The sequence below is a fragment of the Elephas maximus genome, chromosome 16 (assembly GCF_024166365.1).
Source record: "Elephas maximus indicus isolate mEleMax1 chromosome 16, mEleMax1 primary haplotype, whole genome shotgun sequence".
In the NCBI taxonomy this organism is placed as follows: domain Eukaryota; kingdom Metazoa; phylum Chordata; class Mammalia; order Proboscidea; family Elephantidae; genus Elephas; species Elephas maximus.
Window position 1 is genome coordinate 38494060 of NC_064834.1, and position 144179 is coordinate 38638238.

Consider the following 144179-nt stretch of genomic DNA (forward strand, 5'->3'; position numbering starts at 1 on the left):
AGGCCCGCGGTGATGTGGCGGAACTCTTTGTGCACTGCGGCAGGATACGCGTTTGGGCTCCGCGACACGGCTGCGCTTAGTTCTCTCCTCTCGGAAGCTGCAGCCATGATGGAAGTTTGAGAGTTGAGCCGCTGTAAGGCGAGGCCGGGCTCAGGCGAGGGAGATGAGAGACGGCGGCGGCCGCGGCCCAGAGCCCCTCTCAGCGCCTGTGAGCAGCCGCGGGGGCAGCGCCCTCGGGGAGCCGGCCGGCCGGCGGCGGCGGCAGCGGCGGCGTTTCTCGCCTCCTCTTCGTCGCCTTTTCTAACCGTGCAGCCTCTTCCTCGGCTTCTCCTGAAAGGGAAGGTGGAAGCCGTGGGCTCGGGAGGGAGCCGGCTGAGGCGCGGCGGCGGCACCTCCCGCTCCTGGAGCGGGGGGGAGAAGCGGCGGCAGCCGCGGCGGCTGCAGCTCCGGGGAGGGGGTCGGAGTCGCCTGTCACCATTTCCAGGGCTGGGAACGCCGGAGAGTTGGTCTCTCCCCTTCTACTGCCTCCAACACGGCGGCGGCGGCGGCGGCACATCCAGGGACCCGGGCCGGTTTTAAACCTCCCCTCCGCCGCCGCCGCACCCCCCCTGGCCCGGGCTCTGGAGGCCGCCGGGGGAGGCTGCCGTTCCGAGGATTATTCGTCTTCTCCCCATTCCGCTGCCGCCGCTGCCAGGTCTCTGGCTGCTGAGGAGAAGCAGGCCCAGTCGCTGCAACCATCCAGCAGCCGCCGCAGCAGCCATTACCCGGCTGCGGTCCAGAGCCAAGCGGCAGCAGAGCGAGGGGCATCAGCTACCGCCAAGTCCAGAGCCATTTCCATCCTGCAGAAGAAGCCCCGCCACCAGCAGCTTCTGCCATCTCTCTCCTCCTTTTTCTTCAGCCACAGGCTCCCAGACATGACAGCCATCATCAAAGAGATCGTTAGCAGAAACAAAAGGAGATATCAAGAGGATGGATTCGACTTAGACTTGACCTGTATCCATTTCTGCGGCTGCTCCTTCTCTGCCTTTCTGTCATTCTCTTAGAACGTGGGAGTAGACGGATGCGAATAATTTTCATAGATTGGGTGACTATAACGTTTAACCCTGGTCTCATTTCTAGATGAGGTCGTGTATTTTGTGTCTCTTTTGATTGTGTTCAGCCTCGGGTGTGTTTGGCTAGACGGAACTCCTGCCTGGTTGCAAGTGTCAAGACACCGATTGGTTTCTTAGTCTATCTCTGGTGCCTTCCTAGGGGCTATTGTCCCTTAATGCAGAATGCAGGGCACTGTTAGTCGATTAGAGAACTCAGGAATCCGGTCTACTAAGTGAACAAAAAAGTAGACGCTTTGAGGTTGAGCATATTTCGATTAAATCTCGGCCTAGGCCCTAGATCAAGGGTATAGATCAGATTAAAATGAAAATTAGTGTTGCACGTACGCATATTGCATCAGAATCTTGCAGTGATTGTTTTTAGCTTCCTGGGTTGCATTAATAGATGCGTTTAAAATATAAATTGTAGACTGATTTGCATAACTTTAAAAGCAGAATCATTTTCTGCTTGTATGGTGTGCGTTTGAGGGCAAAAGTAGGTTTGTATGTTTAAACTAAGTTAATTACAACTTTGAACTGCATTTAGAAGTTTGATAGTTTGAAATCAGTAGAGCCATGATAGACTTTGTAAGGCGCTCTTATTAAATCTTTGTTAAATTTGTCATCTTCTCTCTAGATGGGGCGATGACGATAGGGCATGAGATTCGCAGTTCAGTAGCATTTTATGTTCAGTGCTCTTGTCATATGTAATAGAGTGAAGATTGAGTAGTTTTTGATCCCACATGATAACGTCCTGTAGGTTCCAAGGGTATCGTGTGTAGCAAATGGTGATTGTAGAGATTAAACTTCAGTTCTCACTTGAAATTTAAGTATCATTGTGATGCCAAAATTACTACTTACCTTATTTAGGTTTCAGGTCGTCTGACACCTATGGGTATCCGTTAATTTTACTGACTTGTGTAGAATGTCAAGTGTGATTTATCAGCTAATATCCAGAAATGCTGTTGAGAGGGCATTACTCCAACTTCAGATTGTAGGAAAAATGTTAACTTTTTTTCATACAGTGTACTAAATTTACTGAGTCAGCTTGTTGAATAAGATAGAAACCAAGAATTTTAACGTGAATAGTTTTGGTTGTCTAAAAGTTAGGCCTTTGTACTTCAAAAGATAGTGGTTATCAAAAGCCATTAATCTTTGCAGTTTCAGGTAAAAGAAACTAGTTTTGATTGAGGGTGGGGATAGAGTTCTTTTTTTTGCAGAATAGAAAGTATTAAATTTTCATAGAAGTTGAGAGTTAACAGTAGGCCAATGTATAAAGTGTGTGAAAACAGGATTAAGTTATTGGCCTGAAATGATTGAAGCATTTTAGTTCTGGCAAGGCCTTTATTTAGACCAAAAATTTGATGATGTAAATTGTAGCAGTAGGCAATAGTTAAAATTATGTAATTGTATAAACACTAATAAGATATTCTTAATAAAAATTATTTTTCATTAAATGTCAGTACGTATTTCGCTTCACGGTAGTGTTGACACTAAGGTGCTAAAAATTGTGGCAAATAATTTTTTTTTGAAGAATATGTTTTGTATTGAAGAGGCTTTATTCCTTATAATTAGGTGTGCATAAATGTGCACAGCTTTAGTTAGCTGTGCATAAATGTGCAATCTTATTGAAGAAGTAGCTTTACAACATACAAAACACTAGTATAATTTTCTGGTAAGTTAAAAGTAAGTTTTTAAAGGAATATTTGGAAATTTTGGAATCTACATTAATTGAAAAACTTTACCAAGGCTGAATTTGACTTGCTTGCCCAAAAAGTAGTTACTATGGAAAAGCTCTTTTGATTTATGACTTGTTTCAAAAGCAGTCTTCTATTGGTATGAATTAATGACAGTCATCTAGATATATAGAAACACATTTATTCAATGTCTATTTTACTTTTGTAAAAAAAAGGTCCCAGTTCAAAAAAGTAATTAAAATGTTGTCTGGTAGTAACTTAGATTTCCGTCAGCAGTCAAGGTTTGTTTATAATTATACTTTTTCCACTTGGTTTTAAATTGTTATCAGGGATGTAAGACTTTAAAATTACTCTACCAGGTTCTTACATGTGAGCAGTGAGGTGACTGGCAATTTCCCCTTTGATTTCAGAGTATGTGGGCCTCTGTGCATGAAACTTATGTCACTTAAAACTTTCTCTAACACTGTACCTAGTTATGGTATGCGTAGAAAGCAGTATCAAATATTGCATCGAATGACTAATTCTAGAGTTGTGGTTTTATTGAGCCAAATGTTGAGATGAAAAAAGGTCACTAAGGAAAAAGTCAATGATTGGCTTGCATTTTTGATGGTTGGACTCCCAATAATTTTGATATAACAAAGCACTTTGATTTACTTGGTTTCACTTTATTGTTTTCTGTTTATTGGTGGGGGGAGTGTTAAAATGGCCATTGAGGACTTTGGTAATTTACAGTATCAGTTTCTGCAGTCAGCCTGTTAAAAGTTAAATTCCTTTATGAAGCTAGTGATTGGAATATTTTTATCTAATAAAGAATGATTAATAATGAAGTGATTTCTCATAATCAGAGGAAAATGTTCAGTTTTAAAATATTTTTGCAAAATTGGATTCTAAAAATAATGTGTCGGTAGGGTTTTATTCTTAATGTCAGTCTGGAAAGCAGTGCTAAATATGAGATTGTAACATATTTAGTGTCTTTAGGTTACATGAAAACTTGAGGCTTCTGTTGATTGCTTGATAGGTTTTTGTCTTTTAAAATGTTAACCATCGTAGGGAATGTTTGTAACTTGTAGAGTATACTGATGATTGAAGTTAGCTGTTGCATGAGCTTTTTTCTTGTAAGATAAGTGGTTATTAAAATCGCCATATTGTGAAGTTTTTTTTTTTTTTTTGGTTGTTTTGCATTTGTTGTATTTCTTTTGTGGACAACATGATTGGGCCACCTAATCGTTATTTGATAGTTTACAAACAATTTTCATAAAACTTACTCAAGAGTAAAGTACATCTGAAAGGAGTAATTTGTAGTTTATGTGACTCTTAATATAAGGAAAAGGAATTTTATTGCTGTCCTTTGTAAAAGTTTGCACAATACTGTCATCAGTGTAGATCTGAAGTGCTTATAAAATACTAAGTAAATGCTGAATGATTAAAGATCATAAAATATGGTAAGAAGTAACCACCTTAATTTTAAACTTAGTTTTAGAAAGACAACAGAGAAAGATGCGTTTATGTGTATTAGCTGTTAGATTTTATTTTTAACAACATGGGAAAGCTAGCTGGTTTTCAAATTTTTGTATGGAACAACACATTCACTTTCTCATAATAACTGTAAAACACACAAAACTTTTAGTGTTATGAAATTTTTTACTTTTTGGAAGTGGAGGGGTTTTCAGTTCTTATTTTCATATGATCTCATTTTGAAATTTGCCCCATTTGCTGTTTGCTCATTTGATGATTGTTTAATACTTTATTAATAATTTTTAAGCAGCTTAGGAAGTAATCACTTCAGTGACTTTTAATGGAGGAATATTCATTATGAGAAGATTAATTCACAAAGTTTCAACATTAATTCATTTTCAATAAACATAGTCTATATTTTTTAATTTTATTTCAAAGTTTTTTTAGTAAGATAAAGGTGTAGGAAATCTTAATATTGATACTGTACGTAAAATCAGTTTGTACAGAGAAATCTAGAAGTGTACATGCTTATGATAGTTTTTCGCTTACTTGAAATGTTAGGCTTTTTTCATACTGTAAGGGTTTAGCTTCAAGAAGATACGTTATTAATGATAGTATAAGAAATTAATTTCATACTATATCTATATATATATTTTTTTCCCATAGAGACCATTGGGTTAAAAAGCCATCCTGAAGTACTATTCCATAGAACCTATTACTCCTTGGTTTCTGTTTGCTTTTTCTTCTCACTCCCTTTTTTTTTTGGTTAGACAGACTTGATTTTCACTAAGGTCAGTCAGCATTGGAGAGTTCATTTTGTGGCCTGCATTCATTAAGAAAAGATGATAGGATTGGTTATAAGGATTGTGACTTTTGACATTTCTATCAATTTGTGAGATTGAGGTCAGTAATGATTTCAGTAAATAGTTCTGTTTTACAATTGCTTTCTATTTAGTAGCTTTGAAATTAATGTAGTTGCTATCAGAGATATCGATAATGTTGAAGGTTAGATGAATAACGAATTGATAGGATTAGCTGACAAAACTGGTATTGTTAATTCTTTTATGTAGGCCGTATTACTGCTGAAGAGTGTTTTGGTTTTGAATAATGGTTCTCTCTGTGTGTGTTGAATATATGCATTCACTAATGTAAAATATTTTCATTTGTTAGGAAGGGGTGAAATTAGTATATTGGATTTGACTATTCACCTTTCCCCTAATTTTTCAATTTTTTTTCCATTGGTTACAGAACAGGTATTAGCAATTCGACTCTTTTAAAATAATTTGCACTAGATTAAAAAAGGCTGTTGGCAAATATTAATGTAAGAGGAATAAATATAATTTAGGGGTAAATTCATTATGGATGGAAAGTTTTAATTTAGTTCAATATATTTAAGGTAAATTATCTTCGGTTACAACAGTTTGCATTGAGATAGGTGGTCATCTTCAGAGTATATGCTTTATTGGCAATGCTGAGAATATTGACAGATGGATACTGGTACCTGCACTTGCCAGCAAAAGACTATTCTTGACCTGCATGTAGTATGGAAAAGAAGGCTGTTTATATATTACATTTTAAATGATTACACACATAATTCTCATGAGTAGTCACCACTTCAAACATGGAGAGTGGTTTCAGATGTACAAGTGTTGGAGTCATCTGTGTGTGTATGTATGTAAATAAATACAAAGTTAGCAAACCCTCTGTCTTAATGTTTCTTAGAAATGAACTTTATTTAAAGAAGAGATTACCTTTGATGCTACTGTTTTATCATTTTCAAATATGGTTAAATCTATGTAAATTACTTTAAAATGTTGAATATTGGTTTTACTACGTTTAAATGTATATGAAGTTTCATTTTAAATTTTAGGGAGACAGTGTGGCCTCTGAAACCAGACTGCCTGAATTGGAATCCTCACTCTGGCACTTAGTGGCTGGATGACTTTAAGTAGGTTATTTACCCTTTCTCAGCCTATTTTATCTGTAAAATGGGGATAATAATGGTACCTACCACATGAAGTTTATCTTGAAGAATAAATGAATAATATAAATAAAGCACTTAGCATAGTATCTGGTACATTGTAAATACTTAGTAAGTGGTAGCTGCTGCTTCTGTTGAAATTATAATTTCAGATTACTGATGTGCAAGGAATTATTTGTAATTTCATTTATGGAGGATATAGTGATTATAACTGAATTTCCTCAGTTTTAGACATGTTAGAATTTTAATTGGTTCAAGTTATGAGTGTTTTTTAAAATAGAGGTATTCTTTTGAGGACTTCAAAGTGTAACATGTCCGATTTTGCTGTTTCATCACAAATAGACTGTAAAGCTCTGCTCATTCATAGTGTTGGCCAAAGACAAGTTAGTCATGCTAATCACAAAGTATTTGCTTTAAAATAAGGTAAGATGAGAAGGTCCTATTATTAGGGCATGATAAAGTAGAATTTTTAAAATAAAAATCTGTTATAATGTAAAATTTTATTTAGTTCCCAAAGACAGGTCAGCTTAAATATCGTATATTTTTATTCACAAAGAATAATCTCAGCCTCAAATGAAATAAAACTTTTAATGTAGGATCTGAGGGTTATGTAAACTTTTTACCAATCCGAAGGTATATTTCTGAGGATTGAAAAATGCAGTTACCTTTAAGTTCTCCTTTTTAGAGGAGTTGTGCAGCTTTCAATGACAAATTACATTTATTAAATAAAATTTATACTTAATATACATTAATATACAGGAGTTTAAATTTATTGTTAAACATCTCTATTACAGGGTCCCATTTTCACATTTGATCAAGATTCTTAATGTAATTTTAGGCCCTAGAAATAAGAAGAGAGAGCTAGAGAATTTTTTCTTCATGTACTCTTATCAAGTATGGGGAAGGGTAGAATAACCTTTATGCCTGCCCAGTAAAAGCCATTAAGTGTGCATAGGGATCATTTTCCCCGCTTTAGCTGTACTGATTTCCGAGCCATTTCCCAATACCCTCAGTAATGAAGCACTTGATTTGCAGTGAGTTTTTTGGCTTGTTTATTTGTTTTGCATTGCAGAATGAATGTCACCCTGTCTAATTGTATATATTACTATCTGATTTTTATGTGTATCTTGTTAGGTGTTAAACTGGTTGTAATTTTCGTCCAGGTCTCAGTTGTGGAATTGAACTGTGCATTTTTACATCTTCTGGCAAAGTCGAGTTGTCTAAAGCTCTTTTTTTGTCTTTTTTAATGCTACATGCACTTTTTAACTTATTTTTGCTTCATATCACTACCCAAAGTTTATAGTTGATGGAGCATTATTAGAGGCCTTTTATTTCCTTTGATTTTTGTGGATTTTTAGGATAAAGCACGATAAAAGTCTGTCTCCTTCAGTAGTACCGTAATTGCAAGGATTGCATTCTGCTATTTTTGTGTGTTTAGTATTTTTGATCTTTTGAAGAGGATGTAGTTATTCAAATTATTATGAAATGCATTGTGATTTGAATCAGGTCAGATGTGTTCTCAAAGTGAGTTATAAATACAGTATAGCATACGTGTTCAAAGTTGCAAATGGCTTTTTGCTTCGAAATGTATTAAAAAAAATTTTTTTTTTCTATTTAAAATTCCCTTGTTCTCTTGAATTGCTGAGGCTCTTCTTTTTGAGTATTCAGCTACTCTGGACTGATTGGATATTAAGTTAGAATTGAAAACTTTTTTCTGTTTTTAAAATGAAGTCTGGGGGATATGATTAAGCCTGATTTTGGGTGTTCATTATTTGTAGTGTTTTTATGAATTATTCTGAGTCCGTTAGAGATAAAATAGAATTTTTTTTTTCTCATAACGTGGAAATGGTGTTTTGCCAGGGTTAATTTGGCCATGTTATAAAACTTATATCAACATTTTGACTTAATCATTTTTAAAAGATATGAGGGGTTTGAGTCAAAAGATTTTTTCTTTTTAACTAATGTAATAAAATTGGCTAGTAGTCTGACAGTGACTTGTATTTGTTTAGTATTTTTGATTAACAAAACCCTTTCTCATTTGATTTTGAGAAGATAAAAAGAGGCAACCTTATTTGGTAGACAGGGAAAGTGCTACTTTCCTTTTTTTTTTTTTAATCAGTTTAGCAATCATAGCTCTGATGGAATCGGTATCTTGTCAAAGACTAGTACAATATTAAGTCCAGAGTAGGATGCAGGTTTTTTGGTACCTGGTGCAGTATTTTTCTCATTATGTTACATCATTGATTCTCAAACTTTAGAGAACATCAGAATAACCTGGGGGTCTTGTTAAACCACAGATTAACTGACCCACCCCCAAAGTTTCCAATTCAGTTTAGGTCTAGGTTGAGGGCTGAGAATTTGTATTTTTAACAAGTTCTTGAGTGGTGCTGATGCAGCTGGTCTGAGGAGCACACTTTGAGGACCACTGTATTATCTCCCCTGTAAGCAAATTCTGAGTAGTATTCTCCTTTAGGTTAATAGGATTTATATATACATTATCCTATTTGATCCACAAACACGAAATAACTCAGAATGGCAAATATTATCCTAACTTTATAGATAACAGGCAGTGAGTTTAGAAAGGCAGCATGGTGGAATGGAAGGAGCATAGATTTGGGGGTAAGCTAGATCTAAAGCCTAGCTTGCCTCCTTGCACAGCCGCTTATCAACTGTGTAAAAAAAGGACACACTGTATCACCTTAGTGAATCTCAGTTTCCCATCTCTGACATGGGGGTAAAAATCCTTAACTTGTAGGGTGGTTTTTTAGGTCTGTTACAGGTGATAGGTTTTTATTTTTAAAGAGTGTCAGTTAACAACTGGGGTGATTCTGCGGCACTCCCCCTACCCCTGGAACAATTTACAGTGTCTGGAGAGATTGTTTGTTTGTATTGGGGTAGTTGCTGTTGGCATCTAGCAGGTAGAGACCAGGAATGCTGCTAACCATCCTGCAGTGCGCAGGACAAGCTCCTTACTACAAAGAATTATTTGGCCCAAAATGCCGATACTGCCAAGGTTGAGAAACCCTGGCTTAGAGGTATATAGTGTATAGTACATAATAAGATAAGTATAGAATTCGATAAAAGTCAGTACCTTTGCCCTTAGGTTGTGGTATTTAAGAGGGTGAAATTGCTCTAAATGACAGGGCTAGGCCTAGGATTTTTTTTTTTTTTTTAGGCCTAGAATCTAGGTTTACTGATTGCTGCTGGGCCAGTATTTGTAATAAGAACTTTGTCCATAAAAGGTATCCCTAGTAGGAAAAAAGGTTTATTTGAAGAGGACTCATGTGTTATTTGGCTGATGGTGAAAGTGTTGCTTTGAACTTCTGTTAGAAAAGACTGAAGATGTTTTCAGTAAACATTTGTAAATGTAATGCACCGTATGTGGTATTCAGAAGGATGTTACATAGAACTGCTCTAACAGGATGGATACGGTTTGTTAAAAGAAAGCATCTTTTTTCATTTTTATATTGCCAGTAGCTTTTAAAGTAATCCTTAGCCATTTCCTTTAATTATGTAGTTGTTGAGCTTTTTTTTTTTTTTGAGCTATTGAGAGTTACTTTGGTCCTAGTATATATACATTTTCTTGTTATTTAATGCATTCTTTATACTTTTTTATTCTAAATCTGCTTTTGCTATAGTCACATATGGTGAGGTTGAAAATGCTGACATAAAATGGCAAATTTCTGACAAGTTATAGAAACTTTTCAAATCTTCCACATAAAGAAGGCTGGCTGTAAGAGTTCCCTGATGCATGTATTACATTCTTTTCTAGGCTCTAGATTTTCTGTCAGCCGTTTGAATTAAAGTACTTTATTTATCTAAACTACAATGTGAAGTTCTTAGGAAAAAATTGAGGTGAAAGTTTAGATTAGTCCAGGGATAGGAAGGTAGGTGCCAAGGGAGTAACTTTAGTGGATTCCGGATTTTTTTTTTTTAGGGCAGACAAACATAATTACGAAAGTGTTCTAGGAATAGATTGTTTGCTATGATTTTTTTTTCTATTTGCTTGATTTGACAGTTTACTTTGTCTTACTTCGCTAACACAGAGTAAAATGCCAAGGCCTTATTTTTTAAATTCTTATGAAATTTAAATTTTGACTGAGTTTTGTGATTCCTTTTGAAATTACAGGAGATATTCAGAGATACTGATAAATATTTTAAAATCAGGACTGCTGATCAGGTGATAACTTCAAATTTATATAAGAAAAACATTCATTGCCGTAATTTAATTGAATGAGGCTTACAGTGATAATTTCAGTATGTGAATAAAAAATTCCATTTGCTAACTACTTGAGGAAATTTCTTTAATAAAAAGATGACTCATTAAAGAGAGTTTTTGAAAAGATCACCCATTTTCCTACTTCTCTACACCTTTGTGTTTCCATAATACCTTCCAGTTTTTGTTCGTATGTATGTATTTTAAAGCCTAGCTGATTATGGTGAATTTAAAGGTGTGTTATTTCTTTCTTAGCACATTGTCCATAGCATTTAATAGTTGCCTTAATTATTTTAAATGGTGAAGTCATCAGTAATATTTAATTATTTCTCTGTAGTTATACATTAAGCCTGTTTTTCAATTTCTGGCTAATTTTTCTGGTTTTTTTTTTTTTTTTAGTGGATTTAAGATGACCTAAATACTGGGAAAGATTTTCGTGATTTCGAGTCACAAAATCGTGATCTGAAATAGGTGAAATGTTGGAGTCTTGAAGCTTTTCCCCCCTAATTCACTTATAGGAAAGCTATTGCATATTTAGAAGTATAAGCATATTTTACTTATTTTAGTAAAGCAAAATAGTATTTATCTAAACACTTTTGATCAGTTTTTCTGTTGTAGGAATGTTTTAATTAAGTGCGTATAGAAGTAATTTGAATAAACTGTTGCATCATTTTTATAACAGAGCGGTTGTAACCTGTTGCTCTCCTTTCTTTAGTCAGAAACGGTATTGCTTGTTACGATGTGACTGTTCCCTGGAGCATATTTTGAATGATATGGTTCATATTTGCATAGGTGTCTAGGTAATTGATGATAGTGATGGTTTGCTGTGCATTTGCTTTATAATCAATACTAGTTTCTGTTGGCAGAAAATTGCATTTGTTAGTTTCAGACTTTATTTTTAAATGTCAGATACTAAAAGAGGAAAATAACCTTATTTAGCTAAATGATAATTCATTATCAATGAAATGTATTCTTTTTTTTTCATTCTTATTGTTAGAACAAAAAATACTGAGATAGAAACAAACGCTTCCTTTTTTTTTTTTTTAAACAAAATTACTTTTTAGAGTAACATTTTCCCAAATGAAATAAAATTGTTTCAACTCTTAAACTGAAGGAGCTGTTAATTTAGGTGTGGTATTATATATTTTCTTGGAAGCTGATGAGACAGTAGTGATGCAAAAATATTTTGCTTATGAGTGTCTGTATATGTTTTTTTGAAACCGAGTACACAATCTAGTATTTGACTAGTTTTCATGGACTAGTTTTAGGAAATCTATATAAGATAAATAACTTAGTGTTTGAAGGTATGAAGAGGTTTTGCATATTGGGCCGATGTTAAGATTATATGTAATACTTTAAAATATGCCAAGGTGCTGGTTATTAAGGTATTTGGATTCTTTTTAATACTGAAAAGGTCACACAGATTGTGATTATTGTGTAGTGTCCAAGAACAAAGGCCTGCCATCTGTTACTCAAATATAGGAAAAAGTTAAGATAATCTAGTGATACAAGTGGTTTTGACCCCTCTGTTCTTGGAATTATCTATAAAATATGTTTTTTTAAAGACTAAGATCAAATTCAAAGCTTTGCGAAAGTAACGCTTCTTAATAGTTATGCTGGAGTTTATATTTTTCTCTGCTAAAATACAAAAGTACTAGTTGAGAACTAAAGATTGTGTAATGAAACCCTGGCTTTTAGGCATTTCGCTTTTAGTAGATTGTTTGAATATTTCTGTTTTGAGTATTAATCTATATAAAAAACCAAACCCACTGCCCTCAAGTCGATTCCGACTCATGGCGACGCTACATGGCGACGCTACAGGACAGAGTAGAACTGCCCCATAGAGTTTCCAAGGATCGCCTGGCGGATTTGAGCTGCTGACCTCATGGTTAGCAGCTGTAGCACTTAATCACTACACCACCAGGGTTTCCTTAATCTATATAAGATAGTGATTTTTTGAACTCTAATTCCTAAAAAGTTGATAAAGGAATTCATTACTACAGAACTTAGGGAACTGTTTTAATATTAATTATGTTAAGATTTGCTTTTTCTCAGATTGTCAGCTTCTCCTATTGACTTGTATTTCTTGCCAGTATTCTAGTAAAAATTCTCCTGTGGCATTTTGAGCTAGTACGCAAGTTGTTTCTATAACTTACTTTCTTTTCACCCCAAGTTGCACGTTTGGTTTTATCAGGTTAGACGTTATTGTTGTTAGGTGCCGTCTAGTCCATTTCCACTCGGTAGAAGTCCTTAAAAACTGCACATTGGGCCTAGTAGGATCTGGTTAATTCAGTCTAGTTTGTTTTGTTTATTATGTTGACATTGTTTTGTTTTTCTTGAGAACTTTGTTATGCCAAATGATATTTTACAATGTTAGGACAAGGCAATTATCAGTAATATGATTCTTATCAATATAGTAATGAATGCTAATATGTGTGCCTTGATATTTTAAAAGCCACATGTATTTCCAGTTCATGTTGTTTTTCTCTACTAAAATACTGAATTTAAGAAAAAACTATTTTTGCCAGTGGGAAAAAAAGCAAGTCATTTTTCAAATGATTTTCTAGACTTAAAGTATGAAGTAAAGAGACTTATGTTATATTAAATCTAAATATAAAATGAAGTCATCTAGCATACTCTCATTTGGAGCTTTTCCCTTTTAAGATGGTTTCAAATTAACAGGGGCTTTGAAAGGTAAATTTTTATTGTTATCAGTAAATTTGAATGTTTTGTAGTTTTGATTTAATTGCTAGGAAAAAACCCCTACTTGTTAGAGACGTATTTGTATTAGAACTTTGGTTTCTTCACACATTTTTTTGTGGTAGCTTTTGAATATTGTTAAATTAGCTCATGGTTGCATCTGGAAGATTTAGCATAGATGGAAACCTTGGAATCTACTATTTTTCCAGAATGCAGTTTGCTAATACTGGGTGAATTTTCACCAAATATTACTAGACCTTTATTCTCAAACTACTATGTCCCATGGCATCTCTGCACCTTACCTGTTTGTCTTTTTGCTGTAAACGTTAGAGACCTTAGGTCTTTTTGCATAATTATAGAGTAGCGAAAATACCGTGTTTTAGGTAATCATTTCTGGTAAAATAAATGATAAAGGTATGGCTTTTATAGTGAAATGATATTTCATAAGTATCTTATAAATCTAACAATGAATACAAAGATTAAAACCTTAAAGGTACTCTTATGTACTTTATGGTAGTGCTGAATTCGCTTAAATATCAACATTAAAATTTTAACTTATATATTCTTTCATGTACTTCATTACAGTTTTGTTGTAGAACATTAATTATTAAGAGTTAGCATTTAGCTTAATTCAAGTATGTCTGATGCAGGTGGCTGCACTGCTAATCTTTTTGAAAGCTGTTATGTAGATCCGTATTTTGTTTGATCTGTGATCAATCCTAGATTTTCTTAAATGAGAGCAAAACCTTAGGGGTGTCTGTGTGAGTGTGTGTGCGTGTGTGTGTGTGTGAGTGAGAGTGAGTGTGTGTTTTAATAGCAGCAGAGCTCTGAAACAGGAAACCAGTCTTATCGTATTCATCCAGAGACCTAGGAAGAAGGTAATTGTTTGGTACACTCGTTAAAACCACTTAGTTGGGCAACTTAAATTTTTAAAAGTTCACAGATGTAGGTTTGAACAGTGGTAGATACACTATTTCATTAATAAACAACTATTTGAAAAAAAATACTTTGAAGAAAAGTTGATTAAATTAGTTCAGAGACTAATAATCCCCTCAGCTAATATACTAAGTAAATTATAGTTTGGGTTTTAGATTGTTGCTAGCATTATCAGTGACTTAAGATTTTTTCTGTGGTTTTAATTTGCTTAAATTTAAATAATAAAAATTTAGAATTGAAACATTTAAAATTAAAAATTAAATTTATTTTATCCAAGTGTAATGGTACTTTTTATCTTTAAGTTGCATTATTGGAAAAAAAATTCAAATGTTTGTCACGAGAAATTGTCTTCTTCTGTTTGTTAATGTACACATGTACATATGTGCATATTAATGTAATATGCACAGGTTAATGTACATAGGCACATGTACACACAGGTTGATGTACATACGCACAGGTTAATGTACATATGCACATAGATGTAATCAGTGTTTTCATACTGTGGTCTGGTTTTTCGCAATTTTTATGTTTCAGGTGGCACTTGTCCTTTTTAAAACCGTATAGGTAATATGCGGTCAGGCTGAATACCATGGTTTGCTTACTGCATTGTTATTAGGGCTTCTTTTTTTTTTTTTTCTTTTAAATGGCATTATTATTACTATCTTTGTATAGTTTATTTTTTTATTGTTGATTTTCTTGGAGTATATTGCTCCAGTGGGGTTGCTGGATTGAAAGGTACATTTTCATAGATCCTTGTTCCAGATTTCTTGCCAAATGACTCATAGAATTGCTACTAAGAAGATGAATTGCTAACGGTTCTTCATGTTACCTTTGAAGAGTGTGATGTTTCAATTTAGAAAGTGAGAGCTATATTCCTATTTCAGATCAAAATTGTGTGTAGACGTTTTAGTCATGAAAAGTTCATATAACATGAAAAAGGCAAAAGAAAGACATGAAGTTAGAAATATTTGGAGAAGTAAAAAACTTCAGTAGTGTTCATAGATCACTTGGCAGTCAGTTTTCCTTTTGGATTTGGCACTGCTAGCAGATAACTAAGAAGTGTTAAAAGAAAGCTATAATTTATACTGAAGTGAATTTAAGTTAATTAATATACTAGAATTCCTTTTTTCATAATTAGCTTATAAAAACACCGTATTGAATTGCCTTGTAATGAGACATTTAAACTACATTTCTAACTTATACAACCTCTAAAATATGGTACCTTATTTACAGTTGTAGAGCCTTTTGCAGTTGTATAGATTAAAAGTTATTTTCAGATACCTTACTTGATTCTCCAAACAACCAATGAAAAAGTTACAGCAAGTGGTATTAGGATTGTTTTACAGAAAAACAAAACAAAAATATCTGAGACTCAGCGATCAGGTGACTAAACTGAAGTCATAGGCTTTATATTGCAAAACTGGGAGTAGAACCTTGGTTTCTGTATTAAATGACAATATTCATTAAGTGCTTACTGGACCTGACACCTTGTAAATATTTAAAATTTCCTTTTAATCCCTGTATCCTGTGTTCCTGGCTTTTCTTACTTCATTCTTACAACCCTCATTTTTTGGAGCACTCTTCTTCTTAACAGTTCTATAGTTCAAGCTTTCCTACCTATGCACCCTTTTTCCCTTTATACAGTAAGATTTGAGTCTGTGTAGGAATGATTATATGTTTTATATCTCAGGACAAATTGTTTCAGATAATGAAAATTAGCACTTTATCAGCTGGTAAATTGAAGGAACTCCTATTTCTGCTTTCATTCCAACCTAAATCTTCGGTTGAGAAACCAGAGCCCATCAATGTTCAACACACTTAATAGGGAAAAATAAAATCTAATAAGAAGTAGAAAATCTTTCATTAAATGAGAAAGCTGTAGAAGTCCATGAGAGTGTCTGGTACTTAAAGGACAATTTTATTAGAAAGGTTGATAATATGAATGTAACCGTGACATATTTGGAAAGTATTTCTTAAATGTAGACTTCTTAAAATCTGATGAAAGAAATGTAAACCTGATGTTTATGAATCAGTGGAAGAATTTACCTGTCTTCGAATGAGCCTTAACTTTCTGTTGGTTGCAATCACTGCCAGAAAGGGGGAAAAGCTCTGGAAATTCCTGGGAAATAAAATTAAATGAAGTCCTGGTATTTGCTAACTTGCTTTTAGATTGCTGTTGTCTTGTTAATCTGACCTTTTTCATTCCTTTGCCCCTGCTGAGGGATTAGTTTAGTGTTCCTCTTGTAAGCCAGGTAACTTCAGATTTGCCTTTTGATTGCTACCTCTCTAAATCTGTATATCACTTTTTTTTGGGGCAGTCATTTTTTACGTGTGTTATAGCTTCATATTGTTACCATATCTTTTAATTAACTAGAATTAAAAAAAAAAAGCTAATCTGTGAACTGTGGAAATAATTTTCCTTAAAATAATTATGACAGAAAAAATGTAGTTACTGGTTTGTATACTAGCACTATATTTTAGTTTATAATTAGTTTAGGGATAAGCATACCTGTATGTTATCTTGAGCACTACAAAAAAGCTTTTTACAACTGCTATACTTTTTCTGGAAACCCTGGTGGTATAGTGGTTAAGAGCTACAGCTGCTAACCAAAAAGGTCAGCAGTTCAAATCCACCAGGTGCTCCTTGGAAACTCTATGGGGCAGTTCTGCTCTGTCCTATAGGGTTGCTATGGTTCAGAATCAACTCAATGGCAGTGGGTTTGGTTGTTTTTTTGTACTTTAGCCATCATACATAAAATAAGATTCAGTATACATGCCAGGAGCACATTATAAAGTTTGGGGAGCTCTTTTTGCTTATTTCACTCTATTTGAAAATTGTAGTCAAATTTATAGTATAAACCCCATTAATTTAGGGTCAAATAAAAATTTGAGGTAAGGCAGACATTATTTAGATCTCAACTCAGAAGATGCTTTCTAAAAGGTGTTTTGTTAATTAGTTGAAACTTGGGACATATTTTTAGTGTTTTAGGTCATGATGGGATGCTTAGGCCAACCAATAAAAATTAATTTAGCTTATAGAGTAGCCACATTCTTCCATAATACATAGGTCAGCTATATTATGCATTAAATTGACTTCTATAGATAGACTTCAGAACTAAATTACCATTTCCTTTGGACAGTATATGTGAGAAAGGATTGTCGTAGCACCTGGTTCAAGATTGTCCATACACAATATATACAATTTTAAAACTCATCTTTGTATTTTATTGTATGTAAGTTATACGTCAGTTAGGAAGAATGAAAATGTTTGCTCAAATGTGATTAGGAGAAAAGACTGTCAGTGTATCTCACTTCTTGTAGTTATGGTGCCATCCAGCCTGGGCAGGAGTGAAAGTACCATGTATGCATTTCTTCCATCTCTTTATTCATATACAGTAGTCTCTGATACTGTAAGGAAAGAAGGTTTTTTTGGGGGGGAGGGGGATATTTTATGTATGTTCTCAAGTTAAAATAAATCCCTGTAAGTAAAATTAATAGAAAAGAATTAAGAGTTAAAGTTTCTGTTAGGCTTTGATGTTCTTTAGAAGGATTAGGTTATTCAACAAGTCAGCGTCATTGGGAAAAAATAGTTACGGTGCACTCTTATGGTATAGTGCTGTACCATTTGTTCAGTTGGTGACAAATAAATGTGTTCTAGGCATTGATCATATATTGTTTAATCTTCTAATAACGCCACATGTTAGGTATTTTTACTAGCCCCATTTACATAGGCGGAAACCGAGGCACAGATACAGTATGTAACATGTCCAAGGTTACAGAGTAAATGAAACTGGAGTTTAGGCCTAGGCAGCTTGGCTCTAGATATGTTCCTAACCATGAGGCCAGCAAGATCAGTACTGGTTGCTGTCGGGTCAATTTTTGATTCTTATAAGTCATTAAATGCGGTTTTATATTAAATGCTGTACTTACTCAGAATAATAATCAGTAAATACAAGTTCAGTTTTTTTGTGTGTTAGAAATCCTTAGTATTTTTCTTTTTTTAGTTCAGTTATATGCTTTAAATTGTCTAAAAAAGTATAAGAACTGTAATATATGGAGAAGCAAAAAAGTATATTAGAGAGATTTTATTGTTATGATTTTTTTTTTGAAGGGGGCCTGATCATTTGCCTGCTGACATCTCTGACTTCAAGAAGTATAACATGGTATGATTTTTGGCATAAGAAGTGTTTACCTTAAAATTCAGCACTCAGGTAGTTGCTGACATCACTAGTTTAGGTTTTTGTGTTCTCTTTTTGAAGTTTTAACATTTGGTTTGTGAATCACTTTTACTTGAACCTGTTTCCTTTGAAAATTTTGTGTTTTTATTATTGATTTGGAAATGGAAGAAGTCTCAGTTTCCCCTTGTGAGACAGCACAGTACAAAAGCTTGGGCTTCGGTGTCGGATACTAGCGAGCTTGGGTCATAGCTTACTGCTGATCGGCTTGGAGACTTTGGGCAGATTACTCTTTTTGACCCTTAGTTTCTTTATCTATAAAATGGTAATATTTACCTCTTGGGATTGTTAGGATTAAATGTGAAAGTATTTGGCACATGATACTCAACAGATAGTAGTTTTCTATATTTTTCTAACTTATGGATGCCAAAGTGCTGGGTAAAATCTCAAGCTGTATGATTAGGGAAGGGAAGAATCTGAGGAACGTGAAATCTTACAATAACTGACTTCCTAGGCAGGAACAGGGCCATAGATTGTTGCTTTGCAAGGGGCTCCTATGTTGCCCCTAGCATTTGACTGTTAGTTAAGTTGAACTCTGTCATGGCACCCTTAGAAGTAGACCTAATCCTCTGTCAGTCCTGCCATGTCTGCATAGATTTGTGTGTGAGTCGCACTTGACTGCTTGTTTTTTTTTCTGAATAGTTCATGCATTTCCATTATCTCTGGTCTGTCCTCTGTTCAGAATGTTCTGACTGCTCTTGTTTCTTTCTCTGTTGATGTCTGACTTACCTCATAAGATGTAGCGTGCCACCTACTCTGTGAAGCTTTATCTGTGCCCACACAGAATTAGTCTGTCTCTCAATCTTATATATAATAGAGCATTTGGGCACAGTTATAGGTCTGTGTATCTGTCTTCCCTCATAGAATAGGAACTCCTTGAGGGCAGTGATCTTTACTTACTTAGACTTATATCCTCAGTGTCCCTTTCACAGAATGACCATATGTTTGAATAAGTGAATGAAGGAGGGGGCCAACTGAGTTTATTGTGTGTGTATATGTATGTACAAAACAACCAGTTATATGGAGGCAATTCCAAGTCATGGTGACTCGTGTGTCAGAGTAGATCTGTGCTCCATAAAGTTTTCAGTGGCTAATTTTTTGGAAGTAGATGGCCAGGCCTGTCTTCCAAGGCACTTCTGGCTCGACTTGAACCTCTAACCTTTCGGTTAGCAGTGAGCATGTCAAATTGTTTGTACCATTCGTCTGTGTACAGTTACCGACAATTTGTTTTGAGTAAGTTAACTAAGTCCTTTATAACCTTATTTACTTTATTAATTAGTACTCATAATACAAGAGTAAATTTGAATCTAGTCCTGGTTAAAATGACCATATTTCAAGGGGCTTTGTACTTATATTTCTATAAGGAGAAAAATCTTGCTAGCATTCTCACTGAAATTAATGGTTTAGGTTAGGTGAGTTTGTTAGTAGTAATAATTACAAGTACTTTCTTTGAATAAAATATAACTTTTTGTTGCACTGCTCGGAAAAACTTAAGTGATTTCATTTTATATTTTTGACTAAAATGTATTTTTAATTTTTTGGGTAAGAATTCCAGATTGGTGGTTGTTGCTATTTTGAGTTCTCTGCTGCTAACTTTTTTTAATTGTGCTTTAGGTGAAAGTTTACAAATCAAGTAAGTCTCTCACACAAAAAGCCATACACACCCCACTGTGCACTCCCAGCTGCTCTCCCCTTAATGGGACAGCACATTCCTCCTCTCCACCCTGTATTTCCCGTGTCCATTCCACCAGCTCCTGTACCCATCTTCCTTCTCATCTTGCCACCAAACAGGAATCGCCCGCATAGTCTCATGTGTCTGCTTGAGCCATGAAGTTCACTCCTCACCAGCATCATTGTCTATCTTATAGTCCAGGCCAATCCCTGTCTGTAGAATTGGTTTCAGGAATGGCTCCGATCTTGGGCTATCAAAGGGTCCAGGGACCATGACCGTCAGGGTCCCTCTGGTCTCAGTCAGACCATTAACCCTGGTCTTTCTATGAGAATTTAAGATCTGCATCCCACTGTTCTCCTCTGTCAGGGATTCTCTGTTGTGTTCCCTGTCGGGGCAGTGATCGGTAGTAGCCAGGCACCATCTAGTTTTTCAGGGCTCAGGCTGATGGAATCTCTGGTTTATGTGGCCGTTTCTGTCTCTTGCGCCCATATTTACCTTGTGTCTTTGGTGTTCTTCATTCTCCTTTGCTCCAGGTGGGTTGAGACCTATTTATTCTGGCTGCTACTTCTGGTGCTTCATTTTTTTCTGTTATTTCCCATTTTCTTCCATTTGTGCTTGAGGGTAGAGTTAAGAAATCAAAAATATTCCATTTCAGGAATCGCTCCTGCCTTAGGCTTGATTTTGAATCTCCAGTCTTCTGCTTTTTTTCTCTTGAATGTCTATAAAACCCCAAAACATTTTGATAATCGAACGAAAGCTACATTTTTATCTTTCTTTGGGAGCCCTTATAGTATAAGAACCCTTTGAGGTTGGGGATGAATTTATGTGTTCTTAAAGTGACAAAAGTTGTTCTGGGCCCGTAGTAATGCTATTTAAGTCTTAGATGCTGTTATTCTTATAACTTTTTTTGTGTAGAAAATCAGCACTTTTTAAAAATGACTTACAGAGCTGATTCTAAGTCACATAGGACAAGATGGTATTTTGTTGTGACAGTTACTAAATAGACTTGGAAATAGTTATAAAGCGAACAAGTTAAAAAATTGATTATAGAAACAGTGCCAGGTACGCTATAGCAAAAATAAAAAATATAAAACAGGCAAAAAATGTGAAAGAAAAAAAATACATTCCCACCATCTAGAGATTGCTTGTGTTAATGTCTTATTGTATATCCTTTTTATCTACATATGTCTAGTTGGCTTAAAAATGTCCTTTTTGTCTGGTTTGTTGCAAAACAATATTCATACCAGTATCGTACCTTGTGCCACCTGGGTGCAGGGACCTTTAAGTCTTTTTAGACATTGGACTCTCCCAACCCATCTTTTGAAATACTGACTTATTGAAGAGACAGAGCCTTATCCTATAGACCATATGGTGCCTTTCGAATCTGCCCAGTTTACTTCTTAATAATATCATTTAGATTGTTCTTCCACATATATTTCCTGTAAGTTAGATTTCATATATAAAGGTTTGGTGGATCTAGGTTCAAGATACTTGGCTATCGTAGATGATGTGTCTTTTATTTTGGATCACATTGGAAGTTACATAATCTGTACTTGACTCACTTGGTGATGCTGAGATTGACTACTGAAATTGGGTGATGATAGTCTTTTCTGCCTACTGTTCAGTTGTGTTTGTCTCCTTATGTTCGAAAGTGTTTTGTGTGATGCTATTTGGCTTAATAAGAAAGGTCAGTTCCTCATCAACTACTCACCTACTGGCTTAGTGTTATTTGTTAATCCTTGCCTACATCAGTAATTACATTAGTGATTGCAAAATGTGATTTTTCTAGTTCTGTCCTTCCTTTTACATTTATTAACTGGTGCTCTTCTGTATAGTAGAGCTTTACCTTATGAAGTAGAGCTGTTTGGTTACTCTGAAATATAGTTCCTCCATGAAAAGCAGGATAAATAATCTTCCCCTTGACCAGTTTTCAGAGTAAAGAGTTATTCCAGTAGCTACTCAAAATGTAATAAATGAAAAGGGTTTCTTCTCGTTTTGATTTGTATTTTTAACTGTTTTGAGTATCATTATAGATTCTGGGATTTTCATTTTATTATGGGTTTTTAAATTTACTATCATTTCATCTTTTTCTTTGTTGCTTAAATTGTCGTAATTTTAGGCATTGGGAGCTCTTTCTAGCCTTGGTGACACAGTGGTTAAGTGCTTGGCTGCTAACCGAAAGGTTGGTGATTCAAACCCACTGGCCCCTCTGTAGGGGAAAGATGTGGCAGTCTGCTTCCGTAAAAATTAAAGCCTTGGAGACCGTATGTGACAGTTCTGTCCTACAGGGTCTCTGTAACTCAACAGCAAAGGGTTTGGTTTTTAATGGAAGCTCCTTCATGCCAGCTCCTGTGTCCTTTTGGCAAAGATCATTAATCTCTGTGAGCCTTCCTTGCTCTTTGGCACAGAAAGTTATCCCAGGCTCACTTTGTACCTTGCCTGAGTCAGACCTGGGATCAGCTATTTCTCCAAGCAGATGAAACTTTGAATTCTAGGAGTGCTTATTGCTGCTAGGCTGACCTTGCTCATAGGCCATTTCTCTGAAAAGACCTAGAACATATAGAATTTTACAAACATGAGTTCATATTGATATTTTTAATTCATGTTATCTATTTAACACTAAAAATCCTGAATCTTAAAATCATTCACCAGTTAAAAGAACCATTTGCCGTCAAGTCAATTCCAGCTCATGGTGACCCCATGTGGAACTGTGTTCCATAGGGTTTTGGTTCTTCCATTTTTTAAAAATTGTGGTGAAAATATACGTAACAATACATACACCAACTCAACAATTTCTACGTGTACAATTCAGTGACACTGATTACATTCTTCAAGTTGTGCAACCATTCTCGCTATTCTTTTCCAAATCGTTCCACCACTAGTAACATAAACTCAGTGTCCCCTAAGCAGAAACTCCCCCCTTCCCTTTCACTTCTGGTAACCACTAGTAAACGTTGGCTTCTATGTATATGCTTATTTCATGTAAGTGAGATGGCACAGTATTTGTCCTTTTGCAACTGATTTATTTCGTTGAGCATGTTTTTGAGGTTCAGCCATGTTTGATATGCATCAGGACTTTATTTCTCTTTACTCCTGAGCTGAGTAATACTCCTTTGTATATATGTACCACATTTTGTTTTCTGTTTGTCTGTTGATGGACAGTTTGGTTGTTTCCATCTTTTGGCTCCTGTGGAAAGTGCTGTAGTGAACATGGTATACAAGTTTCCATATTGTTTTCAGTGCTGATTTTTTTGGAAGTAGAGTGCTAGGCCTTTCTTCTGAGATAGCTCCGGGTGGACTTGAACCCCTAGCCTTTTGGTTAGCACCGATCTTGTTAACTGTTTGTACCACTTGGGGACTCCAGTAAGCACACAGTAATCTTACAGAGAGTCCCTGGGTGGTTCAAAAGGTGAACACGTTTGACTGCTAACAAAAAGATTGGAAGTGACTCATCTCAGAAGAAAGGCCTGGCAGTCTAAAAAAATCAGCTTTTGAAAACCCTATGGGGCATAGTTTTACTCTGACACACTGTGGGGTTGCCGTGAGTCAGAATTGACTCAACGGTAACTGGTTAATCTTACAAATAGAACTCATAAAGCACATACAGCCTTTTCTTAAATTGTAATATAAAAATCATTGTCATTTGGTAATTATTTTTTGGATTGAGATTAATGTTGAAATCAAGTCAATGTGAAGAAAGCGGCAAGTAAAAGAAAAAAGCTTAAGGAAGGCCACTAGATTAGGTGATTTTGAATTATATACAATGAATAGGTCCAGGAGTAGGAATGGTCTTTAAGGGAAGTTTTACGCAAATTAGGTTGAATGGAGTGAAAGGTCTGTGTTGGAAAATTGAGATTACAGAGGATTGATGGAGCTCAAGAAAAAAAGTGGTGTGAAGGACAAAATGTGTAGAACTTGTTTTTTTTTTTTTTTTACAGCTGGATATTTGAGTGTCTTTTTTTTTTTTAATTTTTATTGTGGTGAAATATGTATGCCAAAACATTTGCCATTTCAGTCATTTTTACATGTGCAATTCAGTGACATTAATTGCATTCACCATGTTGTAGAACAATCACCACTATCCATTTCCAATTTTTTAAAATCACCCTTGACAAAAATCTGTACCCCTTAAGCAATCCACCCCCAGCCCCCCAGCACCACCCCATTATTCCCTCTTAGCTGTCTCTGGTAATCACGAATTAACTTTGTTCTCTGTGCATTTGCATCTTCTGGATATTTCATACAAGTGGGATCATACGATATTTGTCCTTTTATGTCTGACTTAGCATTATGTTTTCAAGGTCCATCTATGTCATAGCATGTATCAGAACTTCATTTCTCTTTATGACTGAATAAGATTCTGTTGTATGTGTATACCACATGTATTGATGGACACTTGGGTTGTTGCCAGCTTTTGGCTACTGTGAATAATACTGCAATTAACATTGATGTATAAGTACTGTTTGCATTTTTGCTTTCAATTCTTTTGGGCATATACCTAAGAGTGGAATTGGTGGGTCATAAAGTAGTTCTGTATGTAATTTATTGAGGTACTGCCAAACTGTTTTCCACAGTAGCTACACCATTTTACAACCCCGTCGGCAATGAATGAGGCTTCCAACTTCTCCACATCCTCACCAACACAGCATTTCACAACCGCATCGACAATGAATGAGGCTTCCAATTTCTCCACATCCTCACCAGCACTTGTTATTTTCTGTTTTTTGATAATAGTCATGCTAGCCATCCTAGTGGCAGTGAAGTGGTATCTCATTGTGGTTTTGATTTGTGTTTTCCTGATGACTAATGCGTTGAGCATTTATTCATGTGCTTACTGGCCATTTGTATATTTTCTTTGGTGATCTAAAGGTTTGTTTTATGTCATCTATAGTGTGTAAGCTATGAGTTGGAATCGACTCGACAGCACTGGGTGGGTATAGTGTGTAAAATAAGTGAATATAACGGGCATGCTAAGTGTTGATTAGGGAGCCCTTGTGGTGCAGTAGTTAAGAACTTGACTGCTAACCAAGCAGTTGGCAGTTCGAATCCACCAGTAGCTCCTTGGAAATCCTATGGTGCAGTTCTACTCTGTTCTATAGGGTTGCTATGATTCGAATTGACTCGACGGCAATGATTTTGTTTTTAAAGTATTGGTTACATTGACTACCTCAGTTTAGTGTCATCAAGTCATAGACACTAAGGGCTTGAAGAGACTTTAGTGGATGTCTTTTTCAGTCTTCCCATTATGTGTTGTTAGATGCTCTTGGGTTGATTTTTGACTCATAGTGACTCTGTGTCACAGAGTAGAACTGCCTCATAGAGTTTTCTAGGCTGTAATTTTTATGGGATCGGATCACCAGGTCTTTCTCCTGCAGAGTTCCTGGGTGGGTTTGAATTGCCAACCTTCTGGTTAGCAACCATTGTGCCTCAGGGCTGCTTACATAGGTGAAGTTGAGTCCCAGAAAGGTTAAATGACTTGTCCAAATGACACAACTAGTTACAGACATAGTCAACTCTTATATCTCACCCCCTGACTCTCATTTTATCTACTTTTCTCTACATTGTGATGCCTTTTTTAACCATGAAAAATTAAAAAAAAGAAGTTGTAAAATTAAGTGTTTTTAGGCATATGCAGATTTTTTTTGTTTTTGACTCAATATATTAGTTCTGTGATTTACAAAGTCTAAGGTTTTTGGTATGTATGCCTAAATACTGTAAATATGAAGTTACATTTTACCTTAGATGCACTTTTAATGTACTAAGTACAGGACTTTGAAATTATTTTGCCAAGTAATTTATTTTCAACTTTTTTTTTTCATTTATGTATTTATCAATATTTCTTAATTACACATGCTGGTTTGTAAATAAATACATTTGATGACTTTATATTAATGTAGCTATGGTATGGAAAGCTTGCTTTTTTATAACTACTGTTTTAAAATATGCATTTTGCGTTTGTGCATATTTCAGATATTTCCTTAACTCAGATACTCAGATATTTATCCAAACATTATTGCTATGGGGTTTCCTGCAGAAAGACTTGAAGGTGTATACAGGAACAACATTGATGATGTAGTAAGGTAAGAACTCTTGATTTTCTTTTTCAAATATTGATGTATTTATTACATTTATGTTGTATTTTCATTTAGAAAAGATTTCTAATGCACATAAGAAGATACGCTTTGTGGTGTGAACTTTATTGTGGTGCTGTGTAGCTCTTTTTTTTTTTTTTTTTTGCTTAATGTGTCAGTGGACCTCGATGGGATAACCATTTAATAAGAATTGACCTTACACCAGTCAGGCATTATACACAACGTGGTATTTCATAGACTGTAAAATGCCTCTTCCCAGGTTAACTAATGCCTGGATTTCATTACAATATGATTTTCGCCTTTCACATTTGGAGATTAGGCTTAAAATCTTTGCGTGGGTTTATGCATGTAAATTAAGGTGTAAATCATTGATAGCATGTGTTTTTAGGTGGAGCAGATTTTAAAGGGGTCTGAGTGCTCTAAGGAAACCCTGGTGGTGTGGTGGTTAAGAGCTGTGGCTGCTAACCAAAAGGTCAACAGTTTGAATTCCCCTGGCGCTCCTTGGAAACCCTATGGGGCCATTCTGCTATGTCCTATAGGGTTGCTGTGAGTTGGGATTCACTCGAGGGCAATATTTTTTTTTTTTCCCCCAAAGTGCTCTAAAAGGAATTCTGGTGGCACAGTGGTTAAATGCTCGGCTACTAAATGAAAGGTTGGCCGTTGAAACCCATTAGCTGCTCTGTAGGAGGAAGATGTCCAGTGTACTTCCATAAAGATTTACAGCCTTGGAAACCCTATATGGGGCAATTCTACTCTGTCCTATTGGGTCGCTATGAGTCAGAATTCAACTTGAAGGCAGTGGATTTGGTTTTGTTTTTTTAAAGTGGTCCAAGCATCTGAAGAAGTATATGGTACAAGGGCTATAGAAAGGAATTGCTGGATGCACCAAAACCTAACTTCGCCAGTTTTATATAACTTTACATAATTTTTTGAGTAATTATCATTCAGTTCAGAACAATGTGTTTCACAAGGCCCATTTAAATACTTTCCTTAATACATTTGTGACCCAGGAATACATGTTGTCTTTTATGAGAGAAGGAATATATGTCTGCTTTGTAAAGTCTTAATTTTCTAATTTTAGAGAAAAGATTTTTGAATAAATTATCTGTAAATTGTGAGTGGAAACTTTGATGACTTGAAAAGTTAACATTTTGGATTATTTCCTTTATCCTTTTTCATAAGTATCTTTCCTGGAAACTTTGAATTTAAGTATTGTTCTGGTTATGAGAATTAAATGTTATGGGTGAGAATGCACTTTGTGATTTATAAAGCACTATGTGGATATAGAATCTTTTTATAATAGTTGTGTGAGTTTATGAGTCTACCTAGGCCCTTATCCAAGCCCCCATAAAGTTGTTTTTTCTAAGTGGTTAGTTTTAAACAATAGTATGTTTACATTTTTGCCGTATTGGTATTGACTTGTGTTTAATTGGATTTTGTAGTTTTTATATTGTGTACAAAGATCTTATTTGTAATTTCTGTTAAAATTATAGGTGACACATAGGGGTGTCAGAGGTAGTACTCAAGATCTTGAAGATACAGAAATAAATCTGCCTTCTCATTAGGCAGGACCCAGTGGAAGAATGCTAAACATCCCAGCACATGGGAGCAGGAACTTGATACAATTTAGTCAGTGATAGTAACAACAGCTAAAGAAAATGTAACAAAACAAAAAAGAATCAGAGAGGTAAATGTTGAATGGAGAAAGATGGAGAATCTAGAAGAGGAGCAGTACAATCACCAGCCAAGTATCCTCTGCTGCAGGCGTGTTTATCAGGCCCAGATATGTCCTGGATAAAATATCTCACAAAATGAGCTACTTCAGATTACTCTGATTCTGTATGAAACCAGCTACTCATTCAGCCAACACAGGCTAGTACTCATACTGAAAAAGGGTGTGAGCGCTCTGAATAAAGGACAGGTGTTCTGATCACTGTAAAGATATATCCTTGTGGTAAATTAATTTGGTGTGCTAGTTTTTACATTAGCCTCTTTTGAATATGAATTAGTCTCTTCTGACTGTGAATTAGTCACTTAGGCTAATTGATCATCTTTTGGGTTACTGATAAAGTCCAGTTTCTGAGCCTGTACAAACTGGTTATCAGACCTTAGATTGTAATAACTTCACCAAGAAAATGCTATGCTGGGAATCATTTTGGTCTCAAATCTTCTCATTTTATAACCTGCCATATGCTTCTGAATTAAAAGATTCATACATTCAGTTTGTAATCAGTAACCAAGGATGAAATTTATCATAAGTAGTTTATTCTATCAAGCTGTATTACTTTTTCAAAACTGCTATTCCTAAAAAAATTATATGTGTCTGGACTGTTATTTAACTAATGGCTACTTTAGCCAACTGGTCTTCGCACCCTTTATGGTAAGGTTAATAGTGTATCAAAATGAAGAATTGTCAGCTGAATATAATGGCTATTGTCTGTCCTTGTTTTTTTCCCCCCATCCCGATTGAGAGGTAAGTGGCAAATAAGGCTTTGGGGGCTTTTATTGCCTTCTTCCCCCTGTTTTATGAGAGGGTGGATGAATATGACTGAAAAGGAAGATAAATTTTTTTCCTATAAACTAAAATGAAAATAAATAATTCCCAAGTAATTTGCGTGTTAGGATTAACCTCTCCAAGGGAGCTGCTGTCTCCAGAACCTTGATTTATTCACTTGATACTGGGCATAGTAGTAATATTCAGTAGTGACTCCGTTTTTGGTTCAAAGGGTAGTGTTATGTAACATCTCAATGAAAAAATGTTTCTTTTCTTACACCTTTTCTTTTCTGTTAACAAGGCTATTTTCTGTTGGATTTTATCTTACCCTCTCTACTGGCTTATCCAAAGAATGTTAAAATTATTTTTACCTTTCTTCTCTAATTCCATATTTTTCCTGTGTTTTCCCCGAACGGGCAATACCATATAGAGTTCAGATTTTGTTGTTGTACTATATCATTGATTTGAGTAGAATAAACTCAAATTGCAAATACCTTTATGATTAAATTGTCCAGGATTTTTTTTTAAATGTTTTTGGAATGTGGTTTGTTATGGCATTGTGAAATTTTATACTTGGGGTTCTTGAAGTACTTCTGTGACAGATATTTAATTTATTTTGACGTCATCTCCCGGTATCAGGAATTAATGTAAAAAATAAAAAGGAGAGGGGCAAAAGTAAACTAAACAATTTTTTTTAAATAGTGTCTTACTGTATTTTCCGTGGATGTGTACATAGCAAAACAGGTTCCCATTCAATAATTTCTACACATACTGTTCAGTGACATTGGTTACATTCTTCACATTGTATCGATATTCTCATTTCCATTCTTGCTAATCTAGTCTCACATCCTTCTAACCTTCTCGTCTATGCTTCAGAGTATTTGTGGACCATTTGGTCTCTTAATGATGATTTTTTAAAAGAGCACAATATTCAAGGGTGATATTCATTATTTTATGAACTAATGTGCTGTATAGCTAAAAGGTGACTTGACGGGATATTTCAAGGCTTAAAGAATATCTCAGGGAAGTAGTCTTGGGAATTCTTCCTGTCCCAATGAATCCAGTAAGTCTGGGGTTTTTTTTTTTTTTTTTTAAATATTTTATTGTGTTTTCAGTGAGAGTTTACGCAGCGGGTTCAAACCCAAACCTGTTGCTGGCAAGTCGATTCCAACTCGCAGCGATCCTGTAAGAACTGCCGCATAGAGTTTTCAAGGCTGTAATCTTTACGGAAGCACACTGCCACATCTTTTTCCCGCAGAACAGCTGGTGGGTTCCAACTTGAGGTAGCTGCAGAGAGCTTAACCACTGCGCCACCAGGCCTCCTGACCACAGCAGATGAGGTGCCCGTTTTAACAGTTTCTGTACAGCTTGTGCAGTGACATTGGTCACATTTTTCACGATGTGTCAAAATTTTCATTAATTTCGTTCTGGTTGTTCCATTTCCAGTGATCAGTCCTACCCCTTTACTATCTCATCTCTGCTTTAGGGTAATTGTTGACCATTTGTTCTTAGATACAAAAAAAAAAACCAAACCCAGTGCCGTTGAGTCGATTCCGACTCATAGCGACCCTATAGGACAGAGTAGAACTGCCCCATAGAATTTCCAAGGAGCGCCTGGTGGATTTGAACTGCCGACCCTTTGGTTAGCAGCCGTAGCACTTAGCGGCTACGCCACCAGGGTTTCCTTGGTCCTACAGAGATGATTTTTTAAAGGAATGCAGTACTCATGGGTTACATTCTTTATGGGTTACAATCTTTATTTTACGAGTCACTCTGAGCCACTCTGTTACTTAGTTGAAAGGTAGCCTCAAGGGCTAGTTTCAGTTGCAGGTTTAAAAAGTGTCTCCGGGTTATAGTCTTAAGGAGCCTTCTAGTCTCAACTGGTCCAGTAAGTAAGAATTTGAGTTCTGTTCCACATTTTTTCTCTCGTTCTATCAGGATCCATATATTGTGGCCCTCCTCATAATGGTGGATAGTAATGACCTGGCACCATCTAGTTCTTCAGGTCTTAGGGTAGATGAGGTGGTAGTTAGCCCTGTAGACTAGTGTCTTCTCTAAATCTTCGGTTTCCGTCTTTCTCAGTTGCTCTCAACAAGTAGAGATAAATTGTTGTATCTTAGATGGCCATCTGCAAGCTTTTAAGACCTCTGACACTACTCACCAAACTAGGATGTAAAACATAAACTTTATGAACTATATTATACCAATTGGCTGAGTTGTCCCATGAGACTATGGTCCTAAGCTTTCGAACCCAGAAAACCAAACCTATGAGGTGTTCATCTGGTTATGTCTAAGAGGTATCTGTAACTGAGCCCCCTATGTGGCTTATTATGTATATAAGCATAGGCACATTCCTATATATACATAGTGTACATATGTGCACACACGTATACACATACACATATATGCGTACATATGTAACCACACACTTTTTTTGGTTGTTGTTGCAAAATTATGTATGTCTTATTCTTTACCAAAAGTGTCCTTTTCTCTTGTACTCTTTTTAATGACCTCATTTACTTTGGCCAAGCTGTGAGCACTTCACCCGTATTCGATGCTACCTTTCCCATCACCAAAAATAACAAATGTCTACTGTTTGGAGAGTGATTCTCCCTCCCCTGTCATTCATCCCTGGTAACCACCAGTGAATGTTAATCTCTGTATATATAGCTATTCTTGTCTTTTTATAAAAGTGTAATCATACAAATATTTGTACTTTTGTGTTTGACTTATTTCAGTCAACATAATGTCCTCCAGAGTCGTCATGATTTTTTATGGCTGCATAGTATTCCATTGTATGTACGTACCACATTTTCTTTATCCATTCATCCATTGATGAGCATTTAGGTTGTTTCCATCTTTTTGCTATTGTGAATAGTGCTGCAGTGAACATACATGTACATGTGTCTGTTTATGTCTCTTTTGTTAGATCTCTAAGGTATATATACCTAGGAGTAGGATGGGCATAAGGTATTTCTATTTCTAGTTTTTTGAGGGTGCACCATATCATTTTCTACAGTGGTACCATTTTATAATCCCACCAGCAATGGATATGTGTTCCGATCCCCCCACATCTGCACCAGCATTTGTTGTTTTCTGGTTTTTTTTTTTTTTTTTTTTAATCAATGCCATTTTAGCAAGGGTGAAATGGTATCTCATTTTAGTTTTAATTTGCATCTCTCTAATGCCTAATGTCTGTTAGTTTGTTTTACTGTGGGGGCTCGCATGTTGCTGTGATGCTGGAAGCTATGCCACTGGTATTCAGATACTAGTAGGGTCATCCATGGTGGATAGGTTTCAGTTGAGCTTCCAGCAAGACAGACTAGGAAGAAGGACCCAGCAGTCTGCTTCTGAAAAGAATTAGCCAGTGAAAACCGTATGAATAGCAACAGAGCGTTGTCTGATATAGTGCTGGAAGATGAGCCCCCCAGGTTGGAAGGCACTCAAAAGACGACTGGGAAAAGAGCTGCTTCTTCAAAGTAGAGTCACCCTTAATGATGTGGATGGAGTCAAGCTTTCAGGACCTTCATTTGCTGATATGGCATGACTCGAAATGAGAAAAAACAGCTGCAAACATCCATTAGTAATTGGAACTTCGAATGTACTAAGTATGAATCTAGGAAAATCGGAAATCATCAAAAATGGAATGGAACACATAAACATTGATATCCTAGGCGTTAGTCAGCTGAAATGAACTGGTATTGACCATTTTGAATTGAACAATCATATTGTCTACTATGCCAGGAATGACAACTTGATGAGGAATGGTACTGCATTGCTTGTCAAAAAGAACATTGCAAGATCTATCCTGAAGTACAGTGCTGTCAGCGATAGGATAATATCCATATACCTACAAGGAAGACCAGTTAGTATGACTGTTATTCAAATTCATGCACCAACCACTAAGGCCAAAGATGAAGAAATTGAATGTTTTTACCAGCTTCTGCAGTCTGAAATTGATCGAATATGCAATCAGAATGCATTGATAATTACTGGTGATTGGAATGCCAAAGGTGGAAACAAAGAAGAAGAATTGGTAGTTAAAAAATATGGCCTTGGTATTAGAAACAATGCTGGAGATTGCATGATTGAATTTTGCAAGACCAATGACTTCTTCATTGCAGATACCTTTTTTCACCAACATAAATGGCGACTGTACTCATGAACCTTGCCAGATGGAATACACAGGTATCAAATCGATTACATCTGTGGGAAGAGATGATGGAAATGCTCAATATCATCAGTCAGAACAAGGCCAGGGGCCAACTGTAGAACAGACCATCAATTGCTCATATGCAAATTCAAGTTGAAACTGAAGAAAATTAGCCAAAGTATGAGCTTGAGTATATCCCACCTGAATTTAGAGACCACCTCAAGAATAGATTTGACATGTTGAATACTATAATGACCAAAGACCGGATGAGTTGTAGAAGGATATCATACATGAAGAAAGCAAGAGTTCATTGAAAAGACAGGAAAGAAAGAAAAGACCAAAATGGATGTCAGAAGAGACTCTGAAACTTGCTTTTAAACATCGAGGAGCTAAAGCAAAAGAAAGAAATGATAAAGTAAAAGGACTGAACAGAAGATTTCAAAGGGTGGCTTGAGAAGACAAAGTAAGGTATTATAATGACGTGTGCAAAGAGCTGGAGATAGAAAACCAAAAAGGAAGAACATGCTTAGCATTTCTCAAGTTGAAAGAACTGAAGAAAAAAATTCAAGTCTCGAGTTGCAATAGTGAAAGATTCTATGGGGAAAATATTAAATGACACAGGAAGCCTGAAAAGAAGATGGAAGGAATACACAGAGTCATTATACCAAAAAGAATTGGTTGACGTTCAACCATTTCAAGAGGTAGCATCTGATCAGGAACCGATGGTACTGAGGGAAGAAGTCCAAGCTGCTCTAAAGGCATTGGCAAAAAACAAGGCTTTAGGAACTGACGGGATATCAGTTGAGATGTTTCAACAAAAGGATGCCGTGCTGGAAGTACTCACTCATCCACACCAAGAAATTTGGAAGACAGCTGCCTGGCCAACTGACTGGAAGAGATCCATATTTATGCCTGTTCCCAAGAAAGGTGATCCAACCAGATGAGGAAATTATAAAACAATATCCTTAGTATCACATGTAAGCAAAATTTTGATGAAGATCATTCGAAAGCGGCAGCAGTAGTATTATTGACAGGGAACTGCCAGAAATTGAGGCTGGATTCAGAAGAGGATGTGGAATCAGGGATATCATTGCTGATGTCAGATGTATCCTGGCTGAAAGCAGAGAATATCAGAAGGATGTTTACCTGTGTTTTATGCACTATGCAAAGGGATTTGACTGTGTGGATTATGACAAATTATGGATAACATTGCGAAGAATGGGAATTCCAGAACACTTAATCGTACTCATGAGGAACCTGTGTGTAGATCAAGAGGCAGTCATTCAGACAGAACAAGGGGATACTGACTGGTTTAAAGTCAGGAAAGATGTGCATCAGGGTTGTATCCTTTCACCATACCTATTCAATCTGTATGCTGAGCAAATAATTTGAGAAGCTGGATTATGTCAGGAAGAACGGGGCATCAAGATTGGACGAAGACTCGTTAACAACCTGTGTTATGTAGATTAGACAGCCTTGCTTGCTGAAAGTGCAGAGGACTTGAAGCACTTACTGATGAAGGTGAAAGACCACAGCCTTCAGTATGGATTACACCTCAACATAAAGAAAACCAAAACCTTCACACTGGAGCAATAAGCAGCATCATGATAAACAGAGAAAAGATTGAAGTTGTCAAGGATTTCGTTTTACTTGGATCCACAATCAACACCCATGGAAGCAGCAATCAAGAAATCAAAAGACGCATTGCACTGGAGAGATCTGCTGCAAAGGACCTCTTTAAAGTGTTGAAAAGCAAAGGTTTCACCTTGAAGACTAAGGTGCACCTGACGGAAGCCATGGTACTTTCAATCACCTAATACGCATGCAAAAGCTGGACAATGAGTAAGGAAGACTGAAGAATTGACACCTTTGAATTGTGATGTTGGCGAAGAATATTGAATATATCATGGACTGCCAAAAGAAGTAACATGCTTTGGACATGTTGTCAGGAGGGATCAGTGCCTGGAGAAGAACATTATGCTTGGTAAAGTACAGGATCAGCGGAAAAGAGGAAGACCCTCAATGAGATGTATTGACACAGTGGCTGCAGCAGTGGGCTCAGTCATACCAATGAGTGTGAGTATGGTGCAGGACTCAGCAGCGTTTCGTTCTGTGGTATATAGGGTTGCTATGGGTCGGAACTGACTGGATGACACCTAACAAGAGCAACAACGATGGCTAATGATTACGAGCATTTTTCCATGTGTTTGCTGACCACTTGAATTTGCTCTTTGGTGAAGTGAATGTCCTTTGTCATTTAAGTCTGGATTTTTTTTAGAATCTGAGGTTCTTTTCCAAATTTTTCTTCATTTCTATGAGGATCCATTCATTTATTGTGGTCTTGATGAAAACAGGAAACCCTGGTGGGGTAGTGGTTAAGTGCTATGGCTGCTAACCACAGGGTCGGCAGTTCGAATCCACCAGGAGCTCCTTGGAAACTCTATGGGACGGTTCTACTCTGTCCTACAGGATCGCTATGAGTCGGAATCGACTCAATGGCACTGGGTTTGGTTTGGTTTTTGATGAAAACTTATGGCACCATCTAATTCTTCTGGTTTCAAGGTGGAGGAGGGTGTAGTTCATATGGAGAGTCCTGTAGACTGGTTTCTTCTTTGAATCTTGAGTTTCCTTCTTTCTCTTTTGTTCCAGACGAGTAGGGACCAATAGTTGTATCTCAGATGGCCTTTTCCAGCTTTTAAGACCCCAGGTGCTACTCACCAAAGTGTAGAACTTAAATTTTATGAACTATGTTGTGCCAATTGACAGAGTGAATGAAGCAGATTTTTTTTTTTTTTTACAATCTTAACTGCAAATGATTTGCTTAATAAGCTATAAGAATCGGCAGGGAATGATAGGGACATCACATAGAAGGAAAGTTGAAGAGCGAACTCTTCCTGGGGATTTTTTTTCCCCCTCTTATTACCACTTTCTTGTATTAGATCTCTGGGGTATATACCTTCCTTTCTTCTTTCTCCCTTTTTTCTTTGCTCTGAGCTCTTACCCTGCCTGCCCTGTTGTTAATATGAAGCAATGTTTTATCAGGTAATTGATGATTTTTTGATATGTTCTTGTTCCTCAGACTAATATTAAAGTTACCTAATTTATGTATTATCCGGTATAAATATAAGCAGCCTTTACCAAAGTTGGTGCTTTACATAGCTTGAGAACTGTTCTATTCCTAATAAGTCAGGAAACTAGGTTTAATAGAGGTGAACAGGCATTCTTACTGCCAAAAAAAACCCCAAACCTGTTGCTGTTGAGTCAATCCTGACTCCTAGCGACCGTATAGGACACAATAGAACTGTCCCATAGGGTTTCCAAGGAAGCAGCTGGTAGATTCAAACTGCTAATCTTTGGGTTAGCAGCCAAACTGTTAACCACTACACCACCATGCTACTGGGCATTGTAAATCTCCCAAGTGTGAGATTCTAGTATGCTTTCTTTCCTTTCTCTTCTTCCTTCCCTTGCTTACCTCACTTCCACTCTTCTTTCTTGCCTTCCTAAGTCAAATACCACCTCTCTGGACAATGTTTCATGGACCAGAATTTAAGAAATATTGAGTAATTTTGAATATACACATACATATATACTGTAAATATTTTCCTCTAGTCTGATTTGTAGGAAATAATTCAATTCTTCTTTTATTGGAAATATTTTAGATGGGAACAGTCTCATATTTATTATAAGGAATGCTTAGAGCTCAGTCTTCTGATATATAGTGATTTTTTCAAAAAAAGGCTTTTTCGCTGTCTTGTATACGATCAGCTTTTTTACTCATGTGTAAGGCAGCTGTGTTACAGATTCAAGAGCCCATCTCCTTTATGTGCTACTATATGCATTTTCTTTCTGAAGAAAGTTTTCAAATATTTTCTCTTAATTATATGTTGATTTTTTTTTTTTTTCAATTGACCTTAATTGTTCGTTCATTTTCAGTCAAGAAAGGAAGTGTTTGTCATTCCAACATTATCATTACTGGGTAGTTAGTCAAGAAGAGGAATTCAGAATAGATTATTTCGAGACAAGCTTAAAAATAATTTAGAGGAAAGAATATTAATTCAAATCTTCTCCCTTTCCAAGGACTTCTGACTTAACTCCCTCATATTGCCTGCCTGTTTCCTACTTTTTAAAAAATTCATGTGAAATTCACATAATATAAAATTAACTTTTTTAAAGTAGAAAACTTAGTGGCATTTAGTTTTGCACTACTGACACCTTTATAAGTTTCAAAACATTTTTTATCACCCCGGAAGACAACCTTGTACCGGTTAAGCTGTTGCTCCCTTCCACTTTGTCTTTTTTTTAGCAAATAGGAGACTCTTGATGGATTAGACAATGTTTTGTTATCTGGACCAAATTATTAGTTTTTTTAACTTTAATAATGTTGTGTGCCATCGAGTTGACTCCGACTCATAGTGACCCTGTATAACAGAGTAGGTAGAACTGCCCATAGGGTTTCCTAGGCTGTAATTGTTATGGGAGCAGATCACCCCATCTTTTTTCCCAAGAAGCTGCTGGTGGGTTCTAATTGCTTACCTTTTGGTTAGCAGGCGGGTGCTTAACCATTACTCAATCAAGGCTCTTTTTAGTAACTACCCAAAACCAAACCCATTGCCATCGAGTCAATTCAGACTCATAGCGACCCTCCAGGACAGAGTAGAACTGCCCCATAGGGTTTTCAAGGAGTGGCCGGTGTATTTGAACTGCCTATCTTTTTTTTGATTAGCAGCTAAGCTCTTATCATCCTATAAATCAGAGTGCAAAAACTAGAAACTCTTGGGTTAACCTAGACTGTTGAAGTCCTTTGTATGGCTTAATGCAGTGTTGGTCTTTAAACAGTGTTTAAAATTGGAATGTATGGCCTGTATTTAAAAATTAGCTACATATAAAAAGCCATCCTTATTTAGGCTGCTTTTAAGAAGTTGTGGCATCTGCCAGCACTAGACTCACGAATCTGTGTGACAACAATTAGCTGGAGTTATGCAATGCCTAACCTTTCTATATAATGTTTCCTGGGCTTTCTGACATTGAACAACAGAGTATTACTTGCCATTTCTCATCTTCTACTCTGACTGACCACTAAGCGTTTGAATTGGTACTTTTTGCTCTGTATCTCACAGTCAGCAGTGAAGTCTTATGTATGTAAGTTACTGCTTTTCTACCACGTGTACAGTTTGCCTTAGATACTCAGAGTATTGTAGAATGTTGTATGTGAATATATCATTTAAAATGTACTTTAGGGTGCAGCGCTGAAGTGCTTGTTGGTCTATGCCAAGAAATTTGGAAGACAGCCACCTGGCAAACTGACTTGAAAAGGTACATATTTATGCTTATTCCCAAGAAAGGTGATTCAGCCGAATGTGGAAGTTATTGAACAGTGTCATTAATATCCACACACCAGTAAAATTTTGCTGAAGATCATTCAAAAGCAACTGCAGCGGTACCTGGACAGGGAATGGCCAGAAATTCAAGGCAGATTCAGAAGAGGACGTGGAACCAGGGATATTATTTCTGATGTCAGATGGACCCTGGCTGAAAGCAGAGAATACCAGAAGGATGTTTACCTGTGTTTTATGGACTATGCAAAGATTCTGTGGCTCATAACAAATTATGGATAATATTGTGAAGAATGGGAATTCCAGAACACTTAATTGTACTCATGAGGAACCTGCATGTAGATCAAGAGGCAGTCGCCCAAATGGAACATGGGAATATTGCATGGTTTAAAGTCAGGAAAGGTGTGTGTTGGGGTTGTATCCTTTCACCATACTTACTCAATCTGTATGCTGAGCGAATCTGAGAAGCTGGACTGTATGAAGAAACACGCACCGTCAGGATTAGAAGAAGACTCATTAACAACCTGCGTTTTTCGGATGACACAACCTCGCTTGCTGAAAGTGAAGAGGACTTGAAGTGCTTACTGATGGAAGATCAAAGACCACAGCCTACAGTATGCATTACACTTCAACATAAAGAAAACAAAAATCCTCACAACCGGACCAATAAGCAACATCATGATAAACGGAGAGAAGATTGAGATTGTCAAGGATTTCATTTTATTTGGATCCACAGTCAACACCCATGGAAGCAGCAGTCAAGAAATCAAAAGACACATTGCTTTGGACAAATCGGCTGCAAAAGACCTCTTTATAGTATTGAAAAGCAAAGATGTCACCTTGAAGACTAAGGTGCACCTGAACCAAGCCATGGTATTTTCAATTGCATAATATGCGTGTGAAAGCTGGACAGTGAGTAAGAAGACCGGAAAAGAATTAACATCTTTGAATTGTGGTGTTGGCGAAGAATATTGAATATACCATGGACTGCCAAAAGAAGGAACTATCCTTGGAAGAAGTACAACCAGCATGCTCCTTAGTAGCAAGGATGGCGAGACTGTGTCTTATGTACTTTGGACATGTTGTCAGGAGGGATCAGTCCCTGGAGAAGGATATCATGCTTGGTAAAGTAGAGGGTCAGCAGAAAAGAGGAAGACCCTCAATGAAATGTATTGACACAGTGGCTGCAACAATGGGCTCAGTCATAACAATGATTGTGAGCATGGTGCAGGATCCGGCAGTGTTTCATTCTGTGGTACATAGGGTCGCCTCGACGGCACCTAACAACAACATTCTAGTCTCTAGCCAGTAGGATCCATAAAGGGAAAACAAAGGAGAGTAAGTCATCAAGAAAACGATACCAGAAAATTTCTTTGCGATCTGAGTCTCCAGATTGAAAGGACCTGTATAATGCCAGGAAACCCTGGTGGCCTAATGGTTAAGAGCTACGGCTGCTAACCAAAAGGTTGGCAGTTCGAATCCACCAGGTGCTCTGTCCGTTCCATTCTGTCGGTTAGGGTCACTATAAGTCGGAATTGACTCGATGGCAATGGGGTTGGTTTTTATTTTGGTTATGAAGTGCAAAGGGCAATGACATATAAAGACCCATGTAAGCACATTATAACATTTTCCTCAGAATATCAGATACAGAGAGAATATATCTCAAAAACTTTCATTTTCAAAAGATCATTTATGAAAGATTAGGAATATGAATGGCATCTAACTTTTTAGTAGTAAGATTAAAGGTAGGAGATGATGTAACACCACCTGAAAAGTTCTACATTCAACCTAAAATTTTGTATCCAGCAAATCATCAATCAAGTGTAAGGGTAGGAAAAAAAATTTTTTGAAGGAACACTCAAGGACTAAAAAAATGTATCCCCTGCAGCATTGCTTAGTAGAGTACTAGAAATGTGCTGGTGGAAAACAAGGGAATAAACCAAGAAAGAAAAGAAAAAGCCTTCAGTAAATAGAGGATCCAGCTCTGAAGCACCAAAGGAAAGTACTAGGATGAAAATTGTGCCACAGGGTAAAGACAAACCAGTTCTGCTCAGAGAAGGATTGAGGGCTTCAGGGGAAAATAAAAAAGAAAATGAACTGATAGATGGATATGGAAGTATTTTTGGAAAAAATACAGTAGATTTTTATAGAAGTAGCCAAATTAAAAGAATGAAGCAATTATTAATAATTTGTTGATTGGTTGAACCCAGATTACGCAGTAGTTAAGAGCTTGGCTGCTAACCAAAAGGTCTGCAGCTCCTTGGAGACCCGATGGGCAGTTCTCCTCTGTCTTTTAGGGTTGCTATGAGTCAGAATCAACTCAATGGCTATGGGTTTGGTTTTTATGTCGGGGGAGCCCTGGTGCTGCAGTGGTTAAAGTGCTTGACTGCTAACTGACAGGCTAGCAGTTCAAACCCACCAGTTGCTCCATTGGAGAAAGATGTGGCAGTCTGCTCTGTAAAGATTTACAGACTTGGAAGCCTTATGGGGCAGCTCTTCTTTGTCCTGTAGGGTGGCTGAGTCAGAATCAACTCAAGGGCAGTGAGTTTGGTTTTTTTGGGTTTATGTTAGGGGAATAAGAGAAGTGAAACATATGTCTGGGGGTAGTAGTAATTTTGTAAGCCTCACCTATCATGGCAGGAAATATGTAGGTAACTGATAAAGCTACCAGGAACAGTGTTAAGTATATTCCTTAGAAATAGTGTAAATACCAGGAAAAAGAATCAGAGTAATTAAGAGTGGTTGCCTCTGGGGAGAAGAAGGTATAAGGGTTTGAGGATGAATTGGGCCAGAGATGACTAATTTTTTATTATAAACTTTTTATATCATTTGAAATATATGTATATATATTGTATATTATTTTGACAAAAACACTTTTAAAATGCACTATGGTTTTGTTTTTATGGTTGCTTATTTGGAACTATTTCATAGAAATTCCTTAAGAAAAGTATTTGTTAAATACAGATATAAATACAGTGTTTATGCTTAAATCTGTGAGTCTTTAATGAATTCAGATTTCTTTAAAAGGACATTATTTGAAGTAAGGTGTAGTTGTAGTAGAAGGATGTGTAGTTTAGATTGTCCCAGTTGGGGATATTACCTCTCTGGTTTTGTCTATCTAATTTTTTAGTCTCTACTTTCCAAGTATTTCTGTAGCAAGTTTTCCCATTTCCCCTTGTAAATGCTGTTCTCTTGCCTTTTTTCCTACCTCTCCATTGTATCAGACTTAAAAGGCAAGGAGCCAAGTGTGGGCATGAAATCTTTGGGAGGCTAGAGGAGGAAGTGGGAGGGGCAGCCATGGTGAATATTTCCTTAAGTAGTATTCACGTTCTTTGAGAGAATTTACCCCCCCCAACTTAAAAGAATACTGCAGTAGTTTAAATAGGTTGTTTATTCTACTAGCCTCACTGTTGCCCACAGTGCTAGATAAGAAATGTAAAGTTCAAATATTAAAGAAAGCACAAAAAATGTCTGATTTCACAAACTCCCTCCCCAGAGAGGACTATAGGAAATTACTGTAAATGAAAGGAATAAAAGTTTTTCAAAGGCTATAGAAATCAGGGTTCTTGGTTGTGACAATAACAACGAAAAGAACTCTAATGAATTTAGTCAGAAAGGAACTTACTGAAAAGTTGCTAGGCTCGTAACCAGAGGACTAGGCTTGGAAGATGTGCAGGAGGTAAGGGAGGCAAGGCATGTCCAAGAAACTATAAGAGCAGTCTGCTTTGGACTTTGCTGCTTGGACACTTGCTGTCCCAGGCACTGCTGCTGGATCTCACCACTGTGCTCAGGAGCTTTCAGCTCCTTTGGCCATCTCTGTACTTAGCCCTTATCTTTCTAGCATTTAGCATCTGGAGAACCTGGACCTAGTTGGTCTCAGGCCTGCGTGAGTGATGAGACAAAGATGAAAAAAGGATTATCTGCATCTCACCTCTCAAAAGCCATCGCAAATTGGAAGATGACAAATAAACCTATTAAGTCGAGTCAGTGCTGACTTGTGGCCTCAGATGTTACAGGGTAGAACTTCTCTGTGGAGCTTACTTGGCTGTAATCTTTATGGAGGCAGGTCACCAGACCTGTCTTCTCCAGCACTGCTGCGTAGGATTGAACAACCAACCTTCAGGCTAATAGTTGAGTGCAAACCGTTTGTGCTACCTAGGAACTTTGAAGGTGACAGATGTCCTTTACAAATTCATTCTATTGTGTAATCCCTCATCTTCAGGCCCTCTTTCCAAAGATGTCTGCAATAGAAAGTTTCATAATTTACCAAAAAAAAATGCTTTTTGCTTTTATGTACTGGAAAAAAAAGGGAACATACATGCTTTTCTGTACCTTGGTTTTTATCCTTTAATATGTCTTAGGGATCTTCCATATTGTCATATGGAGATATACCTGATTTTTGTATTGGCTGTCCTTTTCATTTTTATGATCATATCGTAATAAGCAGTCCCCTATTTTTTTTTATAAGGGGCATTTAGGTTGTGTCCAGTTTTTTTTTGGTATTGAAAACAGTGATCTAATTAATAAACATCTTCATACATGTAGAAAATGAAAACAAATCAAATCCGTTGCTGTTGAGTTGATTCCAACTCATAGGGACCCTATAGGACAGAGTAGAACTGCCCCATAGGGTTTCCAAGGACTGGCTGGTGGATTCAAACTGCTGACCTTTTGGTTAGCAGCCGAACTCTTAACCATTGTGCCACCAGGGCTCCTTATACACATATGTTGGTGTTCTGGCGTAGTGGTTAAGTGCTAAGGCTACTAACCAAAAGGCTGGCATTTCAAATCCACCTGCCGCTCCTTGGAAACCCTCTGGGGCAGTTCTTCTCTGTCCTGTAGGGTCGCTATGAGTCCAAATCAACTTGATGGAAACGGGTTTTGTTTTTGTTTTTTGATATTGCAAGTATATCCTAAAGGTAAATTCTTCACTCAGAGCACTAGAGATGCTGGTTCAAATGGTACATGGTTTACACTTTTACCCTCAAAAAAGGTACCATTTTATTTATATTCTCACCAGTGTATGTGAGAGTGATTTTTTTCCTCCCTCATAACCTTGGCAAATTGATTATCATCAAACTTCAACTTTTTGCAAAAAAAAAAAAAAAAAAAAAAAGTGGTATTATGTGATTTGATGGCATTTCTTTAATTTCATTAAGCAACTTTTTGATGTTGATTTGCCTTATGTATTTTTTCTGCGTGGTGTATGTGTACTGACCTTCTGCTTGCTTTTAGGTTGTTTTTTCTTATAACGATTTTTATGAACTCCTTGAAAAATAAGACAACTAATTAGACTCTTTATTCAGACAGTTTTTAAATATCTGCCTCTCTTGCTATTTGAGTTTTATTACTACTAAATTAAAATGAAGCTGTGTCAGAGGGAGTAAAGTACTTAGTGGGCTATCCTCTGTTCTGAATTATTGATTGCTCACTGTATATTTTACTAATATATATGATCACAGAATATCAAAGATTGTTCTGTTGATAAACAATTTGTTAAAAGGTATTCTTTTTAAGATAAATTAGCAAATAGAAAGTGCTGTTCATCCAGAGAGATGTCATGCACTCACCGCTCTTGACTTACTGGGTCAGATGGAACATTCTCTTGGACAGAGAAGATGGAAGTGAAAAGGAAATTAAAGGGGTTCCTGTGTTTTTTTTCCTCTTTGCCTCTAGCATGATACAGCTGCCTGACTTGTGGAATTCTGCTTATCTATTGGTCTTTCTGGTCTAAGTATTCCCCCTCTCCCAGTCTCCCCTCCTTTTTCTTCCTTTACCATTATTATGTTCCTTTATATTTGCTGCTCTTTTAGTCACCTGTAATTATTTCCCTCTTTTCTGGCTGTTATGTATGTATCTTTTAAGTCTGAATTATGTGGGTTAATTCTCTGCATCTGAGTTGGTTGGTCTTGTAAGATAAATTCTATTTTTCCTCCTTTGTGTTTTTTTAACTAGAATCATTTGTAATTTGTTTATATAGCATTTTAGCTTTTAAAAGCCTCTCTGTAGTCTTTCTTTTTAGATTTTGTGTTATGAATTCATAGCCTGTTATTTAAATGAAGCTTTTGAAATTCGTTTTACTGATCTTTATCATATCTAACTATGCCAGTATTTCCTTCCTTGTCTGACGTGAACTCTAAAATTATATGAGCACTTTCTCCCCGTTTCCTGGCATTTCTACTCAAATATGTTCCTCATTTTTTGGTTAGAAATATGTCCAGAGGTATAGATCCATACTTTATTTTATTAATCTACTAATAAAATTAATCAAGTATATCAGGAATTTTTAGAAAACTGCATGTAGTTGAAAATACATTTTTTGTAGCTATTTTGAGACTTGTAAAGTCCCCAAGTATTGCTGTATCTTTCCTCTGTTCCATTTCTATACTCTAGTTCAAGAATATTTATTTCTACTATCTGACTGGGAGGCATGCGTATTGTGTTCCAGTGAATTTTTCATAGAAACCTATCTTTTAGACTTGTGCTATCCAGTATGGTAGCCACTAGCTACATGTGCCTATTTGAATTTAAATTAGTACCATTAGATTTAAATGAATTTATTCTGTTGCACTGGCTACATTTCAAGTGCTCAGTAGCAGCACAGATACGTTTTTATCATTGTGGAAAGTTTTATTAGACAGTCAGTGCTTTTCTGCTGTTTGTTCAAAAAGTTATAATTCCTGAAGATGCTATAATCCTTTTATTACTATCTTGTGGTATTACTCAAAATAAATTTGAGATTTTTTTTGAGGGGGGGTTATATTTTACAAATTGATACTCATAATCAGAGGCTATTCATATTTTTAAAATCAAGTTTATTGACGTATAATTTATACACAATAAAACATCCCATTTTAAGTGTATAGTTTGATGATTTTGACATATGTACACCCATATAAACAGTACCACAATCAAGGTTTAAACTGTTTCCATTACCGTAAAAAGTTTCCTCATGTCCCTTTGTAATTCATCCCCAACCCTGATCCCAGGCAATCTTTGATTTGCTTTCTATCATTGTAGATAAGTTTTGTCTGTACTAGAATTTAATGTATAAAATCATACAGTATGTACTCTTTTGCATCTGACTTCTTTCTCTTAGCATAATATTTTTGAAATTCATCCCTATTGTTGCTTGTATCAGTAATTCAAATTCACCAGCCACTTCTTGGAAACCCTATGGGGCAGTTCTACTCTACTCTGTAGGGGTGCTATGAGTCGGAATTGACTGTATGGCAACGGATTTGGTTTTTTTTTGTTGTTGTTGGTTTTAGTATCCCATTGTGTGGATATGATAGTTTATCCATTCACCTGTTGATGGGTGTTTGGGTTGTTTTCAGTTTGGGACTATTATGCATAAAGCTGTTGTGGGCATTCATATATAAGACTTTTCTGGACATATATTTCTCTTGGTTAAATAGCTATGAGTAGAATTGCTGAGCTATGTAATGTAGATGAATAGTACAGAATAGAGTTTCCAAAAAAGATTTACACGTACTTTTTTTTTTTTTTTTGGACAAATATGCCAAGGTAATTGACTAGAGACATGGTGGACCTTTTAACAAATGATAATGGAACAACTGGATGTCAGTATGGAAAGAAATGAACCTTGACCCATACCTCACACCACACACAAAAATTAACTTGAAATGGATTATGGGAAAATTAAATGTAAAATTATAAGACTTCTAGATAAAAACATAATCTTTGTGACCTTTTGGGATAGGCAAATATTTTTTAGGTAATGTCCTAAAAAAATTATATGAGAAAAAACTGACAAAATTGGACTTAATCCACGTTAAAAGCTTCATCCTTTTGAAAGTCACCATTAAGAAAATGAATAGGCAACCACTGTTGGGGAGAAAATATTTTCAATACATTTATCTGACAAAGGACTTGATTCCACAATATATAAAAGTTCTTACAGCTCCATAATGAGAGACTAATCCAGTAAAGAAAAGGGCCCAAGATTAGCAGCAAAGAAGATATAAAAGTGATCATTTAACACATGAAAAGATATTCAAAACCAGTCATAGGGAAATATAGATTAAAACATAGTGAGATGCTATTTTGTATCTCCTGGAATGGCTAAAACTTAAAGGACTGATAAAGGTTTGTAGGATGTGGATCAACTGAAACTCTTGTATGTTGGTGAGAGCACAAAATAGTATAACTTCCATGGAAAAATACTTGGCAGTTTCTTATTCATATTGTTTTTGATAAGTCTTCTGAAAATTTCAGAGAATTATATAAGTCACTTCTTCAGCTGTTTCTTTCTTTTCCCTCCAGTTTTATACCCCTTTAGAGAGAGAGTAAGTTTTCTTGAGTATTGTTGCTCACCATCTTTGAACAGGATTATTATATAAAGCTGTTATTTTTGCTTAAGTAGAAATAATGTAGGGAAAAGCAGTACTCTACAGGCAAAAGGTAAAAAAAATACGTTTTCAACGAGATATTTGCTTTCCTTGTATTCGATATATGACAACTTGAAGATGACTAGGAGATAACAGTCAAGCATTATAGTGCTTGCTGCTTGCCTGTGTTAATGGGATTAAGGTAGAAATGGTTTATATATTAAAAAAAAAAAAAGAAAGAAAGACCCAATTCCTTGTATTAGTAGCAGCAGCAGGAGCATGTATAGCTATCATAGTGTTCTGAGAGGAAATGTTGAATTAACTTGACCACAACAGGGAAGATAAATCTGGTTACCAAGCTGTGAATTAGTTACAGAAAATTGTTGCAAACAAGTAATTATTTTGCTTTTCTCAGATGTTGATTTTTGTTTTTCACCTATTTTAGGAATAGTAGGAGCTGTCCAATGTCCTTAGGTTGTTTTCTGAATGTGATACTAAAAAAGAGTTTGTCACTGGGTTTCTCTGAAGCTGCCAGGAGTATTCATTATAATTGTCAGTACTCAGAGTTTTGTTACCACTGTATCTACAACATTGCTTGTCACATACCAAAAACCAAACCCAGTGCCATCAAGTCAATTCCAACTCATAGCGACCCTATAGGACAGAGTAGAACTGCCCCATAGAGTTTCCAAGGAGCGCCTGGTGGATTCGAACTGCTGACCCTCTGGTTAGCAACCGTAGCACTTAACCACTATGCCACCAGGGTTTCCAGCTTGTCACATAAAAAAAAAAAACTTGCTTAATGAGTATTTGTTAAATGAATTTTATCAATTTCTCCAGGACTTAAAAATGCGATAACCCTGTAATAAACTTTAGAATCAGTGCATACTGGTGGCAAGCAGAGATATATCAGTTCACCTCAGAGAAACAGTGTGACTACCAAGCCTTACAGTAAGACTTGAATTTAATCTAGTGGAGTATTTAGTTTGTCTACATAAAGGCTTTCAGTGGAAAGGAGGGTTGGTTAGGTGTTGAAACATGGAAAAACATAGTCCAAGGGAAAAGAAGCCTTAGACAATGAACTTCAATTATTTTTGGCAAGAGCATTCCTCTTGTGGAGATGGAAATATCAGAATGTCTTAGTCAGTAGAAAAATTGCTTCATTTAATTAACTCCTCTTGTTTAAATTCATATTTATCCATCAGCATTGTGATTTCGCTTCTTAGAAGGTATGTATGTGGTGAGATAGTGAACTGGTGATGTAAATGTGAATATTTCAGTTTTTGTGATAGTTCAGTTTCTCAAATAATTTAATATATTGTCATGATGGTGGATTGTATTTATACATCAACTTGAATTTGTACCTGAGACATTTCACGACTCTGTGTGACAGCAAGATCAGGTCAGACCTGGAAAGGTAGAGAATCAAACCCTGGACCACCACAGTAACTTTACCAAAGTAATAATTAAATTTCTGAGGCCTTCAAGAGTTAGTATAAAGTTCATCTTGCAACCAACCTTCCTCCCTTTTGTTACCTCTCTTTTTCACCCTTCCACACCCCGCCCCCCACAAAAGCATCGCTTCAAGATAAGTGTACTTGTTTAGAGAGTGAGTTGGAATGAGTCCAGTAGATGGTTTTAGTGTATAGAGCAGCTAGATTGAATTTTGCTATTGACGCTACTTCAGAGTTGAACATTGTATACCATGTTGATTTGCCTTTAGAGTGATTCTAACTTATATAGCTTTACATAAGTTTATATAACATATATAACTTTATTTCATCACAAAATATTAGGAAGAAGGCCTATTTTGAAGCTGTTTTATAGTCATTGACTTTCTTAATTGGAGTGTTTAGTCCATTTACACTTAGTATAATAATATAGTTTTGTTTCAGTTTACCATCTTTCTATCGTGTTTAGTTGTCTACTCATTTGTTCTGATTCTTGTTCTCTATCTCTCTTTCTCCATCTGTCACTCATTCCTTTTTCCTGTTTTCATTGGGGTTAATTAGCTATTTTAAGTATTCTAATTCCTCTATTGGTTTTTAACTGTCTCTGTTTTATTTATTTTTAGAGTTTGCTCTGTGGATTACAAAAATGCATTCCTAGCTTATCATAGTCTTCATAGAGTTTTTTATCATGAGAGTTAAAATGTGAGAACTTTAAAACAGTAAAATTCCATTTCCCTTAATTTCTTTTGTGTGCTTTTTGTAATCTATTTTATATCTACGTATGTAATAAACCCCAGAATACAATATTATTTTTTTTTCCTTTAAGCAGTCAATTTTCTTTCCGAGAAGTGAAAACAAGAAAAAAAGATGTTTATCCCTGTATGCAACATTTTTGATGGTCTTCATTTCTTTCTGTAGATCCAGGGTTTTTCATTTCATATTAGCTCCCTTCGGCCTCAGGGCAAGTCTGCTGGTGACACATTCTCTCAGCTTTCGTTGATCCTTTTTGAAAGGTCTTTTTGTTGAAGATAGAATTTTAGGTTGACCCCCGCCCCAGTGCTTTAAAGTGTTATTCCGTTTAATCTGATGAGAAGGCAACCGTTTGTGATATTCGTGTTTTCCTATATACAATCTCTCTTTTTTTTTTTCCTTTGACTGCTTTTTTTCCCCTTGGTTATGATATGCCTAGTGGGCTTTTTATGTTTATTTTGCTTGGTGTTCACTGAGCTTCTAGTAACTAAGTTGATATTTGACACCATATTTCGGAAATTTCGGCTGTGATTTCTTAAAAAGATGTTTTCTTTCCTGTCCTCTTTTGCCTTTTCTTCTGGAACTCCAGTACATATATGATAAACTGCTTTGTACTGTTCCACTGGTCACTGAAGAGCTGTTCATTTTTTTCCAATTTTATTTCTTCTCTATTCTGCAGATTAAGTAACTTCTACTTGTCTGTTACCAAGTTCATAACGTTTATGTTCCAGTTACTGTTTCTGCCTAACAAAAAACAACCTTAAACATAAATATGGCATAGAACAGTCATTTCATTGTACTCATAGATTCAGTGGGTCAGGAATTTAGACAGGGCATAGGGGAGATGACTTGTTTCTGCTTCATGAACTGGGGCCTCAGCTGGGAAGACTTAGTGGCTAGGATAAGTTGACAGTTGGCGGCTGAATCATCTGAAGGTTTTTTTCACTCATATGTCTGGTAGATACTGGCATTCGTCAGGGACCAATAGCTATTGAGTTGAGCTATTGGCTGGAGCCCCCTTTCCAAGAGGTCTCTCAACATAGGCTACTTTGGCTTCTTCAGAGCATGCATGGCAACTGGGTTTCAAAAGTGAGCATCCCAAGAGTTTGAGATGAAAGTACATGGCATTTTTATGATGTTGGCTTAGAAATCACAATATTGCTTCTGCTGTACTTCTTTGGTTGAGGCAGTCACAAAAATTGCCCAGGTTCAAAGTGGAAGGGCCATAGATTTCACATTTGGTGGGAGAAGTGTCAAAGTTATGTTGGAAGAAGAGCACATGGGATAGGAGATTCCGTACCCATTCCGTACCTGTTGCCGTCGAGTCGATTCTGACTCATGGTGGCGCTATAGGACAGAGTAGAACTGCCCCATAGAGTTTCCAAAGAGTGCCTGGTGGATTTGAACTGCCGACCTTTTGGTTAGCAGCTGTAGCACTTAACCACTACGCCACCAGGGTTTCCGTAGGAGATACAGCCATTTTTAAAAATATAATCTGCCACAGCTTTCTTCTGTAATCTCCAATCTGCTGTTAAGAGCTTCCAGTAGATTTTCCTTCAGATATCATTGTTTTGGCACCTAGAATTCCCATTTTTGATAGTTCCTATATTTTTGCTGAGATTCTCCATCATTTTAGTCATTATAATCCTTTTTACATCCTTGAGCATATTTATAATTCTGCTTTAAAGTCCTTTTCTGCTAATTTGTCTGAATTATTTTGTAGTCTGTTGACTGCTTTTTTTCCTTGGTTATAGGTCATGTTTTTCTGCTTTGCATTTTACTGAGTTTAATTGTATGTTGACTGTTATGATTGATATGTTGTAAGGAACCTGGGTTCTCTTTACGGATATTGAGTTTCATTTTGGCAGGCAGTTAAATTAATGATGGATCTTCTGGTCTTTCCAGGCCTGGTTTTCTTTGTTAAGGCAGGCTTATTTCAGTTTGTCTTTTATTCTAGGGCATGGTCCCTACTCTTAATGCCTGGCCTTTCTGGAGTCTCAGCTGAACGCCTGAGTTGCTCCATGAGGTCCCACTCCTGTGCCTGGGTCAGAACTCCAACTTCTCCCAGTACTGCCTGACCTCTGGTGTCATATCCATTATACTTTCAGATCCTGTGCAGTTCAGGCCTTGGGCAATGCTGTGAGGTGAATCCCCATGCAGACTTCTGAGGTCCGTCCTCCTTCCTTGCATCTCGCCCTTTCTGGTACTTTGCTCCACAAACCCCAGCTGCCTCAGCAGTCCAGAACATTAGTCTCTGCTTGTTTACCTCAGCAAAGTCCTTGCTCCACTTGAGTTCCTTCCATTTTCCTCTGCTTTGTCAGAAAAAAATCCTCTAGGCTGAGGGCAATCATGGAGATCGCTTCATGTTTCTCTTTTCTTAAAAATCATAAGCTTGTGCTGTCTTTTGTTTAGACCCTAAAAACAGTTGGCATGTTTTGCCTAGTTTCATAATTGTTTATAGCAAGAACGTAAGTCTATCATGCTCAAAAGTGGACTAATGCTAACTCTCAGAAAATTAAGAGATTGCCCTTTATAATGAACACAAATGTAAAAAGGATTTTTGGAAAAAAGTTAAAGGTCTGTTCGAAACAGAACCTTAATCTAATTCCAACATTGCTATTATAATAATTTACAGTGTTCAAAATTTTACTTTTTATTGAATTTTATGAACAAATGCATATTAGTTTTCTCTAGAAATGGCAGAATGGTACATTTTATATTATTCTCCTCCCTCAGTAGTAGCAGGTATTGTTAATCAGTCATGATACTCTTTCCCTGGCTCCAACCTAGGTGTTACTTAAATAAACTTAGTATTGCCCCCCAGTAAGCCACTGCCAGTTTGACACCTATTTGGCATCCCTAGTTTGTTCTGTTTTACTGGTTCATTCAATATTATTTTGTGGGGCATTTAATTTTATGAAAGGTTACGCCAATAGATAATTTTCTTTCCTAGAACTGAAATGATTTTTTAAAAAATGCACTTAAGAAGCATGTTATAGGTAGTGAGATGAGGCTATTTAATAAGCCCTTAGTACTTCCTTATTGGAATGCACAAAAATAAGAGATTGGCAGTTGTGCCCATAATAAACAATACTTGAAATTTAAAAGAGAATAAAAAGCTGAGGCTTTGAACGTACACTTTAGAGACACCTAGCTGGTTGAAAGTTCAAGTCCACCCAGTGGTACCTTGGAAGAAAGGCCTAGTTATCTTCTTCCAAAAAATCATCCTTTGAAAACCCTACGGAGCATGATTCTACTCTGACACAATGGGGTCACCACGAATTGGAATCAGCTTGTTGGCAAGTGGTTGATTTTAGCTAATATTTTGCTTATGTTACTTTAACATAAGAAGTGTCTTGATGAAATTAAAGAATGGACTGTTTATGGCTGGATCCTCTTAGGAGGGATTTAAATAGATAACACATTACCAGCATTTACCTATCATTTCTCACTGAGGTCAGATTTGTGACTTTGTGATGTTGTTAGTTGCCATTGAATTCATCGGTTAAAACAAAGAATCAATTATTTAAAAAAAAAAAAAGTACACGTACAGATATTAGAGTCAAATAGTTGCACAGAGTTTATTAACAACAACAAAAGAAGTAGTTACTTTCCTATGCCTCTTGGCAAAGGTTCTTAGTATTTTTTGTGCCATGTACTTTTTTGGCAGCCTGGTGAAGCTTATGAACACCTTTTTAGAGTTTTTAAATGCATAAAATAAAATTTATAAGATTATAAATACACCAATTAATTTAATATAAGAACAATTATGAAAACATCAAAACTCCAAATTTCTGATATATTATTAACATTAAACAACAAAATCTAGTGACAAGTCTATTGACTACCTTAATTTTTAAGTGTTGATGAGTGTAAACAGTATTCCAATATCTGCAACAACTATATTATTGTTAGCTGCTGTTGAGTCAACCCCTAACTTACAGTGACCCCATGTATAACAAGATTGGATCGTTGTGATCCCGGGGCTTTGGCTGGTTTTTGAAGGTAGATCACCAGTCCTTTCTTTCTAGTTTGTCTTAATCTGGAAGCTGTGTTGAAACCTGTTCAGCATCATAGCAACATGCGAGCCTCCACTGACAGGTGGTGGCAGTGTATGAGGTGCATTGGCTGGAATTGAACTCAGGTCTCTCGCATGGAAGGCAAGAATTCTACTACTGAACCACCACTACCCCAGGCAACAACTGTAATGTGACCTGAAAGTATGTAATTTGTATTAGTGACAGAAGTCACAGGTACTGCTTATATTACTATGTAACATAATTTTTCACATCCAAGTTTGTGTACTCCCTTGTTCTTTACCTGTTATCACACACTTATTTGCAGACTTCTTCCCCATCCTTCCTTTTCTTAGTAGTTACAATTTTGGTTGTATCAGTATTGAGTGTTTATATGATTATGATTAGGTAAATGCCATTCACAGTTAAGTGATACACTGACTCTTTTTCCTGTATGTTTTGTTTTCCCTGAAATTAAAATTATCTTTTTTTTTTCCACTTGGTTAGTTTTCTGTGTTTTGCTGCCGTGTGTAGGGTTTTCGCTGGCTATTTTTTTTAGAAGTAGATTGCCAAGTCCTTCTTCCTAGTCTGTTTTAGTCTTGAAGCTCTGCTGAAACTTCTCCACCATGGGTGACCCTGCTGGTGTTTGAAATACAGGTGACATAGCTTCCAGCGTCACAACAACAGGCAAGCCACTGCAGTATGACAAACTGAGACTGGTGGCACAGGACTGGGCAGTGTTCCGTTTTGTTGCACATAGGGTCACTGTTAGTTGGAACTGACTTGACAGCACCTAAAAACAGCAGCAACAGTTTTCTATATTCTTAAGACTTATTCATCCTCAAAATTCCCCATAGTTGTGTAAATCATATTTGAGCACACTAGGTTTTATGTCAATTTTATCTTCTGTAGGATCCTTCTGATCTGCCCTAATCTGGGTTAGTTGCTCCCTAGGCTTGATGTATGGCTATCGGTTTGAGATCCCCCTTCACCACCATCCTGGGAATTCTCTTTCTCTCTCTCTTGAGTTGGATTCTTCAGTTCCTAAAACCTGTCACCTTCTTCCATGGTTTTCTACCCTTATTATTGGTGGACCACATGTTATACTAGTTTCCTGAGAGAGAGTATATGGGAAGCAAATTTATTTGAAACTTTGCTTGTTTGACTGCCTTTATTATAGACTCACAAGTAATTTACAGTCTATTTTGGTACGGAATTCTAGGATGGGAATAGTTTTCCCTCAAAATCAGAGTGTTTTGCTCTATTGTTTTCTAGCTGCTAGTGATGCCAGTTAAAAGCCTAGAAAACCCTATGGAGCAGTTTCACTCTGTCACATGGGGTCACTGTGAGTTGAAATCACTGCCATGTGACATCTAACAACAACACAACATACTCATAGGGTGGAGGATTAAATATTATGTACTTAGAATCATGCCTGGCATGTAGTAAATAGTAAAGTGTTGTTGTGTAGTTTCTTAGCTAATTGTTTTGAAGGATAGATCTTTGATTTCACTTCTTTGTTATATTAGCTATATGACCTTGGGCAAGTCCCTTAATCTCTTTGTAACCCACTTTCTTTCATCTGTAAAATGTAAATAAGTTTTACCTCTCAGATGTGAATGTATATATGAAAATGCTTTGTAAGCTTTGTACATAGTTAATAGTTATTACTTGTATCTTTCAAATATCAAAGTTTTCAGTTTGAAAGAAAATGATGGCTGAATTTTCAGGGTGGGTTTTAAGAGCATGTGATCACACAAGACTGTTTCTGGTCAACACATATGAGCTAGGTGAACTTGAGCTAAATTCTAATGCTGCCTTTTGAAGACATTATTTCTGAATACTCAGTCTCATTATGTTAGGCTAAAGACAGAAGATTATGAAAATATTCATTCTATGAAAAGCTCTTTATTGCAGATTGTATAAGTTGTGTAATATAATTATTATTGAAGAATAATGTGATCATTAGTTTAAACCCATGGAGAATATTTATTTGGATTTATTTAAGTGATACCTGAGATTAGGAAAAAAAGAATCTGTCTTTTGTTTCTCTCAATAGTATTAATGTAAATTTCAAATGTTAGCTTATTTTTATTAATGGTGGCTTTTTGTTTGTTTTGTTTTAAGGTTTTTGGATTCAAAGCATAAAAACCATTACAAGATATACAATCTGTAAGTATGTTTTTTATTTGTATGCTTGCAAATATCTTCTAAAATAGCTATTAAGTGAAAGTTATTTCCTTTTTAGAGTGAGGTAGATATAAAGATGCATTTTAATAGAATAAAACAATTAGTTCAAGAAGTTTGATTGAGAACGTTATTAGATAACTTAGAAAGCGTGGGGATGAAGTAAAACAATGTTGGCACAGATTCATGATACTTGATCTGCTTTAAATGACTTGGCATCTAGCCCATCATTGAGCCTATAACCATGTGGTAATTTGAAGTACAGTTCACAGTAGGACTTCTCTAAAGGCATTAAAAACATCTTCCATGGAGGTAGGCTGCAGAATGGATATAATTTTGTTTATTCTGTGTCTCTAGGTCGAATGATTGAGCTCTTAGAATATTCTCTAACTGTATATAACATAAGTTACCTAAAATTTTTGAATCTGGTGGTTTATCTGTGGCAGATTTGTAAGGATTGACCCCTTGATACAGCTAATTGATCTTCAACTTTTTTTTGACTTTGAAAGTAGAGAGGTGAAAGGAAAAAAAGAAAGAAAAATACTTTACCATTTTTTTCCCTTGAAGACTACTTTCCCTATGTCAAATATTGACCATTTTCTAACCTTTTTTTTTTTTTTTTTTTTAAAGAATGACACATATAATGTATTATTTTTCTACCTGGCCTTTGTTTTTCCATATGACATCTATAAATTATTCAATAGGAAATAAATTTTACTGTAGCTGTATATACTAATTCACTGCCGTAATATCTGAGAGTTCATTTATCCAATGTAAGAACAAGATTCTTTTTTGCCTTTAGTAGGCATTTAAATCTTAACAAAAAAGGATGAAAGATTCTGTGCCCTTGTTGGCTTATGGTATGTTGTTTTTTTATCTTTAATTTAGTGACCTTTCTGTTCTTGTAACAATTCGGAAGTACTGAAAGTGGAATAGATACCGATATTGTTACTCCTAGTGAGTTTTCAGGAGTCCTGGTGGAGCAATGGTTAAGCACTCAGCTGCTAACCAAAAGGTCTGTGGTTAGGACCCACAAGTCACTCCTCAGAAGAAAAGACCAGAGATCTGCTTCCATAAAGATTTTAGCCTAGGAAACTCTATGGAGCAGTTCTGCTCTGTCCTGTAGGGTCGCTATGAGTCAGAACTGACTCAATGGCGCAGAACAAAAACAGTGAGTTTTCAGGAGTCCCTGGGTGGTGCAAATGGTTAAGTACTCGACTGCTAACCAAAAGACTGACAGATTGGTGGTTTGAACCCACCGAGAGGATCCTCAGAGAAAAGACCTAGTGATGTGCTTCTGAAAAGTCATAGCCTTGAAAACTCTGTGGAGTACAGTTCTGCTCTGCACACATGGGGTTGCTATGAGTCAGAACTGATATGACAGCAATGGGTTTTGGTTTTTTAGTGATTTTTCACCGATTTCCTGTAATTCACAAAGGAGCAAACGTCTGTTGACTGCTTATCACATGCTAGACATTATAAAGTGTGCTGGGGTACAGAGGTGACTTAAGACATAGTTGTTGACCTCCAGTAGCTTATAGTCTAATGAAAAGTAAACAAAGTGTTATAAAGAGATATAACCTTTGTATAGAAGAGAACGTTAGAAATAGCAGTTATACCCAAGGGAATAGAGAAGGCTTCATAAAGGAAAGAATATTTGACTGAGCCAAAAAGTTGTGGTTGACCAAAGATCTAGGATCAGGGGGAAATGGCATTTTAGGTGAGGGAATGGCGTGTAAGAAGCTTGTCAGTTTAATAGTGTTTCGGATGTAGCAGATAGTCCATTATGGTCAAATTGAAGGGTGTATGTGTGAGACGGTGGTGGTAATAGGAAACAAGATGAAAGAAAGGAAAAGGTGGTATAGAAACTTGAGGTTAGGTGGACCCCTCTTTACAAACGATCTGTGAATATAGAGGGGCTTTCGCTTTTCCTGATAAACCTGTCTTACAGTGAGCCTTGCTGCAGTTGTCTCAGTGTTTTTTGTGGAAGAAAGTATAAACCACAAAGCTTTGTACTTTTTGAACAAATAATTCAGAAGTAAAGTATAAAAGTATAAAAAAAAAGGACAAGAACTGTCCAAAGCTGGAGACAATTTAAGGAGTCACTTTAGGTTTGGCATCTCAGGATTGGCAATTTAGAGAGTCTCAGAGGGGAAATAAAATGATACTAAACACAAATTCAGCCTTTTTCAAAAAATTATTCAAGTTTAACATTGTATCTAAAGAAAGGGAAGGAAATTCTTTTCATCCCTGTATGCAGTGGTTTCTTGCTTCTAGAATTTAGGACTTAGGTTCAGACTGCCAGTATTGTAGATTACTTAGATTATGGTGTTGACTTCAGGTTGGCATTGCAGGCTAGCCTGGTAACTTAACTGTCCATTTTTGTATTTCCAAACATTGGACTCCCAAGTTAATGAATTATTTCCTTATTAGTTGAGAGTAGTTTTTAGTGCATGTATCATAATTTCCCTTCCCCTCTCCATTTAATGGAATCACAGACTTTCAGAACTAGAAAGAAAGTACCTGAAAGAGATCATTTAGTTCAACCTTCTCATTTTACAGATGGGGAATCTGAGGCCTAGAGAAGTTAAGTGAGTTGAACAAGGTCACACAGGTACTTACGGTAGCAGACCATCCACTGTTTATTCCCTTCTGTTTTTTTGTTTTGTTTTTAACCTCTCAAATTTACTCACTTCAGAAGTTTTGAGAACTACCAAATTGTAGCATGTTTTGATTTCTGGTATTATTTTCCAATCTTCACCTTCTTTCTACCTTTGTTTATGTTTCTGACTCTGAGTAAACAAGTCTGGCAAGTAGCAGATATTTCTATTTTATTTCTTTTATTTTTAGGAGATTAATTCCATGTGATATGTATGTCTTGGCAAACACATAAATTGAAAGATCTTAAAATATTTTCACTAACTATACTTAATAGTGTATTAAAATTTTTATGACAGTTGTGATAAACAGGGATGAAGAGTTCTTAATGTGGAGCTTTTAATAATTAGCAATATCTGTTTATATCTCTAGTCATATTTTCTTCAGACATTCAAGAAGTTATTTTAAGAAAGAGCAAAATTAGCCTCATATCATAACCAAATTCAAGTATATTGAAACTTAATCAGTTTGTTTTATATGAGTGCCTGTATTTCATCTTTGTATGTTCCTCTGAGTAATATACACTCTGGAGAGGGTGGGAGAGAGGAGAAAGAGGGAATAGGGATAGAAGCATGTATATAGTTCTTGCCTATGAGGAACTTACATGTTCACTGGGTACTAATTTTTAAAATGTTTAATTGTATTTTATTATATATTTGATTTGACATATAGCTCTCCATCATTCTGTGGTAAACCTTTAGCTGTTATTAATTTTATGAATTAATTCTTTTTAATAAGATAGGGATTACTTCATGAAGAGCGAAAAGAAGAGACCTACCTGCCTAGTTGAGTCTTTGGCAAGTCTCCCTTCTCTGGAAGCTTTTTTCCAGTTAATCTTAGCCCTTTCTTCACTTCTGTCTACAGCTTCATAAAAACTATCTTTCAATGCCTCTTCATGTCCGTTGTCTCATATAAGCTGATTTGAGGTAATGATAAAAAGTAAAGATATCTTTTAAGTTGAGTTTAATTTATAATGAAATGGTTACATTTACCTAACACTTGTCTTAGTCAAATCTCATTTGCCAATTGTGTGTCTTCAATTTTGGTTTGTTGAGAGGCTTGTCTTATCACTAACATACTCCAAAACATTTAAAAGAAACTTGTGTGTATGAGAGAGGGCAATTATCAGAGAAGGTTTTAATTAACAAGAAAATCTTTATCCTTCCTCTGTCAACCCCCTCCCTTGGGCACTTTCGGCACTACCATTCCCGGTATATACTCTTAAAGGTTCTCTATACTTTCCCATGGATGTCTTTATAAAAGTTTTCATTATCACTATTTGTTGGTTCTTTTATGCCAAATATTGATCTTGTAAGAAGGCTGGCTTTGACTAAATTTTGCTATTGCATTTGTTTTTAAAACTATTACGTATTTTTTAATTATAAGTGGAAGTATAGAGCAGCAGTGGAAGAAATTTAACTTTGTAGTCAGAGATTCTGTGCTTGAGTCCTGACTCTGCCACTTAAAAATTGTTGTTTGGAGCAAGTTATTCGATGCCCTTCTAAACCTGAGCTTTCTCAACTATAAAATGAAGATGATATTAACTGTTATCATATGCCTGTGAGGATGAAACAAAACATGTAGGAACTCCTAGTAAAGTGTGTATATCTATTAGACACTTAGTACCTTATTATTTTCCATTTCCTTTCATAGTCTTTCTTTTAATGGTAACATTTGAGAATTAGTTTATGAAGGAGCTTTTAAGGAGTACTTGTCAAACCAAACATTTTGACCTCTGAGAAAGCTTGGGAACTTTAGAGAACTGAAGCTCATAGAACTCAAAACATTTATTTTCTGTTATGGTAGCCCTATTCCTCCCTTATTCCTTGTTCCCTATCTTTATTTGATCCCTTATAAAATACTTTATTATGGATTCTTTGCTACTGGCCACGTCTCCTCCATGGTTTATACCAAAGAAATTATAAAATGTGACTATTTTCTTGGTCAGTTCTCTTCTTCCTACCTACCATGCTTTTTCTTATCAGTGAATATCACATATTTAGCAAGGATTCATAAATATGCATGTCATTGCCAAGTACATATTCTTTCTAGCAAAACCTGATAAACTAAAAAAGGAAAAGCTTCGTTTCAAGTGGTAATATGAAAGTTTATTTGAGGTCTGACTGGTTAGAGAGCAGTGGACTGCAACTTGTTTGTAATTATTTCAACTTTCATGTGAATTTGATTTTGAAGCTTTTTAAAGTAGAGGAAATATATAGGTGTTTCAGGATTTCTGCATTATAGTACAGGTCCATAATCTCTTATATGAAAAATCTTGGGGTCAGTTGTGTTTCAGCATTTAGAATATTTTAGTTTTTAGAAAAGTAGTATGGAAGCATATACCACGTATGACAACACCATAAGGGGCTTTGGGACAGTTCCTAGAATGCAGTATGACTTTTCACCCTAGTGTATAGTGAGGACTGCATATAGTCTAATAAGCTGCTGCAATTGAGTTTGCTGTAATTTAAGGGAAAATTTTAGATGTTTGGAACTGTTTGGATTTTAGAATCGTGAATTAAGGGACTGTGTACCTGTATTTGGAACCCTGGTGGTGTAGTGGTTAAGAGCTGTAGCTGCTAACCAAAAAAGTTGAAGGTTCGTATCCACCAGCTGCTCCTTGGAAACCCTAGGGGGCAGTTCTACTCTGTCCTACAGGGTAGCTATGAGTCGGAATCTACTCAATGGCAACAGGTTTGTTTTTTTGGTACTTATATTTGTTTTAAAAAGCTAATTTTTTATTTTAAATAATTTTGTACAAATCTGGTTTGGTTTGTAGTTGGAGTGACCATGATACTGTTGAGCCTATGTTTGTAAACATGGCCTACTAATCATGAGTAGGCTAGTACATAATTGCATACCAACCACAGCTATTATTAGTGTCCTCTAGTAATGCCAAGTAAGCATTTTACTAGTTTTATATTGAGTTTACGTAGTACTCTTTCATTACCTTCAGAGTTTAATTAAAATTTATTCTCTGAGAGATTATTGTAAAAGATGACCTTTGGCTTAGCAAAAGGTTTAAAAGTCTGGTTTAAAGAAATTTAGTAAGCATTGTATTCTAGCGGATTAGCATTGTTCAGTTTCTTTCTTCCTTTTTCTTTTGCCTTTGCTCTTTTACTATTTCAACATATCTCTTTTTAAAAAATAGTTTGAGAACTGTGTATGCATGAATCCTGAGGTAAAGATATGACTGAAACTAGTCAGTTGTTCACGGTTGCTTGTGAAGTAAAAAATAAATTCCAGTAGCATGCAAAATTTTTATAAGTGAATTTTGATGGCATGGATGCAGACAAATTTGCAATGCTGTGTATTATTGGCCTCAAAGGTTTTGCAAGCAAGTATGTAAGTTGTAATTGGATACATGTAACCTTTTAAGCCTCATTTTCCTTAATTGTAAATGAGGATAATAACAGTACCTATTTCATAGGATTAAAAGAAATAATGAATGTAAAGCACTTAACACAATGCCTGACACATCGTAAAGATTCAGAAACTGCTACCATTAAAACTTTTTTTTCAAGTGGAAAAGCTAACTTTGTGTCAATGTTTAAACTTTTCTTGTAGATGTGCTGAAAGACATTATGACACCGCCAAATTTAACTGCAGAGGTAGGTATAAATGTATTATAGTATGTTGTATAACTTAAAACCAAAAGTCTAAATATTACTGCCATAGCAATAGTGAATAATCTAGATTATTAAGTAAGATAAATATTTATCTTAAGGATGGTCTTAAAAATTTGAGGGAAATAAATTTAATTTTAATATTATGTTTTAGAACAAGTATCCCATAACCCTATGAGTAATGTCGTGAAGACCAAAATAAAGAATAGGCTAAGAATTAGGAGAAATTCCTAGGATAAGAATAAAATAAGGAAGGGGGGCATGCCTAGTGTTTGAGGCAGTTGGTGTAATACTAAGAGATTATATGGAGAAAGCAGGACTACTCAATTCTTCTCTATCAAAGAGAATAACCTAAAGGGTGGAAAAGAGTATAACAAATGTGGATAAGAGGAGCTTGAGAAACGAGAGTGGGGAGATGCTTTAAATGAGCTCATCTCCAGGTGCAGATAAATTATATCTCACAGCTCACAAAAATTTCATTTTATTTGTGGAGCCGTGTGAGCCATGAGACAACTGGAGAGTTAAGCTTGGCAGGTGGTGTCCTGATAGTCAAAGAGAGAGAGGAGGTGGACTTTATGAGCTACAAATTGATGTATCTGCCATTGATCCCTGTTGAAAATCTAGAATGGACTTTGAAACAGATGGTTTGAGAATTTATAAGTACCCTGGTGGCATAGTGGTTAAGAGCTATGGCTACTAACCGAAAGGTCGGCAGTTCATATTCACCAGGCACTCCTTGGAAACCATATGGGGCAGTTCTGCTGTGTCCTGTAGGGTCGCTATGAGCCAGAATTGACTCGATGGTAACGGGTTTGGTTTTGTTTTTTTAATGACTGAGAGTCAGTATGGGTTCATAAGGATGTTTCTCCTTTTGGTGGATTTAGGTGACTGTTTACTAGGCAAAAATAGAGATTTATTTAGCTTTAAATGGGCATTTAACTGATTTTACTGGATGTTTTTGTGTGTCACTGGGGAGATAAAGATAGACTGATAGTACAGTCAGGCAGATGACTAAGTGAAAACTTCTCAGTGACTATAATGGTAGTAATTGTCTTCCAGAAGATCTCTCCTGTTATACCAAAGGACTTACTTAATTGTATCCTGTACCACATTATGAGTGACTTGGTTGAAGATAGAAGACATGCTTTTCACATATTTAGATGATGGTGAATAATTAGTGTTGAATATCAATCCAATTTTTAAAGCTCTTAATAGAATGGAACTGAGGTAGAGACCAGTAAGATGAAATTTAATGATATATTTAAAGTCCTATTTCTAGACAAAAATAAAACAGAACAACTCAACTCTGACGATAGGGGTCAAAGAAGTCTTGGGTTCTTAATAATTCATGTGAAAAGACCTGAAACTTCATTTGATAAACTTTAATACAATTGTATATTTTTGTAAGTAATTATTTTTCAGTTTCTTTTGAAAATTTCTTATAAATCATTGTATACAACACTAACATTTGTAAGGCCACCTTTAAATAATAGACCGAACATTTTTTATATGAAGTATAAAATGCAATCCTTTCCATTACTGATTCTGTTAATAATCCATTCTACCTTTGAGAATATGTTCTGTTACCAAGGTGATGCAATATTATTAGTGTCACTACTCCTTTTGTTAGAAAATGCATTGACAGCCCTTGACAAGAGGCCTATGTAACATTTCTTTTTGGGTTCAGCTCCACCTCTGAGATGTAACCTGTGCTACTTCAGCATAACACAGTTTCCTCTAGCATAATGTGGGGAAAATAATACTTGGTCTCCTTTTTTAATGGATGCATTTAAGAGTTAGTGAGAGACTATATTCAAAAACTAGCAAGTTATCAGGCAATAAATTTTTTTTTAATGGAGTTTAGCTTATCTTTTATTTAAACACCTGTTTATAGTTTATGTGCAATGTTTCTGAAGCTAACCTACTTTTAATTAAAAATTCAGGAGAGATTTTTTTCTTATTCTGAGTTTATCTTTTTACCACAGTTGCACAGTATCCTTTTGAAGACCACAACCCACCACAACTAGAGCTTATCAAACCCTTTTGTGAAGATCTTGACCAATGGCTAAGTGAAGATGACAATCATGTTGCAGCAATTCACTGTAAAGCTGGAAAGGGACGAACTGGTGTAATGATTTGTGCATATTTGTTACATCGGGGCAAATTTTTAAAGGCACAAGAAGCCCTAGATTTTTATGGGGAAGTAAGGACCAGAGACAAAAAGGTAAGATATATTTGGTGTTTTTTTCTTTTCTCTGCATAGATCCTAGAATTTATTGGGCCAAAAAAAAGTTGGTAACCCTTATTTTTTTCTTATAAGTTTTTAAATTAGTTACCGTCTCAACTTCTATATGTACACGACTGATTCATTCAATTTTCCTGTTAATTCTAGCATTTTCAGATCATGTTAGCATATCTTACCTATTAACTATATTGTGGATTTGGTCTCATAAATTCTTACAAAGCATTAAAAAAAGCCACACATTAATCAAAATAAGCTTGATATTTCTGAAGCTTGCTTGAAGATGCCTTTGGATAATAACTTTTGCCTAGTGTATGATATTTTATAATAGGTAGAGATTACTCTCTATGAATATTCATATAGTTAAGATTAAAGGTTCAACTTCTTATTCAGAAAACTAAAGACTGTGTTGAAACTCAATGACTAATTTGTGTAGTACGTTTGAAAGCAAAAGACGAACTCTTGGGAGAACTTTTACAGTGTCTTTTTTAAAAATTTTTTATTGTGTTTTAAGTTTAAAAGTTTACAAATCAAGTCAGTCTCTCACACAAAAACTTACATACACCTTGCTACATACTCCCAATTGCTCTCCCCCTAATGAGGCAGCCTGCTCTCTCCCTCCACTCTCTCTTTTCGTGTCCATTTCACCAACTTCTAACCCCCTCTACCCTCTCATCTCCCTTTCAGGGAGGAGATGCCAACATAGTCTCAAGTATCCACCTGATCCAAGAAGCTCACTTCTCACCAGCATCCCTCTCCAACCCATCGTCCAGTCCAATCCATGTCTGAAGAGTTGGCTTCGGGAATGGTCCCTGTCCTGGGCCAACAGAAGGTGTGGGGGCCATGACCACCAGGGTCCTTCTAGTCTCAGTCAGACCATTAAGTCTGGTCTTATGAGAATTTCGGGTCTGCATCCCACTGATCTCCTGCTCCCTCAGGGTTTCTCTATTGTGTTCCCTGTCAGGGCAGCCATCGGTTGTAGCAGGGCGCACCATCTAGTTCTTCTGGTCTCAGGATGATGTAGTTTCTGGTTCATGTGGCCCTTTCTGTCTTTTGGGCTCATAATCGCCTTGTGTCCTTGGTGTTCTTCATTCTCCTTTGATCCGGGCAGGTTGAGACCAATTGATGCATCTTAGATGGCTGCTTGCTAGCGTTTAAGACCCCAGACGCCTCTCTCCAAGGTGGGATGCCGAATGTTTTCTTAATAGATTTTATTATGTCAGTTGACTCAGATGTCTCCCCTGAAACCATGGTCCTCAAACCCCTACCCCTGCTATGCTTGCCTTCCAAGCATTCAGTTTGTTCTGGAAACTTCTTTGCTTTTGGTTTATTCCAGTTGTGCTGACCTCGCCTGTATTGTGTGTTGTCTTTCTCTGTCACCTAAAGTAGTTCTTATCTACTATCTAGTCAGTACCCCTGTCTCACCCTCCCACCCTCCCCCCTCTTGTAACCATCAAAAAATATTTTCTTCTCTGTTTAAACTGTTTCTTGAGTTCTTATAATAGTGATCTTATATGATATTTGTCCTTTTGCAACTGACTAATTTCACTCAGCGTAATGTCTTCCAGATTCCTCCAAGTTATGAAATGTTTCACACATTCATCACTGTTCTTTATCGATGCGTAGTATTCAGTTGTGTGAATATGGCATCATTTATTTATCCATTCATCTGTTGATGAGCACCTTGGTTGCTTCCATCTATTTGCCATTGTAAACAGTGCTGCAATGAACATGGGTGTGCATATTTCTGTTGGTGTAAAGGCTCTTATTTTTCTATGATATATTCCAAGGAGTGGGATTGCTAGATCACATGGTAGTTCTATTTCTAGCTTTTTAAGGAAGCCCCAAATCAATTTCCAGAGTGGTTGTACCATTTTACATTCCCACCAGCAGTGTATATGTGTTCCAATCTTACCACAGCCTCTCCAACATTTATTGTTTTGTGTTTTGGGATTAATGCCAGCCTTGTTGGAGTGAGTTGAAATCTCATTGTAGTTTTGGTTTGCATTTCTCTAATAGCTAATGATCATGAGCATTTCCTCATGTATCTGTTAGCTACCTGAATGTCTTCTTTAGTGAAGTGTGTGTTCAAATCTTTTGCCCATTTTTTAATTGGGTTATTTGTCTTTTTGCAGTTGAGTTTTTGCAGTATCATGTAGATTTTAGAGATAAGGCTCTGATCGGAAATGTCATAGCTAAAAACTTTTTCCCAGTCTGTAGGTAATCTTTTTACTCTTTTGGTGAAGTCTTTGGATGAGCATAGGTGTTTGATTTTTTTTTTTTTTTAAATAATTTCTGTTGTACTTTAAGTGAAAGTTTATAAATCAAGTCAGTCTGTCACATATAAGCTTATATACACCTTACTCCATAGTCCCACTTACTCTCTCCCTAATGAGTCAGCCCGCTCCCTCCTTCTAGTCTCTCCCTTTGTGACGATTTTGCCAGTTCCTAACCCTCTCTACCCTCCTATCTCCCCTCCAGACAGGAGATACCAACACAGTCTCAAGTGTCCACCTGATACAAGTAGCTCACTCTTCATCAGCATCTCTCTCCAACCCATTGTCCAGTCCCTTCCATGTCTGATGAGTTGTCTTCGGGAATGGTTCCTGTCCTGGGCCAACAGAAGGTTTAGGGACCATGACCACTGGGATTCTTCTAGTCTCAGTCAGACCATTAAGTCTGGTCTTTTTATGAGAATTTGGGGTCTGCGTCCCACTGTTCTCTTGCTCCTTCAGGGGTTCTCTGTTGTGCTCCCTGTCAGGGCAGTCATCGGTTGTGGCCGGGCACCATCTAGTTCTTCTGGTCTCAGGATGGTGTAAGTCTCTGGTTCTTGGGGCCCTTTCTGTCTCTTGGGCTCATAGTTATCGTGTAACCTTGGTGTTCTTCATTCTCCTTTGATCCAGGTGGGTTGAGACCAATTGATGCATCTTAGATGGCCGCTTGTTAGCATTTAAGACCCCAGACGCCACATTTCAAAGTGGTATGCAGAATGTTTTCATAATAGAATTATTTTGCCAATTGACTTAGTAGTCCCCTTAAGCCATAGTCCCCAAACCCCCGCCCTTGCTCCGCTGACCTTTGAAGCATTCAGTTTATCCAGGAAACTTCTTTGCTTTTGGTCCAGTCCAGCTGAGCTGACCTTCCGTGTATTGAGTATTATTCTTCCCTTCACCTAAAGTAGTTCTTATCTACTAACTAATCAGTAAAAGGTGTTTGATTTTTAAGAGCTCCTAGTTATCTAGTTTTTCTTCTGCATTGTTAGTAATGTTTTATAAACTGTTTATGCCATGTATTAGGGCTCCTAATGTTGTCCGTATTTTTTCTTCCATGATCTTTATTGTTTTAGATTTTATATTTAGGTCTTTGATCCATTTTGAGTTAGTTTTTGTGCATGGAGTGAGGTATGGGTCTTGTTCCATTTTTTTGCAGATGGATATCCATTTATGCCGGCACCTTTTGGTAAAAAGACTGCCTTTTCCCCATTTAACTGTTTTGGGGCCTTTGTCAAATATCAACTACTCATATGTGGATGGATTTATGTGTGGATTCTCAATTCTGTTCCACTGGTCTATGTATCTGTTGTTGCACCAGTACCAGGCTGTTTTGACTATTGTGGGGGTATAATAGGTTCTAAAATCAGGTAGGGTAAGGCCTCCCACTTTGTTCTTTTTCAGTAATGCTTTACTTATCCGGGCCCTCTTTCCCTTCCATGTGAAGTTGGTGATTGTCCATCTTGTTAAAGAATGTCTTTGGAATTTGGATCGGAATTGCATTAAATGTATAGATCACTTTTGGTAGAATAGCCATTTTTATAATGTTAAGTCTTCCTGTCCATGAGCAAGGTATGTTTTTCCACTTATGTAGGTCTCTTGGTTTCTTGCAGAAGTATATGGTAGTTTTCTTTGTATAAGTCTTTTACATCTTTGGTAAGATTTATTCCTAAGTATTTTATCTTCTCAGCAGCTACTGTAAATGGTATTGATTTGGTGATTTCCTCTTCTATGTTCTTTTTGTTGGTATAGAGGAATCCAACTGATTTTTGTATGTTTATCTTCTATCCCGATACTCTGCTGAACTCTTCTGTTAGTTTCAGTAGTTTTCTTGAGGATTCCGTAGGGTTTTCTGTGAATAAGATCATGTCGTCTTTTACAGCGCTTTTTAAGGAATTTAGTTCATTGGATAATTAACATTTAATGCAAAGAGATTTTTCGCATTTCTCCATCTCCAAGTGGTACAAAACTGAAGCCACTCCAGATGGATGGAAAAACTAATTTAGAGAGCTCTCGGAAAAAAAAATTTTTTTTTTTTTTTTAGGAAGGGAGACATCACAACTTTATGAGAATAATTTATTCTTGCTTTAATAATTACAATAATCAGGAAATTTCTCCTCTAGTTTAAACTAATTTCTCCAAATTCAACTTCAGAACAGAAATAGCGGTGATCGTATTCCTTATTTTGAGCTGTGTAGTTGCATTGACTCCTGGTTCATTTACTCCTTCCCCATCTTGTGTTTTCTAACTGTCTTATTTTTTGTGACTTTTTTGAATTATTTCTAAGGATGCTAATATGCTATTTGTTGATGATTCTTTACAAAATTGAGTGTTATATCTTAGTGCATAGTTTTTGTGAGTGTTGGAAAGTGTGAGATTACCTTACATTTCTCTATACAGTGTGCTGCACCCTTGGATGATAAAATACAATAGCAGAAGCAGCGGTAGAAGTTTAAAACTGGGTTGATGAGAAGCAGACGTTTTCGTAGTGGAAAAGAAATCATATAATAATATACTTACATATGTATATAATGTTTAAAACAAAAATAGAAAAGTTATGTAATGTGGAGTCAGAATGCTAGATTTAAGCTAGGGATTTATGCTGTGTACCTTTTAAAAATCTGACGAAAACCATAAAAGTTCTCCCACAAAAAATGTGCATGATACACATGAACATAAAATTTTGCTTATAGTTTTTAATTGTGCTGAAAATTAGTATTTTACTTAGGCTGTAAAAGCAAACGTACGTAAGAATTATGCTTCACTTTTTTTTTTCCCCCTAAGGAACAATCAGTGGCTGCTGCTTAAAAAAGAATGACTGAATCTTAAGTGGGACAAATTAACCAAAATTCAGCCTGAATTCTGCTCAATAGTAAATTTTAGTGTAAAAAGGATTCTATTATTTAACTTTAAAAATAAGTGGAAACTATGTCATTGTCTTTGACTTGGCAGCTTTTATGTCTTCTCTGATATTCAATCAATTTCAACTTTGTTTTTGGTAAAAACAAGTGCAAAAAATGCTCTCTCGTGAAAGAGCAAATGGGGTCCATAGATTCTTTTTTAAAATACTTTGTTGAGTTTTTGATGAAAGTTTATACAGCAAGTTAGGTTCCCATTTGACAGTTTCCACATTGATTGTTCAGTGACATTAATTACATCAATTACAATGGGTCAACATTTTCTTTTTGTTCAGTTTGTTCCCTTTCCAGTTCTGTAGTTTCCCTGCCCCCTTTTCTTCTCATCTTTGCTTTTGAGTAATTGTTCTGTTGGTCTCATACTGATGGTTTTTAAGTAGGGTACCAATCTTACAGTTAATAGCCTTTATTTTGTGTGCCACTCTGCTGTTTTGCTAAAAGGTGATCTCAGGGGATAGGCTTGTTTTTCGGTTTAAAGAGTATCTCAGGGCAATAGTGTCAGGGAATCCTCTGTTCTCTGCTGTTCCAGTTTGTTAGGCTTTTTTTTTTTTTTGTTGTTTAATAAGTATTTGAGTTCTGGTCCATATTTTTCTCCCATTCTATCTGGGAACAGCTATTATGACCCCAAGCAGAATGGTCAGTGCTGGTAGCCAGGCACCATCTAGTTCTTCTGGATTCAGGATCGATGAGATTGTAGCTCATGTAGACTTGTTTCTTCTCTGAGCTTTTGGTTGACTTCTTACTGTTTTGCTCCTGGCAAGTAGAGACCCATAGTTGTGTCTTAGATGCCACCTGGAAACTTTTAAGACCCCAGATACTACTCATTTCATTAGAATGCAGATGATTTTTGTGAACTAGGTTTTGCCAGTTGACTGAGTTGTCCCATGAGAGTATGGTCCTAAGCCTTCAAACCCAGAAAACCAGTGTTGTAAGATGTTTTGTTGTGTCTAAGGAGCATCCGTATTTGTGTCTTCAATAAATATATGTGCCTGCACCCACATAATTGTATTTGCATGTACCTATAGATGTTTCAGTGCCCTGGTGGCACAGTTGGCAGTTCGAATCCACCAGCTGCTCCTTGGAAGCCCCGTGGGGCAGTTCCACTCCGTCCTGTAGGGTTGCTATGAGTCGGAATTGACTCGATGGCAATGGGTTTGGTTTTGTTTTTAAAATAGGTATTTCTGGAGCCCTGGTGGTACAGTGGTTAAGAGCTTAGCTGCTAACCAAGAGGTCAGCAGTTCGAATCCACCATCTGCTCCTTGGAAACCTTATGGGCAGTACCACTCTGTCCTACAGGGTTGCTGTGCGTCGGAATCAACTCAGTGGTAATGTTTTTTTTTGAGATTTGCAGATATTTCTGTCTGTTCTCACCTATGTACACACTTGTACCTATCGATATACCAGTTTGTCTGTACCCATTCATATATGCTCAAGCACTCATTTTTTACTTTGGTTGTGCTGTGCTCACTAAATCCACATTCAGTGCCACTTTTCCCATCGCCAAAAATAACTGGTTTCTGTGATATAAAGCGTACTTTGTCCATCCCCCTACTTCTTCCTGGTAACTGCTGATGACACAGGTCTATATTTATCTATTCTTGTCTTCTTGTAAAAAAGGGATCATACACTATTTGTCCTTATATGTTTGACTTATTTCACTTAGCATTGTGCCATCCAGGTCTCTCTCTATTAAATCCATAGATTCTTAAGACCCTTGAGATGAAATTTTATTACATCATTTTCTTTGCCTTCAAATTAATGAGATCATTTTTTGGCAAGATCTATATCATTAATTATAATGACATGTGCAAAGACCTAGAGTTAGGGAGAAAAAAGGAAAAGCTTGCTTGGCATTTCTCAAGCTGAAAGAACTAAAGAAAAAATTCAAGCCTCAGGTGGCAATACTAAAGGATTCTATGGGCAAAATACTGATTCTGTGGGCAAAAAATTGAATGACGTAGGAAGCATCTAAAGGAGATGGAAGGAGTACACAGAGTCACTGTACCAAAAAGAATCAATCAGTGTTCAGTCATTTCAGGAGGTAGTATATGATCAACAACCGATGGTACTGAAAGGAAGAAGTGCAACCTGCACTGAAGACATTGGCGAAAAACAAGGCTCCAGGAATTGACCAAATACCAATTGAGATATTTCAACAAACAGATGTGGCGCTGGAGGTGGTCATTCATCTATGCCAAGAAATTTGGAACACAGCTACCTGGCCAACTGACTGGAAGAGATCCATATTTATGCCTGTTCCAAAGAAAGGTGATCAGCAGAATGTGGAAATTATTGAACAATATCGTTAATATCACACTTAAGTGAGATTTTGTTGAAGATCATTCAAAAGCGATTGCAACAGTACATTGACAGGGAACCAATAAGCAACATCATGATGAACGGAGAAAAGACTGAGGTTGCCAAAGATTTCATTTTACTTGGATCCATAATCAACACCCATGGAAGCAGCAGTCTCTAAGAAATCAAATGATGTATTGCATTTGGCAGATCTGCTGCAGAAGACCTCTAAAGTGCTAGAAAGCAAAGATGTCACTTTTAAGACTAAGGTGCACCTGATTCAAGCCATGGTATTTTCATCTGCTTCATATGCATGAGAAAGGTAGGCACTGAATAAGGAAGACTGGAGAAGAGTTGAGATCTTTGATTGTGGTGTCGATGAGGAATATTGAATATACCACGGACTGCCAAAAGAACGAACAGGTCTGTCTTGGAAGCGGTACAGCCAAATTGTTCCTTAGAAGCAAGGATAGCGAGACTTCATCTTACATATTTTGGTCGTGTTGTCAGGAGGGACCATTCCATGGAGAAGGACAACTTGCTTGGAAAAGGAGAGGGTAAGAGAAGAAAAGGAAAGACCCCCAACAAGATGGATTGACACAGGGGCTGCAGCAGTGGGCTCAAGCATAACAATGATCATGAGGATGGCGCAGAACGGGGTTTTGTTTCATTCTGTTGTACATAGGGTGGCTATGAGTCAAAACTCACTTGATGGGATCTAACAACAACAATGTATCATTAATGCTGTGTTAGAAAGGAAAGAATTATGAATCCACATTTTCGTTTAAAGGTTGAAGAGTTAAACTCTTTAAAAGAGTTTGTAGTTTATCCAATTAATGGTAATATCTGGCTGTGGAATTTGTCTTCTGAAAGCCAATGAACTTATGTGTAGCAATGAACTTCATATGTGCTCCCATTTCTTGACCAAACTTTTCGAGAAGGCCTTGATTGAAGTCTTGGCTGGCATGAATTTGACAGCTTTCACAAGAGTAGATTTTCATGACATATTCTCTTACACAGGCTATGATTCAAGGCTTGGCACTCATGAAGCAGTAGAATACTTTCACAATAATAGATAAGATTTCTTTCAGAATTGATAGTAGCGTCTTACCACCCCAGTGCATACTGATGAACAAAGCAGTGAGTCACAGTGCCATGTAGAGCTTCAGTCTTTATCAAAGCAGCAAAACCAGATGTGTTGCCAGGTGTTAAGGTGTTCCATCTGTCTATAGAGTACTGATATTTCTGCAAGAGGATTTTTTTTGGCAAGGGAACACCATTTTCAAAATGCTAATGGCCCCTGAAATTCCCCAAAAGGACTCCAAAGTAGGAATTATTCTTTGTGTCACCGTGCATGTAATTGATGAAAACAGTAGCTGGCTACACTGAGAAGTAGTAAGCTGAAGCAAAGTGTTCCTTTCAAGACATGGTTTTAAAAAAAATAGTCATTTTTGGGGACGGGGGGGTGGTGAATGAATTATTTGATAGAGATACTGCAACATTCTTATTTTCCTGCGTCAAGCTACAAATCTGTTTGACCATATCTATGATACTTGCCTTCACCATATTCAACTATATGACTTTTTGTTTGCTTGTATTACAATAAAGAGCCTTATAGAGTGCTTTAAGAGATAGAACAAATAAAAATTTAACAGTTGAGCCTTTTTTTTTTAGGCTGCATTGTCACATGTGCTCCCCTCCCTTTTCCCTCCACCTTACACATGCACGTGCACACATATACACATGCATACATCTGGTGTAGGTGCTTTTTCAGAATAGTTGTCTGTGTGCTTCTGATGGTGGGAACTTATCACATAAGTACTTGGGAGACTATGTCCCATCCTGTTCAGGGATGAAAGTAAAATCCAAGGATGATAACCCTGTGTATAACAGAACAAAACACTGCCAAGTCCTGTACTTTCTTCACAGTCATTGCTATGTTTGAGCCCATTGTTGCAGCCACCATGTCAGTCCATCTTGTTGAGGGTCTTCCTCTTTTTCGCTGACCCTCTGCTTTACCAAGCATGATGTCCTTTTCCAGGGACTGGTACCTCCTGATAACATGTCGTAAGTATGTAAAATGAAGTCTTGCCATCTTTGCTTCCAAGAATCATTCTGGCCGTACTTCTTCCAAGACAAATTTGTTCATTCTTCTGGCAGTCCGTGGTATATTCAGTATTCTTCCCCAACACTAACACAGATGAGTGGTAGTAAACCCAATGATACTTAAACCTTATTATACTTTATTTTCTGATTCCAGTTTAAGGTAGATCCAAGAGAAGCCTCCATAATCAAAAAGCGAGGACATAAATTAATATCTGTCAGTGGGAACATACTCTAATCATCACAATATATTACTGTTAATTGTATATTGATTTGCCTGTATATTACTGGTATAGTAGCATTATTTGTCACTGCACAGGTGTTTAAAGTATAATGATGTCTCAGTCATAAGAGGCTTGTTTTTAATTAAAATAGTTTTTAGGATAAAAAAACTATGAAATTAAAAAAAAAAAATTGGGGTTCTGTATCTGTTTAGTTTATGTTCCATGCATTTCTCTCCCTGACCCTCTCCCTGGCTCATCCATTAATGGACCTCAGGTTCTAGCAAGCCTGATAGCTATAAAATACTTCAGTTTCTCTCTAGAAATGAGGAGGGGATATGTGAATGGCAAACCCCTTGGGATGTTGTTGTGATATAGGGCTAGAGTGAAAAGATAGCGGGGGAAGTATTTATGGAAATAAAATACAAAGCCTATGCTGTCATGTGGTAGATTTTAATAGTACTTATTTCCTCAGCAGAACTGCTCTCGGTATAGCATATTCTCCATCTTTTGTATAGGTTGAGTCTCCCTCAAGTGAAAGATGATAGGCTAATAGTAAGCAGAAAATGGAGATCTGTATATACTGTTGGAGCCCTGGTGTGCAGTGGTTAAGAGCTTGGCTGCTATCCAAAAGATCAGCAGTTCAAATCCACCAGCCACTCCTTGGAAACCCTTTGGGGCAGTTCTACTCTTCTGTAGGGTCACTATGTATGGGTCAGAATCGACTCGACTGCATTGGGTTTGGTTTTTTTTTGATACATGCTGTTAAAGATTTACTCAGTAAAAATTTTATTTTCAGCTGTTACATGTATCAAGACTCCGAGTTAGGTGAGTAAGTTAGCCAAAGTCACTCACTTATTATCTTGCAGTCAGAATAAACTATTGAGATATGCTGTACGTAGCTCATGATTAATATATCTGAACCATGCTTTGGATGAATTATTCTCAGGGTCTGAAGGGCTATTCTAATGTGCGCCTACCTTTATCCTCATATTCACTTTAAAAGGCAGAAGAAATCTGTGAGCAGATGCTGTTGACTAAGCTGTGTGATTTTTTTTTATTTTGAAGGGGGGCCGATGAGACCTTTTATTTCGATTCTGGAACAGGCTCACTTCCTCTTGGAGGCCTAGGGGCATGGAGGAGGCCTTTGTTGCCTATCCCAAGGTTTGTGTCATATGGGCTCTTTATGTTGCAAGATACAGAAAGCCCAGCTTAAGCCGCCTTATATAATACCACCACTACGAATTGCCATCAAGTTGATTCCAACTCATGGCGACTCCATGTATGTCAGAGTAGAACTGTGCTCCAAAGGGTTTTCAGTGGCTGAGTTTTTGCCAGTAGATAGCCAGGCCTTTCTTCTGAGGTGCCTTTGGGTCAATTCGAACCGCCAGTCTTTTGGTTAGCAGTCAAACATGTTAGTTGTTTGTACCACCCAGGGACTCAGGCATGTATGATAACGAACTTTTAATTGGCTAAGTTCATCAAAAATGTCCAACAACAGACAAGGCTACAGGTGAGGCTTAGTCCTGGGGCTCAGTGACATTACAAGGATTTGATTTTTTCCATCTCTGTGTTTTGCCTTCTCTGATGATGGCTTCATCCTCAGGCTCTACCCTGTGGTCCTCCCACAGCCCCCAGCAGTTCTTCCACCCATGGTCACAAATAGCCACAGTGGTCCTGTACCTCACATCCACATATTAAAGGAAGCTTCTTTTTGCCAGACCAGACTAGTTGCCATTGAGTCAATTCTGAGTCATGGTAGCCCCGTGTGTCGGGGCTCTATGAGGTCACCATGAGTTAGAGTTGACTTGACAATTTTTTTTTTTTAAGTATATAATTTTATTTTTTGGTTATTGAGAATATACACAACAGAACATACAGCAATTTAAGAATTCCTACACTTACAATTCAGTGACATTGATTACATTCTTCAAGTTTTGCAACCATTCTCACCCTTGTTTTCTGAATTGTACCTCCCCCATTGACATCAACTCACTGCGCCCTAAGCTTCCTATCTGATCTTTTGAGTTGCTGTTGTCAATTTGATCCCATATAGATGGTTCTTAAAAGAGCATAATGCTCAAGACAGACGTTCTTTACTAACTAATTAAGCTAAACTATTGTTTAGTTTAAAAGAAGACTTCAGGGGTATTTTCGGTGTAAGATTTAAGGTTTAAAGATTGTCTCAGGGCAATAGTTTGAAGGATTCATCCAGCCTCACTAGCTTTAGAAAGTCTGGATTCCATGAGAATTTGAAATTCTGTTCTGCACTTTCCCCATTTTGACCAGGGTTTTTCTATAGAACCTTCGATCAAACTATTCAGTAATGGTAAGATGGCAAATATTTTTGTTTTGTTTTTAATTTTTTTATTGTGCATTAGGTGAAATTAGAGCAAATTAGTTTCCCATTCAATAGTTTGTTCATGAAGTGTTCCATAACATTGGTTTCATTCCCCACAATATGTCGGCACTCTCCCCATTTCTGTCCTAGGTGCCCTGTTTGCTTTCGTCCTGATTTTCTACCTCTTCCTGCATTCTCATCTTTGCTTTTGGGCAAATGTTAACCTTTTGAACTTGTATAATTGATTGTTCTAAGGAGCATGCTTTTCTCAGGTGTTACTGTTTATTTTATGGGCCTGATTATGGTTTGGCTGAAAGGTGGTTTCTGGGAATGGCTTCAGTTCCAGTTCAGAAGGTATCTTAGGGCCATAGTCTCCAGGGTTCCACCATGCTCTGTCAAACCAGTAAGTCTTGTCTTTTTTGTGAACTTGAGTTTTCGTTCTACAGTTTTTCTTCTTCTCTGTCTGGGACCTTCTGTTGTGATCCAGTCAGAGCAGTTGGTAGTGGTAGCCGGGCACCATCTAGTTCTGGCCTCGGAGTCGTGTAGACTGTGGTTCATGTGTCCATTAGTCATCTGGACTAATTGCTCCTTTGAGCCTTTGGTATTCTTTACTCTCCTTTGCTCCATATGATAAGAGATCAATAGTTGTATCTTAGATGGCCTCTCACAAGCTTTTAAAACTCCAAATGCTAGTCACCAAAGTAGGCTGCAGAACTTTGTCTTTATGAACTGTGTTGTGTCAATTGACATAGATGTCCACGTGTCTGCGGTCCTTTGCCTTTGAGCCTAAGAGCTTTGTCCATGAGGTATGTTTTTATGTCTAAGACGTTGTCTGATTGTGGCCCTTGTGTGCTCTATGTCTGTATTAATATATAAGCAGCACCTACAGTTATGTATGTAGAAATATCTACCACCAAACCTGTATCTGCAGGTGAGTGTGTTCCCTTACACTCTCCCACACCTCTTGGGATATCTGTCTACCTAAGTATCTGTTCATAGGCTAGTGTTCGTTAGTACTATTATTGCAGGATTGCCTGTGCTGTGGTAATTACCATTTTAGCCCTTTGTTCCCGAGTTCCTCTCAGTGTCCTACCATGTCTTGGCCATGTTTTCCTGACTTCCCCCATACTGTGTATTGCCTTTTTCTTCACCAATGTTAACACTTGGCTTCTATCCGCATGTTTACTTTAAAAGGCAAAGGAAATCTATGAGCAGATGCTGTTGACTAAGCTGTGCAGATTTTACTGGCGTTTCATTTTAGATTGAGACAGCATTAGAAAGCTAGATATAGTAGATAAAAGTCATAAGATCATGGACTTTCTTTTGCAGAAATGTTTCTTATTTTACAGGTGATAACACTGAGTCCCAGAAAAATGAAATACCTTCTTATCCAGCCAGTTAATGACAGCGCTCAGAGTAAAATTTGAGTCCCCAGCACTTAAACTTCTTTGTATGTTTTGAAGTCCACAAAATTTGGAACGACAATAAAAATCGTGAGACTCTTCAGGATAATTAATATCTGAACAGGGTCTAACCCCCTGAAAATGTATGTATGCTGATGAAATTGGCCTGTTTGAACAAGGCCCCTCAGTTTCTATCCTTCTTACAGATGTTAGGGCATTTAATGACCCCTGACTTAAATACAATAATAACAGTTTGACACAGTTGGCCTTATAAATATAATGATGCAACCCAAACCAAACCCATTGCCATTGAGTTGATTCCGACTCATAGCGACCCTATAGGACAGAGTAGAACTGCCCCATAGAATTTCCAAGGAACGCCTGGTGGATTTGAACTGCTGACCTTGTGGTTAGCAGCCATAGCACTTAACTACTATGTCACCAGGGTTACCATTTTGCAGGCTCCCTTAAAATCTTTGAAAATTTAATTGTCTTAAAACTTTCAAAGGTATCACATGGTTAGAGTGCTAGCAAAATAATTATTTTTAATCACCAATGAATAGCTACTTTCATAATAAGAAAACTGAACATGGTAAAGCTTATGTTATATAGCTGTGGAATTCATCCTGAGAAGTAAGTGACTTATAATAAATATCATTGATTGTCTCGACACGTATGCTCATAAGTTTACCTTTTACTTGCCAATATTTCCTTTTACATTGAACCTGTAGATTTTCATTTTTGTAATTGTGAGCCACTGTTAAAGGAAGTGGAGCCCTGGTAACGCAGTGGTTAAGAGCTTGGCCGGTAACTAAAATGTCGGTAGTTTGAATCCACCAGCTGCTCCTTGGAACCCCCGTGGGGCAGTTTTGCTCTGTCCTGTAGGGTTGCTATGAGTCAGAATTAACTCAATGGCAATGGGTTTTTTTTTTTTTTTTTTTTTTTGCAGGAAGTATATACATTTTATCCATTTTGCAGAGTTTGTATAGGATTAATTTTATTAGAATCATCTTTAACATTTTTTTGCTTGTATCCTTAGTCTTAATAATTATAGAGAAACGTTAAGAAATTGAAGAAAATTGGCGATGTTTATGTAGAATCAGAATTATTTTCTTTTTTCCATCTTAAGAGAGCAGAAGTTACGTTGTGGTGAAGAATTTGTAGACTTTGCAGAGACTTTTCCTCAAAATAATATGGCACATCCTCAGTAGACTTGGTGCAAATTAGATGGCAGAGTGCTGGGTGCAAGCTGACCATGAAGTGTGCCGTTGTGTTAGTAATGTCCAGATATTAGGTTTTGAATGTTGCAGAGGAATCAAAGTACAACTTATACCTCCTATAAGGAAAAATATTGTCTGAGAGTGAGATACTGCTTAAGGGATGGCATCTATCTTTTATTCAGTAATTTATAAGAAGGCAACTAAGCTACACTTCCCCAGGAGTCATTCGTTTGCATGTTTGATACTTTTACTTTATGAACATGTGGCAAATTATTCAAAAGCAAGCTGTCAATGGGGATTTTTTTCCAAGAAAGCATGCTCCAGGGTGATTCCAAGAGTTGGTTCCCGTGTCATTCTGTGCTTCATACTGTATCACAACTTAGGTTTCAGTATTACAATTGATTATTGACAACGTTTATTCTAAACTATGGAGAAAGAGTTAAAACATCCTCAGAATGCTGGTAAGTATGTATTTTGGAAAGGTTGCCAAAGTTTCTGAGTTTAGAGCACAAGCTTGTATTATTTGGCAGACTTACCCCGCATCTCTGCTACTCTCTATTTCCTTTGCTCCTCTCCCTCTTCCGTAGTGGTGGTGCAGTAAAGTAAGCACTGATATTTATTTTCTGTGATGAAACTTTCAGGAAAAAAATTACAATTGAGCAGCTTTCATTTTTCTGTTTCTTTGTTTTCAAATCATTTGTTAGATATAAATTTCTTATATATTATGAACTCTACAAGTGAGTTCATCTAGTGTATCTATTTAATGAAGATTTACATCTTCTAGAAATAATAATAAGCATTAACTTTATTCTCAGTGATCCCAAGAAAAGAGAATTTTCTAGTTTCTCTGAGGAATAAATTTTTTTGTCTAAGCTTATAACAAGGAGCGCCTGGTTAGCACAGGTGGTTAAGTGCTGGACTGTTAACCAGAAGGTTGGCAGTTCAAACTTACTCAAAGGCACCTCGAAAATAAGGCCTGCTGATCTGCTTCCAAAAGGCCGCAGCCTTGAAAACCCTGTGGAGCGGTTCTACCCTGCACACAGAGGGTCGCCATGAGTCAGAACTGACTCGATAGCAGCTAACAACAAGAAGCTTATAATTAGGATATTTCTTTCTAGTCTGTTTGCTAAATTTTCCCATGTAATGAAAATGTATTTTCTCTTCATTTAAAACAAAACAAGCCATAATTACTTTTTCAGTTTTTTTTTTTTTTTACCTCATTATATAATGTTCTTATTTTTCTGACACAATAGTCCTCCTAGGCTAAACTGCATTGCTCTCATACATGATGTTTCAGCCTGTTATCCAATCTGTAGATGGCATAAGGTTATAAAATTTTTCTACCCTCAGGGTCCTTAGCAATTATTTAATTCAGGCCTGTCCTCACTTTAATAAATGATAAAACTGGATCAGAAAAGATCAACCTGCCCTAGGTCATTTAGTCTTTCTGTATAAGAACTCAAAATCATTTTTCCTAATCTCAAATTCAGTTTTCTTTCTTCTATCCTTTGTTCTCCTGTTCAAATCATTTTTCCTTATTGATTTAATCCCCAAAGTAGAAATAGAAAGTTAAAAAAAAAAAAGGCAGCTGCGTTATAATGTATTAGGACTCTTTCAGTTTCAAGTCACAGAAACCTAATCTAAAATAGCTTAAGCAAAAGGGGACATTTATTGGCTTATATAACCCAAAAGCTCTGGCCTGGATCTAGATGCTCAACAGATGTCGGGAATCTCTCAGTTCTCCTTTCCTCTGCATATATATTTTTTTAGGCAGACTCCCCGCAAGTAATGGCAAGATAACGGCTTTACTAGTGGCTTGAGGTTTATATTCTATCTACTTTAGCCGCTGCAATGGGAGGAGAGGTACTCTTTCAGCAAAAATCTCTAGGTTGGGATTTTCCTGGATTGGGTCATGTGCCCATTCCTGAACCAAACATTCTGGTCAGAGAGAGGAATGCTTTGATTACTCAGGCTTGCGTCATATATCTGAAGCTGACACATAGGGCGTGTTCCACCCAAACCACAGGGAGAATGATGGCTTACCAAAGATAAATCGAGGAGGAAGGATATTGGGCAGAGAGATAAATGTTAATTTACGCTCACATTTATTTTTAAGGATTCTGTGGATCATGCCCTGGTAATTTAATAGATTACTTATAATTGGTTTCATAGAGCTAAACCACTGTAATACTCTAAACTTTGGAGATTCTTCTGTAGATGGGCGAAATAAGAGCTAAAGAGGTTGTGACATCCTTCAAGTCATATAATATGCATGCTATTAGTAAAACTCAAGACTCCTGAATGAAAGTTTTAGCATCGGAATCACATTTAGATTCAGATCCTGGTTTTGAACAAGATAATTATGTGTGCTGGGACTGTTTTCTTACCCTTAAAATGGAGGTAATAATATTTCTCTTATAAAGTTGTAGTAGCATTATGTAAAACGCCTGGCATGGAGCAAAATACAGTAACCAGAAAAAAACAAACCTGTTGCCATGGAGTTGATTCCAACTCATAGCGACCCTATAGGACAGAGTAGAACTGCCCCATAGGGTTTCCAAGGAGTGCCTAGGGGACTTGAATTGCCGACCTTTTGGTTAGCAGCCTAGCTCTTAATCACTATGGCACCAGGGTTTCCTAATATATATAATAGCTGGTGTTACATGTTGTCATTTTAGTAATGGCCATTCCTAAGAGCCATATTTCTTCCTTTGTTGTGTTACTTTCTTGTAATAATGTTATTGTGGTCATTCTGAAGTGCAGATTTCCAAGCTTTAAGCATACAGTATTATGTTAAAATACCTAAATTAGTTTAGAACTGTCATTGAAAAGTTTTCTGAAATAGAAATTTATTTTTAACTGAAGAATCGCGATTGTGAATTCATCCCAGAGAAGATAATCTGAGAGTATTAATCCACAGAATATGAACAAAACACTACATATTTGTGATCATCTCAAAGTTTGAGATTATTTATTCTGTGGTATTCTGGTATGGTGTATTCTGGCAGTATTCTAGGCCTGAATGATATGTACCTAAACTTTAATGTCTCTTTTAAAAAAAAGATTGATCACATACAAGAGGTAAACATAAAACAACTGAGGTTAAAAAAAATAAATGGTTGATTAAAAGTTCATCAGGCAAATGTAAATTTCAAAAGGAGATGACAGGATATTAGTATCAGAGTAGCATTTAAGCCAAAAGCATAAGACTGTACCAAGAATGCATTTTATATTAACACAGTGTATGCTCCACAATGAAGATGTAGCAGTTATGAACTTGTACATGTTAATCATAACATCAAAATATTAAGCAAAATCTGGAGGATGTAAGGAAAAAATCCATAGAAAAGCGGTGGTAGTAGGAATCTTTAATATACTTCATGTGTTGCCAGGTCAAGAGGGCACAAAATTAAAGAGACTATATAAATGATTTGAATAATGTGATAAAAATAGCCCATAAAATGTATTCCTTCTTTTTTTGTCACCCAGAAAAAGTTACCAAGATTAATAATTCATTAGACCACAAAGAAATTCCCACTTCCAAGTAGAAATGTATAAGCTACATTCCTTGATTACAATTCAGAAAAACTAGGAATTTAAAAAAACCCGTTGCTGCCGAGTCAAATTGACTTATAGTGACGCTATAGCAGTTTTAAAACTTTAATTAGACTAGATCAACCGTTGGGAAATTTAAAACCACTTTCCTAAATTTTGGGGTAAATAGGGAAATACAAATTCATATTAGAGGTTATTAAGAAATTAATGAGGGAGGAATTATTAAAGATAAAAATATAAGTTAATGAATTAGGAAACAGTAAACCATTGAACCAATAAATCTGAATATGATTGTTTGAAAATTCCAGTGAAATCAATACATCTCTCAAGTCCAGTCAAGTGGGAGAAAAAAAAGGAAAAACAAAAATGAGACATCAAGTATGAGAAAGGAGATAAAATTACAGTATGGAGGAGGCATTAAAAATTATATTTAGTCATGTGCCAATGAATTTGAAAGTTTCAATAGGAAATAGATAATTTTCAGTGAAAATTTATCATAAATGCTTCAAGATGAGATACAAAATCTGAATAGATTATCAAAAAATGAAAATGTCTAGGAACTTTCAAGAAATAACTAGTCCGAATTGCATTTTAGGCGACTTCTATCAAACCTTGAAGTCTCAAATAATTATCTAAACTGATCTAGGTACTAGAAAATATGTAAAACTTCCCAGGTGGTTGGCTGCTTGCATAACCCTTATACCTTAATCTGACAAAGATGCATATTAAAAAGAGAGAGAAAGCAGAGTATAATTTGGGGGAAATCAGATACTCCAGTTTGGCCAAAACCAAGAGCTTTGGGAGGTTTGACTGGAAAAAGAGGCTGGGGCTACATTTTTATGTTGTAATTGAATAATAGCGTGTGAATTTGTTCCTATTTGGGCAGATACCAGGAAACCATTTAACATTTTGAATTAATTGGTAATGTGATTAATCTTCTACTTTTCTAAAATTAATATAAGAGTGGTATGAAAGATAGATGGAAGAATAAACAAAAGGCTGATAGTTGGTAACTAAACTAGAATGACCATAGACAACCAGAAGAGATCATTTTTTTTTTTAAGTTTTTTTTTATTGTACTCTAGGTGAAGGTTTACAGAACAAACTAGTTTCTCATTAAACAATCAATACATGTTGTTTTGTAACATGGGTTGCCAGCCCTACAACGTGTCAGTACTCCCCGCTTCTTGACCTTGGGTCCCCCATTACCAGCTTTCCTGTGCCTTCCTTGTCTTCTCATCCTGGCCACTGGGCTGGTGTGCCCATTTAGTCTCATTTTGTTTTATCGGCCTGCCTAATCTTTGGCTGAAGGGCGAACCTCAGGAGTGACTTCATTACTGAGCTATAAGAGTGTCTGGGGGGCAGTACTCCGAGGGTTTCTCCAGTCTCTGTCTGAGAAGTAAGTTTGGTCTGTTTTTTTTTTTATTTCCTGTGTGTGAGTTAGAATTTTCTTCTACATTTATCTCCAGCCCTGTCTGGGACCCTCTATTGTGATCGCTGTCAGAGCAGTTGGTGGTGGTAGCTGGGCACCATGTAGTTGTACTTGACTCAATCTGGTGGAGGCTATGTAGTTGTGGTCCGTTAGTCCTTTGGACTAATATTTCCATTGTCTTTGGTTTTCTTTATTCTCCCTTGCTCCAGATGAGGTAAGACCAGTGGAATATCTTACATGGTGGCTCACAAGCTTTTAAAGCCCTAGGCGCTACTCACCTAAGCAGAATGTAGAACGTTTTCTTTATTAACTGTGTTATGCCAGTTGAGCTAGATGTTCCCCGAGACCATGGTCCCCACAGCCCTCAGGCCAGCAATTCCGTCGCTCAGGGAGTTTGGATATATCTGTGGAGCTTCCATGACCTTGTCTTGGACAAGTTGTGCTGGCCTCCCCAGTATTGTGTACTGTCTTACCCTTCACCACAGTTACCACTTCTCTATTGTCTATTTAGTGTTTTCCCCTCCCTCATAACCATCAAAGATTGTTTCTTTGGGTGATGAGTTTTTATAGTAGTGGTCTCATACAATCTTTGTCCTTTCGTGATTGACTTATTTCACTCAATATAATGCCCTCCAGACAGAAGTGATGATTTTGAAGAGATTTTTCAAAGACAGTGTCTGGATTTTGGCAGCTGAATAGATGTGTAGGAATCAAAGACGAGTATTTTTAAATGTGCTTCATCTCTGGTTTGTCTTCCATTTTGTGTGTGTGTGTGTGTGTGTGTGTGTGTGTGTGTGTGTATGCTAGGTAGTTGATCTACTCCTGGTATACCAGTCTCTGATCTGTACTGCGTGGGCCTATGCCACAGTGCTAGGGTTCCTTCATGTCTCTTTTCTATAACCCTGTCCATCTCACTGCTATTGCTCAGATATGTTTCCTTTATTCTAGCAGGAAAAAGAAGGCAGAATAGTATAGTGGTTGAGTGGAAGCTCTGGAGTTTGAGCACCAGCATGAAATCCAGTTGCATCACTTATGAGATATGTAACCATATATCATCTGTAAAATGGTGACACCAGTAATACCTTACATGTATATTTCTGAGGGCATTTTGAACAATGCAAAGAACTTGGTAGGGGCTCAGTAAGTGGTGGTAGTTATTAGGAAAGATTTTGAGCCCAGGTGCCGGAGGGGATGATAACATTGACAGGAATAAGCTGTCCATGCAAGAACACAACAGCTTTAGTTTTTGGGTATGTTGTGTTTTAAGTATCCCTACGATTTCTTGGTAGAAATGTCCAGCTAAGTGTTGGAAATTATAGTTTTGGAACTGGGAATAAAGGCAGATTTAGAGAAACGGGTTGAGGAGTTATTGATAAGATTGATAAAGTACTGGAGTAGTGGGATTGACATAGAAAGGGATAGCTAAGATCAAATTTTTGAAATATGCCTACATTGAGGGGCAAGAAGAAGAAACAGTCAATAAGGGTAGCAGAAAACCTTTAGAGAACATGTTCCTATGACAGAAGCAGGGAAGTTTCATAGTGGCTGCAAAAAGATCAGACAGGGTGGGATCAGGAAAACAGTAGTAAATTTGATTGTTGAGAAAGTAAGAAATCAGCCTCGTAGTAACAGCTGAAGCCAGGTTTCTACAGTTTAAGGAGTAGAGACTGCTCCTGGAAGTTTTGCTGTTACATATAGAAAGAGAATAATCATTTGAGAGATGTGCATGATCTGGAGAGAGTATGAGTTCTTGATCTTTGACTTGTTTGCTTGTTTTGGATAAAGGATAAGGGCTACCAGAGCTGTATTCTTAGAAGGAAACAGGTGGTAGAGAATAAAGGTGAATGCCACATTTCCCAAAAATGGAACTTTTGTTGAACAGGAAGAGAAACTTTTATAAGATATCGGAAGCAGAGAGATTTTAAGTCGGGAGAAGGGAATTTTGAAGGTGTTAGTATTGGATGACCTCAGGGTCTCAGTAAAGTAGGGGTTGAATTCATTAAGGATCATGTCTGGCGCAGGATAGAAATAGAGAGGGAATAAACCAAGTATAAGTGCATGCCAGGAGAAAAAGCTATTGAATAATGTGAATTTCAAATAGGTGAAGTGGAAAAGTGGGCAGGAAGGAGTAGTGGGAGGAACAGTGAAATATTCTTCTGCGTCCCACCTCCTATTTTGTGAACATAAGGGACGTGAAGGAGCGATGGCTGCTTTTTGAGTTGATGGCCAGGACATAGTGCTATGTTAACTTGAAGAATGCAAAACTTAGCTAAAATTATAACGTGTTGAAAGTTATGTTTGAGAAAAAATAAGGTTTTTCTTAGAGTGAAAAAGGAGAGTTGATAGAGGAGATCCGAACCTTCTGGGATATAGTTATAGACCAATTTAACTTAAAAGTTTGTAGTAAAATAATTTAAATGAAAAATGGAAACTTTGAAAGCATGTAATGTTTTTAAATCTAAGAGTTTTCAAGTTCAGTCCTCTTTTCATACGTATAAAATAAAATTTTGAAGATCCGTAAAATGAAGTTTCTTAGATTTTTAAAAGGCATTTTAAATTAAATCTTCGTACTCAAAATACTATAAAGAAATGCAAATTATGTATTGTTCTCTGGATGCATTCAGAAAATATGAGATTTGAAGTATTATTAATGTCATTTTTAATGCACTGTGGAAATTTTACTTGTTTTAGTTCAGATTCTTGCGAACAGGGTGAACCATTGTACAGTGAAACCTGTGAGAGCCAGAACTTGATGAACTGTCTTGTTTCTGTGGGTCTCACAAGTTTTCTGCCTTTGACAGGGTACAGCCTTACCACTTTTCTATCACTAGTTTTAGTAGAAAATACTTGAGGTTTCCTCCTCTGACAGGTTTTTGCCTTACATAAGTTCCAAGTTCCGTAGATTTTACTGTATTAGATTTTAGTAAGTCTTTGTTGTGGCCCTGAGAGATGAAACTAGAGTGAGGAGGACACATTCAAGGCCAGTGGTCCATACACATGTGGTCCTTCCATTTTATTTCTGTTAATCTGAACATGTTGCATTTGGGGTGCTGGCAAGCTAATAGGTAGATAAGGTAATTGTAAAGTTAAGATATAAAAGCCTCAATATACGTAATTTGACAATAAAATAATAAATGTAATTAAATTACAGCCATGCCTTTTAGTGTTTTTCTTTGAATTGCATCAATTCTTTTGGTTTGGTACTTTTGTCTTAATACTTTGGGTTCAGCTGGTATTTATACAAATTATTTTCCCAGTGTTGATAACTAGTAGATTCATATAGTCTTTCTCTACACATTTGCTTAGCCCTTTATGGTAAAGAATAATTAAGTGAATACCTACATTAGAGGTGTACTACCAACCATGGGTTTACCAACCACTTGGTACTTGGGAAAAGTTAAAGCTTTGAAAACCTGTTAGTTATTGAACACCAACTTATACCGAGAATGAAGATAAAGAGAAAAATTTCACGTGTTATCCCACTAAACCCCAACAAATAACTTGACAACTTGGTCGTATATACTTGCAATGACTTAATGTTTTGACTAGATAATAGATACATATGGTTCAAAAAATATCCTTCCCACCTATCTTCCATCTGCTGTTTCCTCTAGCCTGTTTAGTAATTCTGTATTTTTTTTTTTTTTTTATAAATATGAGCAACAAATTGTTTGCTATTGTTGTTAGGTGTCATTGAGTCAGTTCCAACTCGTAGCAACCCTGTGTACAACAGAATGAAACATTGCCTGGTCCTGCACCATCTTCACAATTGTTGCTGTTTGAGCGCATTGTTGCAGCCACTGTGTCAATTCATCTCATTGAGGGTCTTCTCTTTTTCGCTGAACTACCTTACCAAGCATGATGTCTTCTCCAGGGACTGGTCCCTTGTGATAACATGTCCAAAGTATGTGAAACGAAGTCTTGCCATCCTTGCTGCTAAGGAGCATTCTGGATATACTTCTGAGACAGATCTGTTGATTCTTCTGGCAGTCCATGGTATATTCAATATCCTTCACCAACACCATAATTCAAAGACATCAATTCTTTTTCCGTCTTTCTTATTCGTTGTCCATCTTTTGCATGCACATCAGGCCGTTGAAAATACCATGGCTTGGGTCAAGTGCACCTTAGTCCTCAAAGTGACATCTTTGCTTTTTAACACTTTAAAGAGGTCTTTTGCAGCAGATTTGCCCAATGCAATACGTCGTTTGGTTTCTTGAGTGCTGCCTCTGCGGGCATTGATTGTGGATTGAAGTAAAATGAAATCTTTGACAACTTCAATCCTTTCTTCATTTATCGTGATGTTGCTTATTGGTCCAGTTGTAAGGATTTTTGTTTTCTTTATGTTGAGGTGTAATCCATACTGAAGGCTGTAGTCTTTGGTCTTCTTCAATAAGTGTGTCAAGTACTCTTCACTTTCCTCAAGCAAGGTTGTGTCATCTGCATAACGCAGGTTGTTAACGAGTCTTCCTCCAGTCCTAATGCTGTGTTCTTTTTCATGTGTCCAGCTTCTCAGCATACAGATTGAGTAAGTATGGTGAAAGGATACAACCCTGACGCGCATCTTTCCTGGTTTGAAGCCATGCAGTATCCCCTTGTTCTATTTGAACGACTGCGTCTTGGTTTATATATAGTTTTTGCATGAGCACAGTTAAACATTCTGGAATTTCCATTCTTTGCATTGTTATCTGTAATTTGTTATGACCCACACAGTTGCATGCCTTTGCATAGTCAATAAAACACAGGTAAAAGTTTTTTGCTGAGGTGGCATTAAATATTAATAAACCATTTTAAGTTAAAGAAAATTTAAACTTGATGATAATGTTAATTTTTTAACAGCTCTTTAAAGTAGTATATGTTATTACTTTAGGAAAAATACATAGAAATAAAATTCCAGCTATTCCAAATGTTACCTTAAATACACCTGCCCCTCGCTTACCAACTGTCTTGTCATCCAACATTTTGCATTTACGACAATAGTAAAAAATCTACTGATTATTTTGTGTATAAATGGGGTGGCAGGCATGGGGGCAGTGGTTGTTGAGCGTCTCCTCCCTCAAGGAATGTCTCTAGGCAGCCTCTGGGAAGTCGGGCTGCACTGCCCCGCACCTTCTGGGTGCCATGTCCGGCTGCAGCATGGGGCCAGCCTCCTCCATGACATGGTCTTTGGGTGGAAGTGCAGGCAGCATGCAGCCAGTGGGCACCTGTTCTGGGTTCCCAGCTCCTATGCAGCCTGAGGCCCTGCAGCTCAAAACTGCTGTGGGATGGGAAGGGAGAAAAGAAAGAGGCATCAGAGAAGGCGTTTGGAAGAAATGAGTATGAGTTTAATAACACCCCAAAGTGAGCTGAACTGGGCCTGAAGTTTCCGCCTCAGTGGGGCCGGGTGCACAGCCAAGCTCCCAGCACCTTCACAGAAAGTACCGGTGACTCGCCAGGCCCTGAGGGTATGAGCGCAGGACTTGCAGGTGTGCAAGTGGAGTCCTGGTGGCAGCTCTGCCAGGGAAGCTCTGACCCAGCACAAGAGGAAGATGACATGCTTAAGCCGTGGCTTTATCCAGCTTTGTCTCCTCCAAGCCTCCTTCTCCACGAAGGAATAATCCATAACTGGACTCATCACAGTGATGAGCACATCAGTAAATCTTAGCTGTTATTATTTCTATGTTCATATTTTCTAAATAAAAAAAATTGGACAAATGAATGATCTGAGCAGAGAGAGAGAAAAAAAACCATGTATGCATAAAGCTGATTTTCCCATAATGACCTGGTCTTTGGAACCTAACCATGTTGATAAGTGAGAAGTGAGTGTATAGGAAGAATTTCTGGAACTGTTAATTAGTACTTGTATATCATTTTGTAGTTTTAGTGTGCTTTTGTATAACTGCATTTGATGTTTGGTTCTCATGAGAATCCTATGAAGATGGTAGGGTACGTATTATTGTCTTCATTTTCCTGAGGGAAGCGTTTAGAGTTTGTGTTTCGACTGTAAGAGTTCAAACCCAAGTCTTTCAACTACAAATTGAATGGTCTTTGCACTGCAGCCAAAATCTTAAATTGCTTGTCATAGTTTGATATGGTTTAGATCCATTTTTTGACATTTTGTATTTTTCTTTTAATTGTTGTGATAAAATCATTCTAACCTAAAAACACTAAGAATACTACAGTGAATACCTACATACCAGCCAATCAATATACCTGTTTTTAAACTCACAGAAATGTGCTGCATGCTCCTCATCAGGGTGAAGAAGGATAATTGGCAACCATTGTTTTGACACATTGGGAGATTGGGTGCCAGTAGTGACTTAAAGAGAAATATTGCAGATTCTTTTTCTTGTTGAGTATAATTTCATTTAAAGTGCAGTTTTCTGCAGGTTACTTTTAAATGTTAGACTTCTTAATGTTACATTATTTTGCTGAGTTTTTCTGATGGTGCCCTGTATAATAGTAAAAGAAACCTTAGGTGAGCCTCATTTATTCAGCGTCATTAGTGAATGCAGTGTTACACACATCACATTTTTTCTTTAGATAACTCAGGTTCCCCTTTTAAGTATGACATTAGCTATATCTGTTTTTAGCATTTATAATATTTAAATTTTCTAAAAAAGTTTGTAGTTCCCTGATTTCTTCAAGAAAAGAAATGTAGCACAGAGACATCTTTACATACCTCTGTTGTCGGACTGTTTTTCTTGGGCTTTAAGGCCAACATCGCTTTTTGCTGCTGCTGTTTTTGCCTCTTAAAGGCAGTAGACCCCTATCTGAACATCAGCCAATTCTGATACTGTTTTGCTGGAAAATAGGCAACCAAGCTTGTGAAGATTTTTGTGTAGAATAAGAGTCCCTAAGTCCTTGAAGGGAGCTCTGGGATTGAAGAGCACAGCTTCAGGGCAGAGGCCTTTGATGGTTATTTAGGCTGGTCAGTGGCCTTTGCTCTTTGAGTTCATGAGTCAGAACACTGTTGTGACCATTGAATAAATGGGGTGTTTTGAAAATTGTATTTAAAGGGAGAAAAGTTATTCTGATATTTTCCTTTGCATTGATGTTGCTATGATGTACTCTGTTAGTGAGCTGGATTTAAATAATCATTTAAAGTAAAATTTTCTAATGTATGTATGTTCTTCAATGGGTACAACCCAGTTAAACAATGGCAATTTAGTGAAATAACTCTAATGAAACTTCTCTTTTGAATTTGGCTTCTCTTTTTTCTGTCCACCAGGGAGTAACTATTCCCAGTCAGAGGCGCTATGTGTACTATTATAGCTACCTGTTAAAGAATCATCTGGATTATAGACCAGTGGCACTGTTGTTTCACAAGATGATGTTTGAAACTATTCCAATGTTCAGTGGCGGAACTTGCAGTAAGTGCTCTAAATTCTCATCCTTCCAGGTGTTAGTACACTTTTCTTAACATATCTAGACCTTTATATAAAACTCTGGAAAGAAATTTATCAATTTTAAATTTATACAGGAGAGTATATTTCTGAACTAATTAATTAGCTTAGTTAGTTGTTCCACATATTTAGCTAAAGAAGCCAAGAGCAGTGGGTTTTAATGTCTTTGAAGCCAAGTTACATTTATGAAGGAAATATTTTATGCTGCATCCTCTGAATGCAGCCTAAATTCTGAGCAGATAATTAAAAAGCCGATTACATCAGAAGTCTAGCACGAGAGCAGCAATAGGATTCATCAGTTCACTGATATCGGGGCAGAGACCAATTTCTTAATATCTTAGGAAGAGTTGGTGTTGGCAGTAATGGTGACAGAGGCAATAAAAAGGAAAGGAAGAAATGAGAGACATTGTGGCAAACTGAAATGTAATGAGTGAAGGTTAGCATTGAATCAAAGTATGTGGAATGTTAGGGAGAGCCTGGATTTAGGTTGGCGTTTCAGTTATACATCTATCATTAAGGTACTGGGTAACCTTGACCATATCATCTACCTCTCCCTGTGTTTGCTTATCAGTAAGATGAAGAGATTTTAAAATCTGAAATTTTCTAGATAAGTACTAAGTAGAGATCATGTTATTGATGTCTGCCTCTAGTTTGTTTCTCTCTTTTCCTATAACCTCTGTTAGCCCACTGCAGTCATCCTGATCCTATTCAGTTTCTCTGCTATTCTTGGCCAGAGCTCCTAGCTAGGCTAATAGGAAGCTTAACACTTGGACCCAAAGTACAGTTAGTCAAGGGAGAATGCACAAAGGGAACTGTTACTTAGTTCTGTAAAACACCACTTTGCTTCTTTAACAGTTTTATAGTATTGATTTCTACCTCGGAAATGATCACTCACTTTTGATGTTTAAGCAATGTGTTTTATTAGCATTTAAAGTACAGTTTTGTAGTTTTTTGATAAGATAGCACTGCGTTATATCTGCTAATACCTCTAAAAATATTTTGGTGGTATTTTACAAGTTTGTTAGTAGTTTTACTTTTTAGCCTTAAGTTTTGCTTCTTGAAGATATTTTATGTAACTAAAATTTTTTTAATCACTAAATAAATTTATACCTAGAAAATTAATTTCTTATGTTGTTTATCTTCAACAGATAGGTGTGATCAGCTTCATCAGATCTTTCCAGTATACTTAGAGCACAGATCTATTACTATAGCATGTTAAAAGCTTCTAAGGAGTCTTATTGATGCTTTTGTCATATCAGTGCAATTAAAAAACTGTTCAGCGCAAGCCACTGGACTTTAGGAGATGATTGACATGGGAACTTAACAGATTCAAGGAGAAAGAAAACGGAAGGAAAAAAAAATCTCATGCTCTGCCTGTAGTATAAATGTCAGTGTAAGAGCCAAAAGAAAGATATGCAGTATTATGGTGATAATAAGGGAGAGAGAATCTTCAAGTTAGTAATCTTATCTAGTATAATTTTTTTCACATTAGCCTCTCTAGTGAAATTCTAGATTAGTTCTGCCCTGCCTGCCTGCCTTTAAAACTTTTTTTATTGATCTCTTAGTATTACGTTTAAACTTCTAGTCTTAAAATTATTGACTACTGAAATCTTTTTAGTCTTCTCTCATTTTCTAGTTCATTGTTTACACATCATGATTTAGTACTTTTTTTCAGTGAAGCTGTACTATAAAACAAGTAATGTATACTCAAATGGGAGGTTGTATGTATAAATTATAAATGTTATATTCAGAAAAATAAAGTGTTTTGGGGTTGTCCAGTAGTTTTATGAAGTCCAGGACTTTGTTGAATACTGGAGAAAGCATACAATTTAGATTGGCTTTAAAACTAAAGGAAGTGTTATAGGTAATAGGAAATAGTTTGAATTGAAACACAGCAGAAGGAAATCAGTTGGACAAGAAATGGAGTTATGGAGAGTAGAATAGGAGTGGAATGTGTGGCTGACTGTTAGAGGACTCTGCGTGGTGGGGATGTTGGACTTGATTTTGTTAAATACGGTGGTGTCATAATATCAGAAGCGTAAACCATGTTTTAAGGAGAGTTGTGTAGAAGGTCGTGATTGCAAGAGAGAAAAAATAGTGGAAAGGAAACTAGTTATGTGACTTGACTTAAGCTAAATATGATAGGGCAATCAAATGGGGATTTGATTAGTTTTTCTTACAATGTTCATATCCAAAGATTTTGTCAAAATTTGGATCCTGAACAGGTGAAATATTCACAGAAAGGGGAAAAAAGGCAAGGGGACCTAACTGAACCTTGGAGAAATGAATAGTATTTTGGTTTCAAACATGTTTTAAATCAAGTGAATGTGATCCATTCACATGAAGATATTCAATTGTTAATTGCCAGTATGGGTTTGAATCTTAGGTCAGAGAAGTGTCTGATATTTTGGGAAGCATCAGGAAAGAGACATAGTAGTTAAGGTTTTCATGTAAATATGGTATGGGTTTAGCGAATGGGAGAGCTTGGATGGAAGCAGAGGTTGAGGACTGAGACAAGGGGAATGACAGTAATTTGGATTCAGGAGCAAAAAGAGAAATCAGTGAAGAAAGCAAAACTGATGGTGAAAAATAAAGTATCTTCTGCGAAATTGTCAAGGGTCAATAATCTTTTTCTTATTTATTTAATATTTCTAAATGAAGGAAAGGTACACCTAAAAGAGTTAATAAATGTTAATAAAAGATGATCAGTATGATTTTCTATCAGGACTGTATCGATATGCATATATCCAAGAACATTTAAATCTGATTTCTGTTTACTAGGATAGGAGTTGTCATTTTTAAAGAACACGGCCAATAATATCAAAGATTACATATCAGAATTCTGTCTTAGAAGTTAATAGAACCATACTCCATTGGGCTTCTGATAAGTCTTATCTATGTAGAATGTGGAATTCATATTTAAAAAAAATTATTTACTTTAGTAATTTGAGGAAATCTTTTCTACTTATTTTTATTAAAATATTTTTAGCTTAGTTTTTTGGAGGGGAATTATAAGGACTACTTTGTAGTTAGCTTATGAATTATTTATACAGTTCTAAAATTCTTGAAGATAAAGTTTTTAGATGCAGTTTAATTGAACTTTGGCTTATACTGTTAATTTGCTTGAGTTCCTAACATCAGGATCAGATTCTGAATCAGTAGAGTTTGAATTAATAAGATTACAAGGCATTTTCATCTTGGTTAATTTTATTATAGCTTTGAAATCATACTAGTCTGCTTCTTCAAACCACACTTCCCAGTGAAATTTTCAGTGTCACATAAAGTCTTGTAAAATGGCTCATTATAGTTTGAATCTTCAGTCAAGGAAGTGAAATTTATTGAGAGATTGTTGGTTTAATGTTTTCTCATTTTGGGATGGCTTTTTCTCTTGGTAGATGTCTCAAATCCAAGTTAGAATAACCCCACGTGTTTTTATCAGATACACTCTTTATTATGTGATTGCTGATGCTGGTTTGTGTATGGGGTCGCTGTGAGTCGGAACCGACTCAATGGCACTTAACAACAGCAACAAAGATGCAGCTTTAGATATTACATATTAAATATTAAAAAGCCAGTAGGTATTTATTAAACTGGAAAATTCATTTGGTTTAGGTTAGCTTTTTGACTTGTTCTCTGTTGTTGGTCACATTGATAAGGAATGTGAAACTTGTTGTTTTCCTCTTTAAGCATAGTGGCCCCTTTTGCTACTAAGAATTTTATATATTTTTTAATAAATGTATTTCTCACTTTATGCAAGCTAGTGTTTCTATTTCTTCATTGTCTTGGTATGTTTTATTTAAGACCCACTTCTTACCTCCTGAGGTTAATACTTTCTTTTTAATGGACTCTTGTTTTTGAGCTCAGATAAATTATACTTTGAGCTACAAGTGATTTGGAATTGACTTGATGGCAGCTGGTTTAATCTTTTATGAATATTTAGATTTGTTTTTATGGAATTTATTATAACTTTGTTACAGGAACTATTGGACACATAATGATTTGTATTTTGTGGTTTCTGTTATATAGTATAGGCTTTAAAATACTGTAGCAAATATCTGTTTAAAAAGTTACCTTTTATATAGTTCACAAATGTGCCAGGAAATTATTTTAGCGTTTAGAAAATGCTTAATTTATATTAAGAGTTTTATCATCATTTTAATGTTAAAAGTATTGCTGTTACTATACTGCTAGAAGTCTAATCTTGGGAATTGCTTTTACTTATGAAATACGAATTTCATAAGTAATTACTTTCATACCAGTAACAGTGCTTCATTTTGAAGGTTTAAACTAGAGAAAACCTTGGATTGATTATACTTTTTGACCAAATTTGTTTCCATTTATTTGTTTTACATCAGGATTAGAGATGCAGAGTTACTATTTTGTATATATATTGCCAATAGTGATCACTAAAGTAGTTTTTGATAGTTTTACACTTAAAGGCATTTCCTGCGAAATGACCCTAGTGTGTATTTAACCATGCAGATCCTCAGTTTGTGGTCTGCCAACTAAAGGTGAAGATATACTCCTCCACTTCAGGACCCACACGACGGGAAGACAAGTTCATGTACTTTGAATTCCCTCAGCCCTTGCCTGTGTGTGGTGACATCAAAGTAGAGTTCTTCCACAAACAGAACAAGATGCTAAAAAAGGTTTGCGTTTTACTTCTATTCAAAAAAATACCCAAAACTGTCATAGTTTGAAAAGTACTGTCAGATTTTTTGCTTAAAGTCTTTGGTTGGGGTAAGGAGAGATTAAAAGATTTATTTTATGACTGACATCTAATGAATTATAATTAGTTTTCTCTTAGCTCTGCAGATGCTTTGCTTACTGTGGCAGTGATGAAACATCAGCACGGTAAATAGTTCTGTTAGAAGGAAGAAGATGAAGACATTGTAATTTGAAATGAATTTTCTTTAACTTGGGGTTATACGAAGAAATTTTGTAAAAATATTAAAGATAGCATATGATCCCCCATTAAATCAGTAATAATCCTCTTAGAAAGGATGGCAAATTAACTGAGAAGAAGCAAGCCTGGAACATTTTTTTTTTTAATTATTTGTAGGTAGAAATAAAATCCATTTCGTGATCTTGTGTAATGACACAAACCACTTTTTCCCAATTTTGGCTCAGTGTTTCTTGAGACTGAGTTATTTCATATTTAGCTTCCCCAAATTTACTGAATATTTAGTTTTTTAGCTAGGAGAGAATTAGGTACAAAGAGGAAGTAATACAGAATGGAAAAATGTGGTATATTTAAATATGCAGGTTTAGAAAATTAGTATGGTTTGCATCTTACTGAGCTATATTTAGAGAATCAAAGAGCTCATTTTAAAACAAACTATCGTGGTTTAAAATATTAAATGTGGACATTGAAGGCGAGCCTAAGGATAAAGTTTTTTGATAGTAATGAGAAAAAAAGTACTAGCTTTGAGTATTAGTTACTGCCTTATTAAACATACTAGATAGAATATTAGCAATCTTGAGTTTAGACATTCTTACTAATAGAGTTGATTTAGTTTTCTTGGCATTTTGCTTTTTCTTTTGAAGGAAAATAAGAAGCGTCATTTACTACACAAATTTTAAATGCTAGTTTTATTTATCAGAAGAAATATAATTTTTTTTATCCAGAATCCAAGGAGCTAGAAAATCACAAAATGTTTTCACAAAAACTCAATAAAAGTTCAATATATATCTCAGTAACCTTGAAAAATAATTTTTTGAGGATCCAGGAAGTGCTAGCAAATATTAAAATTGAGATAAGTTTTTTTTTGTTTTGTTTTGTTTTAAGGCTCTCACATACAAACTTTTATATTTTTTGCTCATAAAAATAGGCACTTGCATTACTGTTTATCTGTACCTCTAGGAATGTATTAATTTTTATCATCAGTTCTTATCATCTATACATTATATTAGCACACATAAAATTGAAACATTAGATTGAGTATTTCTAATATATTTGTGTATCTTGGATTAAAAAAAAAAAAAGGATTACTTTATGTAAACTGGGAATTTTATGTGATGTCCCTGCCTATTAATAAATGTTTGCTGTGATTTAAACAAAAAAGTTGTAATATAATTAATAGACTCGAGGAATCACATTTTTAGATATTTAAAAACAAGCTTATTTTCTTCTGACTGTGATATGTATGTAGCTGGTAACTCATTGACTTGGCTAAAATAATTGAAATTAACATACTTCTTTCAAGACTTGCCATTTATGAGATTGCCTTGCTAGAAATTTAAGGCATAAGATTCTTAAGGATCTTATTATCATCCTCTCCAGAAAACAATAAAACTTGAAGATAAATTGGAATAAGATTTAAATGGTAGTTTAAGATACCAGGTGAGATGTGACAAAGCTGTATGTTATTGTCAAATGTTCCATACACTTGGAATTCCAGTAATTATAAAAGCGATAACATTTTTTTATGCTAAGAAAGGTTTGAAGTGATGAACTTTTTTTGTAGTTCTTGATTACAAAGGCATCAATTTATTCGTAAGAAGTGATTTATGAAAGCATTTTATAGCATTTAAAAACTGAGAAATACTTCCCCTCCTCCAACATTTTAATACGAACGTTTTCAGACATAGAGTGTCATGTAAGAAACTGGAGCCCCTTATGTTTGTATTGCTATGGAAGTAAAAATGTATTTGCAGCGATTCTAATATTTGTCTGAAAGTTGCACTGACCTTCCAAGAACTTTTGTTAATGTCTTGAAATAGCTTTTTGAAACGCATATATACACTAAAATGTTTTTTAAAGCTAGAAATGAAATATTTTACTCAAGGTTTTGAGACAAAAGTAAGTTATTTTAGAACTTCTGTGATTACGTTTTTGGCCTAAAAATTAAAATAAGAGAAAAATTGCAAGTGAATGAGGATGCAATCAATAATAACAGATAGCCAAGTATTAATCTGTGTATTTACCTTTATTCATAATATCAAACGAGAAATTGTTTCTTTTGTTGACTTCTTGTGTACTCATTTTTTTTCTTTTAATTCTAGGACAAAATGTTTCACTTTTGGGTAAATACATTCTTCATACCAGGACCAGAGGAAACCTCAGAAAAAGTAGAAAATGGAAGTCTATGTGATCAAGAAATTGATAGTATTTGCAGTATAGAGCGTGCAGATAATGACAAGGAATATCTAGTACTTACTTTAACAAAAAATGATCTTGACAAGGCAAATAAAGACAAGGCCAACCGATACTTTTCTCCAAATTTTAAGGTCAGTTAAAAATATTTTGGGGAGTCGATGGTGGCTAAAAAGTGTTTTATTCTGGGTCTGTAACTGTGGTCTGACCTAGTTAATTTACAAAATACAGATGAGGAAATAATAAATAATGTGTTATTTAGAAGCAACATTTATGTAGCAGTAACCTGAAAATTTCTAATGAAATACTAGGGTGTGCACAGTCAAAAAAAAGCTAGATATCTCTCTACCCTATTCTTTGTTGTTGTTTGGTGAAATCTGGGAGTGGGGTCGGGGGAGGGTTAGTGAGTGAGTGAGATAAGAAGAATAGGGGAAGAAAGAATGGAACTCAATCATTTGGGAATGATTCATATGGAATATTTTCACTGTTTCTACTCTTGCCCCCCTCCAATTCATTCTCAGCCCTTTCCGAGTAATCTTTTTGTTTTACATAGGTAGCCTTTATTTGGTTAAGAAAGTCCCCTTCTATTCTTAATTTTGTTGAGAGTTTTGTTTTAATTATGAGTAGGTATTGGATTTTTTTAGTGCATTTTCTGCATCTATTGATATGATCATGTGGTGTTTCTTATTTAGTCTGGCAATATGGTAAATTACATTGATCTTTTTTTTTTTTTTTTGGAATACTGTGTTTTCGTTGACAGTTTACATAGCAGTTTAGGTTCCCATTCAGCGATTTCTATACAAGTTGTTTACTGTACACTGATTGATTTTTGAATGATGAACCAGCATTGAATGTCTGGGATGAACCCCACCTGGTATTGATAACGTTATCCTTTTTATATATATTGTTGGCTTCAATTTGTTAGAACTCTGATAAGGATTTTTGCATCTGTGTTCATGATATACTGGTCTTTAGTTTGTTTTCTTGTAACATCTTTGTTTGGTTTTGGTATTAGAATAATGCTGACCTCATAAAATGAGTTAGGGTGTAGTGGTCTCTCTTCTGTTTTGGGAGAGAGATTGTGTAGAATTGGTATTACATTTTACTTAAATGTCTGGTAGAATTCTTGAGTGAAATAATCAGATGTAAAATATTCTTTTTTGGAAAGTTTTAGACTACAAATTCAATTTCTTTAATAAATCCAGGGCTGTACAGGTTGTTTATTTTTCCTAGAGTAAGTTTTTATAGTTTGTGTCTTTAAGGAATTGGTTTGTTTTATATAAGTCATCAAATATATAGATATAGCTTTGTTTGTGGTATTCGCTTTTATTATTATTTTAATTTGTGTTGGGTCAGCAGTGATGTACTATTTCATATATTGATAATGTAATTTCATTTTTGATATTGTTTTTTTTTTTATTCTGTCTTTTTTTCTTGGTTAGCCTGGCTAGAGGTTTGTCAGTTTTATTGATCTATTCAAATAACCAGATTTTTGTTTCATTGATTTTCTTTCATGTTTCTCTGTTTAATTTTGTTGGTTTCTGCTGTAATTTAGGATTAATTTTCTTCCTCTAGTTTCCTAAAGTAGTGGCTTAGGTTATTGATTTTATATCTTTTTTTTCTGAAGTGAGAATTTACTTCTGTAAATTTCCCTCTAAACACTGCTGCAGCTGTACTCTAAAATTCTATTATGTTTTCATTTTAACACAGTTTAAAATATTTTTTAAATTTCCCTTCAGATTTCCTCTTTGACACTTGGGCTATTTAGAAGTGTATTATTTTATTTCTTTTTTTAATTATAACATTTTAATTGTGTTTTTCGTGAAAGTTTACACAGCAAATTATGTTCTCATTCGACAATTCTGTATATACTGTTCAGTGACATTGGTTACATTTTTCAGTGTGTCAACATTCTCATTATTTCCATTCTGGTTGTTCCATTTCCATTAATCTAGCTTCCCTGCCCCCTCTCCCCCTTTATCTTCTCATCTTTGCTTTAGGGTACGTGTTGACTGTTTGGTCCAAATAGATGATTTTTTTAAAGAAGCACGGTACTCACAGGTGATACTGTTTATTTTATGAGCCAATCTGTTATTTAGCTGAAAGGTAACCTCTGGGTGTGGTTTTAGTACAAAGTTTAAAGGGTATCTCAGGATGCTAGTCTTGGGGGTCTCGTTAGCCTTTACCAGTCTAGTAAGTCTTTTTATTTCTTAATGTTTGAGGATTTTACAGATATTTTTAAATTATTGATTTTTAGTTTAATTCTGCTATGGCTTGAAAATGTACTTTGTGTAATTTCTATTCTTTTAAATTTGTTAATATTTCTTTTATGACTCATAATATGGCCTGTCTTGGTGCATTTGACAAATATATGTATATTTTTTAATAGTATTTTACTGTGTTTAAGGTGAAAGTTTACACAGTAAATTAGGTTTCCATTTAACAATTTCTATACAAATTATTCAGTGATATTGGTTACATTTTTCACAATGTGTCGTCACTCTCATTCATTTTGTTCTGGTTGTACCATTTCCAGTACTCTAGTTTCCCTGTAGGGTGCGCCCCCCCCCCCCCCCTCCATGTTCTCATCTTTGCTTTACAGCGGTTTCTGGTCATTTAGTCTCATATAGACCATTTTTTAAAGGAGCTCATTACTCAAAGGTGGTATTCTTTATTTTATGAGCCAATCTGTTATTTAGCTAAAAAGATAACCTCAAGTGATAACTTTGGTTTAAAGTTTAAATAATTTCTCAGGGTGATAGTCTCAAGGAATCCCCTATTCTCAACCAGTCCAAGAAAGTCTGAACTTTTTAAGAATTTGAGTTCTGTTCCACATTTTTCTCTCGTTCTATCGGGATCCATCTATCGTGGCCCTGGTCAGATTGGTCCTACTTCTTATTCTGCTTGATCCCCCCCGCCCCCACACACCTTCACGATACCCTCTTCCTGCCCCTATTTTTTGCTTCATTCCATTTTTATAAGCATAGCTTATAGGCGTAAGACTAGAGTCCTTGAGTGGTGTATATGGTTAACCAAAATGTTGGAGTTTGGAGTCCAACCAGAGATGCCTTGGAAGAGAGATCTGGCCATCTAATTCCAAAAAATCAGCCATTGAAAATTCTGTGGAGCACAGTTCTACTATGACACACATGGGGTTGCCAAGAATTGGAATAGATGCAATGGCAGCTGGTAGTAATAATAAAATTTAAAAAGTGGAGACTGTTTCATTGTTTAAGTAAAAACAGATCTAATATATGCATTTAGAACTTAAATTTCTTTTAAGTGCTTAGGAGTTTCCTTTAGAATTCACAGGTTTTCACTGACTTTCTTTTCTCTAAATCTGCATATGCCTTAACCATTAGCTTAAAAATTTTTTCTTTTTTATAGGTTTTTTTCTATTGTGGTAAAAATATAAGAGAACATTTGCCAGTTCAACAGTTTTTACATGTATAATTCAGTGACATTGATTAGGTTCATCATGTTGTACAACCGCTACCGTTATTCTTTCCCAAACTATTCCAGCACCATTAACAGAAACTCATTGCCCCTAAGCAATGACTCCCCCTTTCCCCTTCCCTTCCACCCCTGGTAATAGTAAGCTTGGGCCTCTATACATTTGTCCACTTCATTTAAGTGGGATCATACAATATTTGTTCATTGTGACTGACTTAAACTTCATTCAGCATAATGTTTTCAAGTTTCATCCACATTGTAGGATGTGTCAGGACTTCATTTCTCTTTATGGTTGAGTAATATTCCATTGTATGCATGTACTACATTTTGTTTATCCATTCATCTGTTGATGGATATTTATGTTGTTCCCACATTTTGGCTATTGTGAATAGTACTGCAGTGAACATTGGTGTACAGGTTTCTGTTTGCATTCCTGCTTTCAGTTCTTTTGGGTATATACCTAGGATTGGAATTGCTGAGTCATATAGTAGTTTTGTTTTTAACTGTTTGAGAAACCACCAAACTGTTTTCTGCAGCAGCTGTACCATTTTGCATTCCCATCAGCAATGGATGACAGTTCTTCACTTCTTCACTAACACCTGTTATTTTCTGTTTTTTGTTCATTTTCTGTCATAGCCATCTAGTTTGGGTGAAGTATTATCTCATTGTAGTTCTGATTGGCATCTCCCTAATGACCAATGACATTGAGCGTTGTTTCATGTACCATTTTCATGTTGGCCATTTGTATATCCATGGTGAAATGTCTGTTCAAGTCCTTTGTCTATTTTTATATTGGATTATTTGTGTTTTTGTTAAGTTACAGGAGTTCTTTATATATTCTGGATATTATACCGTTATTAGATACATGGTTCCCAAAATTTTTCTCCCAGTCTGTAGGTTGTCTCTTCACTTTGTTGGAAGTCCTTTGATGAACAAAAGTTCTTAATTTTTAGGAGATCCCATTTTAGGAGATGGATTGACACAGTGGCTGCAATATGGGCTCAAGCATAACGATTGTGAGGATGACACAGGACCAGGCAGTTTTTCATTCTGTTGTACATAGGGATACTATGAGTCGGAGCTGACTTGACGGCCCCTAACAACAACAACCCATTTGTCTGTTTTATCTTTTATTGCTCGTGCTGTTCTCCAGTGTTAAAAAAATAGATTCGGAAACAATGCCCCTGTTTTCTTCTAAAAGTTTTATGATATTAGTTTCTACATTTAGGTACTTGATCCATTCTTGAGTTAATTTTTGTATGTGGTGTGAATTATGGATCCAGCTTCTTTCTTTTGCATGTGAAAATCCAGTTTTCTAAGCACCGTTTATTAAAGAGACTGTTCTCTTTCCCTTCAATAGAGTTATCACCCTTGTTGAAAATTAATTGATCGTAGAATATGTATGGGTTTATTTCAGACCTTCAGTTATATTCCATTGGTCTATATGTCTGTCATTATACCAGTACCAGTACTGTTTTGATTACTGTAGCTTTTATAGTATGCTTTGAAATCAGGAAGTGTGAAACCTCCTTTATTCTTCTTTTTCAAGATTGCTTTGGCTATTTGGTACGCCTTGCCATCCACATAAATTTGAGGATTGACTTTTCCATTTCTGCAAAGAGGTTGTTGGAATTTTGATGGTGTTTGCATTGAATTTATACATTGCTTTGGGTAGTATTGGCCTCTTAACGATATTCAGCCTTCCATCCCATGAACATGGAATATCCTTTTTATTTAGGTCTTCTTTAATTTCTTTTAGTAATGTTTTATAGTTTTCAGTGTAGAAGTCTTTCACTTTCCTGGTTAAACTTGTTCCTAGATACTTTATTCTTCTAGATTCTATTGTAAATGGAATTGTTTTCTTTTCAGCTTGTTCATTGCTGATGTGTAGAAACCTGACTGATTTTTGTGTTTTGACCTTATATCGTGCCACTTTGCTGAATTCATTTATTAGCTCTAATAGCTTTCTTATGGAATCTTTGGGGTTTTCTGTACATAGGATTTTGTCATCTGTGAAAAAGGGGTAGTTTTACTTCCTCTTTCCCAATTCGGATACCTTTATTTCTTTTTCTTGCCTAATTGCTCTGGCTAGAACTTCCAGGACAGTGCTGAATAGCAGTGATGAGAGTGGGCATCTTTGTCTTGTTCCTGATTTTAAAGAGAAAGCTCTCAGTCTTTCTCCATTGAGTATCATGTTATCTGTGGATTTTTCATAAATACTCTTTATTATATTGAGGAATTTCCCTTCTGTTTCTTCTTTGTTGAGTGTGTTTATCATGAAATGATGTTGAATTTTATCACATGCCTTTTCTGTGTTGATTGAGATGATCACATGGTTCTTTTCCTTTGTTCTGCTACCGTGGTATATTGTATTGATTGATTTTCTAATGTTGAACTACCCTTGTGTTCCTGTCCTTAGCCTTTAAAATTAATTTTTCTCTACTTTTATTGGTTTCTGTTTTAATACTATAACAGGTTTATGTTTTTGAGTACAAATAAAGATGACTTCAGTTACTGTTAAACAAATGTAATGTCATATAGTGGTAAGTACTATGAAAAAATGAAGCAGAGACGAGATAGAGAAGTATCTTGTTTTTTTGTTGTTGTTGTTGTTAAACTAGGGTAGTTACAGTCTTTCCAAGTAGGTAACACTTAAACAGAGGCCTGAGTGAAGTGAGTGAGCTGTACTGTACAAATACCTGGGAAAAGAGCAAAGAGCAGATGCAGAAGTCTTGAGACTGGAATGCACTTTGATATATTTCAAGAGCAGTAAGGAGTCATTATGACTAAAGCAGAGCGATCAAGAGGACCAGTGCGAGGGTGGAGACAGAGTGTTTTCAGCAGGGGGAGGATGTGATCTCAATTTTGTTTTTAAAAGATCACTCTGTTCGCTCGTTTAATATAAACTGGTGAGGAAAGTAGGGAGAGGGGACAAAATGGAAGCTGGGAGGTCAGTTAAGAGGTTTACAGTGGTTCAGGTGAGGTGAGAGATGATGGTGGCTCAGATTGGAGTAGTGGCAGTAAAGCGTAATGAGAAACTCGCATTAGGTATGTGTGGTATATTGAAGGTAGACCTGAAGGGATTTACTGATGGAGTGAATGTTGGATGTAAGAGAAGGAGGAGAATTGATAGTGACTCTTGCATATTAGGGTAGGAGCTATAGATACACAGTGAAACCTGTGAGAGCTGGAACTCGACGGGACTGCCTTGTTTTTCCAGGACTTGCAAGTATTCTGCCTTTGACAAGGTACAGTCTTACCACTTTTCTATTGCTCGTTTTAGTAGAAAATATTTGCGTTTTCCTCCTTTGACAGGTTTCCGCCTTACACGGGTTCTGGCTTTCACAGGTTTTACTGTAGTAAAATTAGCAAGGGATTCGAAGTGATCTAAATCCCACATCCTCTCTACCTATTAGATATGTGGACTTTAGCAAGTTCGCTAATCTTTCTAAGCCTTAGCTTCCTCTCCTTTAAAACGGAAATTCCTACTCTGTAGGTGTCCTTTGTTTGGTTGGGTTTTAATCCTCCCTAGGTATTAGGTGTTTTGACACTTATTTCACCTTTGCCTGTAAAGGCCCTTGGTTCATTGTTTAGACCTCTTCTTCCTTGTTTTGGGTGAAGTTTTTCATACTAATGGAATCCTAGGTCATCATTGATCAGTATTTTGTATATGGTATTATTTGATTCAGAAAGTACATTGAGTTTCTGACAGGTGGTAAGTGAAACAGTTTTGGAACTCAACCATTTGTAAATGGAACTTTGTGGTTGAAAAACTGTATTATATGAATGAACTATTGATGACCTTTAATCTCAGTGCATTTCTTTTGTAGAATTATTTGGGTAATGCTTGCAGCTTATGTTTATTTTAAAAACTAAAATCCCAGTTATCTTTTCAGTATATAGCAAGAGCGAAAATGTGGGAAATTTTAATAAAAAGAGGGTTGCCTAAAATGCAGTTGCCTTTTAAAGTTATGTTTGTTATAGTACTTAAAACTGAATCTATTAAAAAATATATTTATCTTTATTAAGTAATTTAAGATTAGTCAGATTTATTGGTTTTCATTTTATATTTTCTCGTCTTTCTCTAGGTGAAGCTGTATTTCACAAAAACAGTAGAGGAGCCATCAAATCCAGAGGCTAGCAGTTCAACTTCTGTAACGCCAGATGTTAGTGACAATGAACCTGATCATTATAGATATTCTGACACCACTGACTCTGATCCAGAGAATGAACCTTTTGATGAAGATCAGCATACACAGATTACAAAAGTCTGAATTTTTTTTTTTTATCAAGAGGGATGAAACACCATAAAAAAGAAAAAGGAAAAAAAAAAAAAAACTTGAATAAACTGAAAATGGACCTTTTTTTTTTTTTTTTTTTTAAATGGCAATAGGACATTGTGTCAGATTACCAGTTATAGGAACAATTCTCTTTTCCTGACCAATCTTATTTTACCCTATACATCCACAGGGTTTTGACACTCGTTGTCCAGTTTAAAAAAGATTCTGTAGCTGTGTCATGTATATATACCTTTTTGTGTCAAAAGGACATTTAAAATTCAATTAGGATAAATAAAGACGGCACTTTCCCATTTTATTCCAGTTTTATAAAAAGTGGAGACAGACTGATGTGTATACGTAGGAATTTTTCCTTTTGTGTTCTGTCACCAACTGAAGTGGCTAAAGAGCTCTTTGATATACAGGTTCACATCCTACCCCTTTGCACTTGTGGCAACAGATAAGTTTGCAGTTGGCTAAGAGAAGTTTTAAAGGGTTTTGCTGCATTCTAATGCATGTATTCAGGTTAGGGGAATGGAGGGAATGCTCAGAAAGGAATATATTTTATGCTGGACTCTGGACCATATACCATCTCCAGCTATTTACGTGCACCTTTCTTTAGCATGCTACAGTTATTAATCTGGACATTTGAGGAATTGGCCGCTGTCACTGCTTGTTGTTTGTGCATTTTATTATTTTTTTTTAAGCATATTGGTGCTAGAAAAGGCAGCTAGAGGGAGTGACTTTGTATTGGGGTACAGGAATGAACCTTCTGCAACATCTTAAGAATCCACAAATGAAGGGATATAAAATAATGTGGTCATAGATAAGAAACACAGCAACAATGACTTAACCATATAAATGTGTAGGCTATCAACAAAGAATGGGCTTGAAACATTATAAAAATTGACAATGATTTATTAAATATATTTTCTCAATTGTAATGACTGCTCCATCTCCTGTGTAATCAAGGCCAGTGCTAAAAGTCAGATGCTATTAGTACCTACATCAGTCAACAACTTACACTTATTAGTTTTCAATCATATACCCGCTGTGGATGCTTCATGTGCTGCCTGCAAGCTTCTTTGTTCTCATTAAATATAAAATATTTTATAATGCTGCACAGGAAATTTCAATTTGAGGTTCTACAGTAAGCGTTTTTTTTTTCCTTTAAAGATTTATGATGCACTTATTCAATCCAGTAGCTGTCAGCCGTTCCACCCTTTTGACCTTACACATTCTATTACAATGAGTTTTGCAGTTTTGCACATTTTTTTAAATGTCATTAACTGTTAGGGAATTTTACTTGAATACTGAATGCTTAATAACATATGTTTATATTAAAAAAAAAGGACATTATTTGTGTTAAAAAGGAAATTACAGTTGCAGTAAATTTTCAACACTGCACAAATAATAAGGCATTTACTTTATCAGTAGAAATTGTCCCACATAAGCTTTATCGATTTGCTATTGAAAGAATAGATTTTTTTTTACATACAGTGTTGAATCATTTCTTCATAGTGCTAGAGTTGAAATTAAGACTTTAATTTTACTATTTAAATATCATCATATATCTGATATGCCCAGACTGCATATGATTTTAAGCAGAAGACAACTACTATTGTAAAGCTAATGTGAAGATACTGTTAAAAAAAGATTCCCCTCCCCCCAGAAATTTGGTGTCTTTCAAATTATAGCATGACATATTTGAATATTCAACCTTTATATCTCTTAATGATGTAAAATCCCATTTTCAATAACTTATTGGTGCTGAAATTGTTCACTAGCTGTGGTCTGACCTAGTTAATTTACAAATACGGATTGCAATAGGACCTACTAGAGCAGCATTTATAAAATGGGTGGTAAATAGATTAGGCAGAATCTCATCTAAAATATTCTTGGTAAATGTTGACATGTTTTCCATACCTCATCAGTTTCAACAAATAAAAATTTTTAAATTTTTAACAAAGCTCTTAGGATTTACACATTTATATTTAAACATTGATATATAGAGTAGTGGTTGACTGCTTGTACGTTAAAGCGATAAAGTTAAACAACTACTCCTAAGATCTAACCATTGAAATTTATATGCCACCATGTCTTTCATAAAAACTGAAAATTGTTGACTAAAATGAAAATCAACTGTTCATGTTTTTAAGATAGTCATTAATACTGTTCTTTGTTCCAGTTTTGGGCACAGCATATTAAAACACATATTGTTCAATTATGTAACATGGAGGGCCAGGTCGTAAATAATGACATTATAATGGGCTTTTGCACTGTTATTATTTTTCCTTTGGAATGTGAAGGTCTGAATGAGGGTTTTGATTTTGAATGTTTCAATGTTTTTGAGAAGCCTTGCTTACATTTTATGGTGTAGTCATTGGAAATGGAAAAATGGCATTATATATATTATATATATATAAATATATATTATACATACTCTCCTATACTTTATTTCAGTTACCATCCCAATAGAATTTGACAAGAATTGCTATGACTGAAAGGTTTTCGAGTCCTAATTAAAATTTATTTATGACAGTATTCATAATTAGCCTGAATCGCATTCTGTAGGTAATCTCTGAGTTTCTGGAATGTTTTCTTAGACATTTTGGATGTGCAGCAGCTTACATGTTTAAAGTTACTTGAAGGCATCACTTTTAAGAAAGCTTACTATTGGGCCCTGTACCATCGTAAGTCCTCTGTAGCTCCTCTTGAACATTTTTGCCATGATTATTAAGGGTATTTGAATAAATAGCATCACCATTCTTTGCTGTGGCACAGGTTATAAACTTAAGTGGAGTTTACCGGCAGCATCAAATGTTTCAGCTTTAAAAAAATAAAAGTAGGGTACAAGTTACATGTTTAGTTCTAGAAAATTTGTGCAATATGTTCATAACGATGGCTGTGGTTGCCACAAAGTGCCTCGTTTACCTTTAAATACTGTTAATGTGTCATGCATGCAGATGGAAGGGGTGGAACTGTGCACTAAAGTGGGGGCTTTAACTGCAGTGTTTGGCAGAGTTGCCTTCTACCCTGCCAGTTCAGAAATTCAATCTGTTTCATATAGAATATATATACTAAAAAATTTTCAGTCTGTTAAACAGCCTTACTCTGATTCAGCCTCTTCAGATACTCTTGTGCTGTGCAGCAGTGGCTCTCTGTGTAAATGCTATGCACTGAGGATACACAAAAAACAACAATATGATGTGTACAGGATAATGCCTCATACCAATCAGATGTCCATTTGTTATTGTGTTTGTTAACAACCCTTTATCTCTTAGTGTTATAAACTCCACTTAAAACTGATTAAAGTCTCATTCTTGTCATTGTGTGGGTGTTTTATTAAATGAGAGTATAAATTGCTTAAATCCATTGAAATTTTAAGTAATGGGCAGCCAAATATGATTTAAGAAGTTTTCTGTAAGTTTTTCCCTGCTGTCCTTCAAAGCCTACAATTACAAAAGCACGGACTTTTGTCAGCTTGGGAGTAGAATATCATTCTACTCGTGTCTAAGAGAAGCACTTACTTTTAGGGCCTTAGTCAGCACTTGATAAATTGTTTCTAGCACATTAGATAGCATTCTAATGCCTGAAAAAGTTAAAAGATTCTTGGATAATTGTGCATATTTTTGGTTTAAGCCAAATGTCTGAAGACAATCCCCCAGAATAGATTTGATACTTAGAAAAGATTTCAATTTTGTGGCTTTTTCTTTCTTTATAATTCTATACTGTGCCATCAACATGTGGGAAGTTTAATCTGCTCATTGTGACTTGTGCCATATAAAAATTGATGTTGCAGAATAGTCTAAAGGACTTTGTGTACTTGAATTTAACCTTGTTTTTAATATTTTGAAAAGCTTAAACATTATTCAACAAAGCATAGAGAGGCAATGAGTCAAAGTGCAGCTTGTACAAATGTTTTGAAAATAAAGCAGACCAGTTATGTAACAGTGAAATTTAATATTAAGTTTACATTTCCTCCATATGACTTTAAATGTGAATAATGTATAATGTAAAAAGTATGAAATATGTATATGTGTGTGTATACACACTTTTATTTTTAGGCATCTTAGGTGTAAGTATGGTTGAAAACTACTGGAGTCCAAAATTACTCTGATTTACGAGAAGATATTTTGGTGGTGTCTGAAAAATAGGGGGGTTTACTGCCAATTTTGTTTTTATCTCATGTTCTCACTACACTGTAAACTTGAACTGGCTTGGTTCATTGAATGCCATCACCATTTCCATTGAGAATTTAAAAATCACCAGTGTTTAACATGCAGGCTTCCAAAGGCTTCCAAAAAATCAAGACCCTTAAATCTAGTTAATTTGCTGCTGACATGAAACTCTTGGTTGGTTTAATTTTGCCAGATAATACCCACACATCTGAAACTTAGTCTTAAATGGCTTAGGTGTAACTTTTGATCAGCAGTGCTGTTGGTAGAATGGAGAGAAATGTTAGTGAATGGGAACAAAAATAAATACTAAGTTCAAACTGGTGTAAGGACAGAACCTAGAAACTAGCAAACAAGATAATGGAGAAAAATAAAGCTTTTAAAGGTGAGATGTTAGGCACTGAATTTCCTTTAGAATTTTATAACTATAAGATGCCTAATGGTTAAGTTGCTGTCAGTTATTTTAGGGCAAATCTATTATGACTATTGTTATTTTTCCATCTTCACATGATCTCCCAGTTTGTAACTGTTATCAGAATGTGGGTAGCCACTTGGACAAATTCATGTCAGTTGGTAGCTTTAAAAATTTGTGACGGGAGGACAGGGAAGCACAAAAGAGTTTTATTGGTGGTAGTGCACTTCGGGTCCTAAGTTAGCTATTTTGAATGTATTTTCCCGTAATGACAGCAAAATAGTCATAATACCGCCACCTGGAGACATAGCCATTATTAATACCTAAGTGACTGTACAATCATTTTTTCTCTGTATATTCATGTATATATTTTCTTTTAAAAATGAAATTTATACTGTACATACTCTCAGAGGCGTTTAACTTTAGTATTTCTTTCCATCATGGATTCGTAGCATGTTGAGCTACATCAGAAAATGAACCGTAAGTTGATGATTTTGTAATGCTACAGATGCAGACCGTGTGCAGCTTTGGAGAGCCCTTTCCAATTCAGTGGGTAACCATGAATCTTTAAATACAGTTGGCATCAGGATGATGTCTAAGGCATAAAACAGTTAACATTTATTTAACAAAGAAAAGCTTAACAGTGTAGATATTTCTCTTCAAAAATAATTTTAAACATTTGTATTTTGGAATTATGTGTTAAACAGGAAAATATGTGAATAGGAATTTAACTTCATAATCACCTGTTTTCCTTATAGGTTGGAGAAGAAGGATGAGCTTTTCAGATCTTGTAGTTCCCAAACAGTTGCTCAATTTAAAGTGAATTAGTTTACTGGAAGAAAATACCTAACGCTTGCAAAAAAAAAAAAAAAGGCAAGCTACTACTGTTTTACCACTTAAAAATCTGGGTGCTCATGTGACTTCCATCACACCAGGAACTTAATGTTTCATAAATGATTCATGGTTCATCTTTAGCTCTGAAACTTACCATGTTTAGTATTATGATGGGCTTATAATGGAATGTGCAACACTTTTTGACAGTTATTTGAGGATTTTGGTGAAAAAATTCAGGGAGGTAGTACGTATCTTATAAACCAATGTATTGGTGTTTTAAAAACATTTTTACATGAGAGTGAAGTTAACTGCCGTCTTTGAGCATTACCACATTTTAAAATAAAGCTGCATATTTTTTAATGAAGTGTTTAACAAGGATTTATACTTTTCATTTTTTAAATTAAAGATAATTTATATCTCCTTTTTTGCATGTGGATTCTCATCTGTCCTTAAAATGGTTAGAGATTTTGTTTATGTGAAATGGAGCAAGAATTGTCGTCTTGTCTGTAGTATGTTTCAGTTTGCTAAATCTATTTACTGCAATGCATTTCTTAGAATGTTGAAGGTGTTGTTTTCTGTAACCTGTTGCTTATAGGCTGTTATTCATGAGAGCCTTTAGGATTTTCCGCCTACTCTATACAGTTGTTCAAATGGTATCCCACATTTACAAATATCTCCTTTCCTTCTACCTCTCCTTCCCTTTCAGTTTCTATTGTTTCTTTCCATTAAACTGCCTTCATGCCCTAACGGGCAGTTTATGTGCACGTGTGTGTGTGTGTGTGTGTGTGTGTGTGTGTGTGTGTGCATGGTAGTGGTGGTGATGGGGTGAATTAGATTTTGGAAAGTGCTAGCCGCCAACTTCAGAGATTACATAGTTTGATTAAGTCGAATTTATTTTTCACTGGAATTTCATAGCTCATTGTAATAGAAATGTTCACTCTGGATGACCTTTGGCATATAGTAATGAATCTTGGATACTAAAGAATTTGTTAATAGCATCTTGATACATGCATTAATAGGTTATTTTTAAAGTTGTGCATTAAACCAAAGTTGGGGTACTGGAAATGTTTATAGCAAGCGCCATTTAGCCGCTGATGGCCATAGAAATGCCTTCCTATGGAGAGTATTTTTTCTTCGAAAAATTAAAAAAGTTAATTATTTTGAATATTTGGTTTTAAACTTTTTATTCATCCAACAAATATTTATCTAGTGCCAGCTATATAAAACAAGTGTTTAGAATACATTAGTGATCAAAACAGACACAGATGCGATCATTGCCCTTGAGGAGTTTACACTCTAGTAGAGGAAATTATAAACTGTGATTCGTACTGTGAAATGTGATGCATGTAATTGAATAATGATCACCAAACCTTCCGTATATTCCCCTAAATCTTCACCTCCTTGGCGTTAGATGGGGCCATGTGACTAGTTAATTTTAATGAAATACTAGTGAAAGTGATGACACGTGAGTAAAGACAAAGAAAAAAAATACCCTGTAGAATCCTTCAGCTCCTCTCTTCCTCACCTGCAGAAACCAAGGGGTTGAAACTCCAGAATGTGCAGCCCTGTCTGCCTGGGTCTTGAATGACTAAGTGGAGCAGAACTTCCAAGTCCACCCAACCCCCTCCTTGCCCCGCACTGAATATGTTAGACATTAGTATGAGCAAGAAACAAATTTTTATTGTTAACTTACACAGATTTTGGAATAAGTTACCACAGTATATTTTATACATACTAATAGAGAGTTTTGGAAGGATTTCTTGAGCAAGGAAAGGGAAGTTAAAATGAAGCAAAACTAAAAATGGCATCTTTAAGCAAATGACATATGCATTAAAGAAAATTGTGAAAGTCATTCAATAGTTGTTAAGCACCCAATATGTGTCAGGCACTGTTCTAGATGCTTGGCATACAAGTGGGTGAACAACAGATTGTTACATTCATGGAGCTTACACTCTAAGAGCGATAGATAACATGATAAGCAAACTGTATATAAGGTGGTGAGTGCTGTGGAGGAAAATACAGGACAGGTTAAGGGAGACCGGGATTGTAGGGTTGAATAGGGTAGAATGAGATAAGCTTCACTGGGAAGATGAGATTTGAAGAGATTACTGAAATGGCGTTAGGAAACTATTCTTTTTCATCCTTTAAATCATCAAGATGCACTCAGAATTCTGTATAAAATTTTATTCTCATACAACTCTGATTAATTCCCAAGTTCTTAAGATTATTATTGGTATTTCAAGAGGAATTTTATTTTTCTTACACTTTCAATACACGTGAGTTTTAAAAAATACTTGATACCAGTTTTCAGAAGTTGAAGCTCTGTTATGACCTTAAACATTTCTGTAAAGCTGAAGGAAATACTTGTTTTATTGATGGAAACAAGTTATAAATTTTGAGTTTCTTGAGAAACGAAGAGGTGAAATTTATGGCCCAGTGCTATTCTTAACCCATAAGCAAAGATCTCTGGAAATGCCAATATCTAAAAAGCGAAAGAAATTGTTTTACAAAGAGGAAACTCCCTCTTCTCCCACTCATCCTGAGGTCCAAGAAGTTTAACTTTGTGATCAAAAGAAATAGTATAATTCATCTGATACAATAGAAATTTGCAATGATTTATTAGGGAGCTCTTGACTGGTATTTGCTAGAGGTCAGTTTTTTACTCTCATTAGGGCAGGTATGTACAATTCAGCATGAAAATTTGAAAGAAACTTAACTATTAGCTTTTCCTCTCTTAATTCCTAGTTTTACAATAGAATTTTAAGCAATTTAAAAGACACTTCCTAGGCAATTTTGAATTTTATTTTTATTGAGTCTAGTTCCTCCCTGGCCCCCCCCCCCCCCACTTTGCTTTAGAAAGGACTTAAAGTAGCTGAATGTTTCCCTAGTGCGAAAAAATTGTCATGTAAATTTAGGAAAAATATATATCCTTTGGTCTTGGCTTTTAAGGGTTAAACTTCACTTACTGGGAATGTCTCTTAAAACCTAGCTCATTGAAATTTGAAAACACATTCCAATAGTATTGTGCATTGCTTAAATATTAGTATAAATAAACCTCAAACCTAATTTTCAAGGGAAGAATTCATGTTTAGTATTTAACCAAAACAAACCCAGTTGCTGTCTGAGTTAGTTCCAACTCAAGGCAATCCTATGTATGTCAGAGTAAAAAAAAAAAAAAATCAGAGTAGAACTATGGTTTTCATAGACGGCCAGGCCTATCTTCTGAGGTGCCTCTGGTTGGACTTGAATTTGCAACCTTCTGGTTAGCAGCTAAGTACATTAACCATTTGCATCACCCAGGGACTCTAGTGCTTCTTGAAATTTAATAGTTATGCTTTTCTATTTAATAATGTTCACAGTTAAATGTCACCTGTAGATATTGTGAAACTTAGCCAAAATATCTTTAAAAATACTACCTGACAATACTCTTCAAGTAATACAACTTAGCTAAATAGGTCAATTAAATGACATTAGAACACATCATAACATGTAAACCAGGAAGAAGTATTCGCAAATTATAGTCATGTTTATGCTTTTTTTAACTCAAACATACAAGGAAGAGAAAATGTATTTGAATTTCACAAGTGCGTATGAGAATTAGCAAACTTACCGCTTTCGTTCAATATTTCCAAAAAGATATCATTGTAGGAAAGCCCAACATTTTACATGATTATCCTACAAATGGTTGTTTATGTAATTAATTAGCTAATAATTTGTTCCCCTTGTACAGCCATCACAATTAGTATGAAAAATGCATATCCTTCCTAGGATTATTAGTACTATATTTTAAATGGATATTTGAAAAGGAAAATAACTTTTAGTCTTTGGAACAAGAGTAGGCATAAGGTAAAATTTCCCATTTACCAGATTCAGCAGACACCATTTGATGTGTTAAACTGTCCTTGAAGAATACTGAAGCCGTTGTTTCTATATTTAAAAAGAAATCCAACAGGGTTAAAACAAAAATATCACCATGAACATGATTTACTGGGGTAAAATCTTGTCTGGGAGGCACTTGAAGGCTTTAAGTAGCTTCAGTCATTCTCAAAGATAAATGCAGTTTTATCTCAGAAAACCTGAAGACACATATTTAAAATTCAGAGGAATTCTGTGATATGTAAGCTTACCAACGAAGATACCAAAACAAAAAAGCGCAGAGAGAAAAAAGAAGGGGAAGCAGAAAGACAACCACGAGGAGAGCTCAAACTACCTCTTACTACTTACTGGAGGGCTGGTGGAGTGGTAGGAAAATAACAGATATTATTTTGAGCTTGTAATATGTGCCATACACGAGGTAGACATTTTACATGCTTTGCTCACTTTCAAGGTAAAAACCAACCAAACCAAACCCAGTGCTGTCAAGTCGATTCCGACTTATACCGACTCTATAGGACAGAGTAGGACTGCCCCATAGAGTTTCCAAGGAGTGCCTGGCGATTCGAACTGCCGACCCTTTGGTTAGCAGCCATAGCACTTTACCACTACGCCACCAGGGTTTCCACACTTTCAAGCTAGGTGGTATTATTTTATGCACAGAAACATAAGATCGGGCTACTTAAATTACTGAGGTTTCATATCTAGTAAATGGGGAACTCAGTTTGAACACAGGTCTCCTGTGGGCTAGAGAGCATTCGGATGTGGGGGGGTCCAGGGGCAGAGTATCCAAAATTGGAGAGGGATGGAAAAGGGGATCATCTAAATCTGTATATGTACTCCATAAGTTGAGGCCTTCTCCCTGAGCTGGCATGCAAAGGACAGACCCAAAGAAACAGCAAAAGCTTTGCTAACTAATAATTTAGACTACCAGTCATGTCTCAGACTAGCGCCTGAGTGGTACATACATGGGACAGAAACAGAGACGCATAGGAAACTTCTTGAAAATAAAACGGAGATTGGACCCACAAAAGGCGAGACAACACTTGCAGCCTGAGGCTAACTGGGTTGATTGCTGCTTATATACGTACATGTAAAATGAAAAAATGAACACTCCCAATAATTGTAACACAGTACCCAAAAAAATGTAATTAGTGAAGACCAGAAAAACGAACAATTCCTAACAGACGTTCAAGAGTTGTCAACTTTGAGATAAATTAGATATTGGAATTAACAGATGTAAAAGCAGCTGTTGTAACTGCTCCATGAAGATTAAGATAAACACACTTGAAATGAATGGTAAGAATGAAATTGTTAGCAGAGAAATAGAAATTATAAAAATAACTACATGAAATTTTAGAACTAAACAGTATAATATCTGAAATTAAAAAAAAAACCAACATTAAATGGGCACTAGAAGAATGGAAATGACAGCTCAGCGGAGTCAGTAAACTTGAAGGTAAATCAATATACAGTAAAACTTGCGAAAGCTGGTACCTGTGTGAGGTGGATGCCTGTTGAGAAGGAAAATTCAAATAATAAAAAATAATGTACCACTAAAATGAGTGATAGAAATGTGGTAGGAAGGCATTCTGTCAAAGGCAGGAAATTTGCGAGACCCCCAAAACAAGGCAGTCCTGTCAAGGCCTGGCTCACAGATTTCACTGTGTATGTTCTTGCTGTTAGGTGCCGCCAAGTCAGTTCAGATTCATAGCGACCCTATGTACAACAGAATGAAACAGAACGCCTGGTCCTGTGCCATCCTCACAATCGTTGTTATGTGTTGTTTCTATCACCAAGGCCGTATTTTCCAACTACCGATCCTCCTTTATTTCCAGTTTTCACATTCCAATCACCAGTAATTATCAATGCATCCAGATTGCATGTTGTATCAATTTCAGACTGCAGGGGAGCCTTAGCCCTTACTTTAAATAACTCCTTCACATGACTTAAATGTATACCCTTCACCTAAATCAGAGATTTATTCTATTTTTATTGTTTGCCAAATCCTTCTCGAATAGGTGTTTGAATCAAGTGCTTTTGGCTTTAAGTAGATATGATAGATTGTATTAAGACTATAATTTATACATGATAAAAAAGTGCTAATAGCAATAATAGCAATAATAAAAAAAAAAAAGTCACCTTAAAATCCTTTGATTCCTGAATGTTCCTTTTCATTTCTCTGTAATAGCAGCTTTATAAGATACTAATCCAAGAACATTTTTTGTGGCTCCATCATATACACATGAAGAAGTTCCTGCTCTTGACCAACTACACTAATTGAGGAATTAGCATTATCACGGATTCATGATAATTACGAGAATTTTCTATTACAGCATTATACAGGCTTCACACATAAAAACATGTTTCAAAATCTATCCTTGGCGTACAATGCCAAGGTGATGTATACATTGACAAAGACAAGTTTTCTGATTGGTTCCATTAAGTTGCGTACCTTTTTTTTGAAACATAGCAGAATAATCCCTAGATAATTGCCAAGCTCAGCCTCAGAGTCAGTGCCTCTTCATTGTTTTGCTCTCATCCTGCCTGCTCATGTTAACTCTTTAGTTCAACCTTTGCAATAGGGACTTTTTCCAAATAGGGATCTTATTACAAAGATATCAGATGAAAATTAGCCTATCATGTAGGCACAATACATGCTTTTCAATTTTATAGAGGAAAAAAAATTGCAGTGTTTAATGCTGCTGGTCCTGGAAATCTGTTATGAGAAAATATTAAAGTGAGCTTGGAGAAAAATTGAGCTGGTATTGTGCTTGGAGAAGTGACTTTCTGATGAAGGGAAATTCCAAGTTTTAGAATACCTGGGTTTAAGGGCTTAACAAGTGTAGCCGTTTAAATCTTGTTGTTAGTCGCTGCCCAGTTCATTCCAACCCTTGGTAATCTCATGTGTTGCAGAGAACTTCACAGAGTTTTCATGGTTACAACCTCTCAGAAGTAGATTGTCAGGCCTGTTTCAAAGCCATCTCTGGGTAGGTTTGAACCACCAACCTTTTGGCTAGTAGTCGAGCGCTTAACCGTTTGTGCCACCAGGGCCCTTCTTAGAGCCACCTAAAGGTAGAAGTACAATTATGTCCATTTTGTGTATGAGAAACTGAGATACAGAAAGGTTCGATAACTTGTTGAAGGCAATAAAACTAGTTAAGTGGCAGAGCCAGGACTTAAATCCAGGTCAGTCTGATTACCAAGCTGGGGACATTGACTACTCTGTAATATATTTTAATTCCTATAAAAATCTTAAGGAGCCCTGAGGGCGCATTAGTTAAGTGTTAGGCTGCTAACCAAAGAGTCCGGCGGTTTGCACCTACCAGCTGCCCTATGGGAGAAAAGTGTGGCAGCCTGCTTCTGTAAAGATAACAGCTTTGGAAACCTTGTGGGGCAGTTCTACTCTGTTCTTTTGGGTGGCTGTGAGTCAGAATTGACTTGATGGCAGTGGGTTTTTATCAAAAAAAACTTAATGAGATTTTCATTTTTATTAAAGAGCATAGTCTTCAAATTGGGATGAGTAGAACAGTGGCGTGAGCCAGAGCTTCCAACTGGTTCACTCTGGTTCGAACCTCTGCTGAGAATTTGCTTTCCCGCTGCAGATATGCTGAATCAGAATTTGCATTTTAACAAATGATTCTTATGTACAGTAAATTTTGAGAACCATTGCTGTACTAGTGATTCTCAGAATTGGTCCCTAACCAGCAGCATTAGCATCATCTGGGAACTTTTTAGAAATACAAAGTATTAGTGGGAGTTCAAACGAGAACAAATCTGTTCAAAGCCCTGGTGCAAATCGCAGTTCTTAAGTTTTTTGGTTTCAGAACTCCCTCTTACTATTAAAATTTATTGAAGACCTCAAAGAGCTTTTTTTTTTGTGTGGGTTATACTGATGTTTACCATGTTAGAGATTAAAACAGAAATTTACTTGTCTGAGAAATAATGTTAATATAAATAGCATTTTTAATGAAAATAACTATTTTCCCAAACAAAAATTTTAATAAGGGTGGCTTTTTATTTATTTACTTATTTTAATTTTATTGTGTTTTAGGTGAAAGTTTACAGTACAAGTTAGTTTCTCATTCAAAAATACGGATACACAAATTATTTTGTGACATTGGTTGCAATTTCCACAATGTGTCAGCACTCTCCCCGTTTCCCTTTATACCTCAGTTTCCCTGTGTCCATTTGTCCCTTCCCACCTTCTCTTCTTTGCTTTTGGTGTTGCCCATTTGGTCACATATACCTGATTGGACTAAGAAGCGCATTCCTCACGTGTGTTATTGTTTGTTTTATAGAACTGCCTAAACTTGGCTTAAAATGTGGACTTCAGGAGTGGCTTAGTTCTGAGTTAATAGGGTGTCACTAAATTATTAATCATGTGTAAAAGTATTATATACAAATTTTTAAGTATTTGGGGATTCAGAAATTTTACCTCCTATGCAATCTGTCTTGGCAAGCTATGGGAGAATATGTTCCACAGAATGCTGAAGTAAAGCATGAAAGAGGAAAACATGGGATCTGGGAAACAGGAGAGAGAGCAGCGAAGGGAAATCCTAAAAATAAAAGCCATGTAACAGGTCTAGGGAAAAAACAGTCCACACTGAATCAGGAACATGGAATACTCACGGAGAAAGGTCTCCAGTGGAAAAAAATGGAACAAACGTGTTTGAGTATATGCAAAAGATTATTAATAGATAGGTGGCAAAGATGTTAAATCATTTTGGGAAAAAATGTTAGAGGTACATTGAAAATCAAACAAAAAGATGAAGCAATTATCAATTCCAGGAAAAATGAAGAGTTGAATAAGACAAGATGTATGATTACGAGGGACTATTTGGTTCCTTAGAAACATTACTGTACATTATCATAAAGCAAACACTAGTGATTATCCGAAATTTCTGAGATTTGGGGGAGGGGAAGAGAAGACTCGTGGTGTTACGGAAGAGCTAAGTCTTCATCCACCATACCACAAAGTCAATAGCTAATACCTAAAACCTAAAATTGATGAATCAGGAGATAAAAGCATAATAATATTAATTTAAAATATCAAGGCAAACATCAGGGAAACAAGAATGGTTGAGAAAGGATTTTAGAAGCTGCCTCTGGGTGGTAGAGTTGAAGCAGGGAGAGGGGTAGAGCTAGAGATCTATTTTTCATTATAAATCTTTTAGTATTACTTGAATTTTAAAATTATGTATAAGTATTATACTTTCTCCCTTTTCCCTTCTCCTTGTAAACCAACAGTCTGCCTAGGTGATTTCTTCTATATCATGTTATTAACTGCCATTGGAACTTTATAACTGAAATTTGAACGTCCCCAAAGAGTACTTCTTCTCCTGCAGCCCTATCAAGTGGAAACTGATTTTACATTTACATATCAGATAACTCATAATTTGGTTGGGATGGAGTGATGGGATAGGCATAAAAATATGATACATGGGGCACTGGATAAAGTTTTCAGAAGGGCCGTGCCTTATTGTGGGGCTTACTTAATTAGTTCCAGAATAAAGGCTGTTCTGAACCCACCATAACAAATATTAAAAGCAAACCTTCAAGCAATCAAAATGGTCCACATGTTACTTAACTATGTTCCAAAAAAAAAAAAAGCCTAAGAGAATACAACAAAATCCAGCAACCAAAAATTTAAAATTCACAATGTCTAGCATCCAATAAAGACATGATAAAAGGCAGGAAAATATGACCAATAACCAGAAGAAAAATCAATAGAGATTCAGAAATAACTGAGATGATGGAATTAATAGAATCATAGATCTCACAATATACTCAAGGGTGTGATAGAAAGCATGAACATGACAGGAGAGAAATGGATGATATAAAAAAGACACAAAATTGAACTTATGGAGCTGAAAAATAGAATATTTGAAATAAAAAAGTACACTGGTTGAGATTAACAGCAATTTAGACACTGCAGATGAAAAGATCAGGAAACTTGAGCATATATCAATAGGAATTATCCAAAATGAAACACGGTGAAAATAAGACTGACAACAAAAATTATTAGATCCTCGGTAAGTTGTGGAACAATATTAAGTAATATAACATACAGGACTGGAGTCAAAGAAGGAGACGAGGTGTAGGTTGAGCTGAAAAATATTCAAAGAAATAATAGCTGGAAAAATTTCTACATTTGATGAAAAGTATAAGACCACAGATCCAAGAAGCTCAAAAAATCTCAAAGCGGAATAAACATAGAGAAAACCACCCCAAAATACATCGCAATAAAATTGCTGAAAACCAGTGATAAAAAGAAAAACCTTAAAAAGAAATCATAGGAAAAAAAGGGAGACACTTTACAAACAGAGAAACAAAGATAAAAATGGCAGAAGCCTTGTCATAAACCACGTAGGCTAGAAGACAATGGTATGATATCTTTAAAGAGCTGAAAGAAAGAAAAAAAAAAAGTCAACCAAGCAATCTAAATCCAGTAAAAATATCTTTCAGAAATGAAGGCAGAAGTAACGACTATTTCATACTAACTCATCTCCAGCCGACCTGCAGAAGGATAATGATACCAAAGGGATGTTTGGATCTACACAAAGGAATGAAGAGCACAAGAAACTGTAAATATATAAAACCAAAGAAAAACCAAACCCACTGCTTTTGAGTTGATTTCAACTCATGGTGACCCTGTAAGGCAGGGTCACAATGGAATCCCAGTAGGATTTCCAAGGCTGTAATCTTTATGAGAGCAAATTATCACATCTTTCTCAAGCTGAGGGTGGTTGGTTCAAACCACTGACCTTTGGGTTAAGAACTGAATGCTTAACTGCTGCACCAGCAAGGCTCTTTAGTAACTATATAGGAAAATATAAAATACATTTCCCCCATCTTTTAGACTCTTAAAAACATAATGGACAACTTAAAGTAATAATAGTAACATTAGGCCGTGGAATTTATAACATATGTAGAATTAAAATCTATGACAAGTAACAGCACAAAGGAAGGGAAGAAATGGAAGTATACTTTTATAAGGTTCTTACACTATAATAGAAGTGATATAATATTATTCATAAGTAGACTTTGCTTTCCTAAAGCTGTATATTATAAACCCTAGAGTAACCATACCAAAATCAAAATAAAAAAGGCATATCTATTAAGCCATTAGTGTGGATAAACGTAATCATAAAAAAATACACAAATAATCCAAAAGAAAGCAGGGAAAGGGGGAAGGGGAACAACAACAACAAAATGGATGGAACAAATGGAAAACAAATAGCAATGAAGTAGCTTTATATCCAACCATATCAGCAAAACATTAAATGTGGCATGGCCTAAATATTCCAATTAAAAGTCAGAGGTTGTCAGAATGGATTAAAAAAAAAAAAAAAAAAAAAAGACTCAATTATGTGCTGTCTATTTTTTGTACAATTAACTTATTTTATTTAATTGGCTTTAGGCGAAAGTTTACAGAGCAAATTAGTTTCTCATTTAACAATTACTACACGTATTGTTTTGTGACATTGATTGTGAACCTTCTGATGTGTCAACACTCTCCCTTTCTTGACCTTGGATTCCACATTTCCATTTGTCCAGCTTTCCTGGCCCCTGCTGCCTTCTCGTCCTTGCCCCTGAACTGGTGCCTATTTAGTCTCATATACATGATTGAACTACTTGTGTTATTTGTGTTTATATGGGCCTGTCTAATCTTTGGCTGAGGGCTGAGCCTCAGGAGTGACTTCAGTGCTGAGTTAAAAGGTGTCCAGAGGCCATACTCTTGGGGTTTCTCCAGTCTCTATCAGACCAGTAAGTTAGTCTGGTCTTTTTTTGTGTGAGTTTGAATTTTGTTCTATATTTTTCTCCAGCTTTGTCTGGAACCCTCTATTGTAATCCCTGTCAGAACAGTCAGTGGTGGTTGTCAGGCACCATCTAGTTGTGCTGGACTGAGTCTGGCGGAGGCTGGGGTAGTTGTGTTACATTAGTCCTTTGTATTAATCTTTCCCTTGTGTCTATGGTTTTCTTCATTCTCCCTTACTCCAGATAGGGTGGGACCAATAGATGTATCTTAAATGGCTGCTCACAAGCTTTTAAGACCCCAGACCCTACTCACCAAAGTAGGCTGCAAAACATTTTCTTTATAGACTAAGTTATGCCAATTGAGTTAGATGTCCTCAGAGACAATGGTTCCCAGTCCTCAGCCCAGTAACTCATTCCCTCGGAGAGTTTGGATGTGTCTATGAATCTTCTATGACTTTGCCTTGGCCATGTTGTGCTGACTTTCCCAGTGTTGTGTGCTGTCTTACCGTTTACCAAAGTTACCACTTATCTATTGTCTAGTTAGTGTTTCCCCCCCCATAACCATCAAAGATTGTTTCTTTCTGTGTGTAAACATTTTCACGAGTTTTTGTAATAGTGATCTCGTACAGTATTTATCCTTCTGTGATAGACTTATTTCACTAGATATTCATCCACATTGTGAGATGTTTCATAGATTCATTATTGTTCTTTATCTTTGCATGTTATTCCATTGAGTATATGCACCGTACCATAGTTTGTTTACCCATTCATCTGTTGGTGGGCACTTTGGTTGTTTCCATCTTTTTGCTTTTGTGAATAATGCTACAATGAACATGGGTGTGGATTATGTCTGTTTGTGTGATGGCTCTTATTTCTCTAGGATATATTCCTAGAAGAAGGATTGCTGGATTGTACAACATTTCTACTTCTAGATTTTTGAGGAAGTACCATGTTGTTTTCCAAAATGGTTGTACCATTTTGCATTCCCACCAGTAGTGCATAAGAGTTCAATCTCCCTGCAGCCTCTCCAACATATGTTATTTTTGTTTGTTTGATTTGTTAGTGCCAGTAATGTTGGAGTGAGATTGTATCTCATTGTAGTTTTGATTTGCATTTTCTTAATGGCTAGTGATTGCGAACACTTCCTCATGTGTCTTTTGGCCACCTGAATGTCCTCTTTGTTGAGAGCATCTGTCCATATCCCTTACCCATTTTTTTATTTGTATTTCTGTTGTAGAAGTATTGGATCTTCCTGTAGATTTTAGACATTAGACCTTTGTTGGATTTGTCATAGCCAAAATTTTTTTCCTAGTTTGTAAGTTCTCTTTTTACTTTTTGTTGAAGCCTTTTGATGAGCATAATTGTTTAATTTTTAGAAGATCCCAGTTATCTAGCTTATCTTCTGGTGTTTGGGTATTGTCAGTTATGGTTTGTATCCTATTTATGCCATATGTTAGGGCCCTAGCATTGACCATATTTTTTCTTCCAAGGTCCTTATAGTTTTGGGTTTTGTATTTAGGTCTTTGATATATTTTGAATTAGTTTTTGTGTATGGTGTAAGGTATGGGTCCTGTTTAATTTTTTTACACATAGACATCCAGTTTTGTCAGCACCATTTGTTTAAAAGGCTGTCTTTTCCCCATTTAATGGATTTTGGGACTTTGTCAAAGATTAGGTGACTGTAGGTGGATGGATTTACATCTGGGTTCTCAATTCTGTTCCATTGGTCTATGTGTCTGTCATTTTACCAGTGCCAGGCTGTTTTTGAGTACTGTAGCTGTATAGTAGGTTCTGAGATCAGGTAGAGTGAGGCCTCCTACTTTGTTCTTCTCCTTCAATAATGCTTTACTTATCCAGGGCCTCTTCCCTTTCCATATAAAGTTAATGATTAGTTTTTCCATCTCTTTAAAGAATGTTGTTGGCACTTGGATCAGGATTGTATTGTATTTGTAGACTGGTTTGGGTAGAATTGACATTTTCACAATGTTGAATCTACCTATCTATGAGCATGGTATGTTTTTCCATTTATGTAGGTCTCTTTTGGTTTCTTGCAATAGTGTTTTGTAATTTTCTTTGTATATGTCTTTTACATCCCTGGTTAGACTTATTCCTACTCCTCCCCCCCCCCCAGGGGCTACTATAAATGCTATTGCTTTCCTGATTTCCTTTTTGTGGTCCTCTTTACTGCTGTATAGGAATCCAACTGATTTTTGTATGTTTATCTTGCATCCTCCTACTCTGCTGAATCTTTCTATTCGCTCCGGTAGTTTTCTTGTGGGGTCTTTTGGGTTCTCTGTGTATAGATTTGTATCACTTCTGCACAGGGATAGTTTCACTTCTTCCTTACCAATTTGGATGCCTTTTATTTCTTTTTCTTGCCTTATTGACCTAGCTAGGAATTCCAGCACAATGTTAAGTAGGGGTGTGATAAAGGGCATCTTTGTCTTGTTCCTGTTCTTAGGGTGAATGTTTCCAGCCTGTCTCACTTAAGAATGATGTTGGCTCTTGGTTTGTATAGATGCCCTTTATTATGTTGAGAATTTCCCTTCTATTTCCATTTTATTGAGAGTTTTTATCAGGGATGAGTGTTGGACTTTATTGAATGCCTTTTCTGTGTCGACTGAGATGATCCTGTGATTCTTCTGTTTTATTTATGTGGTGGATTACCCTGATGGATTTTCTAATGTTGAACCATCCTTGCGTATCTGGTATGAGTCCCACTTGGTTGTGGTCTATTTTTTTTTAATATGATGCTGAATTCTATTGGCTACAATTTTTACATTTATATTCCTAAGAGATATTGGTCTGTAATTTTCTTTTTTTTGTGATGTCTTTGCATTGTACAACTCACTTTTAAAGACACAGATAGGCTAATTTAAAAGGACAGGAAAAGATATACTCTGCAAGTACTAATTAAAAGAAAGCTGAAGTGGCTGTATTAATATCAGAAAATATAAACTTAAGCAGATAATATTACAAGGAATAAAGATAATGGTAAAGAGGTCAACTCATTAAGAAGACATCACAGTTCTAAATGTGCATGCACCTAATAACAGAGCTTCAAAATATATGAAACAAAGTAAAACTGAAGCAAGAAATAGACAAGTCCACAGTTATAGTTGGAAATTGAAATCATAAGTATAAAATAAACCATAATTAGGCAAAATTAATTTAATTTATCTTGAATGGGCATTTCACTAACATGGCTTAAAATCAGAAGGGTATTTGGTGACAAGTCTCATCATCTTGTCAACCATACTCCTTTCTCAGAGGCAACCACTATTACCAATTTTTATGTATCACCCAAGATATTGTATGCATACAAACAAATATGTATATGTTCTCTCCTTTCATTTTTATAAAAATGGTAGCATGCTATACACATTTCAGAACTTCATTTTGTTTTATGAATTAATAATATATCTTGATGACCCTTTGATTATTAGTACATAAAACTCTAAGTAAAATTTTTAGGGCTTGGCTCTTTCTACATAGCCCTGGGGATTCTTTTTTTCATATTCAATTGTGCATACTATGACCTGAAATTTTTCAACATGTCTTGGTCCCCCAAAGAGATTGCATTGGAATTTTTTTTATTGAGATGTAATTCATGTACCATAACAGTCACCTTTTAAAAGTGTACAGTTCAAAGATTTTTAGCATAGTCAGAAAGTTGTGCAACCATGACCACTATTTAATCCCAAAACATTTTAATCACCTCTAAAAGAAATGTTTTACCCATTAAGAGTCACTCCGCATACCCTGGAAACCACTAATCTACTTTCTGTCTTTATAAACGCCTATGCTGGACATTTCATACGTCATATTTCATACAATACGTGGCGTTTGGTGTCTGCCTTCTTTCACTTAGCATAATGTTTTCAAGTTTTACCCATGTATCAGTACTTCATTACTTTTTTGACTGAATAATATTCAATTGTATGAATATACCACATTTGTTTACTTTAGAATTTTACATATCCAATTTTTTTTTTTTTTCTTTTCAATGGGTTCTTAACAATGATGTATAATTGAATCAACACAGGCCCAGGTGGTGCCATCTAGTATAAGTTAAACCATGAATCCTTTTTTAGATTGTAAATTTAGACTGGTATATTTTAAATATACTGGATTTTAATACTTTTTAAAAGACTATTTAGACATGAGCTAACTACGTTTAGGAGAATCAAGAAACCTCTACAGTTACCACAGACTTCTGGGAAAGATAGCAGTTTATGTGTAAATTTCTGGAGCTTTTCTAAGAAAGTGAAATGTCCAAGAGACATTAAAGAAACAAAACCCAAAATACCCTCAACTAGTTTGTTTTGAAACCGGAAAATTGTGCCAACCTCATGTCATAAAATTAAAAGACTTCTCCTGGGTATGGTGCAATGGGACCAGACTAAAGTGACAAAGAAGAAAGTAAATCCTGGCAAACCCTACTGATAGAGATAAAGACTGAGAGTGATGTTGGGAGATATGACTGTAATAAGAGTATGAAACACAGCTATAGGAACTGAAAGCAAGTTGGGAATTTTCTTTGATCTATATCTTTCCAGTAACTTAGGGCTTCACCTCAACTTGAGCAGTTTCCCAAACAGGAGTGACATTAATGCTCACTTTCCTGTCAAGAGGATAGGTGACTTTTCCAAATGGATGGAGTAGTTACCAGCCGAACAACAAACTAGACATAGAAAACTGACTCCCTAAGACACATATATCAAATATAGAAGACAAATAATAAAGGCAAACTTTCCCATTCCATCCTGAGCAGACGGTCCCTCAGTTCTCTCCAGCCTTCCTTTGACTTCTTTTGGAATAGTAAAGACAACACACATTTTCAGCCCTACAGTTAGACCTAAGAGGAGATTTTAAGTGATGTTCAATAGAAGTGAGGTGTCCCAAGGAGAATCCATACACTCTAACTGGGATAAATATCAGTCTGGTATTCACCTCCATATTTATCAATAATATCTCAATATCCTATCACTTTATTTTTTAATTTTAGAGATTATATTGAATCCCTATTTTAGAAGATGAGGTTTAGCATGTATTTCCAACAACTCCCAATTCTTGTCCCTTTCCAGTCCTCCTGGTGTGGTTATATCACAGTTTTTAGTTAAATCAGTATTCAGTATTGCATCACTGGACTAAGTAAATATCGCTCTCTGCTTTGCCAAGTAGTGTACTATGATTGTTCCTTTCTTATACAACTTTTCTTCCCCCTATAGTTATTAATTGCCTCATTAATTTTTCATTTGTTAATTTCCTTGTACTTTTCTCCCTCCTTTCAATAAAATTTCCCACATGGTTAAACCTGGCAGTAACCTAACCATTACATTAATTTTTCTGGAGATATTCCTTTGATCTCCACTGTTTGCCCTCTAAGCTTGCTGCACTGCTGTTATCTTGGGACTTTCCTTTGCCTTTCTCCTGTATTAGCCTCCCTATTTCCTGGTTACTGTATCTTCCTTTTTCCTGGATAAATCCCTACTTTAGTGCTGCTTATAATCCTTAAACTTTCTGAGAAAAGCTGCAGGTGAAGCAAATCTTTCTGAGATTTTCATGTCTGAGAATATTATTTTTTCCAATACATATACTTGTTTAAGAGTTGAGCATATTTTGTGTTTTGTCAACTAATTTACCCTCAAGCTTTTGAAGCCTTGTCCCATTTGTCTCCTTCAATTTACTTAGAAGACACTTAAATAGCAAACATTAGGTGCCAGACACAATTTTGAGCACTTTACGAAGATTAACTCATCTAGTCCTCATAACAGCCCTATGAAGTACATACCACTATTAATGCTATTTTTCAGATGAGGAAACTGAGGCACAGAGAGATCAATTGATTATGCAATGTCATATTATTGGGGTTTTTTTTTTTTTTTTTTGCCTTATGTTCCAATCCTACTGAATTTTTTAAGAAGGCCTTTTAGTTATATTTATAACTTGCATTTCCAGGATCTCTTTCTTGCTCTTTGATTTTTTTTGAGGGGGGAGGTGGTGGTGAAGCTTTCTGTTGTTGAATTATAGACAAAATATATTCTCACCAAACTGAGGAGAGTAATAACAGTTTTAAAAATTTCAAAGTTTCTTCTATTCTTTGCGTTATTTCTTTTCCTTCAAGTTCCTTCTTATAGTTTGTTCATTTGGGTTTCTTTTTTTTTTATTTTTATGGTAGTAGAGATGTCTGGAGATGCTTGATTGCCTGTTCATTTTGAGGAGTGAGAGATCCAAAATCCCAAAGCCCTCTTTTCAGTTCTTCTCCTCCCTCCACCCCGCACCGACCCCTCTATTATACTGGACAGCTCTGTTCCCTGCTTATTTTCAAGGTTTTGCAGAATCAATAGGCTTTTTTCCCCCACCAGTGTTTCTCAATGCAAGTGCTGAGATTTACCTTCCACTGTTTGCTAGCTAGTGTTTTTTTTTAATTTCAAGCTCTTTAAAATTAATTATGTATACTTTGTCTAGAAAATTCTTCCTTGTCACTAGGCTGTACGCTTCATAAGGGCAGAGACTATGTCTTTATTGTTTTCTACTATCTCCTCTGTGCCTGGAATGTAGAAGGTACTCAATACATACATACCAAATGAAATTAATTCTTCAAGGTCCAGCTCAATTTTGCTCAAAAGCCTTTTCTAACTTCCTCAGGTTTGACTTGTGCCTGATTACACACGCATGCACATACATGCATGCACACACACACGTGCACATATGATCACACGCACACACATGCAGGCATGCATATGTGTATGCACATACTTTTTTGAATAATTGTTATATTGGGTTGAACTCATAGGCTACAAACTTGGGTTCCAAAAAGACAGTAGAACAGAATTTATAAATTTTATGACCCAATAATTCTATACCCACAGTTTGTCATTCACAAGGCAACAGAAAAATATTTCCAGACGCTCAAGGATGCAAAATGGATAAAAAGAACTCCAGCTAACCGAAAGTTTAAATAGAAACAATTATAATTGAATTATTTAAGATGGTGAAGGGAAGAGCTAACCTACTTATCCTAAAATAATGAATTCTCAGTATTAAAAGAAAGATGAACCACAAAAGAGAGAAGTGATACCTAGGAAGGAAGAAGTTCATGTGGAGGGAAAAGGGCTTCAGTTTGGCTGAGAAGTTTTATTAAGCTACAGGAATTCAGAGAAATCCAAGAAAAATACCTTATTACTTCATATATGAAAAAGAAGGCCAAAGGCAGCATAAAACCAGAATGAAAACTCTTGTCATAGGCAGAAACCTTTCCCAAGCAGAGGGTAACATGAAGTATACGACAGAACAGGAAACGGACCTTGAAGGAATATGGATATTAAAATTAATGCTAACATTGGGAGGATTACATTACTATGCTGTTGATTTTGGAAAGTGAGGAAAATTTCAAGCCTGATAAGAGGCACTGTGGTATAGGAAAAAGAACTGTGTGGAATTAGGCATACTTGAATTATAATTCAAGGTCTGCCACTTAACCAGCTTGTAATTGTAACCTGATTAATTAAAGGCCTCTGACCCTCAGAAGTAAAACCAGCAAAGCGTATAAATATATGTAAAGAGAGAGAGAGAGAGAGAGAGAGATTTATATCAAGGAAATGGCTCATGAGGTTGTGGAGGCTGGAATGTCTTAAGTCCACAGATCAGGCTGGAGGTTTCTCCTGATTCATGTAGTCCCAGGGGCTGGTGAACCCAAGATCAGCAGGTCAGACAGCAGGGCTCTGGCTCACAGGCCAGTGAAGACCATTGAATCCCAAGATTGGTAGGCAAGATGGCAGGTAAGCTGCTAGTTCAAGCCCCAAGAACAGATGAACAGGAGCCAACTGCAGGACCCAGAGAGAGTAAAAGCCAGTGAGCCTTTCCAGAAAGTCCACCTATATTGGATGCAGGCCACACCCCCAAAGAAACTCCCTTTCAACTGATCGGCTACTCACAGCAGATCCCATCATGGAGGTGACCACATTATATCAGATCTCATCATGGAGGTGATTACAACATTATCTGACTGCCAGACTACATCATAACTGCCAAATACTGAAAATCATAGCCTAGCCAAGTTGACCTACAACCTTAACCATCACACATGGGTTCCTGGATGATGCAAATGGTTAAGCATTCTACTGCTAGCCTAAAGTTTGGCAGTTTGAACATACCCAGAGGTCACCAGGAGTCAAAGTCAACTCGATGGCAACTAACAACAACAACGGCAACAACAAATGTATATATATCTACATACATATATGTATGTGGGATATAAGTTAGAAAAAGCTTTTCTAACTTATATGCCAAACGTGTGTATATATATATATATATATATATATATATATTTGTTGTTGAGAAATTGAGCTGGATCTTGAAGGATTAATTTGGTATATATGTATTGAGTACTTATTATGTACCAGGCACGGGGAACACAGCAGGAAACAATAGAGACATAGTCCTCGTCCTCATGAAATTTACATTCTGGTGATGAGTACAAGTATTCTTGGCAAAGAAGACATATCTCTGAGCTAAAGGAGAGTGAAACTGGGATTACATATGTACATCAAATACTGCTTAAATAATCATAAAAACCTTATCCCAAATCGGTCTTAATTATTCACTAAAATCTTTAAAGCAACCATTTACCTAGGATGGCAAATTATATCCAAGAAAACTGTATTTATTCAACAAACACCCAATGAGAATCTTTTATAAACCCAATAACCTGATAGGTCCTTTAGAGATAGCATTAATAAGAGCATGTTTACTTTTCCTCAAGGAACTTGCAGTGCAGTAGAAGAGTTGGGACAGATACACTAATGTCTACAGTGCAGTATAAGATGTTAGAAAAGGGAGTATATTCGGGACAGAAAGATTACATTAGGCAGAGTAGTATCATGGAAATTGAATAGAGGAAATGTTGACACTGAAACTGAACCTTGCAGGAAAGCTAGGAATTAGGCATATTAATTTGTGGGCAGGAGGAAGTGTGATAAAACACAACCCCGGGTTATAGTAAAGAATGAAAAAGGCCAAAAAAAGAAAAATAACAAGTTGTCAACAGCAAGTAATTTGATTTGAGTAGGTCATTTCAACACCCATAGAAGCAGCAGTCAAGAAATCAAAAGATGCATTGCATTGGGCAAACCTGCTGCAAAGGACCTCTTAACAGTTTTGAAAAGCAAAGATGTCACTTTGGGGACTAAGGTGCGCCTGACCCAAGCCATGGTGTTTTCAGTCGCCTTATATGCGTGCAAAAGCTGGACAATGAGTAAGGAAGGCTGAAGAAGAATTGACACCTTTGAATTGTGGTGTTGGCAAAGAATATTGAATATACCATGAACTGCCAAAAGAACAAACAAATCTGTCTTGGAGGAAGCACAACCAGAATGCACCTTAGAAGCAAGAATGGAGAGACTATGTCTCACATACTTTATCATGTTATCAGTCCTTGGAGAAGGACATCATGCTTAGTAGAGGGTCAAAAAAAAGAGGAAGACCCTCATTGAGATGGATTGACATAGTGGCTGTAACAATGGGCTCAAACATAGCAACGATTGTGAGGATGGTGCTGGACCGGGCAGTGTTTCGTTCTGTTGTACATAGGGTTGCTATGAGTCGGAACCAACTCGATGGCACCTAACAACAACAACAACAACACATCAGATCAATAACGATCACGGAATCTTTTTCTTTTCTTTCTACATAATTTCAAAGTTTATTGCTTGGCATGATGATGTAAGCATATAAAATGGAGCAGATGACTATGGGAAATTGGCAAAAATCAAATTCTCTAGTATTTATTTCTGTCTGTTTGGCTGTGGCCAGTATTTCTCAAAGTGAGTGGGAAATCCATACCCACATGCTGAGTAAGATGTTCATGAGAATATCAGGGAACCTGTTTGTCAACCTTAATTGACAACTGATGTTTAAAAGAGAATAGAGCAATTCTCATAATATAATGGGAACGTATTGCTATTTAATGCCAGAAGAGGAAGACCCAATATATGTAAAGGCCTGTAGAAATTGGAAATACGGGCAAAATAATCCCCTTTTTGTTTCAGGAAAAGTAGTGCTCCAGGGATTGTTGGCAAATATTATTGTTTTTTAAAGTTACTGCTTAACAAATTCTGGGAAGTTGGAGGCTTCTGGGTGATGTGAATCACAAAGAAAGAATGCTCCATTTTGAGGATGAAACTTTTTAATGGAATACTGTTTGATCTTAGTGAATGAACAAAGCCAGGGGTCAGTGCCAGTTTGGAAGAATTTTCTGCCTTTTCCTATAGAGGCCCCTAGGTAAGGTCCTGCCCTTGGTTTGCTTCTTTCTTGGCCTCTTTGATGGGATGGTATCCTAAGATCACCTGCCTGTGGGACCCACTCGCATCTTTAGGGACAGTTCTTTCTTTTTTTTCCCCGATATCTAGAGTTATAAGTGTATGAATTTTGCTTAAACCCAGACAGCTTAGCAGAGCTCTACATATTCTTTTAAATAAATATTTATTAAGCATTGATTGCATACATGGTTCCTACCTTTAATGATCTTGATGATAGTGGTGATATCTATCAGTCAGGAACCACTCGGTAAAAAAAACTCTATATTTTAAACCAGAGGGAATTTAATACCGGGAACTGCTTACATAATGGTGTAAGAGCTGAGATGCCTAAGGGTATGGTGAGACATCCCAGGGATTAGTGAGAGCAATAAACTGCTACTTCCTTAGGGCAGAGGTGGTGTTAGCAGTACCCTGGAGCTGGAACTGTATGGATAGAACCTAGATGGGGCCTGACTGGTGGGAGCTGGGTCCCCAGAGGGAGAAGGGGCCATGGAGGAGGCACAGCTGTTTCAAGGAACATCACAGGAAGCTAAAAGAGAAAAAAAAAAAAGAGAGGCAGATGTTAAATATCTTGCCTTCTCCTGTCCCCTCTGTTTTCCAATCTTCCACCAGCGTCTTCCACTGGCCAAACGTACCAAGAACCAGAGGGAAGAGAACCTGGAAAAGGTAGTTCTCTCCAATACAGACTAGAGCAGGGGACTAGCAAGGAATAGATCTGAGAGCAAATAGGTTGTTTATGACTACCAAAAGACAGATACAAAAGCAATGATTGTAATGTGGTCAGTGCAGAAATAGCTGTGCACGGTACATACTATGGTGGCAGGTTGTATAAAGCTCTGTGCTGGGAGTGACTTCAGAAAGAAATATCATTTGAACCAATTCTTGATGAATAGGAGTTTTATGGTAGAAAAAGGCAGGGTGGGGTTTGGGGGAGAATGGGTACTTTTAAAGCAAGGAAATAGTATCTCAAAGATTTGGAGGGGTAAAGCTTATAGTCAAAGAGTTACAAACAACTCTGTGGGGCCAGAGCTTCAATGGATGGGAAGAGTGCAGAGGATGAGCCTAGAAAGTGTTTGGGCCCTGATGAGGGCCAGTCTTATGCTTAGGGCCAGAAGTAAGCCTGGGTTAGGACTGGCGAGAGTGTCATTGAAAGTTTCTGCCCATATCCGTGTTGGTGTGAAAATGTGGTGTATAGTGGAGAATCTGAAGAAAGGAAGGTTTCATGGCAGTAGGAAAACAGAGAAGGGAAATGAGCTGACCTTACCAGGGCAGAGCGCACAGAGGAGAGGTGAGCCTAGGGATATCAAGGATGTAGAACGCATAGGATTTGGGAACCTAAAACAGTCATTTCCACAATATCTTATGATTACAAAGGTCAATGCTATTCACTGTAGGAGGGGACTACACACAGGTGTGAATAAGAGGTAAGAATCATTGGGGCCATGTTGGAGGAGGCTGCTTACCATATCATTCATAGCCAATCTTAGATGTTTCGTTTACTTCCCCAATGCTTGCTTTATCTGCTCCCTCATGCCTAGGTTGTTTTAAAACAAATTCCCAGTATTTTATTCATACGTATGTCAGTAGATACAGGCAGTCTCTGGATTATGAATGAGTTCTGTTCCTAAATCTGTCTTTAAGTCAAATTCGTGTTAAGTTGGGACAGTTAGGTACGGTTCATATCTAACACCAGTTAGTCAAATATTTGTCTTAGTGTACAGTATATAGTGTTCATTTCTATGCATAAAAAACACTAAAGAAACACTTCCAGATACATTAAAACATCTTTAACGTAGTAATACAGTAATAATAATGTCTTGATGCACACCACAACGTAGCACCCGTTTGTTATTACAAACCATTGTATGTACCTCGAATTTTTAATATAATAGGTTTTACAGGAGTTGGTTCATAACTACAGGTTGTATGCAAGTCAGACGTTCGTAACTTGAGGGCTACCTGTATCTCTAAAAAATAAGGACATTAAAAATATAGCCACAATGCCATTTTAACACCTAAAAAATAAACAATACTTTCTTAATAAGATCCGATATTTAGCCAGCTTTCAAATTTCCTCGACTTCAATGTTAGAAGCACATACAAATCAGACTTAGAAGGAATAATACCAGAATGCTTCTTAGAAGTGGGGATGATAAAATTTGGTCCTCCTCCAGACTTAATGGTCTGACTGAGACTAGAGAGGCCCCAGAGGTCATGGTCTCTGGACCTTCTGTTAGCCCGAGACTGGAACCATTCCTGAAACCAACTCTTCAGACAGGGATTGGACTAGACTATAAGACAGAAAATGATACTGGTGAGGAGTGAGCTTCTTGGCTCAAGTAGATACATGAGACTATGTGGGCAGCTCCTGTCTGAAGGTGAGATGAAAAGGCAGAGGGGAACAGGAGCTGGTTGAATGGACTTGGGGAATACAGGGTGGAGAGGAGTGGGCTGTTTCATTAGCGGGAGAGCAGCTAGGAGTACATAGCAAGATGTGTATAAGTTTTTGTATGAGAGACTGACTTGATTTGCAAACTTTCACTTAAAGCACAATAAAAAATTTTTTCTTTTTGTTTTCCTTATTTTGAATATGTCATCAGGAAAGACCAATCCCTAAAAAAGGACATCATGTTTGGTAAAGTAGAGGGTCAGCAGAAACGAGAGAAACCCTCAGTGAGATGGATTGACACAATAGCCACAACAGTGGGCTTGAACATATCAAAGATTTTGAAGATGGCACAGGACTGGGCAAGTGATTCGTTTCATTTTACATAAGGTTGCCATGTGTCAAAAGCAACTTGACAGCAACTAACAACAACAATGTGTGTATATATATATATATGTACATATATATACACATACATATATGTGGAAACCCTGGTAGTGTAGTGGTTAAGTGCTACGGCTGCTAACCAAGAGGTCGGCAGTTCAAATCCTCCAGGCTCTCCATGGAAACTCTACGGGGCAGTTCTACTCTGTCCTATTGGGTCGCTATGAGTCAGAGTCGACTCGACAGCACTGGGTTTGGTTTGGTTTTTTTATATATATATATATGTATTTATTTTATAATTTGCTTATTTGAGTCATGATCTTAATAAGGTCTGTATATTGAATTAGTTAATATGACTATTAAGTCTTTTAATCTATGGGTTCACACTTCACCCTATTTTATTTAATAATTTCATTTATTTGTGGAAAAAAATAGGTTATTTGCCTAACAGTCTGGATTTTGATGATTGGGGTGTCATTTAACATGTTTCTTCCTTCCATGTATTTCTCATACAGACATCAACATTTAAGGAGTCATTAGAGAAAATGGTGCTTATAAATATACAATTTTGCTGAATGACCTCGTGTTGAGATTGGTATTTGGCCAAAGCCAGTACTATTATCACAGAATGAAGTTCTGGTACATAAGAATAAAGCTGAAATCTTATTTTTAAATGTAATTATTATTATTACTCTTTATTATTTAAAATTGAATAGTCCAGTTTAAAGCCTTTGATCTCCTGGTGTAGAAATAATCATTCTTCAGTGCTGTCGCTCGCTAGACTTTCCTGTGGTCCCTGAGCTGCACATTTACAATACAGTATTGAGTTATTGTTTGCTTTCAGTTGAGATCGGTGGAGGAGCAATATACTTTTTATGTTTGTTTTTCTCGAATACTTTTCTTTATCTTCTTTATTGTGTTTGCACCAAAGATAATTTATGAATCTTGCATTCAGATTTTTGAGCTCTTCCCACTTGTGAAACTTTGAGGTGGTGTCTTAGGCTGGGTTCTCTAGAGAAGTAAAACCAGTAAAATATATAAGTAGATATATAGAGAGATTTATATCAAAGAAACGGCTCATGCAATTGTAGAGGCTGGAATGTCCCAAGTCTGTGGATTAGGATAGAGGCCTCTCCCAATTCATGTAGCTGCAGGGGCTGGTGAACCCAAGATCGGCAGGTCAGGAAGCAGGGCTCTTGCTCAAATGCTGTGAATATCAATGAATCCCAGGAATGGCAGGCAAGACTTCAAGGCTTCTCCTGATTCACGTAGCTGGAGGGGCTGGTGAACCCAAGATTGGCCAGTTGGAGAGCAGGGCTCTTGCTCACCGGCTGTAAAGACCGACAAATCCCAAGACTGACAAGTCCCAAGAACCAGAGGTCAGACGAACAGGAGGCAGCCAGGATCCAGAGTGAGCAAAAAAGCCAGAATGTCTGCTTATATTCAGATGTAGGCCACACCCCCAAGGAAACTCCTTTTCAACTGATTGGCTACTCATGGCAGATCCCATTTGGGAGCGATCACATATAAGCACTGAGAATCATGGTCCAGCCAAGCTGACACACAATCTTAACCATAACTGGTGGCAAAGTAGACATTCTGCTTTCATGAGTCCAAATAGGACTTTTTCTTGAAAGACAAGTGGCCTAGTGTAATTAAATAGCTGAAAGTTAAGTGTAGCTGTTAAAGGAGATTTTATTTATTTTTGTGAATGCTAGTATACCTAGACACCCCACAAAGACCAAAATTATATCTTCTGTCTATAAATTTAACTTGTATTGTTTTTACTGAAATTTTATAAACATTTTTATTCAAAGGATAGAATATTCTTGCTAAAGATATCTAGTTTACATATCCTTTACTAAAATTTATATTAACAAATATATTTCCTTATTTAACTATTTGAAAGCCCTTAATTGTTTTTGTAAATAAAATAGACAAATTTCACAATTACCGTTAATTATTGAAGAATTTTACTCTTGTAGTGATAAATATTCTTCAACTAACGCATAGAGTTTCTGCATATATAAGAGTAATATTTTCTACTCCAAGTTACAGCTAGGATATTTATTTACCTTTGAAACTCAATATTTGGATATTGACAATAAATCTGAATGACACGCTTTTTCTGTGTTACTGTGATATGATCAGATATGGTGGTAACCTACGCTCAAGTTTACCATCATATCTGATTATCGGTAGGCACAAGTTCAGGCACGCCAGAAATAACAGTGAAGTTGGCACTTGGCTATTTGGCCTTGCAGAGCTGAAGCTGAATATTAGTTTAGTACTGAAGTGGAAGGATGCTGAGAGAGAATGTTCAGGTAAGTAGGAGGAGAACCAGGAAAGAATAAGTAATTATTTCAAGAAATATTTATTTAATGTCTATTAGGGGTCAAGCATTTCCAAGACATTTGGAAGTCATATGTGCAAAATGCATCTTACTGTTTTATAACCAAATAATATATACAAATTATTCAGTGGTTTCCTTTGTATTCACAAGTGATTTTAAGCAAAACGTTTACAAGGAAAATAATGTAGTCTTTGCTTAGTACTTAGTAGAGAGTAGTGGGTAATGGTTCTCCAACTTTAATGTGCCTTAGAATCAACTGGAGGACCCCACCCCTAGAGATTCTGATTCAGTAGTTTTGGAGCAGGGTCTGAGAATTGCACTTCTAACAAGTTGTTAGGAGATGCTGATGTTGCTAGTTCCAGGACCTCACTTTGAGAACCATTGTTTAGACTAGCTAGCTCTTGAGTGCGGTCCAGTTGATTCCATATCATAGCAACCCTGTATGACAGAGTAAAATGACTGCATAGGGTTTCCTAGGTTGTAATCTTTATGGGAAAAGATTGCGAGGTCTTTTCTCCAATGGAGCATGTTCAAACCGCTGACCTTTCAGTTCAACCAGGCACTTAACCATTGTGCCACCAGGGTTCCTTAGCGCTTGCCTAGGGAATCACAAAGATGTCACTTTGAGGACTACGGTGCACCTGACCCAAGCTATGGTATTTTTAATCACCTCATATGCATGTAAAAACTGGACAATGAATAAGGATGGCTAAAGAAGATTTGATGCCTTTGAATTATGGTGTTGGCAAAGAATATTGAATATACCATGGACTGCCGAAGAACAAACAAATCTGTCTTGGAAGAAGTACAACCAGAATACTCCTTGGAAGCAAGGATGGTGAGACTTCGTTTTGTATGCTTTGGACAAGTTATCAGGAGGGACTAGTTCCTGGAGAAAGATATCATGCTTGGTAAAGTAGAGGGTCAACAAAAAAGGAAGACCCTCAACAAGATGGATTGACACAATGGCTGCAACAGTGGGCTCAAACATAGCAACGATTGTGAGGATGGTGCAGGACTGGGCAGTGTTTCCTTTTATTGTACCTAGGGTCGCTATGAGCCAGAATCTACTCGACGGCACCTAGTAAAAACAACAGGGAATCACAATCACCACTATGAGTCTGAATTGAAAAATAGAAACATAAACTCCTAGAGGTCACAAACTATGTCTTATGCATTCATGTAGACCCAGCACCAAATCCAATGGGAGGCATGTAGTTTCTAGTTTAATGCTCGTGGAATTGAGTTGCATCCAAAGTCAGGAACGCCAATAATACTGCAGGTCTTCACTTCACTTTCCAATTTCTTGTCATCCACTGGAATAAGATTGACAGTCATAGAGTTCAGTGTTGAAGTCATCCTGGTTGGCACAGGCCTTTTGAACTGATCCTTAGAATGTTCAAACTGCTGCTGAGATTGGGCAACGGGGTGGGTGGTGGTGAGGCTGGCTGTTGTTATTTTCTGTGCCTCTTATACTCTTTCACTGTCTGCAATAAAAAAAAAAAGGCAACTGAAAAATTGACCCTTGGCCATCTGATGCTGTAAAGATTTCAGCCTAGGAATCCCTATGGAGCAGCTCTACTCTGTCGTATAGGGTTGCTACGTATGGGTCACAATCAACTCAATGGCACACAACAACAACACAGCCCGGAGGACTCCATCTATTTGGAGCAGTGAGGAGTGGCCAAGAGCAGTGCTTGTGTGCAGTCAATGGAATGGATGTTCTACAAAAAAAAAAAAAAAAAGCTTCTATTAATATCTTTATACAAGCTTCTTTTAGCTTTCATAAATTGTGGAAATGCTAGTCACATACTTCCAAATTGCTCTGCAAAAGGGCTTTACCATGGTTTTCATTTTACTTCCAAGAATAGGATTTCTTTACAGATTTGCAGATACTGGATGTTATTAATCCTTTTAATTATTTTCATCATTGGGGAAAATTAATATTTTTGTTATTTTAAGTTACGTTTTCCTGAATCCTAGTGAGATTAAGCAAATTTCGTGTTTATCGTCCATTTGTATTTCTTTTTTTATCCTTGCTTGTTTATTTTTCATTTGTTTTCAATTGAGTTGATTCTTTCCTCTTATCTGTAATCACTTTTTCTTAATTATGAATTATAATCCATCATAGATTATATGTTCTATCAGTCTATTGATTGTCTTCTAATATGGAGCCCTGGTGGCGCAGTGGTTAAGTGCTTGGCTGCCAACCAAAATGTTGGCGATCCGAACTCATCCAGTGGCTCCATGGGAGAAAGACCTGGCAATCTGCTCCAGTAAAGATTACAACCTGAAAAACCCAATGGGGCACTTCTACTCTGTCATAAGGGATTGCTACGAGTCGAAATGAACTCAGTGGCACCTAAAAACACAACAACATGTTAGTATATATACGTTTAAAACTCTTATCCAGTCAATTGCTTTTTGGCTTTTGAGTTTTCTGTCTCACACTAACCATTCATAAGATAATAAAAAGATACTTCATACTTTTCAATTTAATTTAACATTTATATGTTTTGTTCTTTAATCCATCTGGAATTTATTTTTAGTAAGGCATGGGATAGTGATCCAAACAAGGTAAAGAATGTCTATATAAAACTAACAGTAAACATTATTATACCTCATGAAAGATGAGTCCTGTTAACATCAGAAATAAGATAAGAATGCCATCTCTTATCATGAGTATTTAACATTGTCTGGACTTTTAGCCAATGAAATAAGACAATGAAAGAAAGAAAGATGGAACACATTTGGAAAGGAGAAAATGTTTTTTGTAAAGAACAACAGTATCATTGTCTATCTAGAAAACTCAAGACCAGTAGTAAAAAACGATTAGTCTGATAAAAAGAATTTTTTTTTTTTATGGAGTTAGCTCCAACTCATACTGACTTTACGTATAACAGAACAAAGTGTTACATATATCATCACTAATCTTTTAATTTTTAAATGTTTTTATATTCCCCATTTCCTCCTCTCCCCAGCCTCTGGTAGTCACTAATCTTTTTTTGCCTCAATAGATTCATGTATTCTGTTGTTGTTGTGTGCCATCAAGTCCATTCTGACTCATAGTGACCCTATAGGACAGAGTAGAACTGCCCCATAAGATTTCTGAGGAGTAGCTGGTGGATTTGAACTGCCGACCTAATTAGCAGCTGAGCTCTTAACCACTGAGCCGCCAGGGCTCCAAGGAGATCTGCTCCAGTGAAGAGTTCAGACTAGGAAACCCTATAGGACAGTTCTACTCTGTCCTTCAGGGTTGCTAGAGGGTCACTATGACTCGAAATCAACTCGATTGTAATGTTTTTTTTTTTTTTTCTCTCTTGAAGTGGCTGTTTGAACTGCTGACCTTTTGGTTAGAAATTGAGTGCTTAACCATTGTACCACCAGGCTGTCTTCTTGCCTATTCTAGTTATTTTATATAAGTGGGATTATACAATATTTGTTCTTTTGTGTCTGACTTATTTCACTGAGAATGATGTTTTCAAGGTTCATCTGTGTAGTGGCATGATCAGAATTTCATTTCTTTTTTATGGCTGAATAATACTCCGTTGTATGTATATACCACATTTTGCTCGTTCCTACATGTGTTGATTAACACTCGGGTTATTTCCACCTTTTGGGTATTGTGAAAAATGCTGCAGTGAACATTGGGGTACATTGTTGTTTTCCTTTTTAAATTGGATTGTGTATTGAATTTTACCAAACACTTCTTTAGCTCTATTAAAGTTCCTTTTCCCCCTTTTGTTCTGTTATTGTCGTGAATTATATTCTAGATATAAATTCTACCTAGTCATAACATTAGTCTCTTGATATTCTGCTGGATGCAATTTTCAAATACTTTATTCATATCACTTCATAAATGAAACTAACTTATGAACTATTAATCATATATTGATTGATTCAAGGCCTCTGCTGCTCTTTGTTCAATCTGAGTTGAGGTTATTATGCTCTCTTCTGCTCTTTGCAGTATTTCTCTCGTGTATGTTTCTATTTTCAAAGACTTACTCATGATTAATAGTCACTGATGAGACTTTCTTCTATTTCCCAGGGCTTGTTGGATTTACTCCTTTTAAAAATATATTTTCTGTTACAGTAAAAGAATTTGGGTGGGAGGGTTGGCAGTCATCTGTGTTTAGTCTATCATCTTGATCCAATTCCAATATAGTTGTTGTTGTATTTATGAAAAAATGTTACGCCTATTTTGTAACTTTCTGTGCCACTAAATTTTCTTTTTATCAGACTAATCGTTTTTTACTACTGGTCTTGAGTTTTCTAGATAGACAATGATACTGTTGTTATATACAGAAAACAACATTATCTCCTTTCCAAATGCGTTCCATCTTTCTTTCTTTCATTGTCTTATTTCATTGGCTAAAAGTCCAGACAATGTTAAATACTCATGATAAGAGATGGCATTCTTATCTTATTTCTGATGTTAACAGGACTCATCTTTCATGAGGTATAATGTTTACTGTTAGTTTTATATAGACATTCTTTACCTTGTTTGGATTATATCCCTCTGTTCTATTTCTAAGGAGCCCTGGAAGTGCAATGGTTAAGTGCTTGGTTGCTAAGCAAAAGGTCAGCGATTTGAACCCACCCAGCAGCTCTAAGGGAGAAAGACCTGGCGATCTGCTTCTGTAAAGATTACAGCCAAGAAAATCTGTGGGGCAGTTCTACTCTGTCACATGGAGTCACTATGAGTAGGAATTGACTCAACAGCACACAACAACAACATTTTATTTCTGGATTACTAAGCAATTTTTTAAAAAATTAGATATTGATCTTGGATTTTTAACAAATTTCTTTTTGACCTTTATTCAGAAGACCATTTTTTTCTCCTTTGACTCAATGAAATAAATACATTTCCTGACTGAGAGAGGCCACTGTCATCCTTTTCTCCTTGGCTTTCTTTCATCATCCTCCTATTATCATAGCAGAACAGGATGAACAGCAAGACCCTGAGGAGGGATAGGGTGTCTCCTGGCAGTGAAATGGCAAGATGGATGGACTGAAGTGTGCTTTTCTAGTTCCTTTTTCAGTTTGATAATAAATTCTCATCAATTTCCAAAAACCCAACCCATTCCCCAAAAGAACAAGGGCCTGCAGAGAGTCAGCTTCCTGGCTAGGGTAGCAGGTACGTGCTGTAAGCCATTGGATCGGATGAAGCCAACTGGAGAACAGGATAGAAACCAAGATCCTGGCTCTTTACCAACAAAATAACCAGGCACAGACATCACAACTTTTCTTTTTGCCAGTTCACATACCAAAAGCGGATGCAGGGGCTGGGTTAATTAAGACTCTCTCCATTGTAGCTTCTGTACCCCCTCCTCATTTTGTTTATTTTTTTGAGTGGGGGTTTGGTTCTGAAACCCTTCATCTTTGGCAATTTTCTTTAATGCTAAGTCTTAGAACTAAATCTCAGGATTTTCAATGGCTATGGGTGAATGTTTTTCTCGTGAACACTGTTTGGCAAATGTGCCCAATTATCTTCTTTGGTCATAATTATTTCCACAAGGTACATTCTGGACTTTTCTAACTGAATATGAGGCTAATGAATTATGTGTTTGGGACCTTTTTTTTTTTTTTAAAGTGCGTATTCAGCAGAGTCATGGAAGATGAACCACCTTTCCATGAGTGCGTGATTGTAAAGTCTTTTCTTAGTATTTAACTACAGGATCAGATATCAGCTTAAAAAAATTTAAGGCCCTAGTGATGGGCCTAGTAGGCTAGGTTCCTAAATTGTGGAAGAGTATTCAGGAAGATTTGCTATTCAAAAATATGCTCTGATATGACCTCCAGGCTGCCACACTCAAGACCTCCAGCACCTTGACCAACTGAACCAGTGAGGGCCTTCATTGCCTTTGCTAGCCATAACTCCCTTTTAAGGGAATTTACCTGTTCACAGCCCTATTGAGTGGTGACAGCTCTATTTATGCCATTTGTCTCCATCCCTACCACCCCAACACACGTGTGCATGACTTAGGGGTGACCCAACCCTAGGCTGGTCAGTGACCTTGTTCAACATGTTTTTGGATGAATTAGATTGCTCTCTCAGTGAAGAGGGTTGGAAGCACTGACTAAGCCACCTCAGGGATGGACATGAAGAACATAGATAAAGTTAGGGCAAGAGAGGTCTTAACAGGGCAGGCACAAGTCAAAATCATGAGGGCAGAAAGACTATGAGGAAACAGATGACAATGGGTGGCAAAAAAGAGAACAGAACAGATATGCTGAGAAAAGCAGAGAAGCCCTGAGTGAAAAAGTGACCTTGGGTCCTGATGGTCCCCTGGCTCCAGTTCTCATGAGCAAGGAGGATGTGCTATAGTTTCCTGTGCTTGGATTTCTGTGACATCCCTGTGTACTCTTATAAT

At 36.3% G+C, this 144179-nt stretch overlaps 1 protein-coding gene across 2 annotated transcripts; it reads left to right on the forward strand.

Moving 5' to 3' along the window:
* Positions 1-250: 250 nt before the first annotated feature.
* On the forward strand, positions 251-108631 carry PTEN (phosphatase and tensin homolog). Of its 2 annotated transcripts, XM_049854665.1 has the most exons (8): positions 25957-26060; positions 54748-54792; positions 61033-61076; positions 63077-63315; positions 90302-90443; positions 94959-95125; positions 97482-97706; positions 105114-108631. In XM_049854665.1, exons 1-8 carry the CDS (start codon positions 25999-26001, stop codon positions 105297-105299), a joined length of 1110 nt encoding a protein of 369 aa, XP_049710622.1. In that variant the 5' UTR covers positions 25957-25998; the 3' UTR covers positions 105300-108631. The 2 variants fall into 2 exon arrangements, with proteins under 2 accessions (XP_049710623.1, XP_049710622.1); XM_049854666.1 differs by lacking the exons at positions 90302-90443; positions 94959-95125; positions 97482-97706; positions 105114-108631 and adding exons at positions 251-993; positions 64021-64731 and having other exon boundaries at positions 25976-26060.
* Positions 108632-144179: the final 35548 nt, after the last annotated feature.

Coding starts and splice junctions, on each gene's coding strand:
- PTEN (XM_049854665.1), top strand. CDS start 25,999: ATGGGGTTTCCTGCAGAAAGACTTGAAGGTGTATACAGGAACAACATT. Junction 90,444..94,958: donor GTTCAGTGGCGGAACTTGCA/GTAAGTGCTCTA, acceptor TTAACCATGCAG/ATCCTCAGTTTGTGGTCTGC. Junction 95,126..97,481: donor AGAACAAGATGCTAAAAAAG/GTTTGCGTTTTA, acceptor TTTTAATTCTAG/GACAAAATGTTTCACTTTTG.